Source organism: Erithacus rubecula, assembly GCF_903797595.1.
Source record: "Erithacus rubecula genome assembly, chromosome: 1".
NCBI lineage: Eukaryota > Metazoa > Chordata > Aves > Passeriformes > Muscicapidae > Erithacus > Erithacus rubecula.
The window spans coordinates 67,006,304-67,128,199 of NC_136658.1; the positions used below are offsets into that span (position 1 = coordinate 67,006,304).

A 121,896-nucleotide genomic window follows, 5' to 3' on the forward strand; every position below is an offset into this window, starting at 1 on the left:
ACTGGCTTCAGTGGCTAACTGTCCCCTGGCTTCAGACACTCCAGCTCTTAACTGCAATCAGTCTTCTGCACTCCCAGGTGCCCCAAAGTATTGGAGTAAGAGTCCTCTTGTGCCAAACATTATACAAACAGAAATGAACAAACAGACCTTGTCCTGAAGACATCATAAGACTTTTTTCAGATTTTTTTTATTCTTTAAACAACGTGCCTGAGCAGAAACTAAGAAGGGATGAGATATTTAATCTAGAACTTAGAACTTGTTCAGGATAGTTTAGATTCTTAGGCTTTCATGCTGGAATATTTTCTTCACCCTTGATCCTCTTGATTTCTTTGAGGGTCCTGGTGAAATAAAGGTGTAATAGGTCAAAATCATGTTGTTGAAAGGCAAGCACCAGAGTCCCTGGTGATATTTCTGGCACTGTTGAGCATATAAGCAATAGCTGGATATTCAGGCGGATCTCGCTGGGTACACAACTCTCTAAAAGTGTGTTATTGTTACAGCCATGGTATAGTACAAAGTTTAAGTAGTGTCTATTCTGCCTCCCACTGTGTGGAACAACAAAAGTAGGGTGAGAAACTCAGGCTGCTTCCAGCCCACAGTTGCCAGGGCTGCTTTCTTTCCTCTGAAACTCTTTCAGGCTCAAGGCTGGATGAGGGTCTGGGCAACCTGGACTAATTGAGGATGCCCCTGCTCATTGCAGAGGAGGTCCCTTCCAACCTACACAATTCTATGTCTCTATGGCTATGTGGACTACAGGTTTAGTCTGACACCTGATGCTGTTTCTTGCTCTGCAGCAAAGATATGAAGGAGAAACCACAAATTCCCTGGTTATGGCTTCCTTAACCCAGCCATACAGTTCATCTGTGTTTGGGGTCTACTTTGAGTGTCTGCCCGTAAGACACATCTGACATGTGTCACAAGGACTTGGGAGGACAATTCTGAGCCACCACTGAGCAAGCTTGATCAGAGTGACCAGTCCAGCACTGTGTCAGCACATGTCCTGGCTCAGTCCCAGCAGAGCTGTGGCTGCATTAGGCTGGTGCTGTGCCCAGAGTAATTAGATCTGCCTCTGAAGAAGAATAAGGAGCTTGGGCCAACTGACAGGGAAATGTAATTATATTAGTTCTTCTGGAGCTAATTCAGGGACCACAGCCTTAGGTTGAATTGTGTAGCCTAGATATTTCAGAAGTTACTCATTTTGAATTATCTTTGATAAGAGCTCACAAGGGGAAGATTTAGTGCTGTGTTGTATGTTCCATCCATCTCTCCCTCCTGCTTCTGTGGTGTGTTTCCTTCCAGCCCCAAAACGTACAGTGCAGCCACATGAGCTTTACAACCCCTGCAAGCTCCAGTCTCCATCAGAAGGCATGACTTTTTCAGAGGGCATCTGATACATCCTCCCATTCAACCTCGGAAAAGAGCTTGCTCCAGCAATTTTCAGGATTGCAGAATGGGGAGGTGCACTATTAAAGAAATGAAAATGAATGGTATCAAGCACAATGGAATCAGGTTAGGTTAATGATATTGGAAGGTCATTATTAATTTTTGCTGCCTTTTCAGAGTTCCTTTTTTATTTCCAAAGCAGCTTAGATATGTTACTGTGATAAGCACAGCATAAATGTTCAGTCAGACGTTCAGACACTGTACCTTCACCTTATTACATGTGACTGAGACTGCTAACAGCTCAGATCAATCTCAGAGATATTAAATTAGAGCTGAATCTCACTCCATCTCCCATACAAAATGAGCTGAGCTAAATCTGAGATAATGCTCATATCAAGAGATATTACAAACCATATTCTATTGGGTGAGGATTTATTTTTAGTTTTTCCACAGAATATTTCTGGTTATATGAACAATAGGAAAGAAGAGAAATTCTCAGCATTAGAAATGCATTGAATCTGTGCATGTATTATGTAGCAGCTAGGGGTTCTGTCTTTAAGACAGGACCAAATAATGATTCTTGCATAATGTAACTATAAGACAACTAAAAAGAAGCCCCGGGTTGAAATGAGAATATTACAGAATCACAGCAACAAGGTCATTTGAAAATGAGGGCAAGTAAGTAAGCAACTAAAGAAAATTAGATATAATGAAAAGAAAGGAAACATTCATTATGAGCTGGGTGCAGAGCAAGGAATATGTTAGATTCATAAACTAAATTGGCACATACAGGCTATTTTCTCCCTCTGCAGGTTTGAAAAGATTTCTCCCATTCCCCAAGCTGTTACTGCAGTTCTTAGGGGCACAAAAAGACCTTACATCACAAGCACTGAGGTGAGCATCATTGCCATCATCATGACAATGAAATTGGTTTAGGTCATCTCAAATGGTTTTGAGATCATGGTCTGACTACCCCTGTAATGACAAACAGAGCAGAGGCAGGTTATAGGTTAACATGCTAACATGCTGTCCTAGGACAACCCAAACTCTCTATTGCTAACACCTCCTTGGAACACTTTTGTCTTTGTGTTCCAATATTTTCCCAGACATTTTCTGGACACAGATGGGGTGCGGGACAGCTTGAGTGTGTGCAAGCCTTTCTGAGGAGTGAGGGGAAAGGTTTGCTGTGTGAGATGAATTGTGCTGTGCCACTTGGCCTCAGGACCAGAATGTGTTCCTCAGTCTGTTTTATTTGATAGTGCAAAATGAAGCCTTTGAGAATCACAGAGGTCAAATAAGGTACCAGAAGACAGGGAAAAAAAAGACAATTCACAGTTATTCTTCCTAAACAGGGAAAAGATCAGTCAACATTAGCTCCTGGAAGAAATCCAGAACAAATAAATGTCTGCATATGTCTAAGAATCTGAAGGATAGCAAGAAGATGAATAATAATCCACTGGGATTCATCACAACCAGATTGCATTATACCAATTTAACTTTTGTCTATGCCAAGATCTTAGAGTTTAACATATTTTTATCTGAACACTGTCTCATATAACTTTCTTATTACAAAATCTATGAACTGCCCATCCTACACTTGACTGTCCATTAGCAGAAAATGCTCAATAACTGCATTGTTGAGAGCCATCTTCTGGTTTGGTTTCATCCCAAAGGAAAGCAGGTCATGCACCTCAAGACTGCTCTGTAATACAAATAAAATGTTATGTGGTGATAAAGTCAACCACTTCAAAAGTATTCTTGTAACAACTGAAATACTAATGTATAGGTATACTGTTGGGCATCATAAGCTGAAACACAGTTTCCACTAAAAAATGGGAGACATCAGATCAGGTTTTACATGCAGAGAAACAGCTTCCTAGGCATACTGTTTTGTTCCACTTTTTGTAAGAACTCAGCTGAAGCTCTCTGTTTAGTTCTGGGTATCAGAAAGAGAAACCAGAGACAGGCTAGAAGAAAGTGATATTGAAAGTATGACCTTTTGGGAAAGATTAAAGGACTTGAGATTGTTTAACTTAAAAACTGACTGGGGACTTGACAACAGACCACAAACATTTTTAGAGAGAAAAGAATAATCTGTTCCTTCTTCCCATAATGGTAGTACAAACAAGAAAAACAGGAAAAGTCTCCTAAATCTATGCATAGGTAACACTTGCACAGGTTGCCTATGAAGATATGGCACTCTCCATCAAGGAGGATCAGTAGCAATTAGGCAAGCAGGAGGCATAAATGACACTTCCTTAGGCTACATGGACAGACTTAGGCAGTTTTTGAATGTCCTTCCCAACCCAGCTTTTCTATGACCCTCTGTTCACTCCTCCAGTCTTAGTGGAATGTTACTTTTCCCAAATGTCCTTGTTGCAAGCAGTGGAGAGCAGAATGGTTTTTGTCACTGAACAACTTAGGATGCTTTCCCAGGTTACAGTCTGAAGTTAAGGTGAAATATTCCCTAGGAATCCATTCTGCACATCTAACTCCTCTTGTCACTGCTATGGGATGGAAGAGATGTTTCTCCCTCTTCAGATCATGATTTCAAATAAACATGGTTGTGCTCAGCTAGGAGACAAAATCACTTGCAGATCACATGCAAAAATAGAATTTTAGGTGCCTTGGAATGTGTGTTGCATGCTTATTTGAGACTTTTAAGGAAGTGTTGAGAAGATTGTGGAAAAGACTGGAACCTGCATATACTGTAGTCAAGCTGCTGTGCCTCTGTCAAGTGCCTCAATAGAAGAACATAAGGACAGCAGAGAGTAAAAAAATGTAGAGGCAACTGTAATCACCAGTTACCAGTGGTATATTCTCAGGGCAAATAAAATAAGCACCTGACCCCTGGCTGAGTCCCTGTCTATAACAGGATACTATCTGGATTAATCTGGTACTAAATAGCTGTTAAATGCATTATCTTTACATACAAACCTAGTGTATATGCAAACTCCAAGGGGGAAATGTGGGTTACTGTGGATCTGCATGGTTCCACCTTCCTCTGTAATATGGTACAAGTGGCAATAAAAAGATGCCTTTTCTGAAGCCTGCTGCAGGAGAACATGGGCTTGAGCAAATCTTAGAAGCTCAGAGCACTTTGCCCCTTGCAGAATGAATGCCAGATGTCTCACACATCAGAGGGTGGCTGCTCTTCAGGAAAAACGTGACATTTAGCAAATAGTCAAGAGCAGCACAATGGCCTGAGCAGCGCTGTGTTACTGTGTTGATGGCTAGATGTGCAGTGACATTTAAAAAATGAGCACTGGCTTTTTAGTGCTCTAAAAACTTCCAACCTGATTCTTTAAAGCCTCCATGCATGGAATTCACATTCACTTGTGTATACAGAGGACTAGCCAGGTCAAGCCCTGAATATTAAATAATCACTTGTCATTCCTGATGTTGCTGCTTAGAGCTGGAATAATATTGTTTTGTTTAGGCAGACACCATTCAAAACTTTTTCATACTCTGTGAACTGAGAAGACTATAAAGCAATTGTTCCAGAAGGGAAACTCTCAGTATTTTTTACCCCTCAAGAAACACCCCAAACCTGAAAGAAACATGGCACTGGCAAAATATACTAACCAAGTAATATATGAAATAAATAGTCAGTGTTAAAAAGAATATGAGGCCATTCTAAAACAATTTCTTTCTAGGCAGTCTAGACAGTGTGGCAGCAATAACATGGAGAATTTAGCTTTCCCAAGCTTAAAATTATTTTTTAGCAGTCAAAAACCTCTATAGGCAAGGAGAACATACAGCCAAGCTTTATTTTGTCAGTGCTGTTAATTTTTTATACGCAGTGAAATAAATTGTGAAGCTGTAGGTGTTAGTGGAGCCTGAATACGATGAACTGGAGAGGTGGAAAAACTTTGTGTCTCCTGGCCTCAAGGACTTTGCAGTTTAACTGTGTGATCTATACATTGAAGCCTGACTGAAATCAACTTCTGCTGAAGGCAAGATTTGACTTGTCCCTAGAGGAGAAACTCCAGAAACTGTAGTGGTCTGAACAGTTTGTTTGCTCCCCAGGGGAAATATATTGAGAACCTGTAGCTGTGGCATGACTCATCTACTCATAATGTATGAGGGGCTGGAAATTCTTCCGTTCCATGAAAATAGAGTATGTTCCCTAAGTATCCGGGAAACAGACACCATGGTTTTCCATCAGGCAAAGTTTTGCTTCTGTAAACCAGAATGAATAAAAATGGAAATGCAAGGATAAGAATGAATGCTGATTTCTAGAAAACTAGGGGATTGCAAATATGATTGGCTGAAAGATAACACACAGAAGCAGTATATATTTATGTAAGGGTTGATATACCCATTAAATTGATTTCTTTTTTTAAACTAGAGGTTAACACATGTAAACAGTACATAGGGCAAATTCTTATTAGTTGGAAACATGATCACTAAAAGATGAATAGTCAATCAGTAGAGACACTATAGGACCAGACATCATTACATGAATGGCAGATGGCCTGAGTAATCTTGCAAACTTTGTGAAAGTTGTTTTCCATTTGAATGAAAATGAAGAGAAAATGTAATGAAATGAGGCTGTTGTTTCACAGTCTATGAGATATTTCCAGCTCTTGCTGAAGTTGATGGTGGTTTTGTTCCATGCATAGTGGCCACCTGCTGTAAATGGTTAGCTGAATTTCAATTTTAGCTATAAGTTAGGGAAGAATCAGGGAAGAATGTGGCTCAAGAGCAAGACATTCAGTCTAACTTCCCCACCTACAAAAAAGACAGCTAATACATATTTATGGAGTTTTAATTTCTTCAGGGTGGTAATACATCTGCTTCTGCATGCTGGTTCAGCACATTGTTACCCTGGCTTGGCTGGTGTCCCTGGGCAGTGCCCTCTGACAGATGGCATTAGTAATATTAATGATGAGAAAGAAAGATCACTATTGGCATTAGCTTCCTGTTCCATGGAGAGCCTGAAGGTGTGCAAAGGGCTGGGAGGGGATAGAGGGTACTGATACTCTCTTTCCTCTGGATCAGGATTAAGGCTACTGAGGAGGATGAAATCTGCCATGTGCTGTGCATGGAGCATAAGTCCAGAGAGTTTCAGGTTGTGTCCATTACAAGCACCACATTTATTTGTGGTGTAACAAGACTAGCAGTAGTAGCTGTAATAGAAGCAGCCACAGTTGTAGTAGTAGTTATAATAACAAATTGTTATAACAAATTAACTGACTGCCCTTTTTCAAGGAGGTTGTTACCATTTGGGCATAGAAAAAGGAGGTCTGTGGGGAGTATGGGGTCTTCTAGCTCCACCACACTAATTACCCTTATTACTGTTCTTATTAATCTGTTTGGTTATTTCATTAATCTGCTTGGCTACAGCTAGAGTTAATGTTTAAGGTAGATTTTCTGTTGCCTAGCTCCCTTGACTGCAACTCCTCCAATTTCTGGAGCATTCTCTCAAAGTAGCTTTTGCAGCAGCTTTGAGAATATCTCCACTGAGATATGCATAATACATTATTTACTGAGAAATTCCTAAAGAAAAACCTGCCCTTTAAAAAAAGGCTTTACTAGACCTAGGCAAATAGATGCAGAAACATTAGAGACAGAGCATTTTCATCTACATGAAAAGATTCCTTTTTTTTTTTTTAACAACCAACAGCTGTACTTCATGGATAAGCTCCAGCAGAAGAAAGCATGTGCATAGCTGTTACAGCTACTTTAAAAGATTGTTGCCAATACCTAGCTTTGCACTTTCTTCTAAGTGTTTTGGAACTTCAAAACAAAATTACTTTATTTCTAAATATCCTCTGGACTGCAAAACATACCCTTCAGGTTTTCCTGCCTAATTTTCTGTATGGAGGCAAGGTGAGCAAGCACTCTAAACCAGAAACTTTTTCATTTGTATGAAAGTGGAGTGTCCTCTTATTTGAAACTCAAAGACTCTGGTGGTCTGAATTCTTTTGCTAAACACACTTGTTTTCCTGGAAGGCAGTTTGGAATTTCTCGCAGATTTTGCTGAGGCAGCAGAATGATTGCACTGTAGATATTTAAGCTATGTATATACTTTGGAAGATGGTAGCCATCACATTTAAACATTAATTTTCACTTAATTCTCTGATGTCAAGAAGATTCTGACTGGGAGGCCAACAAGAGCAGGCCATAATTTTATTCTCAAGCAAGCTGAACACAATACAAATACTGGCACCTTCATCAGCATTGATTACACTGTCTGGTAGCACTGGGGTGAGACAAATCCATACCACAGCTGACCAGGGACACCATTCACCTTGGGAAAAGTCATTTTAAGTCCTCTTCTGCAGGGCTGTTTGCAGCTTTGTTGCTTTTCAGTAGCATACCATGCCATGGGAATGGTACTACAAACTGTTCACTGGAGTTTATGAGGTCCATGCACCCCTACTTTGCTCCAAACCCTGTTGAATGCTGCCACTCAGGCCTTGCCTTTGCTCCTCAGAAGAGAGGCACTTTTCCCATCCTGTTTCATGGTGAGCTGTACACAACTGGCTCTTTGATCAAAGTTCTCATTTAAAAACCCTCTGTGAGCATAACTTGAAGCTGTCACAGCATGGTGGATGCAAGAAATGTCCAAGGGACATGAAGCCATAAGAGGTGGTTGTGCTTCAGCAAGATGCTATGCTGGAAGTGGCACTGACTGAACTATTGGTGGTACATTGTGCTTATTATGGTTGGCTGCCTCATCAATTTTCATTTGGGAACTGAAATGGAATTTGGGGGTGGATATGGTATTAATTAGGAAGGAAACTGGCTGCAGTATGCTTGGAGATAAAAAATCTTTTCTGGTGGGAATCTGGTTTTGTATCCTGTCCAAGTTGTTAAAGATGCATTTCACTGCAGATGATATTTTTTATGCAGGACTGTTAGCTCTCACTGGAGAACAAGTGAATTAAACATGAAGATGATTGGATTAGTGTGGGGAAAAAATGGAAAAGGACTGTCTGGCTACAATAGATTCTTAAGAATTAAGCTTTTGTTGGTAATGTCTGCTAATTACCCCATGGATAGCTCCCACATCTATGCAAGTAGTCAAGCAGTTCTCATCATCATGGCACTTTACCTATTTGTTTGACCACTCTGAAAGGAGCATGAGATCATTATAAAACATTCACAAAGCCATGGATAGCTGCAACATCTGTCCTATAGCTCATAAGGGCTATTGAAGCACATCTTACACACCAGCAGCATATAATGGTGTGCAGTTTTTAAAAGTTAGGAAAGAGGTCGATGGTAAATTCTCATTAAGGCTTTGTGACATTGATCAACCTCAGACACCAAAACAGAGTTTTTTCAAGCTTCTCAGGGGTTTCTTTTCCTTCCTAATTGCAGAGCACAGCTTCCTGCAATTGAACTGGCCCTGCATGGGGTTTCTTGCTCTACTGGGCTCTAAGTGTGAATCAGGGCAACACGACTATAGCAGCAAGGCCAGAAAGGAGAAGTAACAAATTTGAAGGATGCCTGCTGATTACAGTCAGAAATAAATCAATGAAAAACATCACATGAAAGGAATCTGGGGAACGGTGTGGAATGCTGTTTGGGAGAGGAAAAGACAGGTTAAAAGGTGTGCTAGGAGACTGAAATTCATTAGAGGGCATGTAAAATACAGGAAAGACTGGATTATAGGGAAGAAAAGCAGGAAGTGATGGAAGGATAGGAAAAGGCTGAGTAGAAACTGTAGTGAGCAACTCTAGCAATCAACAGCTGAAAGTAGAAAGCTGCCAGCAATCAGGGAATTTTAATTCAAGGGGTGAAAGACTAGAGCCAGGCTAGCTGTCAACTTGAAAACTGAAGTCTGGTCTCCCAAATAAGGGAAATGAAGGAGGGGAATGGGAATTTGGGAATAAGAAATCAAACCCACCAGAAGATAGCAAAGGGACAAGTAATTTCCAAAGACAAGGAAGTTAAAAAGGGAATAGAGGTGGACTTGAGAGGAGAAGGCAGTAAGAGAGGGAGTCTGGCATCTCTGCAGCATCTTTGGGAAACAGAAAACAGGTGCCTTGAGCCAGGGCTCAGCAAGACCCAGAAACACAAGAGGCAAGGAAGGAGGGGTCAAAACAGTCTTCGTGGGAAAGTTGACAAAAATCAGGGAGATGGATTAGTGGTAGTCCTAACACCTGTGTGGTACCAGACAGCTGTGAGAAAGAGACTACAGCCCAGCAGAGGAGTGATCTGGGACATACCCTCATGATGTGAGTCCTGTTGCTACAGGGAGTGTTGTGGGAAGAAGAGTTTTGTATCTACTTTACCAAACTATATGCTCCTAAGATGGTCCACAGCCTGCAAAACTGTGACTGTGACTTGTGCCTGCTGATTTGAGGAGAGAGAGGTGTCTTAAGTAAGAGTTTACACCTTTTATATCAAAACTATATTTTTTACATGACAAAAAATTTGAGAGGGAGAGAGCGAGTTACCAAAAAGGACAACAATTTCTCTGTACTGGAGGAAGATGTTTTTCTGTAAGCTCAGAATCAGAATTCTCCCAAAAGAGCCTCACAAAGAGGAGCTATCTCTTACCCTGGTGTGCTCAGCTGGAGAGCTTGCTTTTAGCCACAGCATTAAAATTAGATGTCAGAAAACTCAAGGTCAAGCTTTTGTTTTTATCAAAGCTTTAAATTATTAAAAACATTAAGGACACACTTTAGGAAGGATCCATGGTTGGAAAGCTAGTGGAAATTATTTAGGACTTCTACAAAGAAGCTCTACTTATTTATGTGGAAGACCTCTTCTGCACCAGAGCAATTTCAGTCCACAAAATGCTCAAAGATGCAGTGCCACCTTTTGGACAAACTGATGTCATGTTAGGTCAGACATGGAATTGAAAGGAGAGAGAAATAGCAGGTGACATTCAAACCTTGGCCAGACTTGGCTCTCTGAGAAATGATCAGAAGCAAATGGAGAAGATAATTGGAAACAGTACTCAGAAATGGCTGTCTGCTTTCTCTTTAAGAAATGTATGCCTTTATTTCCTAATTTATTTGAAAATTATTTTAAGGTCAACGAAGCCCACAACTGTTTAAAAAAAAAAAAAAAAAAAAAAAAAAAGGAAAATAAAAGACAAGCAAAAAATAAGAGGAGCAAAAGCAAGAAAGAAAGCATACCATGGTTATACAGAACTGGAGTATGGGTGTCAGCTCTGGGCCTCCCCATTTGTAATGTCAGAGAAGCAGTGCCAAATTCTCCAGGGACTGCAAATCTACAGTGCATGATCTTCACAATTTAGAGAAAAACATTCAAACAAATATGTGTGCCATCATCTAGATCCAAGGGGACTGCTACTGTGGTCTTGGAGATTTAAGGGCTGACAGCACAGAATCTGTATTTAGTTCTTGCCTAGCAAAGGAATACTTTAAATTATATATCACTCATCTTCAGTGAACTCTAAAGTCTATGTATTACCTGCACTGGCCAAAGCATCCACAAATAAGAAGGAAGCTAACCATACAGAAAAGGGAACTGATTAGTCTGGAAATCACATACCCACCCAGTGGTACTGTCCTGCTGTGCTGGTAATCTCTGTAGGTTAACTATTTCCTTGAAAACACTAAAAGCATATTGTGCAAATAACATGGAAGTATAATGAAAATGCCTCCAAACCTCAGCCTCTGCATCTTTCTGCAGTGTAAATCTTTTAGATCCTTGTACCCAGGCCAAATCTGACAATGAGGTCTTAAATAATTTCCTTTACCATAACTTCAGCAGTGGACACTGCAGCCCTTGCTCGGTAGCCTGTCACGAAATTATATCCATGTGTAGAACAGTCATTAGAGTATCCTAGTATTTTCCTGGAAATGCTCTAATAAAGAATTGCAATCTGAAGGAGGTCAATATTCTGCTACAGACTTCTGTTACCGTCATGTCTAATACCTGCCAAGGGGATGGCAGGCTAAAATTACCACAGCATCTTTAAGATTTCTCTGTTTTGTCACTGTTACCACCTTCCTCAGCCTCCACCTTATCTCCTAGGGACCAGACACAGAGTTCAGGGAACTGTGGTACCTTCTCATTTTGTGTGAAATTACTGGCAGGTATCATGGCTGTCCAGGAACCCGTCACATATTTAATGTGGTTCTCTCCTGTGTGCCAGTGCAGAGATTGTTGTTAGACTCCTCTGTCTGACTCCTTCTCTTCTCACCAACTTGTCTGATTGCAGCAGCAGATAGTTTTCTTCAGAAGGGTGAGTTACAGAGTGTGTATGCACTGCTTTCTAGTAGGTAAGTGTTTTTAAGAGTGACACAAAGTCCTTCTTCCCAGTGACATATCTGTGCTAAGGCAGCTTTCCTCTCTCCAGTATTTCACTTGTCTTTGACAATATGTATTATAAAGCATCCTGTCTCTATATGCCAGCCTATTCCAGTAATATTGTGGATTGAGTATGGTTTAATCTACAACTAAAACAAAAATATAATGAATAAAATGCATTTCAACTGACAGACATTCTTTTAGTTCCATCGCAAATGAGATATTTTGGTTTAGTTCTGTGTATTTCCATCACGCTTTAAAAAATAAAATATAGCTAAAGTTAGTCTTGAAATACAGTTAAAAGAATACTACTTATATATAGCATATAACATGCATCCAAATGCTGAAATATTTTGATTGTGCCAGTATTAAAAAATAACATATTAAAATTTCATTACACATGCACACACAAAATCTATTTGTTTTAATCTGTAAATATTTGTCCATTTTGCAAAAAAAAATTCAGGTATCATCAGTACAAAACATGTTTTTACTTAGTGAATAAATGATGCAAATGACAAAATACATCTCCTTCTAATCACATCTTCTATTTCAGGTATGCATTATAAATAAAACTGCATTTGCTTTCAATTTACAATGGATCTAATATTAAAAAAAAAAAAAATTAAAGAAATAGGGGCAGACCTCTCACAGAAAATTGTACTAAAAGCTTATATTATACTAAAATTTAGTTCAAATGATTCTACTTCACCTTTTGTGTGATGGGGGTATGTACCAGCCAATGGCAAATGGTTGTTTATGTTTTTTATGCTCTGTACTCACCTGTTCTTGTGCCATTACTGCACTGTGCTGTTTCACACTTTTGTCGGCTTTTTGAAAATCTGTCTTGTGTTGAGTGTCTGACAATGTGACAAGACAGTTAAAATAAAAGAAAAGTGGAAGTGTGTAATCCTGCACACATGCAGCAGCTGCTGTGTCTGTGATTCTGCAGGCTGAAAAGAGGTGACTGGGGAATGCAAAGCTAAGGGCCTGACTACAGCTCTTCTCTTACACCAGCAGGCACCATAAAATTCAGATGCAGTAGAAAGGAATGCCAAGTCATTGTCTGTCTTGTCACGGGAAACTTAAACCTGTTAACGGGAGCAAAGCTTCCTTAACACTTTCCCCAGATAATCAAGTTTGGTAGAATCTAAAATGCTTTAAAAAGAGGGCATGAGTTTTTAAAGAGGTGGATGAGCAATCTACTCAGCTTTGGGGAAAAAAATGCCCAAATCTCATTCATAAAGCAGTCTACAATAAATAAGATGCAGGAAATTAGGAGCTATCCCTATTGAAAATACAGAGTAAAGTAGCTGCCATGCATAAGAATAAGGTGATGGGTTAAAACCGAGGTCATGTTGCAATTATTTTTCCTGAGCATCTCTAAATCATCATCCAATATTCATGCCAGTATGCTGCAATTAGAGACATGACTAAGTAGCAATACACAGACAGTGTTGAGGGAGGAAAAACTGCAGACACTTCTGCAGAAAACTTCTCTTCACAAGTGCAACAAGAAGGTCTTCTCCTGAGTGCATCAGTTTCAATTAGGATAAGAAGTTAAATTTTCAAGTACACAGGCAGATGCTGTTTTCTCTTGAGAGGACTGATACTGCTAAAGCAAAACAAACCTTCTCCAGGATGGGCATAGCTGAAATGGGCAGCTTTGGAGGTAATAGATTGTCCTATGTATTAGAAGCTGAACCAGTACAATTGCTTTTAAAATATCACTCTGTAGTTACTCTATTACCTATGTTCTCTATAGCCACAAATGGAAATGTGTTTGTGTCTTTCTCTGATGTTTGAAATACTGTGCTTTTCCATGGCTATTGGTGAGCCACAAATCAACCTATTACAAATCTGTTATCTCACATGAATGCCATTAGAAATCAAATGATGCACCCACAGCTGGCTTGACATGAAGTGACAGTGCATGATAAGTCTGTGGAGTGCAGGTGACCCACCCCCACTTCCCATGGAGATTTTCAGGATTTCAGTGCAAGTGGCCTTGTAGAAAAGAGTAGGTTGTTCTAAGAAGCACTTAATCTTGGTGTCAAAGGGTGAAAATTCACACACTTTGAGAGATTCGCACCCAATTTGCACCCAGCTGAACCAGTTGTTTTCTGAATTCGAGCCTGGTAAGAACTTTTATTTGTTTACTGGTCTGGTTTTGGGAGAGAGAGAGTTTATTGATACAGCAACACAACAGATTTTGCAGATTCTGTCTGCTGTGTCCTGAAGGTAATAACACTCTGAAACATTACTGGAAGGTTGTGGTAAAACTCCAGGGACCAAAATCCTCAAATCTTGCTGCCGTGCCCGTAGCAGATTATTTTGTTGTTTGGGTCTGCTGGGAAGCATCACTTGAGCAGAAACCACAGGTCAGTGGACATCAGGAAGTGGTACCTAGGACCAGAGTGCTCCTACTTTTATTTACACTTGTTCCTGTTTTATTTGCATTTGTTCCTACAGTATTGTTGGGTGTATGGAAATACTCTGTGTGCGGAAGGTCTGAGGCTTGTTTACATGAGGAGCAGTCAGCAGAGAGCAACTGGTGCAGCTGGGCCAGTTATAGCAGGCTTTGGAGAGAGGCAGAAGGCAGATGTTCTGCTGATGGGGTGCTTAGTGCAACCGGTGTGTGTCCTTCCCTATTCCTAATTGTCAGCACTGGAGCATCCATATTAATAGTCTGCTGCCAACTGTTCCTAAGAAAGTCCATGAGAGTTGCCTTACATATTCATACCTGCTCTGTATGAGCAACTGTGGCACTGAAGTAGCAAAAGAGAGTGAACTAAATGTATTGTGGGCCTGCTGTGCAAATGTGCTTTCTGGAAGTACAGATTAGCTTATATCTTATTCATCAGCAGAAAGTTAAACACAAGATGGAGGAAGGATCTCCTCATCCAGATCTCCTCTGCACAATACTGCAGTCTTATAGAGATTTGTTCAGGTGAAAAGATGCTCAAAAATAAACATTCATGTGGTATCAGGCAGCATTTATGATGCAAAAGAGACTGTATTTTGACAATACCAATATTTTCCATAATTGGTAAGACCGCAAAAGTACGTACTTGACTGAACTCTTGAGTGGCAAGTATTTTACTTGTAGTAAACAAGATCATCAGAGAGGCATTCACAGGATGAGACCAAATCAGTGAGCAAGCAGCAGATGGGGCTTGAGATTCAAAAATGAAGAGCACGGGTGACTTCATCTCCTAAATCTATTATTGATTAAACCATGAACAGTCAAGACTCTCATTTCACTCACGTTTAGTGCAGTAGCTCTTGGCTGCCAGGCTTAGGGAGCAAGCAGCCTGGCAGGAATTAGAAAAGAGCCGGATAACAAAGCATATGCAGACAAAGTCCAACCATACCGTTGATAATAAATTAACTCATGCACTGCTGAGGCCATTTGCACAGATACTAAAATCTGAGAATAAAAAAAATCTATGGCAGCACTAGTGGCAGCACATGTACACAAGTGTCACAAACTCCTTGTAAGTGAGTAATTGATCTCTTGAGAACAGCTATCTGCAACATCTCCTTTTACTCCTTCCTACTGAAACTCTCTTTCTCATCCCTGTAGTGGCTGATGCACATCTGCAGAGGTACAGGCAGCTCTGCCTTATCAGAAATTGATGCTTTGATTTATTTTTTTTTCCCTCAGCACCTAGTCCAAAGCAACAGACTTTCTCTCCTATCATGTTGGCTTTTTTTTTTTTTTTCTTTTTTTCTTTTTTGTACAGCTGTTTTTTTGGAGTACTCTAAGTTTTGTCTCCAAAATCTTCTGGTTTGTTTTCGTTATTCATTACAGGATCCTTCCTTTTTTCCAGCTTCTTTTTAAAAAAAAAAATCTAGACACTTTTCTTGGGACTGGGGACAGTGTAATGACTGCTTGGCTCTATAAAGCAAACTGCCTAAGCTGTTAATAGAGTTATCACCCAGTCTTTCCTATTTCTTATTCTACCATGTGAACAGGGAATTGTGACCCAACAAAGACACTGAATATCCAAAGGCAGTGCATAGGATTGAATTCTTAGTTTTCTGTGTTCCTTCTTTCTGAATGATAAGGTTTCTGCTGATTTTGAGGGATTTCCCTAAGGGAAGTCAGTAGCACCAGCAGGCTCTTGAATTGCAAAATGTTACATCCTGGTCATCCGATAATTTGCTGTCTTTTTCACTGGCAGATTGTGGACTGAATCTGAGCTCTTCAGGGACAGAACTTCTGCTCTCTCCTTCACCTAATAGAGCAAGCCTTGGGAAAAGTGTTGCACTGTTACAGCCTCTGTCCCGTTGCTCAAAAGCCCCCCCAAAACAGGGCTCCATCTTCTTTACTCTCCCCATCAAGCATTTATCCACTTGGATAAAGTTCCTCTCAGTCTTCTCTTCTCCAGAGCAGACCCTGCTCCCTCAGCCTCTCCTTGTCTCAAAATGCTCCACCAGCTTAACCGTCTTTATAGCCTCTTCATGGAGTGTCTCCAGCATGTCCATGTCTCTCCTGCTGAGGAGCCCAGCCCAGGACAAGTGCTCCAGCTGTGGCCTCACCAGGGCTGTGCAGTGGGGCAGAGGGCACCTCCCTTCACCTTCTGACAACACTTCTGTTCGTGCAAGGAGGTTGTTTGCTTTATTTCCCAAGAGGGCACATTACAGCTCATAGTGGTCTTACCATCCACCAAGACCCCAAAGTCCTTCTCTGCAGAGCTGCTTTTCAGTCATCTGTCACCAGTGTGTCCTGGTGCCTGATATTATTTCTTATTGTTCAATTGCCTGGACATTTTCCCTTGTTGAACTCCATGAGGTTCCTGTCAGCCCATTTCTCCAGCCTGTCAAGGTCCCTCTGGATAGAACCATGAACCTCTGGTGTGTCAGCCACTTTTCCCAGTTTTGTGAATCAGTGAACTTGCTGAGGGTGCACTCTCTCCCATCATCTGGTCCTTACTGAAGATGCTGAGCAGCACTTGGCTCTCTGTCAATCCCTTGGACACACCATGAGTGTCTGGCCTCCAGCAGGACTGCATGCTTCTGGTCACAGCCCTCTGGGTCTGTCCACACTGTCCATTTGTCCACATGAGCTTTGTCAGCTTTGTCTATTTTGAGCCCAAGTGGTAAATGCTGCAGTTTCCAGCTGGAAGGTCCTGTCTGGAGCTGGAGAGCCACTGGCTGTGAGTATCACATGGGGAAGTTGATGCAATCAACCACTGGAGTGCTTTTGATTCTCTGATAAATAAGGCAGCAAAGGCCCTTTTCAGCTTGCAACAGCACTTAATCCAAACAGAGCATAACCTGATCTACCTGCAAACCGTTGTCATCATATTCTGCACTCTGTTTTGCCTCAAGGGATGGTTACATCTAGCTCCCTGCTAGACACACTTGGCCATGTTGATTATGCTCCACTTCTTAAGAGGTCAAGTCTTTAGGCAAGCACTAATAATTGCCAGTGGTGTCCAGAGATTATAGGTTTGCTTTATATCCTATAGGTTTCAATCCTTTGCACTTGTTCAGAAACCCCTGGGATGGATAGATGAGCTGGTTTGTTTTTTGCATTAGGCTTTTTTTCTCTCCCATCTAAATTTATTAACATGATTTTCAATTACTTTTAGAACCCTGATAGTAATTTATTTTTAATTATCTATCCTATGTAGCTGTAACTTGCTAAATAATCAGGTCAGTTTAAGGTCTCTCTCTGAAAACGAGTATTACAGTCTTGGAAAGGCTCTCAATCTAGTTCTATTACTGCTATTAATTCTAATTAAAATAATACTTAGTACTTATCTAGCAGTTTTATGTCTGGAGTATTTTTGTAAACATTTACTGATTCATTTTCATATAATTATTGCAAGACAGGCAGGAAATAACAGTAAAAAATCTGTAGCACAGAACAAAAAGAGAAAAATCACTTATCTACAATAAAAGGAGTTCAGGAGTGTGTATTACCCATAGTCTCATTTTCCTGGAAGTCTGTGGAGTTCCCTGCACATTCATGAGGACCCACTATGCAGCAGCAGAAACCACACATCCTTGGCAGCACATGAGCAAATGCACACACTCAGCAGGTAATAGAGAACAGAGAAGTTCAGATCATCAGGTTCAGTTTGAAAAGAAGAAATTTAACCAACCCAACCAACCAATCTCTCTAGGATTTAGAGAGACAATAGGTCTCCCCATCTTGATTCAGAGCCATAAAAAAAAATTGGATTCCTGAGCATATGGTTAAACACCAAGGGAAAAGGACTAAACAGACAACATTGGATTGAAAGGAATAGAATAGATCTGAAATTCAAATTAGGGAAGCAATGCAAAGTCCTTGGCCCTGTTACCAGATTTGACATTGACAGAGATTAGTCTTGGCACCATCAGTAATGAGAGAGTTGGGGTGCTTTTTAAGCTAAATTTGCTGCCAATATCTAAAAGATTTGCCATCCATGGATGAGCACATTGTGTCAGAAGGCCAAGAGCTATTAATACAGTCACCACATAATGAGTGGGGAAGACCAAAGGAGCAGCTTGTGTAAGATTAAGGCAGTTCCAAGTCAACACCATTTTTGCAGTGTTACAGTTCTGTGGACCAGCTACAGCTGAAGTCTGGAACTCCACTACAAAACATCCGTCATGCAAAACCACTGATCAGCACATTTGCCAAAAGACACCCAGGAGGCACATGCAAATTATTTCCACAGGAAAAAAAAAATAAAAAAGAGATTGATGGCTTTGCTCCTTGGGAAAGAATGCCAGTATGACAGTTTCAGACATGAGATGGATACACAATCTGATCACCAGCCACCAGAAAAGATGACAAAGAAACCATTGCCAAGTGCTTCTAAGAGCCGTGTCATTGGTGGGCCATGGGCTGAAAACCTTCATTCCCAGAATTTTTGCCATAAATGGAAAAAAGTTCCTCAAAGTGTATGTTGCTTGCAAATGGGCTGCAGAGGTCCACACATTCAAAGGAAGCATGAAACAGCACAAAGGGAGAGAAACTGTTCTTGTTCCAGGACTGCTTTCAAAGGTGTAATGACAGCCATTGCCATGTAAAGGATAGGCTGGGTATGTGCAAGAAAGGATGTTATTTAGTGCAGTTATTCCTGCTGTCATGAGATAGAATGATACTGAAACAAGATCGAAGTGTATGGTGTGAATTACTGGTTGTGAGTGGGCAGGAAAGGTATACAGACAACAGACAGGAATGTCAGAAGCACAGTGCAGTCCCAACATATTGTCTCCACTCACACACCTTTACTTTTACAGACTATTGGGATCATATTTAGACAGGACCTATGATAAGAGAAAGGAGCACTTTCAGTTGGAAAACTTTAAAAGCAACCTGATGGCTAAAGCCCTGAAGAGTCTAGTTCATTGCCTTCTATTCTGGTGGGCACTTGCAGCAAGACCCTGGCTTGAGCACAGTGTAGATTCCTGTACCCTGTGTCACCAGAAAACCTAGAAACCTCAGAAAATATCAGCTCACCACATTATTTTTCCATTTTCCTTTCTTAAGGATCTGTAAAAAATTGTGAAATTCCTATCCTTAATTGAAGATGCCCCAACACACTAAATGTTAAATGCCAGGTGGGATGGGGCATTGAGCAGCCTGGTCTATTGAAAGATGTCCCTGCACATGACAGGTTTGGATCTAGATGACCTTTAAGGTCTCTTCCAACCTGAGCCATTCCATGATTCTATGATGCCTGGTTTACCCTGAATGAGTAGTTCAGGAGTTTGGCATTTGCAGGAAAGAAACTCAATTAGTTTCACAAGCAGAATATTATTATGGCAGAGGAGCAAAATCACTGGAACCTTTAACACGAATCTGTGGCAGTCACAAGGCAAACACTATAGGAGCTTAGCCTACATGGATTTCTGGATTAGTGCCCCTGGAAACAAAACTCTGCTGGAGCATAATGTATACAATTCAAAGCACTGGGTCATCTTTCACTCAGGACATCTCCACGTGGTGTGCAGTGTGGATGAAAACGTTGTCTCCATCCTGTCCCCAGTGCTCTGCTCTGTCAGATTTCCTTCCTTCAGTTTTGCAGTTAGGTCAGGAGCTGTACTGGTTTGCAATAGGCCCTGCTAAGGTCTGTCCTAAGTCTTCACAGCTAGTAAGTAGTACACTCTGACCCAGGGGCAATATTTCCTATATTTATTCTACACAGACATAGCCAACACCCTTCCCACTTCTCATGGTACACCACTGCTTACACAGACTCCTGCTCTCCTTCCAGTTCAGTAAGTTCACTGCCAGCCTTGTAAAGGACATTGTGTGATGGTTTACCGAGTAATTGAAGATTTAAGATAAATATTTTGATCCATAGGAAAACTTGAGCCACTGCTTCACTTCATGTGCTTCACACAAACCAGTCTGTGCAAAGGTGCCTTCACAGCCAAGTACAGGTCAGGGTTCCTCAGCCTCCTGTGTGACACATGGCCTGGGCTGGGGACACTGGAGCAATGGCTGTTGTTCAGTTTGATTGTTCAGGTTAACTTGCAACACTCAGAAAATGATCTTCAAATATCTGTTTTTAAGAGGAGATGGGTAGAGTTTTTCAGGGTTGTACCTTACAGACAGGGTGCATGCTGCAGGCTCTCCTATCAAGGGAACTGGGCTGGAGAGGGTCACAGGCCACTGTGTGCTGGCTGAAATCAGCAGGACACTACCCCCAGGACACGTGAAAGCCATGATGGAGAGACCACAGCATTACAAATCTCCACCATTATCCACTCACTGAAAAACCCAGCGCCCTTGACCAGAAAAAATTAAGAAAGAAACAGGCAGCAGCCATCTTTTGGGATTAGGGATTGGAGTTGATGATCATGGAGGTAATCTCCAGCCTTAATGATTCTGTGAGAGGACAATTGATGCCCAAAAGGGCAGTGAAATCCATGAAGATTGTGGCAATGGATGATCAATGCTGATGCAGGGACACCTCTGAGGGACTGCAGCCGTGAACTACCTATGCTGGGACAAGAACATCTGGAGGGACTGTGGCTGTAGGTGATAGTGTGGTGGGTAGGAGGGGAAACAGATGTTTCTGTGCTGTTTAAAAATCTGGTTTATCTAGAAGTTTTATTTTCTTTTCATTAATACCCCGAGAAGTTAGTAGATTTTTTTGTTGATTGGCAAGAAGTTACCTAAAGAATGAGTCCCCAAAGTAAAGCTTATCAGCTCATGGTAAATCCCGTTACTGCATCTCACTCCAGGGTTGTCAGTGGTATCCAAAGTAAAGCAGAGATGGTAATAGTAAGGATAATGACAACACTGAAACAGATTGTGGATACAGAAAAATCAAGACAGAGTGAAGGACACACAGTAGGACAAACTCTATACACTTTCAATATCCAATTTCAATGAACATTATATATATATCTTTGTCTCATACAATTTCAGACATATATAAATGCATTTATGTATGTGTACTTGAACACGACTATCTTTGAAAATATTTTTATATATATAATAATTTATATTAAACATTAGCGTATTTAATTATATACTAGCATTTTTTGCATAAATTTACATACAAATTTGAAACAGTGCACATAAAAATAATCTAATCCACAGATACATCCATACTAGATACAATATAACATATCATAAACAATCAAAAGATTAAGCCATATACTTTATGGGTTAATATACTGCTGCTCAGCCACCCAGTCTATATCTCTGGCAGACAATAGCTTTCTTCATCAAAATTCAGATTATTTTGAACTTTAAGTCTATATCAGCAAAAACTTGAAAGACTCCTGAAATTTTATGAAGGATTATTTTTTGTTTCTTTTTTTTTTTTTAATATTTTTAATTAATTTTGTTTTTCTATATGCGGATATATGTTTTCCTGGGATTAAAAAAAAAAGAAAAGGTGCTTTGATGCTTTCAAACTTTTTTTGAAATTAGGGAGGAAAAAAAGTTGTTCCCTGTTTCTATCACCAGGTTTTGCTCTTCAGCAGTCACCATTTCTGCTGATTTCTTGGTTTGGGAACCATGAGAGAGTTCTTGTCCAGAAACTGTTGATGAGAAGCAGTGCAGTCCTGAGGACTAGAGGAGCCCTTGGGCTGGCCCCATGCAGGAGACCAGCAATGGACCAGCAGTACAGTGAACCCATTACATCAGAAAAATTTATCTTAAGAAAAACTGAACTAAGCATCTGCTTACAATACATATGAGGAGTTCTACCTTGCTTTGTAGTGCAATGCCATTTTTTCCTGATAATATTTCTGTTCACTTTTCACGACCTAACGTAACATAATTCCCTAATCATGACAGTTTGACACCATATCCAAATTTATGGCTAAGTGTACCTTTCATTGAAGTCAACCCCCTGCTGCCATGCCAGCGGCCATGAAAAGAAAATGTTCTCTTTCACTGCAGAAAAAAGCAAAGGTGTCTGCAAAAGAATAAATGATCTACTTATCAAACTGAATTTTAAATCCATACTTTTAATGTGATGGGGTATTTTAAGTGTCTTATTTTCCTTTTTTTCTCTCTCACTAACTGGTTTTTCAGGTACCAAAAAAGAGAAAAAAAGGAAAATTAAGTAAAGGCAAGGAGAAGTACTGATCGGAGAATAGATTTGATTTCTCACAGCACGGTCATGCTGTGGTTAGTTATCCACCTGCCCAAAGGCGTGCAAAGACTATTCAAACACACACTGGCTGAGGGGAGCCTTTCAGACCTGTTTACAAGCAATACATCCTGGCAAGCACTGCTGCCCATTTGGTGCTGGGTGAAATGTTATGATGGCCAGGCAGACTTAAAAGGGATGGCTGGAGAGATAGAGAGCTGTCATCTGTGCAGTTAAAACAGAGTCACATTCAAGCTGTTTACAGCAATATTGGTTGAAGGTTTGGTTTTCCTTTTAATGCGTTTTTTTACTGAAATGTTACAGTGAAAAAAGGTGTGAAGAGCTAGGGCAGCTCTATGTGACATCTCATTTTACTTCTGGATACCAAGAGAGATGAATGTATGTGGGCCCCCAGCATTCTCATTTCTATTGCTATTCCTCTAAAATTGAAATATCATGTACAACAACTTATTCTTTATGGCTTAATTTCCTTCTGCTCAAGCAGCCAATCAGAAACATAAATGGACAAAACCAATTCCACAATAAAACTCTATGTGTATTATATCACAGCCATATTATTCTGAATTTTTGCTGTTTTTGCCTAAGGATCAATGGATAACTGAAACACAACAGGAAATATTTTGTTTGCTTCTTAAGGAAAAACAGAACCACCCAAGTGATAACAAAAGTCAGTGTGTGTTGTTCTGTGAATGCATTCTAGCGTGGCAATTAAGTATTGAGTAAATAATAAACATCTCAAACCAAACCTTTTACAGCCCAAATAACAGAATGAGTTACAAAATGCTGTTTTATAATAGGAAAAAGTGCTCCATTATCACTGGAAGCAACATGAAATAACCAATGTTACAATTCAACTCCTTGTGCTTTCTCAGCAGTCCAGTGGAATACTGGGTATTGCTTGGAAGGAAGGAATTTCTTCGTTTGAGAATGTGGAAGAGTTTTCAAGACTCCTCAAATTCTGATGCTGCAAAAACCCAAGAAAACAGAAGATTTTCTCTGCTTCCATCAAAGGTGATGGTGTTTGCCCTCTTTTTAATCAAAGAGCCTTGGGAGCTGTTTTACTTCATAAAGGTATCCAGCAAACAAATACTTTCTGTAATAAGAGTACAAAAGACGTTGAATGTCCAGCTGGCAGAGTAGCTGCCCTTTAATTAGTCCAAGCTGGAAGGTGGATGGTGCTCTGTGACACTGCTGCCGTGGGAACCATTGCTGGGGCTGAACTCGATGCTACTAATGACACCTGCTGAGCCAAGTTTATCTCTCATGGACAGCTTGTATTTTGCAAAACTGCACCAACCTTTCAGGCTGCCTTGGGACAAGATCTCTCTTTCAGTGAACCTTGAGCCTCACAAGCCAGAGATCCCAGCTCGTGGGGATATAACCTTTTGGGTTTCCAGAGCTTGTACCTCCCTATGAATGCTTTCCTCGGGAAGATGCCTGCAGCACTTAGGTTTGCAGTTTGGCTATAGCATGATACGAGTGGACAGGGTCACAGACTACACAGGTAGTCTCCTGGAGACTTTGTTTTCTGTTTTTATTGAGTACTTTGCTCGAGTAGGCAATTTTCACAGCATATTTTCCAGCATGTCAGTCGCGAGTTTTGTTTGACCAGGAATGGCTTCCCTGGGTTGTGCTGTGTATCACTAATCAATAAGACAGACACAGACATAATGTGGAAATGAATTGATGCCTGTGAGGAGAGAAGAATGTGACTAATTATTGCTAAGCCACCTGCTGCCACAGCCAGATTGGAACATCCCCACTGTTAGCTGCTAAGTTTAGCAGCCGATTGCTAGGTGTGAAGGCTTTCTGCCAGCAATGCAAATGCCCAGAACAAAAGGATGCCTTCTCCATAGCATATCCCATGACTTGAGCTTTTGTAGATAAATTGGCCTCAAACTATTAGCCCAGGTGCTGCTAGCAGGATAGGAGGTGTACAGCTCACCCCATTTGCCTGGCTTTTAGGAAGGAGTTTTGAAGGCTGTTTGAACTAGAAATGACAGTGGAGCACTGACCTTGTTATATAGACATAGCTGCAGTGTGCTCTGTTGCAGGAAACTATTTTTAAATATTATTTACCTCTATAGGTAGTGAAGTGCTTGACAAAGACTGACACAATTATAGCTTTTTCCAGATGGGAAGACTGAGGCATGGGCAGAGTAGCAGCTACTTTTCTTCATCAAGAAAGCAGTAGTAGAGGCTAAAACAGACCCAGGTCATTTGCAAAATCCCTTCTCCATGCACTTTCCTCTAGTATCTGTGCATGCATTCTTCTTCAATTCTTCTGGAAAGTCTTTTGATCTAAGAGAAATGTCAGTTCTCACCTGAATAATTTTCAAAGCTAGTTGTTTGCACCATCTCTAGACCTACGAAGCTCAGTGGAAGTGTGGCTACCCCGGGTACACTGCGCTTCAGCTTTTGGCTGGTTTGTCCTAGGATGTAAGTGGCTCTCCTGCCTGTAGCAACTGCACTTGTAATGCTTTGATATATCACATTTTCTAGGGTCCTCATGGTCTCTGGACAAATTACCCCTTCCTTCTCTTCTTGCTGAAAAATAAAGCTTTTAGCTCCTCTCCCAGGATCAACATGTGTCTGGGATTCCCTGAACACATGGAATAAATCACACTGATTTCTCTAGTGCTTTTGAGCACCTGTCTTTTTAATATGATTGCAATTCTGATGCATGGAAAAATCTGCCAGCTCCGCATTAGTCTCACGGTTGTTTGTTTTCTTCCTTTTAAATCAGTCTGGCTACATGTCAATCTGCTGTTTGCCTGCCACTCTGAAATACTTAATTTGCTATCCTTCTCCTGCTTCCTCAATTTCCAAATGGACACACAGACAAATAGGCAGGAAGACTTTCACTTGCTAAACTGGAAATACGTAGACTGCATAGGAAAAGAGTGTAATATTTCATATTTTGAATACCTTATATTTTTGATTTTCTGCTTAAAATCCCTTTGAAGTTCATTTTAATTGGATTAGACGTGGAAATTAATTATCAGCAGTTAGAGACAGCTTTACCTCCTCCGAGCCTTGCTCAGATGTTAATGAATTAAGGACAGTTTGTATCTAATTTGGATTAGGTGACTAAACAACTCCAGAAAAGGCATTTCTATATATAGTGTCTCATTTTGTCAGTGCTGGGGGAAGTTCCTGCTGGGGGATGGCTGAGGTTTAAGGACTTGTACAAGTGAGAATGCTCACTTTTGCAGCATGAAGTCGTTAGGGTTTGCTCTGAGTGGGTTTTCTTGCCCTGGTGCTGGAAACAGTTGAGCTCTGTCTCTCCCTCAACACACAGGCAACTGCACCAAGTCAGTCAGAGGAACAGCCAAAAAGCACAGACTGCATGTACCAGGGTAGATGGGCATATTAATGTGGTAAATACATTCAGCCATAATCAATGGTTCACTGCTGGTGGGTTAAACAGCCCACCTCCTTGCTGAAGGATTTTATTTGACAGCAAGGTTATAGTGAAACACAGAAATCCAATATCCCTTCTATAAAATACAGATGGAGAAAAAAATTATGTGGACTAAAATTATGACTTCATATCACATTTGGTCTGTCCTTTGCTCGGATTGGTAGGCTGTGTTTCAAACCTTTATAATTGATATTGCTCATAACACTAGGGGGAAAGAGAAGGAGGGCAGGCTATAAACTAAGAGATTGGAGCTGTAAGACATGCTGTAAAGCAACAATAGGGAACTAGGAGGTTCAGGGATCACTAGATGGCAGTAATCTCTCCAGCAAGGATAATCGAGAAAGGGAGACATGAGCTTGTGGGGACACAAAAGCAGCATGGAGGAAAGCAGCTGTAATGCCACAAAATTCTAGAAATTGTGTCAAATTTGCTTTGCTGTGCACCAGGAATCCCAGGGCAGGCAATGCTCTCTCTCAAAAGTGGTCTCGTTGTGTCAATAGATTTGCTGACATGAGGAGAGTAGGTGGGATTGATCTGTGCACACACAAAGCAAGGAAGAGAAATGAATTCAATTTAAAAGAAAAAAAGCCTAGACAGAAAATTACATTGCCAAGTCTTTTGGTCTTGCATTGGGACGTGAAAATGTGTGAGTTCAAACTGGAGACCTAATTAATTTTAGATACAGATCACACACATTAATGTTACTTAGGTGCACAGTACCAGTGCAGGAATGCCATATCATTTAACAAGACTGAAAAGAGTACAATATCTGACTGTCTTCAGAGCTTATTAATGTTGTTTATTATTCCTATTGCACTGTTTCTGGTGCATATACCTCTGCTAACTTCAGCCAAAAAGGGGAGGTATTCCCAGTCCTTAAGCCAGTACTCAGGAATACATTAAAGTAACCGGAATTTGGGATCACTTCATCATCTCCATTCCATGGTTATGTTACAGGAAGGCAGAGATTTGGAAGCATCATAGATCAAAGAATAGCTATGCTTTAGTCCACTTGCCCTTTTGCAATTCATATGGGGCTCTTTTCCACATTAGCACTCATTCGGAAACTTGGCAAACATGGCTCAGCTCTCCCTACAGATTACTGGAATAATTTTAAGGGAGCCAGGATTGATTATGTGAGTTCCTATATACCAACAAAGACCATAGAATTACACTGAATAGCATGCTTTTGCATTAGTATTGTACATTTGTTGTTGAACTAGGGGCTACATTCTTTTAACGTGTAGTGTCATAATTTCAAGTAGACCGTCGCAATAAGAAAAGGAAATTGTTAACATTAGTCCCGTATTTTTTTTTTTTACTGATAAGTCAAACTTGTCTTCCTTGTGGGAATAGAAATGAATATTTTCCGAAAGTCATCTCGATTTGCTTAATTATTTGGAATTATGGAGAAGTAACTGATTTGTCTGTTCATTTGCTTCTTCATTGTTACTCCAATAGGCATCACTCTGAGACAGTGATTTAGAGGCATGATGCCTAAAACCTTGGAGGAAGAGTACACAGAGAAACCACTTCCCTGAGAACATGTGTCCTCTTGGAGGTCTTATCTTGGAAATAGGGTAAAGCTTCTTGACTTGAAATATTTGGTGCCTCTTTCTCATTTTTCCAGATGGATATCTCTTTCTTGGCCCTGAAGTTAGCCTCCAGTGTGCTTTTATCCCATATACTTAACATTCAGTCCTTGGTTCCTTTCTACACTTAACTAGATAGCTCTTCCATACTTTCTCCATGCAATATAGCTCATTGAATTTGAGTAAGCCTACAAGCTTCTCAACAAACAACAAAGGTGGCACACCTTCAGCCTGCCATGCTGAAATGAATTTTCCAGGCTTCATATTGATTGTGTTTTTCTCTGAACTCTGACTTTTTTTTTTATGTCACTTTTTTTTCAAAACCAGCGACAATGAGATTAGACCAGATAGCCATGACATTTTTTCCCAATGCTAGAGAAAGGGGAAGCTTCCTACACTTATATGTAAGAAATACATCCGTGTTCTCCAAGCAGACAGTCTACATGAGCTGGGAGTAACTGCTAAGAGATAAAGATTAGTTGTTTATCTAATAAGATACCCAAAGTTTTCTCCAAGTCATTGCTTTGCAGGACAATCATCTAGTTTATTTGGTCCACGTTCTTTATTTCTAGAGGGATGACTTTATATTTGGCCTCAATAAACAATTTGAGAACTTTCAAGACACATACAAAAAAATGCTAATTCAATAAACTCAGAGGGACATGATGGTGACACATATTGCACACAATGAAACTTACACCTGAGACTTGTCAGACATCTTGACTGTATTCCCAGGCAAGCTGCCTTAAGAGTACTTATACTCTCATAAGGAGTCCTCTGTCCACTGTAGACAAGCCTTGCTTTTATAGTCTCGTAGATACAGGGAATTCATACATCATTATAAGAAGAAAAAATTGTTCCCAGTGTTTCTGAAATAAAATATATTAGAAAGTAGAAAAGGAAGGAAATGCTTTGCCTCATTTGGTTCATATGAACTCTGCATGAATGTTTCCCTCAAAGTCTTGAGATTTTCAGAGGAATCGAAATTTATTGTGCACCTTCATCAATATTTCAATTCAAATTGACAGCATACATTTGAAGCAAATTTCTTTGATGTTCCAGTCATGGCACTTGGACTCTTATTTCAGAATAGTCTTGGATCATGTTCTTTATCAACAAAGCTAAAGTATTGGAAGGACTCCTGTGGTGTTCCAGTCACTAATGGGCCTTGAATCCACAGTTAGTCCATAGTCAAACCACTGAAAATAAGGATAGTAGGGGTCTGGGTTCATCAGCAACAACAGTTTTGCTCTACAAATCTGATCCTATTGAACAAACCACTTCACAAATAGACATAGCTGGTGTACTCCAGCCAACCTAGCAAAAGCAAAGGTTAAAATGCCCATGATTTCTCAAGCAAGGTCCTTGCTAGCCTTCATTATAGTTACTTACTATATAAACTTTTTTCCATCACTACTGCTACCAGCCCCAGGCAGGATTCTCAGTTTCCACAAAGGCAGGTTCCCTGCAGTCTGATCTGACCTTTACAGATATCAGTTCAGAGTCATCAGCTTGGGCTCTCTAGAACAAAGCAGAGGACCTGATAGAACTTGAAGAATCTGGACTCCTAGATGTTGCACACTGATTTCTGAGGCAGTTTCCTCATGTTCCATTGACCCACAGCCTACAGAGGAATATGAGGGTCTCATTATTTTCAAGGGATCCAAGATCCTGCTTTCATTATCTAGCAGTAGACATCTAAAGCTGAACTACCCCAGGAGGCTCCTTCTGTAGCCAATGAAGAGAGATGGGCCTCCAGAAATAATTCTATTAAATAACATACATTAAAATCTCATCTTAGGATAGGACTTGTCCCTCAACAGAGATACCTTTTTTACTACACAGAAAGGACCTAAAGGTAACTACACTGGATTTATTCATTTTGGTTTTAGATGCAGATGAATGCTATCTGTGAACTGCTTAGAAAGAGATGGAGAATTAAGATTTTTAAGAAGCAAAAAAATTGAAATTTAAATTTTCTACTGAAGCCATTATAAGTCTCAGCATAACACAAAAAAATGACTATAATTATGAACATTTCCTCAAGGGACAGGACAAGAACAAAGTTTGCTGTTACATGGAAGAATTTAACTGAGATAAAAGTATTGTCCACAGTCAGAATAATATGCATACAATAAACAATTATCAGTTAAGATCTCCATTCTCCAGGATTTTGTAGAAAAAATTTATCTAGCTATGCTACTGAGCATCATTGTCTTCAGCTAAGTTTCACCTTGCTGGAGTAATGTAAGATCAGTGAATTCTTTTACTTTTTTTCCTTTCATGGTGAGGATAAGGCATTAGTTTTCAGGTTGATTCAGCTGTTTCACACCTTATAGTTCTTACTTTCGTCTGCACTTCTGCCTTACTTGACAAAGAAAAGTACCTCTATCCCCTTCCTTTTATTATTTCCATTGGAGTAAAGAAATGAGGATAATTCATGTCAGCAGACTTATGACTTGGGGATGTCATCATAATTCATTAATTCATTAAACTTGCTAAGTCCTGTCACTTGCTCTCTATTGTTCTGCAACACAGTTGGTATATGAATTGACACACTACTGAAATTAGATGAAAACATTTAAGTTTTCTCCATAGAGAAGCATCCCTTTACTTTATTGTCCCAGTTGAGTGATATGCCTTCCATCCTCTCCTGAGGTATCAGTCCTTAGCATTCAGTATAAATTCTAGGTCTCTCCCTTCCACATGATTCCTTCTTCCTTGATTCTTTGACTTTTGCCCTCCTGTAAGCCACATAGAAATAAGTAGAGTTTGTAAAGCTGCCTACAGCATTTTAAAACCATATCACTGCACTTAGCAAACAATTGTGCTTTTGCTGGTTGGTGCTATGGATCACGAAAACAAGATGGATAAAAGCCTTGTGAAAGAAAGTATATAGGCTTTTTGACCAACTTCTTTTTAGTGCAATTGTTTTTACAAGACTTCTTCCAAAGATGGGCCTCAGAATGAAGTTTTATCTTCCGGGCATGTGGAAGAAAGGCTTGTAATAGCTCTGAGCTGTGCATCACACCTAAATCCTGCTCATACATCTTGCTATTAAAGGCTTGACTGACACTTAATTTCCATCTCTATCTAGCTGTTCCCCTTGGCTCCTTTCTCTTTCCTTTATTTCTTATGGCTTTCAGTCCTTTGTTTCCTTTCAGGACTTCCTTCCTAAATTCAATATGTTTCTTCCTAATCTACTTCTCATGATATTATCAGGTTAGAAGTGCATTTCTTTCTTATACGCATTTTATTTAGACCACAGAACATACAAATCTTCTTATTTCATTATTTCAGGTGCTTTTACGTTCTGATTACTGTAATTAAGCAAATGAGTTTTTATGTTTGGTTAAGAGTTTTTAAAAACTTATTTTTCATATCCTGTCTGATATTGTTCCAAGCTGGCATTTTATTTTAAAAAATCTATGGCTTTGAGACAGTTTATTTGGCCATGCATCCAGTGATTCCCCTTCACAGTTTTAAGACAGAATTGCTCCTTGTGCCAGCTTAGGAGAAGCATTCTGTATTCTGCATTCTGCTGCATTCTTGCATTTTTTGCAGAGTCCTACAACAAAGACAACTCATCCCTTTTCTTTTGCTGATGATCAAGCTAGGAATTAATACTAAAGGCTAATCCATGCCCAAAGAATGAGTCAACATTCTTTGTTGTTGATGTTGAGGGTGATTTTGGTTGGGTTTTTTTTTAAAGAGCAGGAAGGAATATATGGTGCTCCCTGACTTGCTCAGTTCCCAGACATATGGATGCCTTCCAGCCACCCCAATGGCAGAGTGGGCTGTGAACAGATTTAGTGCCAATGCCATGGGCTCACTCGAATGCAGACTCCCCTTTGCTATGGGGGGAGCCCTGTGGGGTACCCAGGTCAGCACTTCCAACAAAAAGCTGTCTTGAGATGCCCCCCCAAAAATGGCAGAGTGTCCAAAAGATTAAATGTATGGTATATTTGTCACTGTCATCTTTTGTAGATTTTTGTCCCTAAGCTGAAAGGTTTTGGCAAGCTATGTGCTCAGTGTTAAACTCTGACTCTGAGTAACCAATAATGAACTATTTGCTGTCAGCAAAGATTAATTTATAAATGTAATAATAGTTATAAATTAACTATTAAATATTTCTAAATGGAATGTGCACATATGGAACAAAGTCAGTTTTGTGACATGTCTTAACTCTAGTCCAGTTTTATTAACTTTTATTTTCTTCACCTGTTTCCACTGTCATTACTGTCAGCCTTGGGGCAGGCATTTTTGAAACATCCATTTTAATTAGAGCAAAACAAGAATGAAGCCCCTTGTGATATTTACCAGCAGAATTGTCAGGAAATTTTTAATATATTGAAAATAAATCATGCTTATAGCACACTGCTTTCCCAACTGTACAAGACTTTAACTATTCATATATCACGCATTTACCACCTTTTTAACATTTAAACAGAGCCTAGAATTTATACCCTTTGATGACTCACCAGTCCCTGTTGCTCAGATGTAATCCTCATTCAATAAGCAGTGGAAGTCCTGAGTGAACACAACTTATGCTGCAGTGCTTTCAGGGGTGGCAGAGCTCAGCAAAGTGGGTTAATAAATTCCAGCATGATCTATTCCTAGCAACAGACATGGTCACTCTGGAACCAGCTGTATCTGATCAATACATGCACAAGGCCAGATAATAGAGAAAGTGACACTGCTGGATGCTCAGTGCAGAAGCACAATGCAAAAGTTTATGATAGAATTTTACTGGCCCCTTAATGATTAAGAAATGCAACCTTTGTTGAATGAACGATTAACCATTTGCTGGGAGCTCGGGGAAATGGAACAAATTATTTGTAGAACCTGCATGAATAGGTTTTGGCACAGAGGACCACCTCTGACAGGCTAACTGCACCTTATTAAAGCAGGAAAAGACTTCATAGATCCATTAGCAAGGAAGCATTCACAGAAAAGACTAACCCCTCACTACTGGGAGCTATTAGCTCATAATACCACTGGCCTTTTCCTCTGATATGAAGAAGGGTTGAACATAACAGCCAAGTCCTTGGGCTCACAGCTCTGTGGTTGATGTTTTTTTGCAATTAAACAAACAGGCTGATTCTGCCATTGTCTGTGGGCTTCAGCTGTAACAGATCAGGCTGTGGCTTGGCACATCACTGACCCTTGTGGGCATCACTAGCATCTCCTTTACTGCTTTCCCATTGCTTTGGCACCCACTGTGTGTGCACAGTTGATGTGTCTGGGAGGTGTGAGCAGGTGTGGCAGCAATTGGCTGTCCTAAAGGGATTCCCAGCATTAAGTCTGTTGCCAGCCCAATCTGGCATAGGGAGTGTCTGCAAATCCCCCCCAATGTGCCTGGAGGCAGCTGTGTGGCTCCTTGCATGCATGAAACTCAGCTGCTCAGAGTTACTTGCACTGAGATATGTAACTGGTGCAGCTCAAGGGACCCAATTTCAGCAAGGTTATACCGATTTATCCCTCTTTATGATCTGACCATACATATTTATTTTAAATGCTATCAGATTCAAGGTACCTTATATGCCTGTGTGCCTATATTGCCTTTAGGATGAAATGGTGTATCAAGAGACACAAACCTCACTACTGGTATGTGGTATTTATGTGAGGTGTTGTCCCCTTCAAATGGATGCCTGACAAACGCAGCTGAGTGAAACAAGGTGGTTCAGGGATGAGAAAGCTCTTTAGCAACCATGAAATCATAACACATCATCTTCTCAAGGCCTGACCCTGCCTAGGTGTCTTCAAATTGGGATGTGAATGAAAACCTATCAATGGCAGATAGGCCTCTGCAGGTTGTAGAAAGGGAACAAAGGGAAAGATGTCAGTTAGCCAAAGTCAGAATTTCCTCCTCAAAATCCCACTCCAGGGCTACTCAGTGGGGCCAACTCTAGCACAAATGTAGGTTCACATAATTCATTTAATGTGTGTGTAATATATATATATGTACACATGTATATACACATATGAGCAGGTGTCACTGTTCACACACTGTATTCCATTTTCCATACCCCTGCCCACAGCCTTGGCTGTTTAAACGCAGCCTTGTTGGGGCCAGGGCTCTCAGCAAACAGCCATGCACTGTGCTGTGTGCTCACACAACAGATTTCTAATCTCAGACGGCCCTTAAGCTTAAACTGCCACAAATATCAACATATGATTTCAGCTAATAGATATCAATTAGTGCCAAGGCCTCAATTTTTAGCTCTGAACCCTTTACTTGCCTCAAAAACCAATTTGTGACAACAGACAGATTGAAGTGTGGTGTGCTGTAACCTCCTTGAAAACCCTTGTGTTTATTTGTGAAAGCAATTTTTTAGAAAGGCTCCAGGACCACACACATAGTTGCAACTCTGGGAAAATTCTGCAAGTAAGTAACTGTTCTAAGCTGCTCTAGTTGGGATTCACATAATCAAAAAAATTAGAAACATAGTCTGTGTTGATCATTTGCGCTCTCTCCTTAGAAAGCCAAGACAGACAGATATTCTCAGAGGCTGATTGATCTTAGGTGTCAAAGATCCCCTAACAGATGGCTCCACAGATCTGCTCTCCAGACAGTTCAGAAAACTGAATCCTTTCCTCAGTAAAAACACTCCTCAGAAGAGAAAATAAACTTCTATTTCAGGAACAATTTGTGTTCACTTCTCCTCCCTACATGCAAACTACAAACCTATACGAGGTCTGCTTGTATCACCTCCATATCTGTATTGCACATTCCTTTGCACTTTATTCTACCTCACACCATTAGAAGACTGCTGTAAAGATTACTGCTGCTTGTGTTAGAATTGAAGTAAAACCAGTAAGAGAGACATCCTCTATGAATCATGGATTTTGAAAAATGCTAACACAGTAGCATTTGTTTTCAGTACTTGTTTGTTAGCCCACAGACCCACTCTCTAGTCTTAAAAGTTGCCCTTTCTTCAGGTCCATTTTATGATAACCTGGCCATCCAACTTGTGGATGCTGGCCATCCTACTTGAAGTCAAAAAGAGCTCAAACTTGTACGACAGTAATCACATTGAATCTGTATATTAAATTATTTTATCTTTATGGCTGTGCTTTTTTGTTAGCAGTTTAACCTATTTCAGCTAAAATATTTTCTATTGCTTTCTGATGGAGACTATTATCAGTGTGCAAAGAGCAAGCAATGCATTTTCTCAGATTATACATAGAAAGCAGAATGAATCACAGCTTCAGGCTTTTTTTAATGAAGAAGAGTCAAGAGAGACATTGATTTAAAGAGTTAAGTAATTGGCACTTCGAATTTCAATCTCGCATACAGGAAAAAAAGGTTCAAGAGAACAGAAAACTCATCAGGATTGATCCAGAGTGAAAAGGTACAGCAGAACTTCTGAAAAGACATATAAAATAAAGGTCAATGGCAAAAATTGTTAATTTGTCAAACTAAACCTTGCCTCTTGAAGAAAAACAAAACAAAACAAAATAAAGAAAACAAAACAAACCCAAAGAAAGTTTGGTTGGGTTTTTTTAAATTGATTTGGTTTTGCAGTCTGAGGGTTTTTGTGGGTTTTTGCTGGGTTTTTTTTGTTGCGGGGGGAGGGAGTTTCTGATTTTTTTTTCCTGTTTATTTGTTTTCTATTTTATTCAGGTTAAAAAGAAATTCGGCACACTGGAGGAAATTTACCTGAGAAACTTCCTTGTGAATTACAGGTTCTACCTCTGCAAATTTTGCACTTATGTTAACCTCTAGTAAAAAGACCAGATTAGTTTATTGTCATACATGTCTTTGTTTTATTTAAGTGTGGTTGGATCAGGTATGTGAATAATGACAAGCAGGCCAGTTTTTAGGATTGAAGGCTCTGGGCTCTGCTGTGCTAGCAATTGCTGACCTTCAAGATGTGCTAAAACAGCACAACATCTGTTTACCAGGCTCTCCAGGAAGATGCAGGAAGCCTTTCAGCCATGAAGTTCCACAAACCAAAATGCAAATCAAGCATGACAAGTTTTCTGCACCTTAAAAAAAAAAGGGAAGACAGAGAGAGTCAATAGCACTGGAGTCTGTCCATTGCAGAGCAAGAAATAGTACAGGATAGTTTACATTAAGTAGGAAATTGTAGATTCTTAAGGTGAGGAATGCTTTTTTTCCCTAGGTTTTTATTGATCATATTCAATTGAACCAACCAGCTAAGAAATTGGTTGTAAAGATTCAGCCTGGCTGTTCTGCTCTTGGCTGCTGAGCCATTGTATTACTCACATCTTTGAAGTTAGTTGGATAAGACCTTTGTTATCAGAGCTGTGCCAAGACTGCTTTTGTTACTTTCTTTGTTTCATAACTTTATTTTTGCCTTTGTCAGCTAAGACTTAACGTTTTCCTTGGGGAAGTAAATATGAAAGGTGGCTAGTAAAATCTTATCTTCTGTGAGGATGGAATTTTACAATAATAAAATACCCTGCTCCTCCAGTGTGATGCACCAATTATGTACCATAGCTTATGGAAGCACCCCACTCCAGGCAAAGGAACAGAAACTCTGCCACCCTCACAGATTAGCTCCATAGCCATCACTGTGCCAGGGAAGAGGCAAAACCACAAAATCCTCACTTCTGCCAGTAATACACATACATCTTTATTTCTAGGAAACAGACTATTTCAGATGGGAATAGAGAAATATATATATTTTTTTATTTCTTTAGCAAAACAGTGAGTTACTAACTATCAACAAAGCAGAAAACTTGGACCACTGGCTGTAGATGTATCAACTGATGAGCTTGTAAAAATGCTGCTTTCAAAGCAGGATACAGAATAAATCCTCTGAGATACGGTGACTGTCCAAAAGATTGAACAGAGAAGACAGGACATAAATTTTTTAATGTTTCCAAAGGATAATGTGCTGAAAAACTAACTTTAGGTCTGTCAATTTAGTGCTTACCCAGGGCAAAATCTTAGGAAAGCAAAAGAGGATGTGTTCAATAAAGAATTAAGGGTGAACAGCATAATTAATACCAGACAACATGGCTTAATGCAAGATTAAAGTTTATATATGTAGGAGTTGCATTTATGGTGGAATTTCTAGTGTGACAAAATGTTCATTTGTTAAAAGAGCAGAGTTTTGCAAGGCCATATGACTTTTTCATATGAAAATAAAGAACTACTTAAATGTCAAAGTCTAGATAAGAAAATTGAGAATTTGCTAGAGAGACTTCAAAAGAAAATACTAAATGGGAATAATCTTTCAAAAATAACATTTCTGTTAGGGTTTTCTTACCCAAATGTAGTTCAAGGGAGTTCATGGATTGGGAGGGAAGGCAAGAGAAATTGGTGGTAAAGACAGTGCTTGGCACTAGCTGAATGAAAGATAAAGATAGCTCCTAGAGAGAGGTCCAGGCAGCAGGAAAAGTTGGCTTGCCTTCTTTTAATTAAAGAGCTAAGTGCAAAGATCAAACAGCTAGGAACAGGGAATGGGGGCTCAAAGTGAAATACAAAAAATGATTTAATGTTGGCAAGAAATAAACCCACTCTTTTTAATGAGAGCAGATCAGAGAGAGTTCAGATGAAATCCCTAGAACAGTTTGAAATTTGGAAAGTCTTTAATGAGAGACTGGAGAAGCTTAGGTGGATTTTTTCATTTCAAGCTTCCATTTCTACCCAGTAACAGTCACAGTAAAAGCTCCCACCTTTAATAACAGTGTCAGCATCTGCTGAGGGGCTGCCCATGGCTGCTACAGCATCTAGAGTTTTCTGTATTTCAACTTGTGCCCTTGTCCTGCTGTTGGGCACCTGAATACATGCTCTTCACTCCCCCCTTCCCAATATTTACTCACATGTATGAGATTCCTCTGAGCCTTATATTCTCAGCACAACAGTCACAGCTCTCTCAGTCTGTTGTCATATCAAAGATGCTCCTGTCCCTTCACCACCTTCATGCCCCTTGGCTGGACTCAGTCCAGTATGTCCATGTCTTTCTCCTACTGGGGAGCCAAGCACTGGACCCAGCACAAATAGGGGACATAGAGAGGAATCAAGAAAACATATTGGTCAGTCAGGAATGAAAGAGAAACGATTGCAAAAGAATAAATGTTACATTGAAGCAGGAAATAGCAATAGTATTGTTTTCATTTTTAATTCCAGAGGATATAGCAGGAGAACCTGTTGAAGCAGACAGAAGTACTAAGGAAGAACCCCTGGATTACAAGAAAAAGGGAATGACTGAAGGCAATGAGGAAGAATACTTAAGAGAGGGAGTGGAATGGATTTCTGCCTGATAGTTTGTATTGCAGGAACAAAAGCAGAGAAAACAAGTATCTGGAATGAGTCAATGTGAAGGAGCCATTAGAATCATGGAATGGTTTGGGTTGGAAGAGACCCTAAAGATCATCAGTTCCAAACACTTGCCATGGGCAGGGACACCTGCCATTAGACCAGCTTGCCAGAGCCCCAAAGATTGTGATGGGGAGCAGAGTCATGGCATGGGCCATATCCAGCTCATGGAATTGATAAAGACACCTTGTCATATCATTTCACAAGAATTTCTATTCTTTTGCATAAAGCAGAAGAGCCAGCATAGCCTGGGTGTTGAGAACTGCTTGAAAGAGCCTGGTGGTTAAAATGTTCTCCAAGACAGGAGACAGGGATTTGGATTTCTTGATGCAGAGGCATGAATTGAGCATGGATGAGTACCATAAAATGTAAACTATGTATTAACTCCCTTTCTAGTAGCTTATAATAGTCTGCCTTAGTGTCTGAGTAGTGGGGCACATACCACAAAAAAAAAAAAGTACAGTTACACCAAATCTCATTGCATCAAAGGCTTTATGTAAATCTGGAATATTTTCAAAATAAAAGCTGAACAAAACCTGTAAACTGAATGAAGCAGTACAAATTATGCACATTAAGATAAAGAAGAGTCTCAGGAACAGGAATCTCTGTAATTTACCAAGTAAATATTAAGAAAATTAATTAACTGTTTTATGGAACTTGGTAAATTTGTACTAGGAGTCAGGAAGGTTTTTTTAAAAGTAGGGAGAGATAAACCATTGGAATAACTTTTAAGTATATAAGAGAGAATCAGTCTTGTAAGTCCTTAAATAAATACTACATTTCTTCAGAGGAAGGTAGTTTCTAATTTAGGCAGACCATAAAATCTAAACATAGGACTCTTGCTGTCAAGTTCTATTGGAATTCAGATAGCTGATCATAATGGTTTAGTCAGTTTGTTAAAATGAATTTTACTCAGCAATGAAAAAGCAAGGTTTCCTCTTGCAGCTTCCAGACCAACAATACTCCCTGCTGGAAGGTTTTTTTGAAATAACAAGGAGATTACCAGTGCAAATTATATTGTGACAACAAAAAATTAGAAAACAAAACAAAAACCCTAAACCCTCCATTTACTGTTATGAAGTAATAAAATCTGGTTTTTTACAGCAGCACACAGATAGTTTGGTTTGTGTAAATTGTAACTAGAGGAACTATATGAGTTTGAAAACCTTTATCAAAGGTTTACTCTAACAAGTAGATAGAAAAGATGCCCAACTATCAGCTCCTAACTCTCAACAAATCTGAAGCTGTTTTCTCAGTCTACCACCAGTTTATTTCATTATAATGCCTTTAAAGAGATGTCATAACAGCCCTCTGCTCTCAAACTTACAGGGTATGTGTGTTTGGAGATACTGGAAGCTTTCCAAAAGGATAAGAACTGCTTTTTCCAGACATCCTGCTAACATCAATTTGTGGATGGATGTAACTTCTTATCATCTCCATTGCAGGGCCTGGCTGTCAAAGACACTTCCTGGGCCACTGTTCATATAGATTTGTTTGTTCTGTTCAGAAAGATAGCAGAGGGAAAATTCAGATATTCCTCCATTAAAAGGGCTGGAATAGTTAATGTCTGAAATAGTTTGTAGACAGCATTTCAAATAAGAGATTGAAAGACTGGATAAGGGGAAGCACTTTGAAGACTGTGATCAAGTTTCATCTTTGAAGACAGCCAAAAGAAAGCAAAAAAATGTAATGGAAGAGGTTACTCAAGGTGACCTGCCATCACTGTTCCTGAATGTGAAAGCAGCAGGTTAATAAGAAGTTCTTTTTCTTTGGATACAGAAACATAGCAACACTGAATTTCAACTTGTTGGGGACAATAGTAACTTCCCTTCCCACTCAGCCTTTAGATTCACTACTTCAAAAAGACCACCTACAAGTGTGAGCCCCATATATATATATATATGCATGTATACATTGCCCATTCTGCAGATATTTAGCCCCAGCCCTAATATATATACATATATATATAATATATATAAAGGAGGCTGGGTGAGGGATTTCTTGGAGAGAGAGGTATATTTAATTTTTAAAGAAGAGTCCAATGGCACAGCCAAATACCACTTGCAATGCAGTAGCACTATGTAGGTATGGAAAAGCCTTCCCAAGGAATTTTCCCAGAAATTTCTACCAAAAAATAAGACTGAACCAGAAAATATTGCCAAGATCTCCAGCATTTCCTATGAACAGCAGCTAGCTAGCAGTATGAGAGATTTGAGTAATTCTTTGAGCCAAAGACAACTAGGGAGTGTCCCTCAGGGGAAAGGTAACATTGCAACATCCGTGATACAAAAAAACCTTCAGGTGACTCATCATGAAGTGTCCATGCTGCAAAGGTGATGGAAAAATATCATGGTATGCCTGCATGCTGAAGAAAATTCCTCAGGAGACCTTTAACTTGGCCTAAGACATACTGGCAAATGTTTGAGACACTTTTTCTTCTCTGTGTGGCTCATTAATGTGTACTACTGACCCTTCTTTTACATTAGAAGTATCTTGGTCATGTAGCTGACTTTTAGAAAGCACTAAAATGTTGTCATCTGTCTCAGAGAATGGGAGACAAAAATTAAATTCCACTGGACTAGAGGGACAAAGAAAAGCAGGAAACTAATGTTGGAGTAGTGTTTCCCACTCCTGTAACAGAAGTTACCATGGTAAAACAGGCAAAGAGAAAAGACACTACATCGTATCACAAAAGATGTGGAGAGATCAAATACATTTCAGTATTTTTTCAAGCTTTATTTCTTTCTTTCATGTGTTGTATTTTTCTAAGAACTTACTTAAAAGATACTGTCTACAATGCACATTTTTCTTCTTGAGTGTCTGCTGTTGAATACAACAGTAAAATAATTTCACAAAACTTCCACCAAAAAAACCAAAAAAACAAACAAACCAGAAAACAGACAAACAAACAAAACCCCAGCAACATTTCTCCTTCCCTTCCCAAAAGAAAACTCTACCTGCTTTTTTAGATTGTCTGTGAAAGTTTTTTCTAGGTATAGACCAGCAAGTAAACACAGACATCACTGCAGTTTTTGCAGTCACTTATGTCTTCTTTTCCAGGGATCATGAAGACTGGGATAATTACATTCTCCAAGAGGCAAAACAATTTATGAAAAAAAAATTACATATATTCTTATTAAAAATTTAATAGGACTTCCATAATCAGCTGTTTCAAATGTGTATGCATGAATAATGATAGCTAACCAGACTCTGCAGATTGCTCATGAAGAGGTTGTGCAGCTGAAGTCAGGCTAAGAAAAGAACCACAATAAAGAGCAGTTTCTTGGAGCTTTTATGAGGTCATTTGGCCTAGGCCAGATAAAAGTGAAAATACCCTGCAACAAGAGGGAGAAAACAGAATTAAAATTTATCTTTTACAGAAAAACAAAATTCAAAGTCAACTACTCAGGGATTAAGTCCACTGAAAAATAAAGTCTTCCTTTTCTTCCAACAGGTTTTAGCTTTAATTATGCAAAGTCTTCATGAAGGGATTTCTATCTTTTTGTAAATTAAATTCACAAAATGTACTAATTATCTGCAGACATATTAATAACTCTTTGAACAATATATTAACAACTCTTTGAACAATACATTAACATAGCAGGCTGAAATGTGTTTTTAGAACAACAGTAAAACAAGGCTTAAAAATACACCCATCCATATGTCTTGTACAGTTCATATGTAAATACATTATTGGTATTGTAAATATGGTGAAAAACAACTAAGGATCCAATGTATTGAACTCCTTCAGCTGTCCACAGATTATAAAACCTAGTAGAACTGTGGACCGCAAAAAATAGGAATTTCTGCGCCTGCAGGGAATTGCCTTTATCTACACATTGTCATTTCTTCAGTGAATTCGAGTATATTTTTAATAATAATTTTACTTCTCATAAAACTGAAAAGACAATTCATGGGAAGCCAACAATATTATTTAGATACCATTCTTCAGAATAAATCCCTGCTGCAAAAATTTTAACATAACTGTTGGGAGTAGCAAATGATGAAGAAAGTCACATTAAAATATCTAGATGACTTCAATGCCATCATCCATTCTTCTTACTTGCAATACACATTCTGTGATTCTTTATAAAAATCATGTTTCAGATTAGGTATGTGCCATTGCATGGCCCCCAAATACAGAGTTGGAATGCATTTATGTTAAGATCCCTTCTCATATTGTTTTGAAATTAAACTACATAAGTTGTCATAATGAAATGTCAAATTAATACTGTCCTAAAAAGAACATTATTCTTACCTTGATCTTTCTTTATTACAAGTAGGCTGACTCCTGGATTAAAGAAAAAAAAATGCATTAGTACAGTACAATGTGTGATACAATTACTTATTTATGCCAGGAATTATGATTATCTAGTTGTGTGGAGATTTCTTGATTATTTGAAGCCCTTTTGAAGCTCCACTTAAAATAACAAACAAACCCTTCTGCAAGATATCAGTCATAGCAAGAAACATCTTTGATTAGAACTCTAAATAAATAGCAGGATGTATTAACTCAAGAGATAAACATATCATGCTTCTGTTTGGAAAAAAAATAAAATCTAGAAGTATTTCAAATATCTTCAGATACTTCAATCCTTAACCTCACACAATTTGAAAGAGTGAGAAGTTTCTTCTGTTCCTGCCCATATCACCATTATTCTCATTTAGGATGAGATTCTCAAAGCAAAGAATGATAAAGCTCAAGATCAAGGCAGGTAAAACACATCTGCATGTGATGTTTTACCAGAGGTAAATCACTAAATTTAGCTATGGCCTGCCTGAACCTATTCATCAGAGGTCCCTTTATTGATGCTGCTACTTCTGCGAAGTAGTTTCTATATTTTTTTGTCAGGAAGGACAAGCATGTTACTCTCAGTAAAAAGAAAAAACCCAGCAAATAAGAAAACAACCAGTTTTAGGAAAGAAATTAGACTGTACATAGGCTAACCAAGTAAAAGCTAAGTTAGAAAATCACATTATTCATTTAAACAAATGCAACCATTACAAACTGCATTCTGGAACCTTCTTACACAAATATTCTTTTCACAATATTCCCATGTTAAGTAAAAGCTTTTTCTTTGTTTCTGGAAACCAGTATTTTTAGTGCAACTTGATCCTTCTGAAAATATATTAAAGATGGATTGTTTACAGAAACCTGTGGTATGCATGATGGCCTTGTGACTTCAGGGGACTTTGAGCTGTGGCTCTTTTTGCTGTGCAACAGTAAACTTCATGACTTGTTCCCTCTTCAACTGGTCACAAATAGCATAAATCAAGTGCTGGTTCAGACTGAAAAGAAACTTTCCCATGGGTCATGCTGCAAGAACTAAACAAAATGCAAACCCACAAACCATGTTTATTTAAAATAGTTTTATCTGTAAATCATGTTTCCTCAAAACAAATTTATCCAGCATCTTATTGAGTTCCTGTTCTGCACATGGGAAAGGAAAAGAATGGGGTTTCCTGTCCCACTGCACCTGTGTATTCAGGGCATAGTTGCTTTCCATAGCAAATATCTAGAATTATGCATCCACTGAAAGAGCAAGAGTCAGCATTTGAGGGAGCATTTCTCATTCTTATGCATCACTCTGGATATAATGGAAACAGGAGACAGGAAGATGCAATATGTCACTTTGGCTTCTGGATTCTGAGTTTGCTATGGCTCAGAGAGTTTCAACAAGACAACTAGTATTTCATTAAAGAAGGGCAGACCTATAAATTTCATATGTTCACAATGTGACCACTCCCCATTTACAGAATAAACAAAAGGGTACTTGACAGTGCTCCATTTTCATGCAAAAGAATAACAAGATCTCTGTTACAGGTTTGCCATGCGCTAACTTTTGTCTCGGCAAATCCCTACACACTTGGATATGGCAAATCTCACAGGGCAGTGAATAACAAAATGTTCAACTGTTTTAAAGTTATCCTTTTGTAACAACAAAAATGTTTTTACTGGTCACTTGTGCCCTAACAGTGAACAAATGTGTGTCTCAGTTCTACGTCCCAGATGAGTCCTGACTAAATTAGGAAGAAATTCTTTACTGTGAGGGTGGTGTGGATGCCCCATCCCTGGAAGTGCTCAAGGCCAAGTTGGCTGGAGCTTTGAGCAGCCTGGTCTCATGGAAGGTGTCCCTGCCCATGGCAGGGGGATTGGAACTAGAGGATCTTTATGGTCCCTTCCAACCCAAAGCATTCTGTGATTCCATCATATGATTTTATTTATTAAACTTCGGTATTGAAAGGAGAATGGTTATTTTCTTGTCTTCCTGTCCAAGAAGGTTTATCCTTATGTGAAAGGCAGTGCAAAGGGCATTAATGCTTTCTGGATAGCATACAGCAAGACTCAGGGCTTTCTCAAGGGTGCAGTATCTCACAGATAGAACTTCATTATGTTGTTTTCCCATTAAAAAAAGGAAACTACATAGCCACCCAGAGAGTGCCCTGACATTTATAATAAAAAAGGCAGAAAAAATTACATTAGTGAAGATCTTTCTTGATATAAAAGCTTATAAATATTTCTAATAAAACACAAAATGTCTGGAGGGCATTTGAATTAATGAAAACTCATTTCCTATTGCTTAGGGGACAATGCAACTGCTCTACTGCCCTCTGCCCAGACATACACAATATAGTCAGCCTCCTCCCCTTTTCTCCATGTCTTCTGTGATATCCATGTCCCTTTCTGAATCCCCTATCCCCAGGAAATCAGGGCAGAGCTGCAGCTGCTCTGGAGCTGTGCCCATGCTGATCTGCCAGAGGGCTGCAGTCAAACAATGCAAAGAATGCACCACCCCTCAGAGTGGGCACTGTTTTATGATGTCTCCTATGCTAGTCACTGCTTTTCACAAAACACAGAGAAATTTAATTATCTCTGAGACTTATAATCCCTTTCAAATTTGGCTAAGATTGGCCAGCAGCTGGAAAACCTTATTACATGCAGACAGACAGTGTGATCGTACAAACTTCATTTCTTTAGGAAACCAGGCAAATAGAACAAACAGTGAAAAATAAAGTAGGTACAACAGCAATAGAGCACAACATTCAGTTTCTGTAAAGTGTGAAGTCCTTGTTAATGTAAAGAGTTCAAACAGGAAAAAAAAAACAAGGGGGAAAGAGAACAAATATTTCCTCTTTGGTGCCACTGCACAGATGGAATAGGCTTAAAAATTACCTTCAGGTCTTTACTTTGGGAACCTGTTTAACTTCTTCTAATCTTAGTGTATAGTCTGACCTCTTTCAGTTAACTCCCTTGTAATGTAAAATGCCAGGCTGCAGACTTGTAAGCCCTACCTGGAGTTCAGCTCTTTTTGTTTAAAATCCCAAAGGAAAGGAGAAGAATCTTGGTATAATCAAAGACACTAAGATTCCTGCCTCCAGCCTACCTCTTGAGAGATTATTTTTCTTTCTTCTACTTGTTACCAATACTCATTTTTTAATTCCTATCCATTATGACATATTCTTTCATAGTTTAATTTTTTCCTGCTCTATTTAGTTTCAAGTCTCACATTATAACATAAAGGAAAAATAGATCTAGCATTACCCAGCAGAAGGCAGGTTACTTGGGAGTCATTAAGTAAATAACAGAGTAGGAGATTTATCACTTCTATACACAGGGTTTTATTGCATTAGTGTTGATGCATTCTTTGAATATATATATATAAAACCACCCCCCACATGGATTGGCTGCATTCATCACAGAGTGATCTGTTGTTAAAAATGTGCCTGGGCAGAGCACACTCATTTGGTGGTACCAACACCCACCCTATGAAAGAGGGCATGTGCATCTGGCTAAAGGCAAACCCCTGCCGCTTCTTACCTCAACAGAGTTTCAACCTAATTGAAAATTCTGTTATGGGTAACACATATAATTTCACTTTTTTTTTACACTAAGAAATGCAATTCTAAACAACAATCACATTATTGTCTCATTAGGACAGCTGAAAAAATGAATGGATGTTTAACAGATTATGGTCAAGATATCTACATAGAATCCTTAAAAATATTGATTTTAAATCAAATGTAGTTTGATTTAGCCTTCATTGTCATAATTTTATATAGGTAAAATTGAATAGTATATATGGAAATATATATACAGATAGATAGACACAGATACAGATATAGGATTTTCTCCCTCCAACTTCAATATCTTATTAAAATATATTTACAGCATATCCAAGCATCTTTCATTTAAAGACTTTAAAAAATTCCCTAATGATTTCCATATCCTTGTTGTGAAATTATGACAGTACCTTGGATGTAGCTCCTTGCATTGAGCACCTTGCCCACAAGTTCTGCTGGAAGAGCAGCTGCTCCTCCCTCCTCCCATTTGAAAAGCTTATATTTTAGACAGAATTTCTTCTTGAAAGGTGTTGAGGACAGCCAGTCAGGGCTGTAAGTTCTGTCAGGCAGGCTAAACACACACAGGCACACAATAATGTCCGGAGAAAAATTCAGTGTTTAAGCAATCTAATTGATTCTACATTCTGTACCAAAAAACTTACCAAGGTGCCATTATTGAGGTAGTCCAGTATATCCAGGGTGGCAGATGTCATCAGGCTGTGCTTTGTTCTGGAGTCGGTCCAGGAATGCATTATTTACCCTTAAAGTACAACAAAAAATTAATAATGACTGAAGGCAGCTGAGAAGTTCACAAACTATTGAAATTAAACATTCTGTGAGTGGCCTTCCCTTCCCATCTGTTCAGTGCCCATCTTCCTGTATTTTTCAAGCCTGTGCTGCATAACTATGGATGGGCATGAGATCAGGTGGATTTAATTTTCATTTCATCATCCTTATCCTGGGATCAGCCTGTTGTGATTAAAAAGGCACACCTTGGCTGCTGTACATAATGCACCAAAATTCTCCATAGAAGATGACCTGTGTACCACCATCCATCTTTCTAGGGAGGTTACCTATTTTGACAATTCACTTTGGGTAATCTTTCAGCCTTCAATGCACAAGAAAAGTCTCTAGAAGTACTGATTTCCTAATAAAAACGGAAAAAACCCACTTAAGCTTAATACTAATAGAGGCAATTTATGCAGCTGACAACTTCCTCTACCATCCAGCTCTGAAATTCCAGCATTTTCCTGCACTGCTCTATCAATCTGAAAGCATGAACAAATACAGACACAGTTTTCCTCAATCTGTTTTAAATATTTTCACAATGGGAGCATTCAGCATGGGGAAGAGAAGTCTCTGGAGTGACCTCACAGCAACCTTTCAGTACCTAAAAGGGCTACAAGAGAGATGGAGAGGATTTTTATAAGGGCATGTGGTAAGGGGCAAGGGAGAAGGGCTTTAGACTGAAAGGGGGTAGATTTGGATCAGATATTAGGAAAAAAATTATTCACTCTGAGGGTGCTAAGGCACTGGCACAGGTTGCCCAGAGAGGTTATGGATGTCCCATCCCTGGCAGTGTTCCAGGCCAGGTTGGATGGGGCTCTGAGCATCCTGGTCGAGTGGAAGGCATCCCTGCCCATGGCAGGGGCTGGAACTAGATGGTCTTTAAGGTCCCTTCCAACCCAAATCATTCAATGATTCTTTGGAAAAGTGTTTCTTTTTCCTTTGGATTACTGCTTAGGAATGACACACATGCTTAGACATGACTAAGTTGTTTTAGTGTTTTACATTGATGCTGATAAGAATGAGATAAAAAGCAAAATACTGGGTTGTTTCTGTCTAGGGATATGAGATGGACTGAATCAAAAATCCTTCATTAACTTCTATGGGTAATTATTTCAATGTCTTTGCTAGAGGAAAAAAAATGAAAGCAGTCTGAAGAGTGGTTGCCTACAGAAGTTTGTTTTTTTTTTTTTTAATATTTCCATAATGATTTTAAAAAAAGGAAACAAATGGTGTTTTTACTTTTGAACCTGAGCATTGTTTCTTTTTACCAGCAGAAAACAAAGCTGAGAATAAAGCTGTGCTACAGGATAGTGAAAAGCCAGTTAAGTGACAGAAGTGGAAGATGAGAGCTGTTGAGCACAGAGAGGTCACAGCAGTGGGGCACAACCTGGGGGCACAAAGAATGCAGCTGCAGAAGGTGTTGCTGCACTGCAGGTTCCATCTGAACCGATACCAAACCCCAGGTTTAGCTCTGGCTGCAAACCTCAGAGACACTCAACCCCAAGATGGGGCATAGAACATTCTAAAATAAATAAAAAAATACAGCTATAAAAACAAAAATACATAAATACCTAGGCTCACATAAAGATACACAGATAAAGTGTGTAGCTGAAGCTACTGCACTAGTAGTCATCCATGAAACAATTAATAATTTCTGTATCTACTGTATCCTATGCTGATAGAATAAATAAAGAGAGAAAGGCTCTCTGGGTCATACTGCATAGAGTGAGCAGTTGTAATGATGGATATCAGTGGCCCATTTAAAAGCAATGCAAAACCAGAGATGAGGTCAGGGATCCTCATTGCAACAGTCCTCTAAAGCATGAGTGCCTGCAATTTTGAGACCCTTTCCAGGCGGGAATTCAATTTGAGTGTATTCTGCATTTTTTGCATCATACCTCCTCTGTTCATTTCTAAGTTCTCTTGTCCTGGTTTCCTCTTCCTGCTTTTGTTTTAATGCCATTAATTCAGCCTGGCAATGATAAAAGTGAAAAACAAACAAACAAACAAACAAACAAACAAACTTTTAATTAACATGCTGCAAATCCTATTAATTCCACATGATGGTAACCTCAGTTAGTCAGAACTTCTCTCAGCAGCATTTTACTTATGTGACAGCATTATGTTAAAAACTGAATGGGTTTTTCTGTTCAGCATGTGGATGATTTTTTGTTTGTGCCTTAAAAAGTGGGAAGTTATAGGATTCAGAAATTAACAGTCCCATATTTAAGGGGGTATGCTGGACATCAGTCTGCTTTCCCTTGTCTCAAAACACAGATTTTAATTTCCCAGTGCTCCCAAGGGGGACAACAGCCAAAGTCAGGAGCAGATACAGCTGCCACACCCACAGGGCAAGAAGGAGACAAGTCCTTCACCTCCTGCCTCTACAGAGGGCAAGCAGAAGGTGAGATCTGGGGTATGTGATGTGGTGTGTCCCTCCAGCTCACTGGGGCTCCCTCAGGCTGAGAAGGGAAAACCAGCCTTATGTAGTACTAAGGTATATAAACAGCATCAAAGGGAATTCTTTTCTGACGAGAGTTTGCTTATGCAATTTTAGCCAGAACTGTGAAAAAAACATGGTTGATATAACTCTAGTCTGTATGTGTGCTTGTTTGCCCAGCTCCTTCTGTCTGCAACACACCCAAGAAGTTGCAGATTTTCTGCAAAGGAGATTTGGCTTGCAGGGCAAGGGGGAAGGCATAGGAACTGACCCATCTTTCATATTTTCCATAGCAACTGCACAGCAGTAGGAATAGAAACTAAAATAAAATGATGTGGTTAGATAAAAGCTTCAATAACTGTATGGAACCACAAGATTATTTTTTTTTAAATCAATTTAAGTGGAACATTAAGTAAAAAGTATGCAATAAATGTATGGAGAAAATCAATAACTGAGAATGTGTTGTGTATCAATATTTGTCTAGCCCTAAAAGAAGAAACAGGATTAAGAAATAAAAAAGCCAACCTCAATTTTCACTATTTTAAATAACTATTCAACCTGAAAATTAAAACTCAGTATCTGACTTTCCAATATGCCGACTCCTCTCTTGGAGTAATGTTCTGAAATATATTGTGTGTATATGATGTGGTGTTCAAAGTGTACTGAAAATTTCTAAATCAAGCAATACATACTAAAACCTGCTCTGAAGAAAAAAGGGAACTGACAATACCTACACGTTTTATAGTTACACTGTGCTAGGAGGTACACACCAGACAGAATTCACAATTACTTTAATAAATATTGGTCTGAAGTAGAAGCGAGCCAACATATAGCCAAGGGACAATTACTGGAGCCCCTAAAATACATATTATTTACAGTAGGTTTGTAGGTAGTGCATTACTCTGCACAATAGGCAGCAGCAACTGTGAGGGCAAAGAGACCTTGGAACCACAGAGCAAAGAGAAGTCTGAGAACAGCCAACACCTCCTTAGCAACCCATGGAAACTGCTGAATAGTCTACAAGCCCCTTAAACCAAATCCACGAATTAGGGGCATGCTAATTTACATCTGTAGTTATTTCCTCTTTGGAAGAGAAAACTCCTTGTACTTTCACAGTCACACCTGGAGCCTGGTGGTAACTTTGCTCAGTGACATCACCTTTGGTAGATGAACTTCATGTGGATATGGTACCCAAATCAGTACCTGAGGAACTGAATGTTTCAGGCAATGCATGATGTCTACACAGAATATGGAGTTCAAAGTCGCAGTTACGGAATGCCTGCTTTTTAGACAATTCAAAACTCTTTAGTTAGGTAATCAGCAAGGGCACAGAGAGGTATATTATAATTTAGAGCAAATCTGAGCATTTCCACATCCCCATTTGAAAAAGCAGGGCCCGTGGCCCTTAATTCTCTAGAAAGAGACAATTCAGAGAGATCATCCTTAATTTCTCAGTAAGACGACTTTTGCCTGCAAGGGAGTAAAGTGGTTTCCTAAGCCTATGAAATTGGTTGCCATGGTCAAAAAACACTCTGCACAATTATTCAAATGGAGAGGTGAAAAGGAGCTCATTTTCCAGATGCAAATAGCCTTGAACTCAGAAGATAATTGTCCTGTCCCTGTTCAAATTTTACAGCTTGACTCATCTCTCTCACAATATTTGAAAACAGTGACTGAATCACTTTTGCTAAGAGAAGCTCTGTGCATAGGCTACAAGTAATCAATGTATTTAATTGGTTTCACAGCATGCAAAAATGATACAATATGCAAACTGTTAATGTATAATTACCTTCCTCCGTTGTTCTTGCTTCATTTCCTCTAATCGTCTGTTTTCATCCTCACGAAGAGCTTGCTTATAAGCATGGCTTCTTTTCTATTGTTCAGCAGAAAATAAAAATATATTGCTGTGGTGAGAGCAGGGCCAAACTCCCAAACCTTATACTCAAATTGTTATATGGGTAATTAACAAACACAAATGGTCGAATGATTCCAGTTACTTAAGAAACAGATAAGTCTCAAGACTAGAATTTAAACAAGAAGTGGCCTAAAGCCTCTCAGTCATTCAGTTTAGTGGAATGTCCACCTGTGCATCACACCCAGGTGGGCACAGCAAGTGCTATTCTGAGTCCTAGTGACAACCATAAAGATATCCTGAGCAGACAGAAAACACAGTCAGGATATGTGACAGTGAGATGGGGTATTCTGGGAAGAAAAAAAGTAGTGAAAATATTAACAAGATAAAAAAACAGAATGCAGGCCTTGAAACAGAGGGGAACACAGGATTTTTTGTGGAGGTAGGGCAACAGGAGAGATCAAACCTGCTATTATTTGTGAGGCATCAAGAAAATTGAGAATCTGGACTTCACATAATGAAAAATGTAATAACTTTGCAATAGGTTTTCATTACAATAATGAGCCCTGGTCTTTCACAAGTTGTAATTCTTTGCAAAAAGACAACCTACAATTAGGGTCTTAGAGGATCCTTAGGATATTATACACTGGAACTTCTACAGTAAAGTCTTTGAGCAAGGACATAGTGTAGCACATTAAAAAATGAGCCAGTATAATTTAATACAAGAATTGTGCAGATTTGACTTTAGTGAGGAATTTGTTACAGGTCTACAGAATATTCCCAAAACTTGACATATACGTGCAGAATGACACCATTGAAACAACAGGCACATAATTTGCTAAAAAGACTGAATACAGAGGGCAATTATTAACAGCTCAATTTTGAGTGGAAGAAGTTGCTACATGTGTCCAGGGAGACTCATTCTGGGTCCAATATTATTCATTACCCTACATAATGGCTTGGAGAACTGTGTGGAGAGTATGTTAATCAAGCTGAAGACAATAAAAATCTACACAGGATTGGTCACACTTTGAAAGACAGGATTAAAATTAATTATGAGCTTGATTAAACTAGCAGGCCCAAAAAGTCATCAATCAGAGAGTCACTCAAAAGAAGTCAAATTTGTTCATGGATCTGAAGTAACATTTGGCAAGGATAGTTGAGCTAAGTGTGCTAAATTAATATCACTATCCAAGAAATTATGTGAGGGAAAAAACTTTGATATGGATCACATTGTCCCAGACTGTATTCACACAAGATTTTCAAATTTTAAAAAATCACACACATGTATGTGTATTCCCCCTTTTAGCATGCATGTTAGGCACATCCTAAGCTTATCATACTTCACTATTTCAAATACATTGAAAGTGAATCTCTTAATTACTCCAGATGAAGGACACATTCAAGGTAACGTCCAAAACAACATCCTAGTTTTCCTACTGGTTTAGCATTTTGGTCATATGCCAAGTTTATCTAGGTAAGAATTCACAAGTTGCATTCTTTGGGTTGCTGGCTCAGAGGCTGTGTCTATGCCTATGGACCCAACCTCATCCAAGCTGGTGTTGGGAAGGCTTTGCTAACTGCATTGCTGTGTCACAAACAAGTGATTATTTAATTCACAAAGCTACAGAAATGCAGCCACACAAAAAACAAGTGTAATGTCAGCTAGTACTAAAGAACAGAGCAGATAAATGAAGTATTTTGTCTGCTTGGACACCAGCAGAGTGAAAGATGAACTATGGGATGTAACAACTTTCTGAGAAACCTGTCAAAACATGGAATCACAAAGGCAGGTGAAGCAGAAGACCAAGGCTAAAAGTAGGACCTGTACAACTTAAAAAGTTCAGTGCTCCTTTAGCCATCCACCCAATTCTGCATGGATATGAAGACAGCACACCAAAATGCTGAAATCCAAGTCAGTTGTGGGGACAAGCTCGCTTGTCTTCACAGTTCAATGCTCACACCATACAAAGGCTGCAGAGCTAGGCCTTTCCTACCAAAGAGAAAACTCCCCACTGTTTGGAGTGTTAAATGCTTCATGAGGGAGGTAGAAGTGATTTCAAGACATCTTTTCCCCCTTTCCATATCCCTTCATCTTGGTTGTTAATCCAGAACAACAAAATACACTCTAAAAGCCACTCTCCTGCAATTGACCTTCTGTCCAGCAGTGCTGGGCAGAAATTGGCACTTTCTAGCTATATATCTGTCCACATTTGCTGAAATGTCTTTAGACTTTTCAGATACAAGATATCTTGAAGAATTAAAGGGTAATGGAACTATTTTCAGTATCACCTTCCCTTTTCACACAATGAAAACCAGGAAGAGATACGAGAGCAAGACAGATGTGTCATGTATCCTGTTGGCAGCAATTTCTATGAAGGGAGGATTTTTTCCTATTTCTAAGGCATCTGAGGAAATATGGAGGCAAATCTTCCCTTCCCTTCCCTTCCCTTCCCTTCCCTTCCCTTCCCTTCCCTTCCCTTCCCTTCCCTTCCCTTCCCTTCCCTTCCCTTCCCTTCCCTTCCCTTCCCTTCCCTTCCCTTCCCTTCCCTTCCCTTCCCTTCCCTTCCCTTCCCTTCCCTTCCCTTCCCTTCCCTTCCCTTCCCTTCCCTTCCCTTCCCTTCCCTTCCCTTCCCTTCCCTTCCCCAACAGCTGGTGCTCAAGGCTGTATGCAAGAGAGGGCTGCCCAGTGCTGAGCTGCTTCCAGTGCTAATTTCTGTTTGCTTGGCTCCCTGTTCTCTGTCCTTCCTCAAATACAAACCTCCCTACAGGAGAAATACTTCTCTCTCAGGGTTAATATGCTTCAATGAAACTTTTTACATTAGTAGGAAAGCTTGGTTTAGACATGAAGAGACTAATTGTATGTGAAAAAGCCTCTTAGAGTCAATTAGAATAATGAAATTGAAGCAATACTTTATCTATTTCCTAATTACACTGATACTTACCAGACTAGTTCAAACTGGGACAAAGACCCCAAGCAGTGTACAGAATCACTTTTAGGATGCCTTGAGAAACAAGCTTCTCTTTTGACTGGATTTTTAATGCTGTAAAGCATCTGCTGACATGAACTAATTGATATTTCATAAAAGCTTGCCACCAGTGGATGGGTACAGGGCATACTTAAGATTCTAATCTAACCTTAGAATATAAATCTAGAGCTCATTTATCAGAAAGAGATCTGTGAGCAGTCCTCTACTATGTAGAATTCCCTTCCAGTGTGGAAGAGACAAGGTAGGCAGTCTCATTCACCCAGACAGGCTCCTTGGTGCTCACTGAGTTATGTCCCAGCAATTAAGCTCAATTAGGATATTCTAACACTACACTATTGACAGCACCTGGAAAGCTGATAGCAAATACAGCACACACTATGGTTTTGCTTACCCATGCTGTAGATTCTGGGCCAGGATTAGCAATCTGACAGGAATCACTCTTTGGCAAACCCACGTCCAATCTGTTCAGTAATTCATTGGTTTTGCTATGAAGAAATTCAATCCAAATAGAATTGTTAGTGCCTCCATAAAAATAAACACAGCTTTTTATTCCACCCTTGGAATCCAGCCTAGACATTTTAGCATGTGTCTGCTGAAAAACATCACAGGTAGAAAAAAAAAAGGTTATGGAAACAGACAAATGACACAGAGGATACAGAACCCATACTGTGGATAAGACATTTGCTGGGATGATTTTTTAACCAAACAATTATGGTCATTTGCATATTTGGGGTGTACAGTGGCTATGATTTCCTCACTGTAAAGCTCCTATAAAGCAGACTCACATACCACTGGACTTCATGAGGATGCAACTGCTTCTCTGAATTGTTGTAAATCCTTCTATGAGATCTATAAATCTCAGCAAAGTACTTTAAAAGATTATTTTCAGGAATTTTCCTTCACAGTTAATACAATGCAGCCTTCCAATAGATTATTTTGTCAAGCAGAAAGGTTTTCAAGCATTTTGTACCGTTGAAAAAAAATGCTTGTCTTCAGTTAATGCACATTTTCATTTCTTACTCTGGAAAGGGCAATTTTCTTTTTCCAGCTGCATGCCTAACAAACCCAGAATTTTAAACTAGCATCACTTTGCTCACAGTTTCGACCAAGTAGAACTAAACCAGGTCACAAAAACAAAGAATGGGAATTTGTGTGCTCTGGTGAGGAATCAGTTTCTTAACCTGCACTCCCAGGCACGTATATTGAAGACTTCTCTCACTCAAAGGAACACAGCTAGAGGAAAGAGGCAATTTCATTTCTGTGTACAGCTTTGGGAAACATGAAAGCACTGAAGTGAGAGAAAAAAGGAGTGCTTCAAGAGATACTGAACGCAAAGATTTACTCTTCTCACAGGGCAAACAGCTAACGCTATATGGGAGAAGATGCCAAAACCAAAGACTGAAACTTAGAGAAAAAGCCTTGGCTGCTGAGGAGTGATTCTGATTAACAGCTGAAACAGACCAAGAGTGTTTTTGTATTTCACTCCATGATCTAAAACTGAGAGTAAATACTTTATTGGTAAAATGTCCTTCTGGCCAGTAAGGAGTGATATACTGGGAAGTTGGGAAAAAGAACAAGAAACCACAAGTTCTTCTCTGCTACTCTACACAATACAGAACCGTGTTACCACTTCAGGCACAAAGTACTTGCTTAAGTTCTAGCAAGTCAGGCTTTTAGTCTCACCATTCCCAGTTCACTCCCTTCCCTCTATTATCTAGGTACTTAATAGACCTCAGACAATGCACAAGAAAGAATGAACCAGATGAAACACTGTTTTCCCTGATCTACAAAGTACCTGTATATAAAGGTTGAACAAATTAATAGTCTTCTTATACAAATGTTAAGCACTCAAATTTTTTCCATGAAAGACAAGTGATTAAGTGGTAAGATTGCACAGAATAATTTTGGGAACAGGAAGATTTAAATTGCAGATTTTTTGTTTCTCTACCCATGCTAAAACTGATCAAATAACTATTTCTACACAAGGAAGACTAAGAAATCCTACAAAAAATCTGGAGTATATCTGAGAAAGTTGAAGCTCTGTGAAAAAATATATGGCAACTTTGTGCTATACCTAGATGTCCTAATTCATTATTGATGGCAAGAGAATGACATGGAGTATGTGGAATTTCTCGTTATTTGCATAAAGTGTGGTGGAGGCCATTGAATTTCCCAGATCAGGACATTGACAGGTGAAAAGCTTACTCAGTTTTAGTATTAGAAAAGACAATTACGTGAGTGGAAGCAAATAAAGTTCCTCAGCAAGACTGTGCAATGCCTTTAAACAGAGAAACACCTGACTTCACTAAATGAATACATTAATAAAGTGTTCATATTACAAGAAAGGAACTCAGACTTCTGATTTTTCTCATGAAAGACCAGTCAGATCTTATATATGTTAATCTGTTGTGTGTCATCTCTATGGAAACCCAGGAATGCACCTAGGGTTGCCAGACAATGTCTGAATGGTATTTTTTATAATGCTAAACCTGCAGTCATAACAATGCAGAGAATAGCTCAAACCAGGATGCACAGAAAGCGAGAATTCAGGGAGATGACTATTCAATTAATGTTCTGGAAAGCAGTATCTCCAGAAGGAAATCAGAATATCAGTACATAGTCAGACAGCTGGAGCAACATCTCATTCACTTGCTAAAACTTCAAGGGCTAATAAAAAATGCTAAAATGTGCTCCTTTAACCTTAGCAACATTAAGGAAAGAAGAGCATGAGATGAATAAATTGATTTGAATACAGCAGAAATCTGCTACCCTTCAAACACAGCTAGGCAAAAGGTGATCAAAATTTAGACCAACCAAGAAAGCACTCTCCTAAATAGGCTGCTAACCTGAGTTCTGACTATTCTGAAGCATCAGTCTGAAGAGGAGAGAACCACTGATACTCTGGCTAAGGTGGAGTGATCTTATGAGGGTATTTGGTCTTGGTAGCCCAGTCTCCCATTACACCATTGGGAAAAAACCTTTTGCTCTGCTAATTAAAACAGCTTCCTCCCATACTAGTGTGTTTAATAGCACCAAGCACTTCTCTTAGCATGGGAACTCAACATCAATAGCACAGTAACTGGAATAGTTTTGACCAGTCTCAAACAGCACTTTCACAAGTAACTCCTGGCTTCTGTCCAGGAATATCAACCACACCCCTCAACAGGCATTTTGGATGCTACCACACCATTTTGGGAGGTAAAAAAGTTTTCTAGCAATGGAAAGGGGCATTCTCAGACCTGTTGGCCTCACAAGAGACAGTGATTGACAGTGTTTAATTTGTCAGTACAGATGCAGAGGTGGGGGAGTGAAGCACAAAACTGGATTTGAGGTCTGAATAACTCTTAAGAGTTGCCACGGCAAAATACTAACTCTGCTGCCAGGATCATTGAGAAATGTGCTAGAAATGGTGCATGACAGTGGAAATCATTCCATGCTGCAGATGGTCTCTGTGGGGCCTTGGATATATGGCTTCACATTCTAAAGCTACTCTTCAGACAGAGTCCTTTTTTAAAAGCTGCTATGAAAAAACATTTATTTGAAGATCAACAAGTACATGCAAAGTGCAGAACCACAAATTTGCTAGGTGTTCCACTCATAATGGTGTAATTCAGGCAGCCTCTACTCACAAGATACTTGTGAGCCCACATGCATTTCTTACTGCTTGGGACTAAATGCTGCCCACATTCCCAGTAGGATGAGATGAGGTGATGGTTACAAAAGCCAGAGCGAGCCAAGGCTCCTCTGGCCCGTGCAGGAGTTCACATGCTCCAACAGGATCACCAGCTCTGACAGCTGAGAAGCAGAAAGCTCCACAGCTGACTCCAGAATGCAACTGCAAAAGATCTGAAGACCCACAATGATCTCATTGCAAGATCCAAGGTCTATAATACTTTGCAGAGTAAGGTCTTCAATTTAGTGTGTGATTTGCTATTAACTACTGTCACATCTACAAGGATAACAAAAATCTTGAAAAGGATTCATCCTTAGGGACATGAATGAGGATATGGACTCAGGACTCAGTATTTTTCTTCCATCCAGGAAGCACAGCACCCCTTGCTAAGCTTTTAATTTGACACTGTATTCCTCTCAGAAGAGAGAGAAAATATTTTTTCTGCCTACAAATAAATTTCCCAGCTTTAAGTCTGTTTTACAGACTAACATTAAAAATGCATTAATTAAAAAACGTCTTCTTGCAGTCTTTTTTATTCTTCCCAATGGAACCAGTGGCATTTAATTATTTTGCTTTAATTGATGAATATTGAAATGCCAGTATACCAAAAAATACACTGACTTTTACACCAGCAATTTTTTTTTTATTTGGATTAAAAAAAAAAATAAGGCAGCATAATACTTGTGCATTTATCATAAATCTATTTATTTCCCTTGACAATTTGTAAAATATAATGGCCAATTCTTACTACTACTGAAAACAAGACAGCTCATGAACTTCTTTCTCAAGTTTTCTCAAGCTGCAGGATCTCCACCGTTACAATCCTGCTCTAATGAACATCCACAGGTATGCTAAAAGTTATCCAAAAATAGTAATAAAAAATGAAAATAAAGAGCCCCAAAGTAGGTGAATCATCATAGTCATTGCAAAGACAAGACAACTTGAGTAGTCACTAAGACCACAGAAGAAGAAGTTAGTGCTGAATGACATGGAGTCACCAGCTTCCAAATTAATTGCTGGTAAACAATGCTAAAGTGACATTTCACTATTTTCTTTCAATTCAGCTGGAAAACTAAGAACCATGCATAATACATATATAATGTTACTTTTACACATCTACCCAGAAGTTTCATGATAATTTTTAAAAACAGCAGGACTCACCCTCTCAGAAAAGAAAACAATCCAACAACAAAAAAACTCAACCCTAAATTTCATTTAAGACATTTTTTTTTGCAGCACCAGCAAGTATACCTACAACTTGTCCCCACTCCAACATACTTAATTGGCTAAGCATAACAACTTCCTCAACTTTTGCAGAAGTTAAGTTCAGAGGCCTAACCTTACAAAGACCTACCCAGAAGAAATGCTGCCCTTCATTCCAGTAAGGTCGATGATGGTTGTGTTTTCACTAATGCCCTTGTTCCTTCCTCATTGAGAGCTCTGCCTTGTAGAATTACCATCTGCATCTTGGTCAGGCATTTGCTGTGACCACAAGGTAGGCTGCCTGGTACTGGGGCCACTGGCCTAACAAAATCAAATGTTAAAATTTTAAATAAATAAATTTTAACATTTAAATAAATGTTAAAATGTTAAAATAAAGAAGCTCTCCAAAACTTTCTTGGTTGGAAGATGGAGAAACAGACTCCAAATGTGTACAGTAGCAACATGGTAAGCTTAATACAGTATTCACAGACTTCACTGACAGCAATGCAAGATCATAGTACAGATGATTTGGACAAACCTAATGATCGTTACCAAACATCACTATCTTTGGCAAGAAGGATTTCTTGTCTGCAAGTTCTTGAGCATCTGTTCCTGAGTTTGAGGATAAGGAAAAAAAAAGTGGCACTAGTTCATCTTAGGTATAAGGCTTCTAGAAATTGTTATAATAAGTTGTTTAAAGAAAAGTAAAAAAGCAACTTTCTCAGCAGAATTATTTTCGTCATTTCCTACCAACACTCAAAACTAATTTATCCTCTCAACTCACTTACTTTTTTGTTTCCGTGACTGGATGAAATAACACAGCTTAGCTTTTCATTCCTCCCACCAAGTCATCCAGTATTCCTGGATGTTATTTTAGATGTAAGCTTCATTTATTATCTGAAGTAATAAGCATAAATCCAGTTTTAAGGAAAATGCAGTTTTGTATAAGTCTATTGCATTCCATTCTGTGTGCTCCATCTGCATGTGCAATCTGCTTCTATATTTTCAGCCAGCTTGCATGGGCAGATTAATGCGCACAATTAGAAAGCAACCTCACAGGCGCTCAATAAACTGCTTTCATTATTACACTCAAGAGAGTCCCTTTGGATGTCTATAAAAGCCTAGTTTTCTGCCTGTTAGCTAAATAATTGACAACGCTTAAAATAATCAGGAGCAAATGAACAAAACGAAGACAATTGTGGTGAAAAGAAGCAAACAAAGGATTCTCAAGGCTGCAAATGCTTTTTGTACTGCCCCTCTTTCATTCTCTTTAGCAATCTGTATTGAAAGTCTGGTCAGGTTTACACTTGCACTTCTGTGGGGAAAATTTGTTGCCAGCCTGCTGTTTGAACCACACATCATAGGGGACTGAAAACTGGCAAGGACACTAGCATTTATCCTGTAAAAATTGATAAATAAATAAAAATTCTGTTTTGATTCAGGTTTTATTCTCCTGCATTTTATGACTTTAGAGAAAACTGCTTTGGCAGGCAAGTGTATATCAGCTTGGTTTGGTGAACCTCCTGCATTGCGTTTGGAATATGCACTCAGAGACACTCTGGCAAATTCTGTTTCCAGCTCCAAATTCTGAGCAGAATATATTGTGTATGCACATGTACCCAAGCGCAGCAGTGCCAAGAATTTTTACAGGAGTACAACCTCCATGAAAACAGAGTAGCAAATGAATATGTAGCAAAGGGAAAGATGAAGTCACACAACAGTCATCACATACTATTAGAAAGTAACCCTATTTTTCAGACTGCTTTAAATAGGTAGATGGCTATTGGAAAAACACTGGACCCCATCCAACCCTACAATTTCTGGAAAGTCGAACACAAATATAATAAAAGCATTTAACTGGAGATCTGGGCTAAAACCACACAGTAAGACACCCTACAGTTCAGACACAGATTCGCACAGCCTGCACAGCAAGCCTCTGAAAACAGCCAGTCATGACATATCCATCCTCATTACTGTTTAAATGATAACTATGGTGTACTAACTACAGAGGGATGTCCTGTAAAGTCCTGTTTCCTTCCGGAAAGATGGGCACTCAGTTCTTCCCTTGCATGGATTAGCAATTGCAAAATAAGGACCGCATGAGCCTCTGTCACCTTCTAATGCATTCTGACAGAAACACAACTGGGCCAATAACGCAAAATGCATCCAGGATATCACAACTCAGAAGGAAGGACTCCCTGTCACGTGTAAGTTGTTCCTGGTAAAAAGTCAACACATACTCTCCATTTTCTAAATCTGGCATCTGCAGGGACAGAACCACAGCAACACTGTCACCAACAAATCCCTTATGTGCTTCTTCTCTGTTAGCACCAACTACAGTAATTCTGCTGTTCAGCAGCTTCTCCACCCCAAAGTCTGTTCCTGTGTGCTCTTAAGGCTTTTAATACACAACTACTTCAGGAGACACCTTGTGAGTTTTTCTGTTTTAGACACTGAACAAAGCCTGAGTCCACCCAGGTCAGAGGAGGGGCTGATCCTAAAATTGTGAGGTTTGCAGACTTTTTCATGGCAGTCTAGACTGCATTCTCACAAGACACAAACACATATTTAAGCAGCTGTGGTAACAGATACAGCTGACTCTCAAGGACCTGTTGTACACAAAGAAGCTAACAAGGATTTAAAGAGAAAGAAAATAACTATACTCTGTAGACAGCACACAAGGTTACAGACAATGTTTCTTTAGCACTCACTTCGTGTTAGACCCTTTGAAAGGGGATTTCAGTGAGAAGTTGTTGTTTTTAATAGTGGCAGGAATTTAATCAGAAAAATTAAATTCTGGTGCAACAGCATACTTTATTGTCAGAACATGTTAATGGCATGAAAATCTTAAGTGCCTTTCCTTATCAAATAGAAGTGGCACTTGATGTAGGAGAGGTACTGATTGGGCTGTACCCCTTGGAGACTGATACATCTGGAGGTGGTGATCAATTTTAAAAGGTTTCCCAGTTAATGAGACTGCTGGTAGGCATTGATCTCCTCAGGAAAATTGTGATGTTGCAGCTACAGATCTTACAGAGAATAGACTAGCAAGGGAGCTTATCTTTTGAAATGGCTCTATAGGCCATGACTTTACAGAGGTCACTGCTTTATATGCAGCACATGACCTTCCTTCCCCCCATTCCCAGCAAGCAGAGGAGATCAAAATACTCCAGCAGAGACAGTGAGGAAAGGGGCACAACCTCATATTTGTTCTCTTTGCCTCTAGACGAAGGGTCTTAGAGAAGGGAAGTAATGAGTCACTCAATTTTGCATGGTAGGCAAAAGCACATTTCTAAATACCAAGCACTTCTATGTGAACATGTAGCTAATAACCAGCAGTACTTCAGTGGAGTTTCTTCACAAAATCTGAAATGTCACACAGAAGCCTTTCATTACTCTTGGATGCTGCGCTCCTTAATGCCAACACCTCTCAGCAGTGCATCCTCAACAAGCTCCAGTGCTACACCCTCTCCTCCCTGTGCCCGCCCACTAGAGAATTCCCTAGACAGGGAAGGCACTAGTGTCCCTGTGTCTGCTGAGGAATATACTCTGTGCAGGTAGCTCAGTGTCCAGCTGCTCTGGGGGGCTGGAGCCTGAGCCCCAGGAAAAGGATCATGAACTGCCAACCTTTTGCATCACATGTACATGTTTTTAAATAGCACCAGGGACGGTGACTCAACCACTTCCCTGGGCAGACTGTTCTGATACTTGGCTACCCTTTTGGTGAGGGAATTTTTCACTTGTGCCATTTAACTGTTCTCCTGTGTTTCACAGGGTTTGGGCCTGCTTTTGCAAAACCAAATTTAGTTTTAATGAAAAAAGCACTCAAGAGAAAAATTCATTTCACCCTGAGCAAAAAAAGGTATAGACAGGGAAGGTGAAGGAAAGGAAGAGATATGTGTCATTCATAACTGAATATACGTTAAGATAAAAAATCAGATTAAATGGGAAGACAGGAACCCTGACAACCCTCTGAGGAAAAGCAAGGCCCATAACTGAGGACTTTGCACTGCAAAGATCTGATGTGTCTGTTGTTGATTTAGGCTCAAAGAGATATCTAGTCTGTCAGAAACTGGCAGAGATCTAAAGTTGTGCAGTCTTCAGAATTCCTGAGGAATCAAGGGAGGTGGGTGTGTGTGTAGGCATTCACACCAGGAAAAACAGCAAGCCAAACACCAATATCTAGAGACAAATACTGGCAACATATTAAGGGAAAGAGCTATGCCTAAAGCCAAATGGGAAGAAACAAAAGGAAAAATGCAAGAAAAGCTGGAATCAGTGACAAAGCACTAAAATATCTGTACCTTAAAGAACAGTCTGGGCAAATGATGAAGGAACTGGAGCCACTAGCATGGACAGAAATCCTTCCTTAAAGGTCACAGAGGAGGTAAAAGCAATCAATCAGGCTAAGAATACAGGTGAGTAATTTCAGAAGCCAAAGATAAAAAAGGTAGAGGTGACTAAACAGCATTGTGTGTTAATTATCTGATAGAATCAGTTTGGATCAGTTAAAAACAAATAAATGGGGTAGAGTGAATGGGCAAGGCAGGAACTTCACTGCCAATGGAATTAATTATATCAGGACTTAGGCTGCATCTAAATCTGACATTAAGCAGGTATTCTTGGGAAATAGGTCTTTACAACAGATCTCCACATTTAAGTAGGACTATGCTAAATAGAAGAAGTCCTCATTATTTACATGTGTGTTAGACTTCTTTACTAATCAACAAAATAAATGGGTGGAGATGTAATTTAGATTCTGTTTTGACAATTAGTCTTGGATTGAATGATTAGATATCGATTCAATTAGAGAACAAAAGCATGAAGTCATTTTATAATTCACAACTTTCATTTCAAAGTATTATGTTTTAAGAAGCTAAGAGAGGTCTACAAAACAAAATTTCTCACGGAACAAGGTGTGGAGGAGGCTTGAACATTTCACAGAATCATAAAATCATTGAGGTTGGAAGGGACCTTAGGATGTCATCTTGTCCTACCCTCTGCTCAACTGGGGCTGCCTTGAGACAGCTGCCCAGAACTTTTGAATATGTTAAAGGATGAAGAATCCACAACCTGCCTGGGTAACCTGTGCTCATGTTCAGCCACTCTCAGAGTACATAAGTGTTCAATAGGAACCTCCTGTGGTACAGTTTGTGCTCACTGTCTTGAAGTCAAAAGTTTCAAGTCAAAACTTGAAAAAAGTAGCAACAGAAGCCAAATCCTTCCAGAGCCCCAAACCAGGAAAAAAATGCAAACAAGAAAATATTGAATAAAAACCCAAACAAACAAAACAGAAGGACAAGTAGATCAGGAATTTTAGTAATAGGTTTCAAATTTTACTTACTACTTTTGATCTTCAAGAAGCATCTCTCTTTTTTGCATTTCTTCTTGTCTTTTTTTAACTTCAAGTCTCTCTGCCTAGAGCATTAAAACCAGGAAAAAATACTTGAGGTTTCCAAAAAACCAAAAATAAGCATCAATTATTTAAATTCCAATATTTCAATATTTTGATTTTTAAAAGATCTATAGCAGTTGGGTATACAAGTGACCCAATCTCAAATTTAAAGTATTCACTAGAAAAGGACATGGTGCTCCTAGTACCCCTCTACCCAAAACCCCTTGTGAGCCTTCACAGCCCTCACAGCCCTGCTGGGGGACCGCTCAGGGCGCAACTGATGCAACCTTGGTCCTTGCAGGAAGCACAAGGCCTAAACCACTGGACCAAAGCAGATGAGAGTCCTGTGGCACTGATTGCAGCAATGTGAGTAGATGCAGTAGATGCAGTAGATGAGCAGGAGCACTGGGTGCTGGCCAGTTGAATACATGCTATGACAGATGAAAGTGGGAGACATTTGTACTTAACCAGCATTCTTCTGCCTCAGATACCACATCTGATGCAAGAGCCAACCAAATCCTTGACACATAAAACTCCTCTGTAAATCTGGATACTGCACAAATTTTTAAGTCCTTTAATAGAAAATTGCATATAATTTCCAATGGAAGTATCATCTAAGCTGTCCAAATCCCAAATTCAAGTAGAGTAAAATATTAAAATAAAGAAAAAACTAGAGAACTTGCTACAACAGCAGCAGCATGCAGTTCAAGCTAAATTCCAATGGAGAGGAGGCCAGACAAATTTTTGTTTTGCTTCACAGGATGCAGTTAGGTCCAGTAGGAAGAACAGTTAAAAGAGAGTTCAGTGTATGACAAGCACAAATTAGAAGTGCCAACCTGAGATTTCAGCCTGCTATACTTTGAACTCCCACACTGCAGTTGGTGGGGGGATGCTCCAGCAAGAGCTCCCAGGAAATGACCACAACAACTCACATGTGGAGCAAAATACAGCCTCAGACTGTCACTCTGCTTATTGCCCACCCTCAAAATGAAAAAAGGCAATTGCTTGGTAACCCAGCAACCAGGCATTGCTCTGAACAAAGTGACCTGGAAATTTCAGACAATACCTTGCAGAGATGAGAAGAGAGGTGTAGGTGAAAATGGCCCCTGTGGCCAGAGCCCCAAATCAGGGTGAGAACACTGCCTGAGCAGAGATACTGTGCAAGGAGAGGGAAATGTGTAAGGGGGTAAGGGATATTAAGAAGAGGGTTGAAGCCCCCAGTTCCATAATCTTGCCTGTCCTGCAATGAAAAGCATTTCAGAAAAATTACAATTCTACTGGCAGTTACTCAATTACTTTGCCTTTAGCCATTTTAGGATGTGTATTTTTTAATTGGATAAAGAACGACTGTCTGAAAGAGATTTGCAAAATAAGTGCAAATTTCTCCTTTGCCTGCATTGGATTAAGAAAGAAAATCCTTTCAGATGTTTGCAGATAGGAAAAGAGCCACTATGTTGTGTGATGATATAAACTGCTGGAAGGCAAAAGACTTAGAAAAGCTCTTATTTGGAAAAAGGCAGAGAGAAATAAACAAAAGGGGGAAGGCAAACCTCTGAATAAGATGCCCTGTTTACTCATTTGACATGCAGAGACAGTGATAAAATGCATAGAAGTATGACATACTTCTGATGCAATTCAAAAATTTAACCAAACTGTAGTAAGGAGCTTCACTACACAGTATGAGTGATTTTAGAGTGTTCAGGGGATATATTGTCTGCTCCTAACCTAGACACAGATGGTGTTTTAGACAAAAAAACTCCCACTCATTTGTGCAGCTTCACAGTTTACAAGAAAAGAAAGGAAAGAGGTGGAAAATAAATCTTATAACTTGTGTTATTGTCAAAGGTGATCCTGACACCCTTGAGACACCAATCACAGCTCCCAGGCTTTTCCTCAACACTGCCCAATACAGCAAGCTGATGCCATCACCTCTGAAAAAGCACTGGATATGGGATCCAACATCATATTGCAAGGCTCCTGAAAGTTCAAAAAAACAAATGCAAGAAGTTCCAAAATCCAAATCTCACAGGACTTGCTGTGGTCTAGCTCCTAGCTAGTGACATCAAGAGAAAAGTGATATTAACTTTGATAAATACAAACCTGCAGCATCAACCCTGTCTCCCACTAAATGAAAAAGGAATATCCTACAGCTATTCTACCAGCAGAATGGCACCTGAAGAAATCTCCAGCATCTCAAACATACTCACTTGTGACTGGTGAGACTATTTTTCACTCTGGAAGTTTACCCTAGGACACCTGCTTAAGGATGCATACAAGTGACAGGCGACAGGACGGGGACATTCTCTAACTGATGACAATCTATCAGTAGACATTGCCAAAGCACTCCACATTTGGCACCATGTTCAAAAAGCCAAGAGTGGAACAGCTGTGATATTGAAGGTAAACACGTTCAAAAATGTAAATGTTAGCAGAAGGTCTGTAAAGTGCCTGGTTTTAACAAATTCCTGAAAAAAGGCTGCTCACGCTGATTAACATAGTCAAATTAAAGAGCACATGATTTGATACAGAATAAAACAAAATTACAGCTTATCCTAAATAAGACAGTTTCTGAAGTTGGCAGGACTGTTTACTACATAATGTAAGAGAAAAAAAACGTTGCATTCAGTAGAATTACACTGAGCTTTTTCACTTCAAATTGTTTGCATTTTCTAATATTCAGTCAAGACCTAAACTATACAAGGAAAGGCTAAAGGCAGGGTAACAGCAATAGAAATTTAGTGACAGGAAACAGAAATATCCATTGCACTGAAGTAATCAAATTTTACATAGAACACAAATGAGAAAAGTTTAAAAAACAAGAAGCCAAGTATCAGTTGCTTGTTTATTTTTTTGGGAACTTTGACAGTCCTTTCACCCAATAAACACAAAGGAAATTATGATTCAGTCTGGTCAAACACTGTGATGTGAAGGACTGCACAAAAGATACCAATTCCAGACATCTATTACTGATGAGCAAATAATAAAAAACTACCTCTCATGTACTTCAACACTTTCTGCAGATGAGACACACATCTCAGCATCAGGGAAAAATACAGAAAAAGGGAATTCCCTGCTCATCTTACAGAGTCTTTTCCGAATTATTTCACTGAGCACACAGATCAGTAGCTTTGAATACCCAAACTCAGGCAGCCCACAGATGAACAAATCCCAACAGGCCCAGGGCAAGCTGCCTGTCATGGAGTGCACGGGAGACCCGAGTATTTGCTCACACAAGGTGGCTCTGTAGAGTGCAGAATGAAGAATCTTTCCTCCCTCTGCAAGCTGGAGAGAGACAAGGTAGATGCCAAGATGGTCTTCCAGCAGCTAATAATCCCAAGGTCAGTTAAAAAATGACAGAGACAGGCAGGTGGACTCGTACAGACAGTGAGGCAAACCTTCCATATTTGGGTACTGCTTTGGCAGACACACTGTTTTCACTTGTTCACAAAGATAATAGGAAAGGGGTTGCTGCTTTTCTCTGAAAAAAACATCATTAAAACGAACATAAACAGATCCTAAGTTCACAAGCAGCCCTGGCTTCCAGTACATCATCCTTGCAATCAAGGAAGAACTGAGCTGAGTATCAGCACCCGTTCTAGTCATCGCACGTTAGTCTGCAGGGCTTTGCCATTCATGTCTGTTGGCAGAGAAGCTTTCCAGCTGTGAAACTTCCAGGGCTCCTGCTGATAAAGCTGGCTAGCTATTATCTCCTCTCAGACTGTCACACAATTTGGGTTTTATTGAATGAATAATAACCTTGAGCAAAAGAAGGGCTGGCCAGCAAGAAAAGACGGCTTGTGAACTTGCAGAAAGACATGCTCCCAGCCAATGCCCCACAGATGCAGCTGAATACAAATCTATCACTTCAAATAAAAAGCTCCTTTCCTTTGGTAAACAGAGCCCAACACTGGTTGTACAGCACCAGTAGGATCTGTGTCATTCTCAGGTCTTGGGTGTCTTTTATATGTAGACAGGGTGAGATAGCCAAATTGCCACCTTCCAGGGGCTTTTCAGCATGCTCTCCTTAAACACAAGGTTGAATTTTCAATATCTAATCATCCAAGAAGAAATCTTCATCAGCTCACTCACTATTGTGGAAGACAATCTGAATAAACAAATTCAAACTAAGAGTTCGCTTTCATGCACCTCTGTTTTGTTTGATTGCTTTGTGGATATATGTTTATTTAGTGAAATTAGACAATCTGTTTGGCAAAGATGTTTCCTGCAATGCTGCATCCTCCTTCAGAAAAAATGGATACATACAGTTTTACTATCTGCAACATCTATAAAGATTTCATAATCTGTGAGAGCGAAGGTAAGGAAATTAAAGAGCATGAAAACAAACCTGATATATCAATATATTTTCCAGGTGTAACTAGAAATTATAGCAGTCTTGTAACATTTTTCTTGTCCGATGCCCATGGGCAAACAACATATATTAAATAATTAATCCACTCTCTTCCACTGCTATCATCACTGCGTCTGGAGCTATACATGAGATGGTAACAGCTCATGACATTTTCAGGTGATAGTATTTATTGTCCTGTAAGCTATTGTGTATGATCTTATGCCCAAAGTATAATACTAAGCACTGAGAGACCAGGAACAGACTAACCCTTATTCAGAGGCAATTACAGTTACTTTTGTTTATGTGTGCCCTTGTACGCCAACCAGTATTGACAATTTTTTAATTAACTCTCAACGTTCAGCTTCTTCACAGAAAATAATTTTTACTGTTGTGGAGACAAAACTTGCAAACCTGAAATCTCCCTTTCTCTCCTTGTTAATGAGCACATCAGTATCATGCTCCCTCTCCTTTCATTTTTCATTTAAATTCCACCCCGCATTCTCAAGCAAGTACTACTTGGTTGCCACCAAGGAGACACAAATGAACTTTTAGAAAGGCTTGTGCAGCACAAAGGACAAGAAGATGCTTTGTGAGAATAATAAGAGAAAGCAAACAAATTTAAAGTAATAAAAGAAAATTTGAAAATTATCTATCATTGGGGCCAATGTGTGGAGAATATTAGAAGGAAGAGTGATCAGACCTATTAGCAAAACACTTGTGTGCACAGGCCATAGAAGGGCTGGAGGGCAGTTGAATTTCAGGGTGTTCTCAGCACAATGCAGGTATATTACTCTGACCTTTCCATGATTTGGATATCTTTTCCATCCTGACAGGCTGGATTTTCTGGTATTCTTCCCATGTGCACAGGCAATTATGGATTTCTATAAGTTGTGCCAACTGCTACAATCCAATCTTAGAGAGGGAGCTCATGTCAAAGGGAACCAGATAACCTGCACACAGTTTCCTCCTGAGCTTTGTGTTCTCCCTTTCTGCTAACTCTGCCAGATAGATGCAACTGAAAGGCTGGAGTTTCTGACGAGCCAAAAGAACACTTGAGCCCCCAAAACCCTGGGCAGGGATCTTTCAGTCAGCTACAAAGAGTAAGAGGACTACAGTTCCTAGTTCCTCAATACTATCCAGGGCTACCACTTAATTTAATTAGCCAGCTCCATGTAGTTCAGCAAAATCAAGCATCAAAACATGAACTGTTATATGGCTTCAAGTCTGCAGTAACAAGATTTACCTTCTCTCTTTGAATCGCTTTCTTCTTCAGGATTTCAGCTTCTTCAGCTGCCTTTCTTGCTTTTACATATTCCTCTCTCTTGTGCTGCATGACATAAACATAGGAAGTAATTTTACATATTTATGTACACAATGAACACACAAGATAACTTGACTCCTACAGTGCCCATCTTTCAAATCCAGAGTGTGTTAGGGGAAAGTTTCTGGATTTTTTTCCCTTAAAATAAGACACTGAGTAATGCAGGCTGTGCAACAGCTGCTCCAATATTGGCTTTAAGAAGGCTGAGAAATCTAGGACTGATAAATGGGCATCCATGCAAGGACTCGCACAGCTGATTGATAACTTACAAACATTTATACCTCTCATAACAGGAACAACATTTCCACATGAGCACGGGACAGGGTGGTACATTGATCAATTAGTCCAGGCATAAGCAGCACGCTGGAAGACACAGCACAGAATTTGAGTGGCTTTACAGCTGTTCTGGCTGTTATTTGAGATATCATCTGTGATACAGACTGCTACGTATTTATGGAAAGATTTCTCATTTTCTTTGGTGCAGAACATTAGTTTCTGATTTTCTGCTGCTTCCTTCAGGTTTCATGACTTTCTCCTGTCAAGCAGTTGTGAGTTCATTTTATAGTCATAGGAAACATTACAGGAAAAGCTTTATTTTTGAGTTCTAAAAATAAACAAACACATTTATTCTTACAGACCTTTTTCTGGTATTTAGATTGCATGAGAAACATTTGCTGGTTTTGTCGTACTTGAGCCTCTGATTCGTTTCCACCTTAAAAAAACCCAAAAATATAAACAGCACTTTGTATGAGCATTTTAACTGCAAATGCCAGACAATTCACAATACAGCAATATAGCACATTGGATGTATAGATATACAGGAAATTTTTCATTATTACAGTAGCTGTCTGACATTAAAGAGAACAGATGGGAGACCTTTTTGATCATTTCTTTCATCCATCAAAAGCACTTGCCCATTATTTGCAGAGCACCCATTGTACCATCCACTCTACCAACAAATATGTCCCTACAATATATGATCAGTTTACTGAGGAACTATTCAGTTTTCAGAAAATCAGTCATGCTTTGCAGGTGAGTTTTCATTTTCACATCCAGCTATCTTCACCTTTGCTCAGTTGATCACACACATACAGTCAGAAATTCTATTGCTAAGAAGTTTAGGAATTTAGGATCTTGGACTCTGCCAGCTCTAATGGGATGCAATAATTTTAATATTTTCCAAGTAATGTCTTGGGGCTCAAGGAAGAATTCCCCTTCTGAAATGGAAGTAAAAGCCTTTTCCCACAGATCTCACATTCATATCCAGGTAGTAGAAGGTGTCATTTTCCAATGGACTATGGACTCTCTTTTGTGAACACCTAAAGCTCTGGCCATAATGTTCAACCTTCCATAAAAAGAAACAAATCCTCCACAAACAAAAAAAAACAACCACACAAAGAAAATTATACTAGGACTTTAGAGATGGAGTGACTTTGATTCCATTACTCTGCTCTACTTTCCGAAATATTTTCTTGCTGTAGGAAAGGAAATAATTTATTACCTTCAGTTGTTGCAAAAATAACAGCAGGCCTCACTCCATTCTGAGGATGGGTGCTGTATTTTCCTAATTTGTTGCTTTCATGAGAAATTATTTTTTATGTGACTCCTAATTCTATAGGAGCAGCTGAGCCAATCTGTGCTACCTTAGGTGCCTGATATCCCGGGCTGTATCAAAAGCAGCATGGGCAGGCAGTCGAGGGAATGTGATTCTGCCCCTGTGTTCTGCTCTGCTGAGAGCCCACCTGCACTGCTTCATCCACCTCTGGAGTCTCCAATATAAGCACATGGATCTGCTGGATTGAGTCCATGAGCCAAAGATGATCAGGGGGCTAGAACACCTCTACTGTGAAGACAGGTTGAAAGAGCCAGGATTGCTCCTCCAGGAGAAGAGAAAGCTCCAGGGAGATCTAGCATCCTTTCAGTATCTGAAGAGGCCTACAGGAGAGCTGGAGAGGGAATTTTTGCAAGACCATACAGTATAGAACAAGGAACAATGGCTTTAGATTGAAAGAGGAGAGATTTGAATTGAATATGCTAAAGAAATGTTTCACTATGAGGTGCTGAGGCCCTGGCACAGATTGGCCAGAAAAGCTGTGGATGTCCCATCTCTGGAAGTGTTCAAGGCCAGGCTGGACTGGGCTTTGAGCAACCTGGTCTAGGGAAGGTATCCCTGCCTCTGGCAGGGTGGTTAAAACTAAAGGATATTTCAGTTTCCTTCAGACCCAAACTATTTTATGGAATGTAAGACAACTGTACTGGACCTTTCAGGAGAGATCACTCTTGTCTAAAGGCAGCTCTCTCCATTTACTAATGGAAGGTAACTAATCTTTAGGAGCTTTTGTGACATTCAGTGAACGGGAGATCAATTCCCTAGGTGTGGCACCATTTCTATGGACACAAATAAATCCCTAAGATAAGTTCTCAAGAGAGAGTGGCCATACAGTATACAATCAATAAGTTTAGAGTAGCAATAAGCATACAGCTGGCTTTGTCGAGTGTCTCTTCCCCAGGTCTGGAAAACAAAACTGCTGCTAAACAGGTTTCGAAACCTCTTGGATGCCTAATCTTTCTCTTTTTTTAGCCTTTTATTAGAAAAATTTATTTTGTGTAGGGAAATTTTTTGCTAGGCACTGATGGACATCATCTCAGAACAAACATTTTTCTGGTTGTTATTAGAAATCGCCTATAGCCTTTCAGCCTGGTTTAATTAATTTAAGTTGGCTTCCTGTAACATGTCAAATGCTTCACTGAGGTCAGAGGGTGTTGTGCTCACATATAATAGTACCAGAAAAGAGACTATTGCATTTATCAGGCATGATTTGTTGCTCCACTCATGGCTTATGGAAGAGAGTAGAACTTGTATCCTTCATTGTTCTCATCTCTCCATGATGCCTGAAAGTTTGCCAGTCAAATATTACAGAGTTGAAATCCAGAAAACTTATTTCCCTATGGAAAGCAGAAGTGTTGAAAAACTTCAACTTTAAGAAACTTCAACTTTATTTAGATTTTATTTAGTGATCTGGATTAGATATGTAGTCCCTTAAAATGACTCTGGGAAAATAACATGATACTTTTTTCCCTTAATGAGTAGCTACAGTGATGAAATTAGAGATGTAACTTGTTCCTATGGGAATATGTTCTAATAATCTTTGCACCTCAGTTCTTTTCAGAGGCACTGAACATACTGCCTGTGTCTCAGTCTCCAGGAGCTTAAGTGGCAGCTAGAGAGTGACTAATGACATCATACTTTCTTACTTTATTTTCTGCCTCTTAAGTTGCTCCCTTGCCAAGAAAGATTTTAAATGCAGTGGAGCCAGACGTTGAGACTCCTGACACTCAGTCATTGCAGCTTTAAGGGACACCCTCAGTCACACAGCCAGCCTGCACACACCAAATACACCTAATTTCTTTTTCCAGATTTCACTTTTTTCAGCAAAAAGTTCTATGGTCTTCTTGTGACAGAAGTATGTCTTCTGGGAACTACTCACAAGATCCTAGAAGCAGCTGTTACACATGGACTCAAAAAGACCGTGTCTGGCCACACAACAGCACAGGATGGTGGGAATACAGGGTATTGCCACCACTGCAAACAACTGTGACCCAGCTGCAGGGCGGAACATGTGGGACCAAGATCACCTTGAGCCAAAAATTTACTCTGGTTTGGAGCCAGATCAAATTCCTCTGTCTCCCACCTGCTGTCTATTTTTATACACTGTACATCACCACAAACCTATCCTGTGTAGCCTGGCAGAGAAAGAACTTAATTTGCAGGTCAAAGTAAACCACATCCTGCACTGTGCACCCCAAATTCTCCTACAATATCCAAGACAAGGAAGGACAGCTCTTATTTTATAAAATGTTTTTAAACTAAGTCTGAAATATCACTGAATTCAATACTTTACAGTGGTTGCAATTCAAGGTATCTCCTATACTTTACCTCACTCATCTAGGAAACATCTTTGTTATCTTAGCAAACACATCAATTATGTTCTTGGGTGTCTTAAGTTCTTGCAGCTTTCTACCTTGTTTTTCATGTATTTGTCTGTTGTTAAAAACTGGTAATACAGAGCTTCACATACATGTAGCCTGCAAATGCTGAAGCTGCAGGGATCACTTTTGCCTCTTCAAGAGCCAACAGCCAGGAAAGCACACATAGTGACACAGGGTAACTGGAGGGTCTCCAACATGCTGTCCATCTGCACACTAATGACAAGTGTGTGCCCCCTCAGAGACATCAACCACAGACAGTGTAAACAGCAGGAGAGTTAATCCACCTGTTTTCCCCAAATGTTACTACAGATTTTCTACTCTGATCTTGACAGATTTCTTGAGTGACAATCTGTGCTGTTTTGTTTCAGAAACATCTTCCTTGCCATGATCATCAAGAAGCCCAGAGCACATACAATAGGCTCTTGTCAGCCCTTATTGACAGTGAATCTCTTTAGTAAGTAGTGAGAAAAAGTGAAAAATGTCTCATGTCTTGGAAAATTAAATTTTGCAATTTTCAATTGCTGATTTACATGTCTTACCCAGTCTCTGTGGCACCAATGTAATTGGCCCTGGCCTGTGTTCTTTCTTCCATTGCTCCAGGTCATCGAGCTCTTTCTTAGCAACTGAGCAGGTATAAAAAGAAATAAATATATGGAAGTTAGAGGAATACTAAAAAGCAGCCATTACTGCTAATTGCATGTAATTATGAAGACCATCCAGAAGCAAACTTGTTCTCAAGGGATGCAGACACCCCCACAAGAGGTTATGCAGTCACTGCAATGATCAGCTAATAAAGTAAACATTTTCCCTATCTTGAGATTGCAATGGAGAGCAACCCTAGGACTCAACATCAAAAGTAAAGCCAAAACGAGCTAGGAGACTGCTAATAGACTGCTTTTTTAACCCCTGGGAACCTATAGGTAAGTGCCACAGTATTTACTCCCACAGGCAAAGCAGAAGTTGTTACGATGAAGATGTTACTGCTGCATAGAGGGAAATCCTTGTGGTGTAATGCACCCCAGCAGGGAAATGAAAAGTCATTTTCCCTCCCAACCACATTCTCCCTAAATAAAAATAAGAGAAATGCATGAAACATCTTCAAATTAAGACACTTCACCATTGGCACCCACATGTGAGATGGGCAGCAAGCTCCCAGTGTAGTCAGTGGCAGTCAATTCAGCTGGGGTGCAGCCATATGCTCTAGGATGGCTGATTTAACTTCTCTCTTTCTTGATTGACAGAGGAAAAAACACAATTCCTTTCAATAGCAAGGCCAACAAAGCCTATGGAAAGTGGAGCTGTGTTTTGCACTAGCACTTCAGTTGCTCTAGGAGCTTATCTCACTCTTACAATCCTAAGGGCAGGCAATGGCTATCAGAGACTAACACCAGCCTGCCTCTAAGAGGATAAAGCCAATATTTGGGTAAGCTTCTAAAGAGACTCAAAAGACAAACAACAGCTTTTTATTTCACCTTTAAAACAAGAATTTAAGTAGGGACTGCTTTCAGTGAGGTCCTATTTCTGCCAGTGTCCAAGCCAGAAATACCTGACATACTTCAGACCTTTCACACTGGCACCACAAAGTGAAAACAGCCCTTTATTAGAGCAGCAGCACCTTTGCTGTTAACATCATAGTCAGGTGTAAGATGATCTGATGCTATTCTTCCTTTAAAAAGATTATCATCTGGCTCATGATAAGTCCATTTTCCTTCCTGCAACCAAAGGAAACCCAACCCATAGCAGCCTCCTGGTAAAGCATTTCAGCCAAACTCAAAATGATTGAGAAGAAAGGATTTAATTGCACAGTTTCCTCAAGGACTCAAGACATGAAAAGTTCTGACTCACACTCATTCAGCTTTCATGTCTTGCATAAATCAGTGTCCAGGTGCGTAGGACCGCTATGCTCAGTCAGTCACCTCTGTATACAGAATTTATTGCACAGCTGACTCTTGCTGTAACTTTGACAATAAAAGACTTCAACATATGCCTGATCTTTCTGGTAGAGGTTCAGGGTGTTCCTGCTTAGCTACTTTCACCAGCAACACTCAAAGCCAAGCAAAAATGAACATCTATTCACAAATTCTTTCCATCTAAAATGACTTCTACCAGCAAAAGAACCACCTACAATCCTTAAATGCTTCAAGAATCAACAGCATCTGCAGCTGCTTTTGTTTCCACATAGGGGTATTTTAGAAATATTTTTATTTATATTTTTTTCTTCCTCTTCCTAACCCTGAGACTATTCAAAGTTCCCTAATATGAGTTCAATCCTGTAAAAGTTAGATACAGCTAATTCCAGCATAGTCTTGTATAAACTATCTTGAACAGCTCCTGCACTGAAATAACCAAACCCCTTCTAAATAAGATTTATTCTGCATGAAGTGAAGCCAGATGATGAATCCATCTTAAGCTACATGATCATGGAGAATGCTCATAGCATTGGCATTACTGTCATAGCTGTATATATAAAAGCATTGTAAAAATTAGGATAAAACTTGCAAAAGCAATAAACCCTAAAGCTAAAACCCTAAAGTTATTCAAATAGAAATAATGTATTATGATATTAGACAACTGAACTTACTTTGCTGCAACTGTTTTCTTCTGGTTGCATTTGGAGTTACCAAGACATATGGGCCAACACTAAAATGAAAGAATACACTCTTATTTTTCCTGTTTACATAAAATCAGGACTAGAAAGAGTACCTTCATCAGCAAAGTCAGTTTTCTGCTGTTGTAGTAAACAACTTCATAGAAAAACTAGTATTTATTCTGATTCAGCTCTCTAGGAATTTTTGATAAGTACTCTAGAAATACTTATTATATTTGGAATAGGCAGCAGACACCAAGGATAATATTTTCAAGAACTTTTAGCACAGCCTTTGCTGTTCTTATTCAAGTCTTACTCTAAACTGCTGACCTCAAATCTCATGCATTTCAAATCAAATCACTTGCTTGAATCAAAATGTTCCATGTGGAAGATCACTGTCTACTGGGAAGAGCACTGGTGCTGACAGTCCCACCCCTTACCTTGTGGGCACCGAACACCTTGTGGACTTAAGCAGTCTGCCCAAAAGTTGTCCAAGGAGTGTGCAAAGTCACACTGTTTGTGATGGACCCAGATGACTTACTCTCTGCCTGAGCCTCAGTTTCCTTGTCAGCCTTTCATTTTCACCAGGCACCAGGAATTCCTTGGGCATATTCATCTTGCTGTCACGCCTAAGGTGTGACTCACTGAATCAGGACAAGGGCCCTGTTGTGCCAGACTTAATTCAAAATGCAGTTGCTGTCTCAAGGAGCTATCAATCTAAAGTGACAGCAAAGAGGCAATATAGAGTTCAGAGTGTATTAAGAGACTCGAGGTGATCAAAAGAGTGATGAAAACGTGCCAGTTCCACTTGGAGAAGACAAAGGGTTTTATCTCCATGGTGTATCGTGTGAGTAGGAGTTTACATAGCTCCCACTCAGTAGAAGCTGTGCCATGGGGGTGCAGGTTTACCAGAAATGCACTAAGCAGCAGCTGACCCCACACATCAGAGTCTTGGCAGGGTTTTATATGCACATGTGGGCACAAATATTTAATCTGGCTTCACTGCAGGGAAAGCACAAGGAGAAGAACAGCTAGCAAAGAATAATTAGGGATGAAGGTTGAGCCTCTTCAGGAAGGGACACAGGGAGAGGCTTGAGGACAAACTACTAAGCAAAGAGAGAAGATGGCAGTGGAAAAGTAATGAAACAACAAGGACCAAGACTGAAGCTTAAAAGGGAAATGAAAATCATGCAAAGAGATCAAAGTGCCCAAAGCTGCCTGCTGCCGTATCACTGTAATTCAGGGCTAGGTAAGAGAGTATTTATATCCAATTACCTCTTTCTCTTTGAAGACTTATTCTAGGAGGATGTGGATTAATTTATGAGATTAAACTAGTAAAGATAGAGCCTTGAGCTTTAATGGTGCCATTTAATATGATCTTTTCCCTTCCTGCCAGCCTACTCTGGTGCCCTGAGACAGTGAGACTGCTCTGCACATCTCCAGACCCTCAAAGGCAGGAGTAAAGAGAGCAGCAAGCCCCACTGGCATTCACCACACAACTATAAACATTACTTAAAATAAGCTTTGACAACACATCTCGCTTATGGCATAACATTCCTCATCAGTGATGGTGTTTCAGATTTTTCTCTATTTGATTGAGTACTAGCATTTCCAATTTATCCCAAAGTGCCTTTAACGAGCTGCTGTACAATTTATCTGTTTCGAGACTTTTTTATAGCTTTTGTTTTTGTTCCAGATATTAAGATCATATTTCTCTCAAGTTCATACACAAAAATTATTAAGTACCTTTTAAACTCCCCTCCCTTCCCTTTGGCAGTGATAAAAGTGGCTGAAATTGTGGGTTGCAATGCTACATATCTTCCCCTCCCAAAAATCGATCAGTGCATTTAAGACATCACGCTGCTTTGCAGCACTAGAGGGCACAAGAGGTTTTATACCATGTACTTTGATGACTTCAAACAGCATTTGTCTGGTTTATTTGTTTTACGTTATAATCAATTTTTTAAAAAAAGATCTCAGCTTGTCTGAACATGTATGAGAAATCACGGTACCAAATCTGGCCCTTTGGCCGTGAATAATTTCCTGTATCTGCTTCTGGTTTTTGGCTGGAAGGCTCGGACCTCAGGAGGCCAGGTGGGGCCACTCTTTTGGTACCTGACCATGGCCTCATCATCAGCACCTCAGAAGGACTGCACATGAAATATAGCAAATAGTTTACAAAACAGGTAGAGGTTAGAGGTTACAGTACATTTACCATCTGCTTCCAGAGAGCATATTAAGAGTTGTTGTGCTTAAAATAGTGCTTATTTAAAAGCATAATTTTTTTTTCCATTTCATTGAAATAAAGGCAAAGAAAGTGAGGATACCAAGTCTCCAATGGGGAAGGGGAGAACAGGACACCAACTTTTCTTTGTCTTTTATCTAATGCTTTGTTTTAGTTATTATAATAAATTATAAGGGGGGGGGGGAGAAAAGGTGGGGGGAGCATTACTGAGTTTATAGTATTCACCTTGGTCTCTGGAGAGATATGTCAGAGAGTGGTTTTGGGGATTGGCATCAGGAATGGCCTTAAACTGAAAGAAGGCAGGTTTATGTTAGATACTAGAAAGAAGTTCTTTACTGTGAGGATGGTGAGGGCACTGGCATAAGTTGCCCAGAGGTGTTGTGGGTTCCCCATCCCTGGAGTGTTTAAGATCAGGCTGGATGGGGCTCTGAATAGCCTGGTCTAGTGGAAGGATTCCTGCTCATGGCAGGGGAATTTGAACTAGATGACCTTTAAGGTCTCTTAAAGAATTATCGGGGGAAGGAAGAGTAAGTACATGGTAAACTTCTTGTGGGAGGGGTGGAAGCCAGGGTCCAAACTGATTCCTTGCCTTTTAAACCTACAGCAGAGGAGCCACATGAGCTGTTGCCTGAGAAACTCCATCTGCCCTACCAGTTTTAAGTCTTCACCTAATATCCTTTATTTTCTTGAGATTCTCTTTTTGAAGGAAAGGAAGTTAATGCAAAAACCCACCACCAGCTTTCACCTCATGTTTTTATCCAGTTTGCAGGATATTGTATGTCATTTCTTTGTTCAGGCAAAACCTCTGATCCAGTTAAGCCCGTAAAACCTGCTACAGCCTGACAATTTAATATTCCAATCAGTTTCTGGGTTGCCACAGTAGCCATAAGTCTGAAGCAAATTATCCTACTTACCTGGGGAGCAATTAAGGAAATGTGAAGATTTGAAGCTATCAGTGGTGTGCAGAATTTTGTGCTTTATACCAATATATGAAGTGCTTCAAAATCCACAGACAGAAAAGATTATAAAGAATTTAACTTTATGGTTTCCCTAATAATGATTCCAATTGTTACAAGACTTAATCCTATCTTTGAGGTAGGGTTGTTTTATAAATACAAATGCAGAAGTCACCAGAAAGGGGCAAAAGAACATCTTACCCCAGTTATAGCTCTTCAAAAAAGAAAAATCATCTTCTGCCTTTATGGATCATATTAATCTTGATGAGTGTTTTTTTGTTTTATTTTCTCTGCAGAAAATGGGAATGTATTGACTCATTACACAGACTGAACAGATATTAATGAGAGTAAGAAAGTTATAACCCAAAAAAAAAAGAGAAGGTGTCTATATTGAAATAAAAAAAAGGAACTTCCTATGATTTTACAAGCAGATACACACAATCTACCACAGTTGTGGGATCATAAATACCTTATGTAACAATATATCATTGTGGTTTAACCCCAGCCACTAACTAGGCACCACAGGATGCTCATTCACTCTGCCCCTCGTGGGAGGGGAGGGAGAATGAGCAGGTTTAAAGTGAGAAAACTCAAGGTCTGAGATAAAGACAGTTTAACAGTTGCACACACAAGCAAAGCAGGACATGGAATGGATTCACCACTTCCCATGGGCTGCCAGGTGCTCAGCCAAGCCCAGGAAGGCAGGGCTCCGCCACACATAATGGTGACTTGGGAAGATGAACACCATCACTCTGAGCCTCTCCCCCCTCCTTCTCCTTCCCCAGCTCTGTATGCTGAGCATGCCACATGTTATGGATACACCTCTGCCAGCTGGGACCAGCTGTCCAGGCTGTGTCCCCTCCCAGCTCCTTGTGCACCCCCAGCCCTCTCTCTGGTGGGGTGAGAGGCAGAAAGGGCCCTGACTCAGTGTCAGCCCTGCTCAGCTGGAACAAACACATCCCTCTGTTACCAACACTTTCAGTCACTAATCCAAACCATAGCCCCATAGCAGCCACTATGAAGAAAATAAGCTCTACTCAAGCAAAAACCAGCACATACAGAGAGAGATAAGACATTTCAGTCAGGAGAAGCAGGTAATACAGTCATAGATAATCTGCAATGACAGTTTACACTTTGAGTGATCAGTTACATAAAGATAACCACATCTGAAAACTTAAATTCTGAATCATACCTGCAAGTCTAGTCTTCTAACTAGCTCAAGGACACCTTTTCAGTGCTTTAAAGGCATTGAAAACAGCGACTTTTGTTCTACCTTCTTTCACATTTGTATAAAATAATTTCTTTCTAAAATTGAAAAAACACATGAGGACTGCTGTTCACTGCTAATAGTTTTTGCAGTGCTCTTCAGTTTTTCCTCAAGTCCACTCCAGCCATCTACCACAGGAGAGATTTTCAAATGAAGTGTGAAATAGTTTAAGGAGTTACAAAATGAATGGGTGTTACAAACTATTTCCAGTTCCACCGTGCTTTATACCATGGGTGCATTGGTACATGAATGTCACAGAGCTGAAAGCCAAATATCTTGCTCTGCTGGGCAGAGTGCTCTGCATAACAGACAGAAAGTATGGAGAATGCAGCTGGAGAGCAACACAAATGACTAACTCTTGGTAAGCAGACATGGGCAGATTTAGTCTGAGGAGGGACGTAGGGAAAGATATGGGTGAGATACTGCATTAGATAGTATGTTAGGACTGAATTTAAAAGAGAAAAGTGATCAAACTGCCAAAGCCAACTCTTGAATTTCCTTCAAAAATATACTAAGCTAAACTTTGCATTTATTTATCAGGAATTGTTTTAAGAGCTGTCAAGTCCACACCACCACAAAGTATTGTTTTCACCAAAGGTCCCATGCCTGATGGAGCAGCCATATGCTGCTGAGCAATGCAGGAGCTGCCAAATTAAAGGGCTACAAGATGCCAAATCCCAGCAAGCAGAGAACTGTCCTGTAGGTATCCCTATTTTGCAATGCACACACAGCCAGATGCTAATGATAATTGACAGCCACAGTTCTAGACCTCAGCTGAGCAATATGCTCTGTGTCCCAGCAGTGCCATAAGCAGAGCTCTAGGAGAGTGTACAAACCCAGGCATGCAGGCCTGGGGCTCTGGCTTTCCATCTTTATCAGTGGCATCATCTTACCAGTTTGCAGCTCAGAGACAAAAGTGATTTACTGGGGCTCAGCATTACACACAGTCTGATTCATCCTCACTGCACGTGTGCTCTTAACACGAGAGGCAGAAAATGAACTACATCTGCAGGAAATGTTTATCACCAAAAATCTACTTCCATGGACTTTGTCCTGTGTTTGTCACACACCAGGAATGCACTTAATTACCAAAGATCAAATGATGTCTGGAAGATTATTAAACCAGGGTAACTCACTTCTATATCTGGTCCCTTTCACTGAACACAGACAACATTTTTACCATTGTGAAGCTTTTTGTTAAAGCAAAGAATTAAATCCTGAAGAAGTGCACGGAAGAGTGAGAAGGGAAAGAGTTGCAGAGAACAGCCCAGGAGAAAGTAAGAGTCAGGAATCTGCAGGAAAGAAACAGATCTGAGGTTCTGCTGTTACCCACAGGCTTGTAGAGAAATTCCTGAAGTTAAAATTTGGTCCAAAGTCTTAAACTGAAACTTGGAACTGAATTTCCAACAGTTTAGATGAGCTCAGACTCAGCAGCTTGTTGTGGTCTTAGCAGATTAGAAAGAAGGGCAGGTACTTCAGCCAGTACTCTGTTTTGGACAATCTCAACCAATTTCTAAAGATCCAAGGAAACTGCCACCCTGAAGGAACAAATCAGAGAGCCAAGGGGTAACTCTCAGCCAGACTTGGCTCACAGCACAGCTTTTTCCCTCTGAAAACACTAATGGGCACTGGTCAGCCTCTGCTTGTGGTCAGATTACACCAAAGGAGCAGAATTCACTGTGGCAGTGTCATAGATCAGCATCAGAGCCAGCAAAGTCCTGAAAAGTCAGGCACGGCCATGCTCATACTGTCCCCACGTCCCAGAGCAGCTCAGTTCCCTCAGTGCAGCAGTGCCAGGGATGTAGGGAGCATTCCAGAGCCAGCTGGAGCACTGGCAATCACTAGCCTGGAGGAGCACAGAGCATCCTACGTGGGCAGGGCAGGCACTGGGCTTGGCACCGAGCACTGAGCAGAGCCATCCCCTGCAGAGGTGTGCATGTGCTGTATGCCAGCCTTGCCAGCATGCCTGGAGAGCTCAGCTGCTCATGCCTACCACATGAACACTGAGATCTGAGCTAGTAGCATGTTCATCTCTGCTCCCTCCCTTCATTTCTTTTCAACAGTGTACTCCCTCCTCCGCTGTCTCGGCATCAGAGAATTTGTCCTTTCATTGTCCCTGTCCAAACTCAGCATCCTCCCATACATCCCTTATTCATCACCTCACTGCAGCTCCTCATCAAGCTATGCATCAAGAGAACATGTCAGGGCTTGTGCAAAACAAGCTCTTCCAGAAAAGCCTTCTAATACAGAATTTGGAAAGACTTCCTTCCCTCTCCCAAGCATTATTGGAACAGCAATCCCCCCAGCCCAGACTAACAGTATAGTTCCTGTTTTACATAGACACTGCACCAATCCTGTAGCTGGAGAAAAGGCTGGCTACTGACCTCAGTGAAGCCAGGCATCTCTGAAGCACTCCACTGGGCTGTAAACATTAGTACATCAGCCTGAAAGACAGAGGCTTGGGAGACTTCTCCTGTGCAGCAAGTGGACAGCTAAACTCTAAAACGATTTTCTGTAATTACTGAGCAGTGGGAAAAACAAGCATTTTGCTAAAAATCCACCTACAGTTTTGTAGACTAACTTTTTTCTTTTTTAAAGAAACTACAGTTCATGAAAGAAGAAAAAAAAATCAGAACTGCTAAGCATAGTCTGTCAGCAATAGGATGAGGGGTCTTAAAACACCATAGATATTTTGGCTTTTTTTTTTTTTTTAATTCAGGATTAAGATTGGAGAAGGAAGGAAAGAAAGCTCTGATAGATCTGGCTCGAGCAGTCAAAGAATACAATTTCTTAAGTCAAGCATTCTAGCAAGTTCACTCTCCTTTCAAATGAAATGATGAGGGACTATTACTAGCTGTGCAGCAATATATCTTCAGGCTTTATTATTTTGAATTTCAGTTTTTAATGAATTTTACCAGAACCAATATTATTCTTGGCAGCTTTAAAGGCGCTAAAGGCAGACTGCTGAATGGGGGCAGCAGTTTCTTTCTCAGGCACTAGCTACAGTTCACCCTCTAATTTCCCCACTTTCCTCCACCTTTCTTCTGTACAGACTTTTGTTTCTGAATAGGTATAAACGGGGACAATTTGGGAATTTGCTTTCTACAAGTTAATTTCATGGTACTTAGCAGACAAAGTGAAGCCACTTAAATGCAAGCTTATTATTATAAGCAGTTTCAAGCTCTTGTCATCCTGGTGACTTTTTTCTCCTTGGCCTGAAACCACATTCTATGTATGACTGGGCAGAAATGTGCAAATTGTTACTTTAATTTTTCATTTGAACCAGTATTTTTCTTAATCAGGACCATTTTATTGTCACTTCTCACCCTTGACATATCATATAAGGGCTTTTCCACAACAAAAGTACCTCTAACACCAGCTGCCCACCTCATATTTTCAATAGTCAAGTTTGAATATGGAGTACTGAACAGGACTGCAACATGCTACAGACCACACACAATTCATGTGTCCAATCTAAATAAAAGGTCTCCTGATCCAACCCTAAAACACTCCTGAGCTGTTTTCCCACTCCCAATTTCTCTCACAGTCTGAGACAGACAATTTGCATGGAAACAATTCACATAGAGCCTTCAAAAGAGATTGCAACTCCTGATTTTCTGGCAGCAAAACCCTGTCTATTTCCAAAAAATAGCAAGCAGAAGCTGGAATAGAGGCACTACTTGGCACAGAGGTCTCCTGCTTGGGCCCCTCACGTTCCCTCTGCTATGCATATTCCAGAAATCCTTCAGTAATGTTAATCTGTGCTTTTTTTCATCTACTGTCACTTGTGACTTCAGATCTCCTACTGCTCCTTTTATCCCAGAACCTGAAAATATGGACCATTTTGAGGGTGCCCCAGTATTTTAGTTTTAAAGGTCATATTAGAAAGCGTTGGTGACTAAAAGGCTGAGTCAGCTTTATCACTGCTAAAATTATATTTTAATCAGAAATCTTTCTTGAAATGTAACTTGAGAAAATGAAGAGAGTAATAATGAATAAAACATTTTCTAGGAAGCTATTCGCTGTTCTGTTTCAGTATTTCAGATGCTGTCTTCTCCCTTAATTTGTGCTAGTTGAGGAAATTGCAGTTTAAGTGGCTTCATCCCATTCAAACTGCCCAGTAGCATCCCCTTTCTCAAGGGAAGGATGCAAACCTCACTCTTAGGGTATTAGTTTCCCACTTATATTACATGGTTTCTATTTCAATCTGCCTTTCCCTCATCCCTCTTCTCATTAACTGAATACTAATGCAGACTTTAATTTGTACATCCATGATTTAGGAACCAATTCTTTGTTAGAACTTCATGAAGACACACAGAGAATATTTTCACATAGCAGAAAATACTGCTCGGTCTTTGCAGTGGAGGCACAACAGCTTTATGTCTGCAAGAATCATGTAAGATGAAAGAGGGAACAGGGATTTGTGTGATTAGACGTGCCCTGGCCTTAAATTCAGCAGGGAACTCTGGCAAACCAATTGATTAATTATTCACCTAACCTTTACTAGGGAGTTTGTATGCTATACAAAAACTGGGTAAACACAACCATGACAATGGGAAAATTCCCACTGGCCTTACTCCCAAAAGAAAGCCAAACAGAAACAAAATGCACACAGCACAGCTACATAAATAAACTGGGGCTGTCCTTGCACTACTGTGGATGCCTGGTACTGTGAGAGCAGGCAAAACAGTGAATTTTTCCTATTTGGAAGTGGCAGAAAATAAACAGACTGTAACTAAGGAATTGTTGTTTGCTCTCCTGAAAGTCAAGTCACTGAATCTCTGGTGGATTTTAATGGGACTCAGCTCTCAGTCCTTGTATCATTACTACCTAATAGGAAAGCATTCATGGGTTTCAGCTGATCTCTGCTCGCCATCAGCTGCCTGCCACCTCCTCCACAGGTGGATCCATCCTCTTTATCCAGGGAAAGGAAATTGAAACAGTTTGCAGTTTTGCCAGCTGCCCTTTGAAAGAGAGAAGAAGCAAGCTAAGCAAAATCAACACATAACAATAATAAAAACCTTAGCATTACATGCACTGTTAAAAGGAACTCAGCAGAAGCACATTTGGGGAAAAAGAATAAACACTCAGCTATGGTTATCTAAGTATATTTACATTAAACACATGCACATAAAATACACACACAGAGCTTTCAGTTTCTATTATGTATTATATCTGCAAGACACTGCTTATACAAGCTGTTTCAGGACTGTCACTGGAAAGCCAGAGATGGACTAAGCATAGATTACAATAAAGCACAAAATGCTGAAGCTTTGGTTTTAGTTTTGTGAGCATGAACTTCCTGGAAGCTGTTCTGTATCCCTGACTGCATTCAGAGCAGTGCTGGAATGCAGCACTTAAGCCAAAGTAAGTATTTTTAGACTTTCCAGGATGAAATATTAGGAGACACAGAAAACAGGAAGGCAGACCCAGATCTGAAATTTCACTTTGAAAAAAGATGCCAAGAAACAGCCACCACGCAAGCCAGTATCCAAGGCACAGAACTGGCCATGGCTATGGCACAGGGTGTAAGCCATGCTGTCAAGAATCATGCCAGAACAACTTGGGTCCCATGTAAGCTTCAAGAAGATTACAGCATGCTGCTTGTGTGCTCAGCCACATTCAGGCTCACTGTGAAATATTTACACCTTTAAAGGTGTACAACTCGAGCAAACTGGAGAACAGGCACCCCACAGGATAAATCATTTTACTCAGGCTCCTTGTTACTTACTACTGCTCTTGCTGCTGCTGGTGGGCTGATGCTTGGCCTCTTTGCTTCTCTTCAGATGCTGTCAGCTTCTGGGTGTTTTCACCCTTCTCCCTTTCGTTGTTGCCATTCCAGGGGTTACCCTGAGAGGAAGATGGAGTGTTGGAGGCAGTAGCTGTCCTGTACCTGCTGTCTTCCCTCCATTCTCCAAAACCAGACATGGTTTTGCCAAGTACCTTGCCTTGACAGAAACCAGTATTGCTGCTACAGCTAGGGAAACGCTCAAAACTTTGGAGTCAACACAAATCAGTTTCAGTTCCTGGTAAGCTCCACCCCTTCCTGAACTTTCCACTGGCAGGCATGCCAAAAAATGTGCTTATTTCTGGGGCATCCTCCAGCTGAAGCTCAAGTTTCATCATCTCAATCACAGCACCCAGGCAGACAGGAGTCACAGGGTGACAGCAAAGCTGATCTTCACTAATAAACCAGGTGACAAAAGTTTGTGCAGAAGCATGGGGAGGTCTGACATTTTTTTTATATACTTCTGACATATCTTTCTGATATATATCTCTGACATATCTTTCTGATATATTTCTGATATATTTCTGACACTCTTTTTAACCCAGCACTTCCCTATGCCAGAGGAAATAACTCTTGGGGGTGTTATGACCCACCCCTGAAGTTGAAGGTAACCCAGGTTCTTGTTAATAGGATCAGATTAGAGTGAAAAAGCATGGAATGGTCAGTGCTTGCAAATAGTTAGATAGATAGATAGATAGACAGACAGACAGACAGACAGACAGACAGACAGACAGATAGATAGATAGATAGATAGATAGATAGATAGATAGATAGATAGATAGATAGATAGATAGATAAAAAATATGGTTGCAATGGAAAGCAGCTATATAGCCATTTTAGTTATCATCAATAGTAACATGGCAATATTAAATCATAAAGATATCACTTAAAATGTGCAAAGGGAAAAAAGAAGAAAGAGAAAGAAAGGATGGGAGTAGGAAGATCTATAATAACCAACCCTGGATTTACAATGAGACTTGAGTGTTGCTGCTGGTTGAAGGTCTTGATCCAACTGCAGGGGGTGTGTGTAAGAGAGGGCAATTTGGCATGGTGAAAAGAACCATCCTGCCTCCACGAGATCTGCCTCTTATCAGACTCAAAGCTCAGTTTGAAGACTCTGGAAGTTATAAATTCACTCTCTCTGTCTTATGCAGACCAGAGGTTTGTCATTACACACCCAGAAATTCATCTCTTTCTCCGGGGGTTGCAAACCTGGTCTCAGCAAAGTACCCTGGTGCTTTCATAAATGGGTGATTGTTCTGTCATAGTCCAGTCTCTCACAAAGGGTTTTTCTGGTTTCTATTTTGCATGAGTGTACAAAGAAAGATGAAAGAGAAACTAAATGCTAACCTTCAGATAAATCTTAAGGCAATGGTCCAATTGGAAAAAATTCCTATTCAGCCTTTCAATTCTGCTCAATCAGAAAACTTCTTTACTTTGACTTTCCTAATTCTATCTGAATAGAGGACGAATACATGATATACTTATTGAAAATGGAGATCCTTTGAGTGATCACATCTAAGCAGTGGTAGTGCATCTGGGATCTGCAGGGCTGGGGATAACCACTGCCTTAATATCATCAGTAAATAAAAGATGTTTAGCAGCTTCTAACTCCCCAAAAAACTAGCAATGCTACTCCAGGATAATGCTGCAGAACTAAGGAGGTCCAGCTCCACACATGCAGATCTCATCACTTTGCTCTCAGCTGATCAAGCTACACTAAAAACACATTGCTGGCCAGGATTCCTGAGTGCTCAGACCACCTAGGTCTTACAGCACTGCCCACACATGCAGGGGAAGGAGCAAAGTAAAATGCCATATGGAAGGCCACAGGCTGCCTGGTGGTTGTAATGCTCCTTGGGACCCTGCCACCAGCAGCTCACCTCCCAGAGCTTCCATATCCACAAGGATCCATCTCCTAAGCTGGCCCCAAGAAAGCAGCACCAATGGCCTCTCCCTCCCTCCCTCCACCACTGCTAACATGCTCTGCAGTACAGATGATCTTCATTTGTACCCAAATTGTTCTGCAGACTTTGGAGTGCAAGGGCAGTGTGCTGTGAAGGGGTGAACAGTTTCATATTCCCTTGTTCCACCTCTTTTCACAAATATACATATGTATTTAATGTACAAGGTGCTGGCAAATGAAAGCAAGCATGAAGTTACTCCCTTCCACAGAACTGCAGGGTCAATACAGGAAATGCAGAAGCACTAGAAGTAGTACAAAAATTATAGCAAAGTCATGTCTGAGGACTGCAAAAATTTGTGGGATAACAGCTGTGCCTACAGACACCCTATCTGGTAAAAATCCAGCTTTGACATCTGGAGTGTTCTAATCCACACAGATTGATGTCTTAATAACCCATATTTAATTATGAAAATTGATTATAATTAATGTGGCCACTGCTGCTGGGTCTTCAATCCTGTAATGTTATGTAAAATTCAGATCTAGTGTCATTTTCCTGTTGAAATTTAGAAACTTCTGGCTGAAAACAGTAAATGTAGAATCTAAATATTTATATCTCTATTGCTCAAAAAAAGAGGGATATGAAATGAACTCAAGCACTAGAAGCTTGATCATTTTTGTTGCTTCCATGCTTATTTATTTCATAGCTCTGTTGTGGACAATCCAAACTAATCTACACAGGACAACATCCCTGTCTGGCTCTAAGGACAGTTCATGCCGGACATGACCCCCAGAAAGTCAGTATTAACTATTGGAATTCAAAATGCAAGGAATTCTCAGAACATTGTGCTTGGAAGTCAAAGCTTAGAATTAAAGACCTTGAAAAAGGCTTTCAAGCTTAGGTGCTAGAAACGAGAATGTAGATTTACAGCTTAAAGCAGAGACATGTTAAGTAGAGAAAAGTTCACCTTTAGAGCTTGATATATAAAAAATAAAGGTAGCTACAAAGGAAGTTTTAGAATGCAGCAATATCAGCTTATGTGTTGTGATATAATTGGCTAAGAAAGTTCACACTGCATATGTGTCAATAAGACAAAATATCTTAGTATTGGATTAGAAACATAAATACCTCTATTGGCAGTGTTTTATTGGACAGTAAATCCTTAAAAGACCCTGTAACCATAAGTCTTGTGACTTCTGAGCCATGCTGTGAACATCTGTAAGAAGGACTTACCCTTTCTGCCTGTGTAGAAGATAAGAAAATAAACCACACTTTCTAAAGCAACTCAGAAGTCCTGTCTCTCTGCTTCATTTTGAAAAAGAAAAAATCCCCACAAGAAAATGTATCGTGGGATCAATAAGCCCACACTTAGAAGTCGTGAAACAGGAGCAGTAAACCCACAATTAAGGAGTGTACCAGATTTACTTTGTCCACCCTAAACAGCTCTTCATCATTATCCCAGCAATCTCACCCACAGCCTCTGTGTGATACTCAGGTGTATCATTCATCAGCCCTTCAGTTTCATGCTACTAGAACACAACACTTCACAGGCTGCAACCCAGCTCTTACATTGCCTCAGATGCACTGAGCTGAAATATCCCCAAAATAATAATCGAGGTAGCACCGTGGCAGTACCACCTAAGGCTCCCAGGATGCTTGGACTTTGGTAAGGACATGCATTTTGCCTCCACAGGATCAACCCAGCCACTTAGCTACTCTAATCTAGTGAAGGCAGTCTTGGGTAGCATATATATGAGTCTGTACTAGCTGTATTTAGGAAAAAAAGGGTCAGCCTCCAGCCCTGTTTTATTTAGTGTTACAGATGTTAAATAGATGCTAAAATATCAAAATGCCAATGTATCTAGTCTCCTGAAACATGCAAACACCACCAAATCTCAACCTTTCCCATATCCTCCATAAGGATTTTAATTCTGTACTTGTATTTTTCTAGACTCACCAAATACTGGCTGCCAATTCTATCAAGGGGCTATATTTATAGTTGTTGCACATCCCTAACTGGATCTGAGGCTTGCTATCAAGTGAGCACTCACACAGCTGGTGGCTCCCTCTCTCCCTGCCAGTAGGACAGGGGAGAAAACAGTAAAAGGAGGGAAAAAATACATTCCTCAAAATGAAGCTTTTTTTTTTTTTTTGTCTGTTGCCTCAGGCTATTAACTACCTTTCTTTTTTCTTTTATTTTGTAGGAGACAGAAAGATAGAAAATAATCTATCTTTTGCTCTGAGAAACTTCCTCAGTGAACATGTGAAATATTAAGGATCATCATATTCCCTCCCTCACCTGTGTTTCTCGTGAAATTGCAATAAACCAAAATAACTTCTGTAGAGGAACCTTTTGTACTGAGCCTTCATTTCCAACTTTGCAGCACTGTGAACTATACCAAAAATGAGAGGTGTTAGAGACCTTTTCTCACTATAAAGGATCTGGGTCAGCCATGTCATCCTTTCTTTGGGAAAGTTAGATAGCATAAAACTCCCTTCTATTAAAGAAATAGTATTAAAACCCCCATAAAATTAAACCAATGTAATGTTCCCTATCTTTCCTTCCCAGAAGACAACCATTCATTCTTCATTATTTCACTGTTGATTTATGAAATTTTAAGATTTTGCATGTTTAAGGGGTTTTTTTCTCAACCACAAACATGTTTCATTAAAAGCTAAGATTTTTATTTAATCCAAGGATACTAGAAGCCTAAATCTTGAAGAAAAGCATCAAACTGAAGGAGGCCTTTGAAAGGACAACCAGGACAGGCAAGCTTTTGTACAGCCCACTCTATTTTTCTCAGAAGCCAGGGAATTGTATCAGAAGACCTTGATTGCTGGAGAAATGCTTTTTCCTTTGTCATCAGCACTAAAACACTTGGTCCAACAGCTGGATATGATGCTCAAGGATTCACATACAAAGCTTTTTTGCCTGGATATTTTGATCAAGTAGGTAAGACACATAGCTGAATATACTACAGAGCATATTGAGTAATTGATCATTGGGAACATACCTCTATATTTTAGAGCAATAGCAAATGATGGCAAATATCCCTAGAGGAATATCTATAATAAGCAATGCTTATAGAGTTGTTATACCATGATGGCAAAATAAGAACTGAATTTTTCAAGGTGTATTTTACTTTACCAATGTTTTTCTATCTCAGTTCTCTACCTTGCTGTACAATTGGGTTGATCACTTTCTGCAGGGTTGATAGCACTAATTGTTACAGCTGAGGATGCTGAAGAAGAGAATATCTCTGCTCCCTGGAGAGGAGTCCCAGGAGGAGAGTAAAATGTCAACATTTGGTTAAGATTTATTCTTGTTTAGATTGAGGACTGGAATTTGTCAGGTTCAGCAGAAAGAATGCCATTAGCTTTGACAAGTGTGTGTGTGTGTACATGTGTTGGGTAATCCATTTAGGAGATGTGAAATGCTGCACACACTTCCCATTTTATTGCAAAAAGCTGAAATTGACATACCTGTCAAAAACTATCATCTTCCACCCTCTAAAAGAAAATTGACCCTTGCTTTCTCTGCAGTATCCTTCAGCAGTACAGCAGGTCCACCTCTCCTTTAGATAATAATGCTTCATTAAACAGAAGTGGGGATTGAAAATATAATTAACCCCAGATGTCCAGAATTTGCTGTATTGAGGTCCAGTGCCTGAAGATTATTGCTACAATTTAGGAGCAACTCTTTAGCTTGGAGAGTGCTATGCATATCTATATTGCTGTATAAATAACACCAAATAATGAAGCAGAGCTATTTTAAAGGTCGGACATTATAAAAACAATCAGGACTACAAATGAATGTTTTATACCATTAAAAATGCCTTCAAAAATCTATTGAAAAACACAAAATTAACTGGTAACTGCACAAATAGTATCAGAAGCAAAGATCTCTAAGAGGTCTGTGTCTAGAGGGAAAAAGTCCTTGAGAATTCTGGTAGTATTAAAATAGTGTTTGCAATATTCCTGAATAAATTTTTTTCTTAACAGTTTTTAAAGCATAGATTTACTTATTCACAAAAGATACATGATCTTTTAGGCATATATGCCATCTTCTTCAAGGAATAATTATACTCTTTAAGTTCCTAAAGGCCATGATTAGTTCCAGCTTAGGATTTTATATAATATACTACATTGTGGTACCTAGTCAACCAAAGGTGTCATACGGACAATTATAGTGTCTAGAAAGAACATTACATTCTTTCTTGTGTTATTTTTCCAAATACATCACCTAAAGAAATTAGTGGAAGTCCACAGCTCATGCCTCTTTTTCATAGTGTATTGTGGTAATTAAATATACAAATGCTTGTAGGAGAATTAACTCTTACAACTTCTAATCCTGGCTGGGAAGATTTATTCTTCATTCATTTGTATGCATATGACAATTCAGCAAGGCTCAAGTACCGACTTTTCCAGTTTTATATGATATGCCTCATGATTTCCTTGATAACTTTCAATTATACTCTCTTCTCTGCCTGACCTCAGAAACTTTAATCTTTAGGATTAAACTTTAGTCCCTGACATTCCAGTTTACTAATCAGGTACTACATTTACAGGTTCTTTGGAAATTCTCAGTGGTAAAAATCCCAAACACAACTGTGTTCCTTGCTAACAATTTCACAAGATTTAACCTGGTATCCATTTCTAAATTCTCCTTTATTCCTGACAGAGACTTTTGCCAGAATGGATCCTGACTACAACACAGAATACTGTAGCACAGACTGTTTAGGAAAATAATTTATAGGAAAAGCATGCAGGCAATTAACTTCAATGGCATAACAAATCTGGACAACATTGCTACACATTAATAGTGACAATATGCTGGAACATACCAGTGTTTAGGATTGAATTAAATAGTAATGGACAGATTGTCTCCACCAGCACCATCCTGTGCATAACACAGCACACAGCTGTGCCTCGCTGAGAGGCGTTTCGGGGGAGAACCATCACCAAAGACCCAGCTGCTTTCATTCCTGCCCTCCTTGCTTCCGAGGAAAACAAACTACACTGTTTCACTTCTGGCAGAACATACATTTTCCTCGTGTTGATTGTCTGGTTTGCTCTGCCTAATCGATATTCTTCCTGTGGTTGTCTGTCCAGAAAGCAGCAGCAGTAGCAGGGCTGGTGATATGAAAAAGATGTTTTGAGCACAGCTCTCCATCCCAGAGCATGCCTGGATATATCTATATGGACCATATTATGACTCAGTGTCTTTAAGAGTCCAATTTTGCTATCCTTGCAATGGCATAAAATATTTCCTGAGTTCATAGAGTATAATTTTCTTCCAAATGTGATCAAGCACCTGACAAGAGCAGATGCTTTTCTGGATTTGATACTTGTAAAGGAGGAAGAATTTGGCTGCTGTGACCAGGAGACAGTAGTATCTGGGCAAAGTAGCAGAAGCACAGCTTTGGATTAATGAGAACAGAATCTGATCTGTTAAGGGGTCTCAGAGATCAGCTTGTAAAACTAAGGAAAAGACCCCAAATTCCAAAACTTACAATTTCTTGGTTTTTAAGCTGGGTTTGCTAATCAAGAAAGTAGTAAGTGACATACTATTCTGCATCAGTTCTATGCAAATAAATGAATACAAAAAAGATCAGTTCGGCACAGTTTTATTGATTTGATGATAAGTTTTAAGTTTCTAAGAAATCCAATTCCACTGAAGGTTTAAAAAATTAATCATACATGATTGTATGTTCTATGTCCAATGAAGAAGTAAAAATGAATGCATTTCTTGACAAATGGATCATCAAGCAACTTCCAATGACTTTTGTTCAGTAGAAAGTTAAATTTATATCTCTTTCTAAGGTTAATGAAATGCTGTATGTGGTCAGCTCACCTCCATGGTGCTTTAAAAAGATACTTAAGAGATGCTCAGAAGAGCAATCGTCGTTTGAAATAGGAGGTAAGAAGAGTAATTTTTTTTGTCCAGTCACACCGCTTAGCAGCCCGATGATCCAATTCCACCGCCAGCACTACCAGCAGGAGGGAAGGAAAGGCAGCACAAGGGAGAGCTGCTTCACTGCTGCAGGGACACGGGGCTGAGCATTTCCCTGGTTGTGGTACGGGACGGAGGGCGATGGACAACTTCTGCACAAGGAGGCATCAGATGAGGAGCGCTTCCAGAAGGGTGAACTGCGATCCTAAGTGGCAGCGTTTGCAGCGAATCAGAGTATCAAACAGTGAAATATATACAGACACCAACTAAGGTGCAAGCGGGTAAATTTTAAAATGCATTTTCAGTGTGGTTTTTATTCCCCCAGATTAATTGCGCTTTATCCTTTACATGTGTCCCTCACCCTAAATTTCTAAACATCCTGTGTCCTGAAGATGGGCACGAATAATTTCCGTGTGACCTGAATGTTTTCCCCACTCCAAATCCTGTTTGTTAATGATTATCCCTAAAGTCTGCGTTGATTATCCCGTATCGCCCCGTTTCCCGCCTCTCCCGGGATGCGGCGCGCCTGCCTTGGCCCCGCGGGAGGAGGCGCTTCGCGCTCCGTCCTGCCGCGCTGTTTGTCCCTCCGGCCGACCCGTAGTGTTCGCTCCTCCTCGCTCCATCATGGAGGGCGCCGCGGCCTCTGCCGAGGGTCTGCGCTATGCCGAGTACGCCCGGGCCTCTACGGGCACCGGCAAGGCCCAAGCCGAGCTGGACCGGGGGCTGGTGAGCGCATGGCGGGACCCCCACCCCGGCCTTCACACGTGTGAAGGGTGATGCGTGTGAGCGGGGCGGGGGCCGGGGTGCGGGGACAGGCGTGCTCCGCTCCCCTCGGCTGGGCAGGGCGGGCAGAGGGTCCTCGGGCCGGTGCCGCGGGTGTGGCGTCCCACCCGTGAGGGCTCGTGGTCCCAGAGAGCCACCTAAGGCAGAGGATCCACAATCAGAAAGTTTTATTAAGTTCGTTACACGTTGGCGTGGAAATGTTGGGTCTGACCAACTATGTTGACCCGCACACGGCAGCGGGTTTTGGATAAAGGGGTAGGGTGAAACGGAAAAGAAGATGTGAATTAAAGGGGAACAGAAAGAGAAGGAGGAAAAATGAGAGAAAAAGAGAGAGAGTACATGAGATCACCAGCCCTAGTTCCAGCCGCAGTCCAGCTGATGAAATATCCTGGGGGTGCCTGGGGGTACTTTTTTATGGATAGGTTTTCCCTGCCAAGAAGGCAGGTTTCTCGCTTTCTGCGCAGTTCTGGAAACGGACTAGAGGGCTTGGGGAGTCTTTGGTGGGCTTGATCATCCCCTACAGTCCGTGCCCGTGGTATAAATTACTCACCAAAATCGGGTAGGTCAGTCAACAAGGCAATTTATTAGTTCGTTGATAAGGAACAGGCAAGCAGCGCTGGGGACGTGAGGGGTCTGTGCTCTGCCAACACGTCCGTCCCACCTTTGGTCACTGCCCCTTTTATAGGCAGTTTCATGGTGGGCTGTGACATGCCCACTGTGCTGGGTACTAGTCTGAGCCAGCCCGAACATGTTGGCTAGCAGCAGTGGCCACAAGCCCCCACCAGGTCTGAACAAGGCTGGAATATGTCAAGTTATGCTCCTAGCAAGTAGGCAGCAGCAGGGACAAGCCTGCTCATGTTCAAACAAGCCTACGTTTTCCTTATACCTAAAAGTGGATACAATTCATGATTAGTGTGACAAAATAATAAAAATACATAAAAACAAAACAAAAAAATCAACAATTTACAACAAAGTGATTTAAGCAAATATAATGAAATAATTAGGTTTTCCAGTGTCTCATTTCCCTGCTTTACTTTGGATCCAGTATTCTTGTTTATACTGGTCTCATGGTTTATTTTTATAATCACTATATAACATCTTACACCCACTTCTTGGCCTCATCATTGCACTGTACTGTGCTCTGTTTACCTCCAGGAGCTAGAACAAGGAAAAGCACTGCCCTACCACTGCAGAGCTCCCTTCTCCAGCCACATCTGGTTCTTTCCCATGGTGTGTTAATTCCAGCAATCCTTGGGTATTACCAGCAATTCTTGTCTGTCACTACCAAGAGTCCTTGGCTGGCTCCACAGCTAGTGGGTGTTTGGAACATACACATTAGCCCCTTCTGGGTTTCCACAGCAGGGTACATGGGAACACTTCAGCCCCAGCATTCACAAACCAGGCTGAGAATTGTGTTCCCTGCCATGGAAAGGTGATACCTGACACATTTTCACCCACTGTGCAAATGTTATTACCACAGGCAGGTTTGAGTGTTGAAGGCTTTGCAGAGCTCTCTTTCAGAAAAGTAATTCTCATCAGGTACTTTGTGAGTGGAGGCAGAGTGTCTCCAAAGTTTCCTATTCTGTATTGTGCTCTAGAGGAAAGTAAGCTGGGACTTTATCTCACTTCTTACCTGTGACTTTAACTAGTTCAGAGAGCAATGAGTTCCCATTGGAAAAGGGAATTGGAAAGAACACACAGTTTAAAGCCCCAGATGGTAAAGTTTTCAGGTTTTTTAAAATGGCTTAAAAGTCTTACTTGCCTAACCTAATTGTGTGTGTGAAGTTGTCTCTACAATATTTCTACTTTTTTAAAGCACGGTTTTAAAATGCACTGTTCTCTAACTTATTTATTCATTGTTACTACAGTCTAGGATTTATTTTTTTTATTCATTGTTACTACAGTCTAGGATTTATTTTTTTTTTATTCCCACAGAAGAGTCTTCCTGTGTATTTAACAGCAAGTGTGTATGTAATCTTAAGAAGCTGGGTCTGAAATTCATTATTGTCATGGCCATTTTTCCTGCAGAATGCTAACAGGGAATTCCTAGAATTTTGTTTTGTCTTTGGGTCTTCTTACTCATCTGGGATACCAGTTGCATTTGGAGTTAGCATGGCTGGCTTTGTTGTTGTGAGTACTGCCACATTCTTACTGAGGTGTGGAGACTAAGGTAGGGCTTTCCAGGACTGGATGTCTACAGGTTTTCCAGGATATTAGATGAAAGTCACTTGATCATGGTCACATTTACTATTGTAGTTGTTTCACAAAAGCATTTGGAGCAATGGAAGAGCAGCAGTGGAAGCATGAGGTGTCTGCTCTCAAAGGTCACTCACAGGAGCCTTTGTTAATTAATGCATACTCAGGAAGATTGATTTGAATACCTTATGGTAATTGTTCTATTAGTGAATCTTGCTCTGGTTCAATTTCCTAAGAAATACCGTCCAGAACTGTAGTTGTAGCTTTATATACAAACCAAAAATGGTGCTGTAAAATTAAAGAACACAAAATGACGTGAGAATTGTGTCAGTATGGAGAACAGCATCTAGCTGAAATTACCTCTAATTCACTGTTGTAAAACAAATAAAGTTTCATAGGAAGATTAAGACTAGAGGGAAAACACTAGATTATTAAATCAAATCAGTTGCATAGAGTTTATAATATAATCCCACTTCAAAATGGTTCTGCCTCCACATAGTGTTAGTGAGGTTTGCTTATACCAATATTCCAAGAACAGTATTCCAATAAACTGTAACTACTCTTCTGAGGAATAGAAGCCTTATTCTATCTCCCAAACCAAACAATCATTTGTATTTCAAGTAAAGAATTTTTATTTAAGGGAATATGTATTTTCTGAAATATTTTTGTACACTTAGTTAATATACTTGTGTATCCTACTTTTTAGCAGTGTACAGAACTAAAAAACCCCACAACAAACAAACCAAACCTTAAAAACTTTTAGTTAATTTATACTTGTGTATTTATTTGATTATAGGTACATATTTCCTGTTTTGCTTGTCCATGATTAAGCATGGATTAATTGCAAAATGCCATTCAACCCATGAAAGCAAATTACTGTTTTCTCTGTGCTTTTAATTCTCTTCTGCTCACTGTAGATTTCTGAGGCAAAAGACTGTAGGGCTCCTGCTCTGTGTGTGAAACACAGTAGTGAGGAGAGCAAAATGTTTTTCATTTTACTGAGAGGGATGTTCCACTAGTTGTGGTAGAAGAACCAGTATAAAATCCAAATCCTACACAGCTAGATAGGTTTTAACATTTGGAAAGCATTAGCATTTGCAGCCCTTGTCAGATATAAGAGTGTTGTGCTGAAGTTTTAAAATGATGTATTTGAAATTATTTTGTTTATAAATTTAACTTCTTTCTACTTCATAGTACGGGAAGTTCTAATGCATACGTCTTTTTTTTTTTTTTAATACATTTAAGTTAGAAGGGCACCATGGGTTGGGGATTTGCAAAAGTAATCTCTCATCCTCCCCTGTTTTTTCTGCTAAAACATTAAGGCTACTGGAGAATTAAATATTAAAGGAATAGGCAGAAAATCTGTGTTTTCTAACATACTGTGTGTTAATCAATATGGTTTATGCTCTTTTGTTTGCCAAATGCTTAGGTAAATCAGGTCTTGCAGTTGCCTTTCTATTACTTGTGTCTTATACTCACTTCTGAAAAGGATTAAGAAAATTCAGGTTTTACAGATTTAGCATAACTTTTTCATTGGCTTCCTTCAACTGGATTTGTTACTGAAGACTGAATTACATAGTAAAATTAAAATACTGAGATCAGCAGAATAGCATAGGGTTGATGACTGACCTTTGGGAGCTGATTCATTGAATAAAGAAAGGGACAGATGTTAGTTTTTAATATTTTATTTCTTTATTTTTCCCTCTTGGATCTTAACATAATGATTTCATTTAAAATCCACATCTTGGAAGTTTCTTAACAGCATTATTGGAGGGGGAAGAAGGTCAATTCTGTCATAATTGAAAGTCAGTGTATGTATTTATTTATTTATCCCTTATGGAATGCAATTTCAAGCAGTAGGAGACAAAAATGATCGTGGTGGTAGTTGTATTAGCATGCTGTAAATGAACTGCTGCCTTCCACAGAGAGAACGAGTTGCTTTCATTTAATATTGACCAGAAAGAAGTGCATTTAATTAAAGCTTTGGACTTTGCATTTCAAAGCACCAGGCTAACCTTGACTGATTCTTTTAAATACTCAACTGAATTGAGCGAGCATAGGAAAGGAAACTGAGTCAAGTTGGACTTAAAGAACTTACTGGTTACTACTTGAAGTTGCCACAGCTTTTATGAGATTAAAAGTGTCAAGAAAAAGCCAAACCTGCAGTCATACACTGACTCAAATTCTGGTTTTATCACATGTGTGTAGTTGGGATACATTCACACCATAACAAACATTCAAGATGCTTTGATGTGACAAGTTATCACTTCTTTGCTAATATGTGTCAAGTGATTCTTCCCTAAGTGCTCATAATGCAAATAAGGTCAGTTACCATTAACCAGTATTTCTCAGATTTTCCAGTGCCTGTATTTAAATGTGTGAACAGTCGTTTGTTCTTCTCTGGCTTGAGCTCTGTACCACTTTTACCAAGTATTCTGTCTTGTCTTCATTTTCCCCTTGATCCTGCATCCTGCTCCAAGGGCTGCTGCCTCGGTTTGTTTTTGCCTGCTGTATTCCCAGCAACAGTAGCTTTCCACTAGCTGCTGGTGTTTTCCACTGAGATTGGACTAATGCAGTTCCAGCAGACATGGCCGACTCTGTCAAAGGCCCTCAGGGGTCTCTGGGCTCTGTGCTCTCAGATTACTGTGCAAAAGCACTTAAGGCACTTCTGCACTGAACTGACAGAATCCTGGTATTATTTATTAGTCTGCTCTCTGAGCTTGGTCTTGTCTGTGATGAGGTGTCCGCTGCTAATGCCTTGTTGGAACCTGCATGTCTTGTAAACTGATGACTTAAATCACCTTTTTAGTGGCAAAGCAAGTATAACTTAGTTTGGACAATTATATGCTAAAAATTTTCTTTTTCTTTTTTTTTTTTTTTTTTTTTTTTTTGCCATCCTGATCTATTTCACACATTGTTGAGCTCTTAAATGACTGTAACCACTTAGTAGAAGATCCTTGCTGTCAGTCTGAATAAGTCAAGGAAACTCTTGAATATTAATCCATGGTCACAAACCACATGACAGAATAATATAGAATTCCTATAGGGTTATGATATTTCCCGAAAGGTGGCTGTTTGTGGTTCGCATCTAAGTGGAGGAATTTTTTGAATGTTTGAATATAGAGAGCCTGGGAAAACTAATTTGTGAGAAGATATGAAAAGAGTTTTTGTTTACTAAGGAGATGAAATGTATGCTTCACAATTCTACATAATCTACCATTTAAGATAACATGCTTAACCTTTTTCATGGGGAAAAGATGAGAGGATATTTTGTGGAACTGAAAGGAACAATAGACATAAAACTACTACATTATTTTTACATTCAGAAATGAATGCTAATATTGAGACTGAAGACTGCAATGAAATGGAAGAGTTAGATTAGATTACTGACATGTAATATAGAGGCAAATTTCTAAGATAAGAATTCCCCCTCAGGTAGGTGAGAGGTAGGTACTTAAAATCTGCAGCATCCAGATGTTAGATCCAGTGGAATGCAGCTGCTTCTCAGTAACCTCAGAGGAGGTTGCAGTTTCTTCTGTCCTGAGCTCAGTGCTACAGGCAGCAGTCACAGCCACTCACCTTCAAATCCAAACCTGTAGGAGCCACTGGGCATGAGGGCAGCACCTGCATCATGCAGAGCTGCCTGTTTGCTGGGCAAGTTGTCAATCCATGATCCCGGCCCTACTAAGGCATCTCTAGGTAGGCTTTGAAAAGAAGTATTTCTGAACTCTTCCCCTGCTCCCACAGTCTAGAAATGAGATTCAATCAAAACCAGAGTGTTTTAGCCCCAGAAATCTTAGTGGGAAAGGCATCTTGGCTCCAGATCCAATTATTAGGGCATTCACATTGAAGTTGGAGCTTTAAGTCTTTCTGTCAGAATTGCTTGTATAAAACGTATAAACCAGTTATGGGATAATTGTGGAAGTAAGTCATATATAGAAGAGACAGTCTGGTGATAAAAGCATTTTCACTGTCATTATGTTTTGAATTCAAGATAAACCTAATCTGATTTCTCAGGTTTCCCAGGGGGATATTCAAGGCATTATTGAATTGTTGTATGATAAGACAGGTGATGCTGCAGATGACTATTTCCTTTGTTTCAAAGATTACATGGAGGCTTTTCGGAAGTGGAGAGCTTGTTACCCTTCCTGAATTCTGCAAACATGTAAGAAGTCAGTCCTTTCTTCAAGGTCTGCTTCATGTCTTTCATCAGCTTCTTGATCAACATGGCAATACTTCTCATCCTTCTTGAAGTCCCTGACTTTTTCAAGCACTGTGTAGGAAAATACATACACCTGATATGGGAGTTTTGAGTTAGTTCTTCATATTACTTTGATAAAATGATACTTTGTTATGTACTACTGTTAGTCTGCACAAGTAATTTCAAGTAGTCCTGTAAAGTTGTGTGCCTTGTGTTTTTATCAGTGCATACTGTGAGCTGATTTCAGTGTGTGTTCACTGATTTACTAGTGGGTAGTTCAAGTAAAACCTGATGTGTTGGAATGAGTTAATGGAATTGAATTCTAAAATCTAATGAAGCCTGTGTAGTACAGAATTTACTTTCATCACTTTTGTAAGTTACAAATGAAATGCCACATCAGACATCAGAAATACTCATTGTTAAAGTAAAAGGAGCATGTATATATCAAATTAGAATTCACATGTTACTCTGATTCCCATTTCTCTCCTTTAGGCCAGAACTATGATAGCACTTGGACTTGGAGTTGCAACTGTTGCATTTGCAGGTAAGGTAAATTACCAGTGAAATTCTCATTTGTAAGCTGTGGTTTCCAGAAGGGTTAATGAAATTTTTTTGAATATTAGTAGTGGAAAGTGGAAAGGTTGCTTGAGAGTATTATGGAAAATTTCTCCACCTATAGTTTCTGTCTCTTCAGTCATAAATTGCAAAGCTCTTTTTAAAAAAGCTGGAGAAGGCTGGAGAATGTAATTTTATGGACCACAGCTAAAATGCTCCATCTGCTTTTTGTCTGCAAAATGAAAGGTGAAAAGTTTATTTACTTAACAATATACTGTGATGTGGAGGCCCTTTAGTACAGAAGAGTGCAACAAGATGCTATGATATGGAGGTGATGCTCAACAAATTGAAATAGAGGAAAATAAAAGGTTTTAGTGAGTACAGTGATTTATCTTACTGTTTCCATACTACATTGTTTATTACCTGAACACTTTGCATGTGGACTGTTTGTTACTCTGAAAAACAGGTTCTAGTTTGAGCACAGGGCATGAGTTTAACATGAAATAATGGTTAACAGAAAGCATTAAGAAGAGAGTGAGGTAATGGTACATCACAACATTTCAACAGAGATAACTGTAATGTGGTTTTAGCTTCTGTGTTGACATATGCACACGCTTAGGTTGCTAAAACTTACAGACACGATATGTGTTTTAAGAATGAATGCAAGATGTCATTTGAATGAAACAGAGCCACATTTTATAAATAGTTTTTCTGTTGTGTGTTATAGTAAGTTACATTGCTAAAGAATAGTTAAAACAGTAACTATTGTTATGGTTTTTGGAGAGAGGATTTACATGGAAAATCCTCCAGTAACATGGCATAAATCTTGATGCTGGTGTTGATAGACCTGCTTTGTACTTCTGGGAACACAGCATTATAGGCTTCCCTCTAGTCTTTCCTAGCTGTAGACATTCAGTGCTGGTGGGGAGTTGAATGGCTCTGAATCCCAGAAGATCGTCTTTTTGTAACAAAATTAAAAATGTAGTATTTACAAGGTGTGTAATTAAGCATACAGCATCACAGCAAGAAATGTGTAGTACATGGATTTCTTTTTTTGAAGACACAACCTTTGAACAGTATTTAATAAATAATGTATAGGCAAAACGAATGTTTCAAACTGCCTTTTTTCTTCAAGTTCACAAGGCATATATCTTCATTTATCATATTGAAATGTATTTAAATCTATTTATTTAGTCAGTTAAACAGTGAGTAAACACAATGGGTCTTTGTAGTCCATAACTAGGTTTTTAGATGCAGCATACTAAAGTTCTTTTCCCTCTCCCAATAGTTTCCAGGTTTTTTAAACCAAAATTCATTCCACTGTGAGGTGATAAACATTAGTTGGAGCTTGTTTGTGGGGTTTTTTTTGCATTTTAGTGAATATTTCATTTAACCTCCATCTTTTTCAGGTCGTTATGCTTTCCGTGTTTGGAAGCCATTGGAACAGTCAATTACAGAGGCAGCAAAGAGAATTTCAACTTCTGTAAGTTTAGATACTACTTTATGCTAAATTTGTGATTTTGTATTTCAAGTATTCAGAAAGGAGATGTTTTATGTTAAATACAGTTAAGTGCCAGGTAGATAATTTAGGATAGGACTGCTCCCTAAGTAAGTTCTGGCATGTTGTGTACTATATTTTAAATACCTGTGGGTGAAACTGTATCAAAAGATGTTTATGAGCATGACAGACAGTTGCAGTTTTTTCTGCTGATGTTCCTTGTTTTGGTACCCTTTACTAGTAAGTGTTAAGATAAATTGTTCATGTGCACTGTAAGAAAGTCACTAATTCCTAAATATTGCAAAGTGATAACATGTAGTTGCATTTCCAGCAGCTAAAAGTGAAAAAAATCAGTCTTTTAGATACAGTGTTAAAAATCAAGAAGACAAATTGATGAACCTCTAGAATGGGTTGCCATGGAGATGGGAGAGCTTCTGTGCTGGTTAACATATGAGTTGTCTTTTTCTTCTTCCCAGCTTATTTGAACTTTTAACCAGGTTTTTGTTCTTTGGTTTTGCCCTACTTATTGGGAAATACAATAATGAAATAAAAAATCAAGAAGTAGAGTGTTGTGTGGGATGCATATGCAGGGAATATTTGAGAGCATTTACTTACTGCTTCAGTGGCAATGTTTTCCTCTGGTAAATAAATACATGTGTTCCATTCCTGTTTGATTGAAGTCATTCTCAATGAGATAGATGTCTGCTTGTGGCAGTGTGTTCCTTCAGAGTTCATAGTCTATGTGCACTTATCCACAGCAAAAGAATGCTATTCCCTTCATCATGCTGATGGGTGAGCATGTTCAGGGAGTAGTTGTTGCAGATTATTATTTCCTGAAAAATATGCTAAAGGTAGGTTTTTAAAAAACAAAATACTAGCATTCTACCTGCTAATGTTAGGCCACTTGCAGCACAGAGCCTGTCTAGGCAGACACAAATTCATTTGCCATCTGTGCTTGGTGCTCTGTGCTAAAGGTGCAAGGTTGATCAATGCAAGCTTCCTTGGGAGGAGATTCAACTGTCCCCTTAGGGCTGATCAACTTTTGTTTTTGCTTACCCTGTGTTTCAGCCAGAAACTGTGCTCTTGGAAAACTTTTTGCTCTCGGTCCCTCTTATTGCACTGCTGTTGTGAGACCAATGTCAAATTTTTTTTTTCCTATTTCAAAAAAATTTTTGAGATATTCCCATATTGGCTGCCAAAACAACAGAGGGGATTTTAGGTACTGTGAATTAAATTGCTTTCACATGATACAGATACAGGCTAACTTGCAGGCTTGCTAGATGTAGCTAGCAGTACATGTGGCTTCAGAGGATGGAGTGCTTCAGTCTTCACCCTCCCTCCCTCTCTCCCTAGCAGTTTTACTCCAGCAATTCTTTTTCTATCCATTTGTAGATACAGGCTAGAGAATCTAAATTCAGATACATTCACATAAGAAAGCAGGCAGTGACTCTTAACACATTGAAATGTGACATGCTACTGCACAGAGAGGTGTCTGTTCCTAGCAAGCTGCACCCCTCAATACTGACTCAGCCAAGCTCATTACAGACCTATCTCATTTTTACCACAGTGACTTTGAGTCCTGCAGAATTCATGAACAACCATAAAGTGCAAACCAGGAGCTTCTGCATTCTAAGTGTTTCTTAGTCCCTGGAGCAGTATCCTCTGTCTGCCTTAACATCCTGCCTTTCTGCCCAGAACTGTGTGTTGATTTCCAATAGGGTGTCTCTTCTGCTATTCTATTTCTGAACTTGAAAATACAAGTTTTCAGTATAAGATGAGATTTCCTGAAGACAGTGAAAACTCTCTTCCTGTTTGTCATTTACTGTATCTGCTGGCTTTATATTTGTGAGAGGGTAATGATAATATTTTTCTTCTACAACCATGGTTCAAATTGAAGATGCTTGTATAATTCTTAGCCAAGATTATTTGACTTTTATCACTCTACAGGTACTACTTTCTTGGTTTGTATTTTTAATATTTTTTATTCTCCCCTTAACAATTTGTTATTTTCTTTGAAACAGTAAAGATTAATTGCAGAGGTCCTATCTAAGTTCTTATCCTCCAAACTGCTTATTTTAGTAGTTTTAGATGACTTTGTAGAATTTGAAGCTGCTGAGTATAATTTGTGAATTAAAATTTTCATCATTTTCTTGATAGCTTATTGCTCTTTACACTGTACCGACAAAGGTTATCAAGCAGTTGGTACTTTTACCTGCACTTACTAGAAGAAGCATCTCATCACCTTTAGTGTCTGAGCTCAGTGTTACTTTGCTGGGTTTCTGTGGTGTTTGAAGGCACCTTACTTGGTCACTATAGTTTTTATAGTGCTTATTCTAGCTTTCAAGAATGAAATCTTGTTGCTTGTGGCCTTCTTTTTCTTCAGAGTCTGTGAGCAACTGCCTATTTCAAAGCTAGCTGCCTCCCTCTGTAAGCCCCCACTCTTCCTCCTCTATTTACAATGCATCCCCTGCTCTGTTTGCAGTAGAAATCACAGTTGATGTTGGTCCCTCCCAGTCACAAAAAATAATACAGATGCTGTTTATTCTTACTGTCTGCTCACTAATAAATGACTTTGGAAAGATCCAGCTGAGCAATTATGAAGTGATCATTTAAAATGTTTCTTGCTGTATCTTGAGGATTTTACACTTCCTATTTACTTACATAAATTAGTAACGTGTAGTCAACAACTGCACTCATCTTTTTGTCAGAAATAATAAGAAGAAGCAAGTAAAAGCTTTATTCTGAATTTCTACCTCTCATTTAAGACAGTTACTTCATATTTAAGAATATATATTTGTAAATGTAATTTAGTCTTGAAGTTTTCTACCATCTTTCTTTCAGTGGAGAAAGAGACTAGAGGAATCATTGTCATTTCCACTCTATGTGAAGTCCTAATGCTTGCTCCCACAGAAATGTTCTTTTTTCATTTGAGCATAGTTTTGTAACTGATGTCACAAATGCCAGTGACACTGTTTTGTTTCTGTGTAGTGAGAAAGAGTGTTGCCACTAGAAGGTGCATAGCTCTAAGTAGTCATTCAGCTTTTCTTCCTCAGAATTAATGCTATTATTTATACTATTAATATTTCCTTAAAGTGTGAAATAAAGAAGCCAGCGTTTCAGTAGCATTCATTACCTTTCATAGATAGATAGATAGATAGAAGATATTGAAGACAGAAACAGCAATTCTAGGCCAAATGAACTGTCAAAATACTCAAATCCCACAATCATGAATCTCTGTGTTCCATAACCAAATTATTCTGTAGCACATCATTAGGTTTTCCCACTCTAGTTCCCTTACTGGATCTGATTCTGCTCGGACTCATAGAGTTCTGAATTGAGAGGTAAGGGTAGCAAACATTTCTCTTGTCCTTAATTGAAAATAAAGCTTCCAGAGAGCAATGCAGCCAATTTTATAAGATTTCTTTTCAAACCAAAGTGAAGGAAGTGAAATTTGATATTAGCATAACTGTGTATTGTATCTCAGCTTCTAAATAGTTTGTGGTTGTAGTTTGTTTTTTGGTTTTGGTTTTTTTTATCTCTGGTCTTTGTTACCTTTTTGATGGAGGACTATATTGGTTTCCAGAAAACTTCACTACTCCATGTAATATAATACATGGTCTCAGTTTTGGTGTTTTCAGTCTCTTAACTGGCATGGAAACAATGATTATGCTTTCCCTTTGCTATGACAGAAGAAATATCTTGAACATGTCATGGTCCCTATGCATTGGATTTTCTCTTCTGGTTGCTTTTGCGAAGATTTGTATGACTGCATAGACATTTGCAAAGCAAGGGCAGCCATTCTCTGTCCCTCCCTATACCCCAAACCTGTTAATAGCATTTGTTCAGACAGGAGGACTTAAATAAATTGCTAAACAGGAACAATGTGCAAGGAAATTAAGTAAATAAGATGATGCCTCCTCCACTTCCTCCACATAGTACAAAGGAATGAAGAGCTTTTTCCAGTACAAAATTTTCTTTGCAATTGCTGGAGCTAATAAATAATCAAGTGTCTAGAACTACCTGCTCATCAAGGAGTTCTCATAACAGAAAAATATCTTTCCAGCCATTACTTAGTATTTACAACTAGGAAAAAATGTTTTAGGTTGGGTAGCATGCAAAAGTGCTTTCATTAGGGAACTAGAAATTTGCCAGGGTGTTGCCTAAATTGAAGTTTCAGTGTTTCTTCCTCTTTTTTCTAACCAACGGGAAAAATGCTTTTATGTGTAATTTCCTTCTGCTTTAAATTCTGCTTAGGATGGAGATCTTAATTTAAGAATTGATTATTGTTGTTACATTCTTCACTTATGACAAGAAAATATTTTTTCTTGGAGACCAATTCAACAAACCATTTTTGTTTGTGTGTGAAAGGACACAGGTAACAGAATTTCTTCTTTTGTTCCTCTTGGAGGTGAACTGAGGCTTCCTAAGGTTAGAACAACGTCAAGGAAGTAGGCTTTAAAAACATGAAAAGTATTTCTGTATGTAAGTCTGCAGCTATCCCTCCCTAGTCTCTCATTTTAAATAGTGGTTTAGATTACATCTACCAAGAACAGAGACAAACTGTGTTAAAGAAAATTCAGATGTTGCTCTTCTCTACGTTAATAGCAGACTAGTGGTCTCCTGCAATAGAGTTGTATGTCAGAGTTGAAGGGTAGAGAAGAATTCAGGAAACTGTCTGCACCTAGACTGCTTTGGGAGCAAATGTTTCTGGAAAAACTTTCAGAGAACATTAAAGTATGCTTTTCTCTTTTGCTTGTAGTAATTGTTGGGCATTGTTGAAAATTTCTATGCAGTTCTGCTCTTCAAGGGTGTTACCTTTTGGCCATTAAATTATTAGCATAATTTCCCTTCTGAGACCCAGAGAAGCACTGTGGGTTCCCTGAGTGTTGCAGCACCCTGTAACCCTTCATGTCCATGTGCACTATTACAGGTCTGGTTTGTGTTACCCTGTAGTTACAAATGTGGCTCCTCCACAGATTCTCATTGTTGGCAGGGCACATCCACAGGTCCTTCAGCTTTGATACCTGTAATGTTACAGTAGTGGTTACTTTATTCGTGGTTTGGGGTGGGAAGAACAAAGATAAAATTAACACACTAAAAAATTCTCTTCTGTGGTTGCATGTGACTTTATGGTAGCAATAGGTGAAGTATTTCTGAACCATGCTTTTGGGTGAGTATCTCTCCTAAGCTTAAAGGCTTTGCTTAGCCTTTCATGGACAGAACCTTTAAATACTATATAATGGTTTAGAAATTATATAAGAGAGTTTGTGTAGACATAATGCAAAATTTTCACTGAATATGAATGTCTGTATTTAGTGAGAAGAGTTTTTTCAAGGGCCAGGCACATTTTACTTGGGGGTAAAGGGAATACTTAAAATAGTCTCAGTTCTCAGGCCAGATTTCCCTTTGATAGCAACAAAAGAAGCTTATTTTCCCCTAGTTGATAGGTTTTGCATTAAAGAAAAAACTTCAGTCTTTTGAGTGATTATTGTGTGTTAGTTCCCCAAGGCCTGGAGCTACATCTGATACTTCTGGGACTTACAGAAACATTCACATTGTGATCACTTCTAACCATCGATAGTGGTTCTTTTTTCATAATTTAAAATAGATTTATGGTTGACAAATATACTTCCAATCCATTCTCTATGACTGTCTCCATTCTTATCTCCTTTTTAATATTCTTTTCCCACTGTTTTTTCTTCCTTTCTTAAAACAGTAGATAAGGTTTCATATGACAATAAGTTTTAAAAAAATTAACCCCAGATCCTATATCTAATAGTTGTCAGTCACTGATTTGTTTACCAATTTATTTACTTCCTTTGTAGAAATACCTGGAGTGATTGTCCATAACATCCATGGATGCCAAAGTATTGTCACTTTTGGCATTTTCCATTGTGATGGTACCAGTGCTATTCTCAACAGTTATCCTACTTTCTCTCCCATGCCCTCCCCAACACAGGCACTGTACCATCCTCTACTAGTATGCACTTTGATTCTGGCCTTTTTTGCCTGGAGGCAGGATTTTAATGGTTGTAGCTATTAATATCTCTTAGTAACAGTAGAAGATTGTGAAAACATGGGTAGTTACTTTTAAGTTGGTTTTTGTATCTGTTATCACTCAGGAGAAGTCCTTTAGTATTATCTGGTTTCCAGTCATGCCATGCCTTCGAAATAAATTATAGATGAATGTAATGCTCTGAATGAGGTCATATAACTACAGTTTAGTTCCTGGCACCTTGTACATGAACTAATTACTGCTTTTTCCCCCCTTTCTTCTTTTCAGAGTCTTTCATCATACTATAAAGGAGGATTTGAACAGAAAATGAGTAGGCGAGAAGCAAGTCTTATTTTAGGTGTAAGGTAGGTGTGTTGCATCAATATGTTTTTACTTTAGAAGTATTGAATGAAGCAGATGCATGTTTCTAGAATGTGAAATACTCTTGCCAAAACCATAGCTTTTTTGGTAAAAAACTACTAATGACTTATTAATTATTCTAATACTCTGGTTAAACTAAAAAGCAAACAATAAAATGCTCATAAAACATGTGACTTTTGTTTGGATTGAAGGCATGGTAACATACTGCAGTGGAGAATTTTTCTTGCTGTGCCCTGGGTCCCTTTCAGCAGAGCCACTCCCCAGCCAGGCATTTCCCAGCCTCTAGCATTGCAAGGGGAAACTTCATCCCAAGTACCAGCCTCTGCACTCATCCTTGTGGAATTCTGTGAAGGGTTCCTGTCAGCTCCTTCCTGAAGCCTCTTGAGGTGCCTCTGAATGTTAGCCCTGCCCTCCAGCATATCAGCTGTTCCCACCACAGTGATGGACTTCTTGGCCAGTTGGTGATGATAGAAGGTAGCATGTTGGTGTGACTCAGATTGCAAGTCAAGGAAAAAGTGATTTTGACATTATATATTTTTTTCACTAGTGATAAAGAATCTTTAGAGCCCATTGTGGGATAAGCAATAGCTCATAAACTAAGCAAATTTGAAGTAAACACCTCTTTTTCACAGTTGCTGCTTTGAGCAGATCTGCATGATCTTCTGTAATAATGCAATTTCCACTTTTCCCCAGTTATGGTTTGGCCATCTGAGGTTCTAAATGTGGTATAACATCTTTCCTTTTTAGTATTAAAAAGAGCTTTGCAAATCAAAATATAGATGATTGTTATTTATAGTTGTGTGATAAATAACTTTGGTTTTGTATTTATATAATCCAAGACCTTTCACCCTCTGTTTGTTTCTTACTTTCTAGGTTACTTTCTTTTCAATTGAAGTATTCTTTTCTTATGCAGTTCTGTGAACTATTTTTGCAACATACCCTAATTTCACTGTGACAGAATAATAATTAGAGAGGTTGTTTACCTCGGGAATTTAGTTGGGCTGATACCTTGCATTCAAGCTGTATCTACAGAAATATTAATTAATTGAATCATCACTGATTAAGAAGTCACCTGAAGTGGAAAACACTGATTCATTTCTGCATACTAACATATTATAAAAAACTGAACCATTCAAACTGTCCTTTTACATACAAGAGCCTCACTGTGTTGGCATACTGCATCCATAAGTTGTTTTTTTGTCTGGTAAGGTACCTATTTTGTATTTAATTTAGGCCAAGTACATATTTTATGTATGTTATTGAAGTAAACAACATTATGTAGGTAGCGCCTGTAAATCAGCATGTCCCTGAATGTAACACATTGAACAGCTTTGCAAAAATAACACATACAGGCATTGTTTTCAGGCCTCAGCAGAAAGAAAAAAAATTTATAGCTGCTATAAAAATATTTACAGTAGAAAAAAATTGCGATAATATTAAATATTTGTTGTTTTGTCACTGATCATAAAAATATTTATTTTCTTGGAGGAAAAATTGTGTTTTCCACATATAATGCTAGAATAACCAACCAGATATGCCCTAGAACTGTTGGGACTATCCTATTTTTTCCCTCTCAAATTATTTATTTTAAATGAGTGAATGTATTTCATTTTACAAAAACCTGTAAGATATTTGTATATGTCAAATACACAGACTTTTGAAAAATGTCATTCTCTTTGCCTTACATGCCTTTGTTGTTGTTGCTTCCTCAGAGATGCAGTTTTATGTTTTGTCCACAAGATGGTGAAAATCTCAAGTTTTAATTATTTTTGAAGCCAGTATAAACTGTTAATTTTTAGCCTGAGTGCTCTGGCATTTCTTGTAAGCACTTCAATTTGTTTTTGCAGTCCATCTGCTGGCAAGGACAAAATCAGAACAGCTCATAGGAAAATCATGATTTTGAATCACCCTGATAAAGGTAAATAATTATTACTTTTCTTGAATGGGGCTAAAAAAGAAGAGGCTTAAATGAGATCCTTTAAGATTTCTGACTGTGTAAATAACCACATCAAGTGCAAATGTTTGTTGTTTATTTATTGAGCTTCTGTGTGTCTTCTCTCAGATAAACTGAGCTTTATGAGCCGGTTTGACTCATTTTTCTTTAAAGTTGTTTTCTGTACTTGTGCTGCTTCAGTTAAAACTATGAGCTTGGGGACCAGTTTTCCACACTTCGCAAAAACTTCTTGAAAAATAAGGAAAAATAAGCTGTCAAAATTTTACATTAAACTAAAATTCCTGTTTCAAACTGATGGACCAATTGCATGCATGAAAGTAACTTTCTGTGGGGAAATGTTTTGCAGTTACTAAGAACATCATTGATGAATTTCAGACTTTATGGAATTCACTTGGAAAAAATGTAAAGCTGGGCACTGTTGCTTTACCGGCCGGGTTTTTAATGTAAATTTATCTTAGAGAAAGGCTATTATTATAACTTTAACTACACTGCAGCTGGTTGAGAAAGAAAGCCCATATGTTCATTGCTGTTTCTACTTTAAAATAACAGATGGTGAAGAGTTGCACTGTATTTCAGAAGTCAAAAGGGGAAATCAGAGGGTTTTTATATCTTTTTGACAGAATTACAAGCTCCTTACAAGCACCCCATTTTAAGATAATGAAAAAGTAACTGTGTCCACTCGCCATGGGAAGTGTTTAGCTGATGCTTTTCTTTTTTCACCCCTCAGTTTAATTTCAAAGCTGTCCTGCTTGTCTGATTTCAAACTTTTTTTTTCTCTTTTTATAATGTGTAAGTTGCACAGACCTAGAAAGGAAATTCTCATCTTCATTTCTAGTATATTACAGTGGTCAAAAGTCTCTTCACCTCCAGAGTCCCTATTAGGTCAAGTTTTATTAATAATGAACTTCTGAGTTTGTTGTAGCAGTATGTAGACACCTGAGCCAGAGAGAATTGTGAGTCTCCATGTGGATTTTGAGTAGATCTGAAGAGATGATTCCTGTTAGAAAGATCCTAATAACCCTAACAAAGATTCTAATGCTGCACTCTTAGAGTTTTAATAACCCTGCAGCTGGGCAGTAGGTTTGGATGGATGTAGTGAGCCCTCCTGCATAATAGTGAGACACGGAGCATTTTCTCAGTGGGAGAACCAGTAGAAGGGATTTGTGCCTCTCAATGCCCCTGAAGCTCTTCTGGCATGGCTGTAGAAAAAACCTTGTGTAATATCTTTAGCTGCAGAGTGAGGGCCTGGAGTAATCTTGAACATGTGGCATCACAGAGAGGCTTGTTTGCTTCTGTATAGATCACTTCTGGCTGTGGGTAGCACAGATGTTCATTAAAAAATAATATTCAATGGTATAATGTAATTTTAAAATAATATTTTACCACCTGGAGTTGGTAGAAGAAAGAGCAGTAATTTCAGATTGTAAGTTGCATATGTTCTGAGATCTGAACTGTTGGAGAGAGAAATATTAGAAATAAATAGGAAATATATAGAAATCTGCATAATAATATCCCCAGAGACTACTACTGTAATGGTTGCTTATTAATCTTTACAGTTCAGTTTTAAAGTGTTTTTATCCTGATACATTCTATGTTAAGTTATCAGTTACAAATTTTATGAAAGAACATTTCCTCATAGGAGAAAAAGGAAGCGAGAAACCTTTTGGACTTGCTTTAATTATAAACAAACACTTAGGCAATCATGAGATTGAATTTCCTCTCATTGGAGGGCTACAAAATTAATATGGCACTTAAGGATGTAAATGTAGTGAAAACACTTCCAACAGATTTGAATTTACTTTAAGGTCCTGTATTCTAGACATGTAGAAAATCAAGGTACATTTAAAAATTACTTGGAATACATTGTTTATTGCAGGTTTTAATCTTTAGTGTTTGTTTGATCCTCTTATCTACTCTGTGAAAGAAGCAGTACTCAATAGTAATCCTATTCATTGCTACAAAGCTACTTGATTTTTAAAAAGAAAAAATAAATTATTTCTTCGGTAGCCAATTCATTACTCATTACTTGCCCTGCCTCACTTTCCTCCAGTGTGGCTTACCTGCTAGGACTTCAACATGCAAACATGGCCAAACCATGGAAAAGAATTTTTTTTCTGGTTGTTTTACAACATCACAAAATGACATTATACTGATTTGGATTCCTGAAGCAATGTCCTAAATAAGTCTTTTAGCAAGCCTCACTTTTTTATTTGCATGTGTCTACAACTAGCTCTGCATGTTTATTCTATCGTTGTCTTTTCTAATTAATAGAATGAATTAAATGGTGGATGAAAAAAATAAGATTGAGCAAATGCCTTGGAAAAGGCTGTGCAGTGTACAATACTGCTGGAATACATTTTCCATAAAAATATAGGTGTATTATTGTAAGTGGTGAGTTACTGATACAGAGCTTGCAGTGTTGTTTTTGGTGACTGTGGGCAGATGGTTGGCACTCAAGGGGAGAGTGAAAAAAACCCAAACACAAAAAGACTGCTGAACTGTAATCAGATTGTTAGATGGAGTGTAGAGCAATGACACTGTTCAGCAGTAGGAGTTAGAAGGCATACCATGTTTAAATAGCTTTAATGTGATGGTCTCTGGCTGGTAGCTCTGGGCATCTCACACAGGAGATGCTTGCACAATAATTCTTTGTCAAAGTTATTTTAAAATTTTACTTCTCAGTTTTTTAGGATGAGTGGAAGTAATAGCTGTTAGGTTTGAGTGGATATTCAGGACAACTGACCTTGCATATATTTGCAGTAGCATCCCACTGTAGATCTAAAGGTCCCATCCCCACAGGATGTAAAGTGATTTCAGATTTCAGTCTTGTCTCTAAGACAAGTTGTTCTGTATTATTCTGCAGTGATTTTGTGTTTCTTATGTTTCCTTATCAATCAGTTTACTTCTTAACAATGTCATTTGTATCAAAAGGGTCTGTGTAGGAAAGAGCTAATAAAAGTGAGTAATAAAGAGATGCTGCAAGGGAGGTAGTTTGGTACTTAATACTAATGTGTAAACAGTATTCCTTTCCCTTTTCTCTTCTCAGGTGGATCACCTTACTTAGCAACAAAAATAAATGAAGCAAAAGACTTGTTGGAATCCAATGCCAAAAACTGAAACCTGAAGCCTTGGGCCATAGGAGATTCAGCAGATACATTGTGCAGTAATTTTCATGTCTGCTTGCTCTGCATAGTTTATTAACACTGATTGCTCATATTTATTGTCATAATTAAAGTGTTAAGATTATTTAAAAGCAAAGTGAAATATTTTACAATAATGTAAAGTTATGTACAGTTATGCCCGTACAAGGAGCAGAGAGTTGGAATGATGATCCTTGTGGGTTCCTTCCAACTCAAGATGTTCTATGATCTGTTCCATTTCAATGTATTCTCACTGAATTATAATCCCTTACAAGCTTTGAAAAAGTTCTTTTGATTGTGTTTTATTTCAGAAGTATTTGTTGATTTCTTTTGTTAAATTTTGGATCTTTTAAAATAAAAACTTTAAAACAGTAATATAGGGTTGCTTCTTCATTAGTAAAGAAACAGCCCTATCTTTAGGGTCACCATAAAATCTGTGACAGTGCATTGAGTTACAGGAAATATGACAGACCTCATTTGGCAAGTTTTCAGCACCACCTTACTCTTGAATCTGTTAATTTGTGAAGTAGTAGTGTTTGTTCATGGGTGCAGTTTGAGGGCTGCAACTCAGGACAAAGTAACTGATGGGACTACAGACTGCAGCTTCCACTAGGTGTATTTATGGGCCTTGGAGCTATGAAGGAGGATTCTTGGATTTGGTTACTTGTTTTACATATTAAAGGTTCTCTGAAATTGTCAAGTAATTATTTAGGCATGCTTTTACTTTAAGTCACAGAGTATGTTTAATCTCCAGCAGTTGGAGTAAACATGGGATTTTCTGCAAGGGTTCTCATGGCAGTGGGTTTGAAGAAGTTAGGTCCATGTGGCATGGTTTGGATGGATTTTCCAGGCTGCTGCTTGTCTAAGTTGTCTAAGTTGTGTGAGCCTGGTGTAGAACTGATGCAGCAGGGAAGAAACAGGAGAGTACGTGGTTTGCACATGGCTCCAGGAGCACTTACTGGGTTAGTTCTCCAGTAATGCTCACATTTCTGCATTATGCCTCATATCCCAGCACACACATACCTCTCTCTTCATTTGTAGTGTCCTGGCAATCTAGTGCTGGCTTTGGTGAATCCTGAAGTCATGGATCTCAGACTTTAGAGAGAACCAGTTTTAATTGACAGCTCAGGGTAGGTGTTATTTGGGGCACTTGGCTACTGCAGATTACTACCAATAAGTCCTCTGCAGTTGAATTAAATCTCCTAAGCATAGACAGTCCAGTGTATTTAGTGCAAGACTGAAAAACTAGTGTCCATTCAAACACTGTCATTAGAAGCACAACAAATAGCTTACTAAAGTGCTACAAATACAAAATTTAGATACTCCATTTTCTAGGTTATTTGGCCAGAGGTAAGTGGCTAAGAGCAGTTAATATGAGGTTGGATGCTTTAATTATTTATTCACCAGAACATGTTCATCCATGGTGGGTGTTCAGATTATGTGGATTTTTCCTTGAAAGGAAGAAAAAGTACGAATTACTTTTTATTGAGTTCTTCCCACTTTGTCGCAATTCCCTGGCTTTCATCAAGGAGAGATGAAAAATTTTAAGTTGATCCTAAAAGAAAGTACTAATTCTAAGTACTTTAGAGATTTTGTTGCAATTAGAGTGCAAGACATTGGACCCAATTTCACTGGGTAAAGCAAAAAAGACTGCTGGGAGAAACCTGCCTGGGAATAGCATACCCTATAGAAGTACTACAGTTGCATCATGTCACTACTGCTCTAATACGAAAAACTTGAATGAAAATAGTTTATTCCTATGCAGTTAGCTTCAACTGGTTCTTGTTAAAGAAGTAGCTGCCATCAATGCACATTTAGAGCTGGTCATTCTGTTCACTGGTATATCAGTGTGTATTGGCAAAAAATAGAACTGTGTTTTCATTTTGGGAGGAAACAATTGAAATAGTGGTGTTCCTAATTTTCTGAAGTGGAATCTGTAAGTGATATGAATCATTGTGCAAAATCAAAATTGATGTAAATGCTAGGTGGTAAAAGCATTCTGCTGAATGATTTTGAACTGACTAGCTGTTGTTTTCATATAGCTACTTTTTTTTCCTGAGTAAAATGAGTTGTAGAGAGCTGTTCTAAAGTGTCAGTTAAAACAAATGCATTAAAGATAGCATCTTGCTCTGTTCTTAAAAATTAACTTGTCATGTTTTTGTAAAAAGTAGAGGGTTTGTCTTTTTCTGTGAGATTCTATTGTTGATAATTTCCTTCCTGATATAATTATTTATATCTGATTATTTTGGATGAAACACTTTTTTCTGCCTTTCAGTTATGAGAGAGGTTGTCCTTAAAAAGAAGAAATAAAATTGAGTTTTAATTCTGGTTTCTCCGGTTTTTTTTAAGAGCAGACTATTGACTAGTTAACAAATTTGATAAATTAACTAATTAAAAAATTCAGCAGATTAACTGGCTCATCCTATCTCTGGAAAAATGCGTAAAATGAATGAAGCTAATGAGGAGCAGTTGTGAAAGCATCACACATATAATAGCATATTTTGTCTTGTCTGTTTACTTGCACAGCTTGCTTTACTTACTAAGTGATGTTTAGGAGGATGAATATAGGATAGGGAAAGGCTAATCATGGAAGTGCTGCTCGATTTGTTGTTGCTGCTAGTCAACATGGCAGGCTGAGGAATGTCTTTGGAGACTGCCTTGCAAAACAGCACCTGGATTGATGCTCAAGTGGGCTTGGAAGAACAGGATGCTACTGTTTTTAAAAACATAGCCCAGTAATTTAATCTTAAAAATATTCAGCCTCTTGAGACTATTTTCTTTACTTGTCAGATGGGTAAGTGTTTTTTGTGTAAGAAAAGTGCATAGAGGTTGATTTATTCTGGTGCAATTTCTGTCCATCTGTAGTACAAGCAGACTCATTTTTCATGTGTTGCTTTAATGTTCAAAAAATGTTCATCTGTAACTTCTTAGCTTGGGAATTCCCAGGTGCTATTCTACTTGGATCATAACCAGTTCCAGATACTCTCTACAGCTTCAGAAGTCAAGCAAGACAGTGCATTTATATGGCATTGCTGTGGGTGATTCCCAGTTTATTTAACGAAGCAGGGCTTGCTCATTGCCTGGTTTTTGCTTTTAGTACATGGAAGTTTTACCTAATATTTAATTCTTTACTCTTCATCCAGCAGAGTTAGGGATAGGTCTACAAAAACACCCAGTGAAATACGGTTATCTGCCTATGCAGGAGTGCCACTTGCAAAACTTTTCCTGGCTTAGGATGGGACTAGGATAAAATTGAGACACAGTTCACAAAACTTTTGCTTGATCTTCTAGGTAGTTTTAAAGGTACAAATTTACTGTCCTGTGTGCTTGGATTTTAGCTTCTGTATAGGTGTAAAATTATCTTCTTGCAAGGTCTTTGCTCAGTTCAACACTTTTCTCATCCTTAAACCAACAAATTGGGTGTTTGGTGTCTTCAGTTCCCTAAAAAGCCTGATCTGCTGTCCGTGGTTGTAGGGTGCCTCATCAGCCTGGGTGTGAAAATCACAATATCTGACCTGCTACTCAGGTGAGACTGGTGATGAAGCTGGGCTGAGGAGGTGACAGCACTTGTTCTGCTTCATGCTGCAGCTGTGCCTTGCTGCTAAATGTAAGAGTCATAAAGCCTGAGAGATTCCTGAGTACTGAACTCAGGTCAGCTTCCAACTGTGAAACGACACCTAAACAACTTAAGGAAATTCACCAGCTGAGATATTACTGACTTCTTAGGAGACTCATTTTCCACACACTGGTCTTTAGGGTTTGTCCTTTAATTCTGGCTCCTCTGTGAGCTTCTGTTTGCTACTCTGACTTTGGCAAGTACGACTGGTACTAAATGGCCAGCTGAATTTTCCAGAATTTTTAGTTCAATTATGACAAAATTAATGTTTTCCTTAGGTCATAAACAGCAGGCTTTTTTTTTTTTTTTTTTTGTGTAGATTGCAAAGCCTTATTAAAGAACTTGGATCATCACCAGCACAACCTTGGGACTTTTGAACTTGTCATTTCAGGAATTGCTCTCAAGCAACAGGTTGTGTGTACATGTATGTGTAAGCACACGTGTGTTTATACACATACACAGAGCTTTTATGGATCCTGTGTGAGATTTTGCATCTGTAGTAGGGCACACTTTAAAAAAGAAAATTTTTCTTGATTTTTTTTCTTTGTTTACTAAATTTTCCAAATCAGATCAAGACAGCAAAAATAATGCCAAAGTAAATTTGAGGCCTTAATTTAATTATGTGCATAAATAGGAAACAAATTTAAAAAAAAATAAATCAACACACACCACCCAAATGTCTCCAATATTTGTGTTTTATTGAGTTATTCCCAGTGTTGCTCTGGTATGGATACATACAGTGTAGTTATGAGTCTTTAAGGAAATAGTGTTCTGTCATCATACTGTATTTGCACAAGATCCTGTACCAAACTTTTCAAAAATCAGGCAAAAATAAAAAATGACTGCTTTTTGGGATTTTGTCCAAATAAAACTTTCTGTTTGCAAATTATTAAAATTTAAGATATTAAAATTATTAAAATTATTAAACATTTAAGATATGCTTTTGTATTTTACTCTGGGGGCATTGAGTAGGAGGGAAGGAATTCTAAATTGTCATTTGATGTCTTACTGATTGTTAATGGTCAATGAACCATGGATACTTGTGAATACTTGAATTGTCAGCCTAGTTAGCAGTACACCTACTTTCCTTTATTATTAGGAAATTGCAAAACTGTACTTAGAACAAGAAATATCATTTTGACAATGGTAACATCATCAGATTAACATTCTTAAGATTTTTCAAGTGGTAGTTATGGAACACAGAGTAATTGCTCTACAGCTTCATGTGACATTAAAACACTTCTACTGTGCTATTGCAATTTCCTTATTTATATACTAGTTTATACAAGGAGAGGTTAATTATCTGGATTTTTTTTTAGTATAGGAAATACTGCATCTAATAAACACTAGTTGTAAATAGTGGCAAAGTTCTCCAAAATTACTCTATGATGTAAATATTACATAAAGCATGGTTCTGAGTACAGTGATTTCTCCTGACTGTTGGATTAATTCTAGGCAGCTTGGGTGTTCCTTACACCTGGCAGGTGAGTGAATGGTTTATGGTGCAAAGAATAGTAGAGGTTCTAAACATTCCAGTGAATAGTTTGACAAATACAGTGTTGGGAAGAAATTCTTCACTATGGGGTTTATGAGGCACTGGTACAGGTTGCTGAGAGTAGTTGTGGATGCCCTGTCCCTGGAAGTGTTCCAGGCCAGGCTGGATTGGGACCTGAGCAGCCTGGTCCAGTGGAAGGTGTCCCTGCCCATGGCAGGGGGGTTGGGCTAGAGGCTCTTTAATGTCCCTTTCCACTCAAACCATTCTGTAATTCTGTAATATAACAAAAAACGCCTGAACAAAATTCTGGTGAAGAGCTCAAAAATAAGAAGTTGTTGGCTTGACTGGGAGCAGATGGAAGTGGTTAAGGGGCTTAGTGTGTGGAAAGGCTGGTTTGTCCTTGATCTTTTCCCATTTAACAAACTTCTCTGTGACCTGGAGAGGGAGTCTGAGCTCTTTCTCATCAAGTTTACCAATGATGTCAGATGATGTGAAACACTCTTTACACTGGAGGGAACAGCTGACATTCGGGAGGACCAGGAGAGGCTGCAGGGACAGGGTATTGGGAACCCTTCTTGAAATTCCACGAGGATAGGTGCAGAGCCAGGTGGGGAGGAAGTGCCCCTTGGAGTTCTAGGGACTGGGGAATGCCAAGGTGGGGAGGGATTCTGCTGAAACAGGCCTGGGGCACAGCAGGAACAAGAGCTGGTGGCATGTCCTGGCAGCAGAGAGGGACAGCAGCCTCCCAGCTGTGTGAGTGGGAGCTTGGGCACCAGATCAGCACACACAGCTCTTCTCACCAGCCACACTGTGCTGTGGCATCCTGTCTGGAGACCTCTGAACAGGATAGACACCGGCCAACCACAGCAGGTCCAGCAAAGGCCACCCCAGCATTTGGGGGCTGGAGCACTTGCCCTGTGAGGAGCAGCTGAGGGACAAAGCCTTGTTCACCCTGAAGGGAAGAAGTGCTGCTGGGGGGCCTCATAGCAGCCCTTCAGCATCATAAGGGCATAAAGAGCATGGGCTCTCCACAGCCATGCATGGTGGGAGTTGACAACAAAGGGACATGAGTTTAAAAGGGAAGTACTGGTTGGACATAAATAATACTGTTTCACCCCACAATCCAGTGCCACAGGTTGCCCAGAGAGGTCGTGCATTCTCCCTAGTTGGGAGTTTTTCAAAATCCACTGTTCTGACCCTGCACATGGCCTTACTTTAAGCAGCAGGTAAGACCAAAGACCTCCTGAAGTCCCTCCCAACCTGAATTGTCCTATGCAATGAGATCCAGTGGGGAGGACAGATGGCAGAGCTATAGTAACAAAGGAGTCATGTTCAGAGAAATATCCTGCAATAATTCTATGCATGGCTTTTGTTTGCTTGCTTTTTCTAAAGTCTGAAGTACAGCTGAACTTAGAATTGTATTTAAAATACTATTGAGAGCTGCATAATAAAAAATATAAGTATTTTAATACTACTCTCTGTTGGTGTCCTGGAGCCAATGCTTCAGGGGCCTCCGGGTCCAGTCTTGGTGCTGCTGGTCCAGTCAGTCCTTTGTTCTTAACACTTCGAGAAGGGAAGTCTTCTGGTCTCCACTGGGGCAAGAACAAAGATGTTCTGCCTTGTAAAACAGCCAGTGGCACAAACAGACAGAAACACCTCCTGAAATCATCAGCACCTAGTTACTGTGTTCAACAGTGGGCCAGCCCATAATTGTTTAGTGCTTTCTGCACTGGCGTCAGTGGGAATTTCTGTGGAAGAAACCGCTGCAGGGGACAAATTGATCACCTCAGGGAAGCTTAAAGATCAGAGTGCTGAGTTACTGACAGATCAGATTTCTAGAATTAAGTAGAGGACTGCCAGATTCCCAGTTAGGTTTATTTTACTCACAGCTGGGAAAGAAGCAGAGTGATTCCCATTTGAGATTAAAAAAAGGTCCTTTGCAAGCTCAGATTTGTTGTGTTTCTTGTGATCCTGATGTATTATTTAACCACCACTCACTCTGTATCACTCTCAACAGCACA

The 121,896-nt window shown here is 39.4% G+C and overlaps 2 protein-coding genes across 3 annotated transcripts; one reads left to right on the plus strand and one right to left on the minus strand.

Annotated features, from left to right (window-relative positions):
- Positions 1-40,211: 40,211 nt before the first annotated feature.
- On the minus strand, positions 40,212-86,445 carry EPSTI1 (epithelial stromal interaction 1). Of its 2 annotated transcripts, XM_079301915.1 has the most exons (12): positions 86,148-86,445; positions 75,943-76,001; positions 73,901-73,984; positions 70,010-70,083; positions 69,294-69,377; positions 63,652-63,725; positions 53,823-53,916; positions 50,379-50,462; positions 48,048-48,121; positions 46,023-46,120; positions 41,777-41,809; positions 40,212-40,853 (listed from the first exon to the last, which is right to left on the minus strand). In XM_079301915.1, the coding sequence occupies exons 1-10, from the start codon at positions 86,342-86,344 to the stop codon at positions 46,033-46,035; spliced, it is 912 nt and encodes a 303-aa protein (XP_079158041.1). In that variant the 5' UTR covers positions 86,345-86,445; the 3' UTR covers positions 40,212-40,853; positions 41,777-41,809; positions 46,023-46,032. The 2 variants fall into 2 exon arrangements, with proteins under 2 accessions (XP_079158041.1, XP_079158042.1); XM_079301916.1 differs by lacking the exon at positions 41,777-41,809.
- An 8,184-nt stretch (positions 86,446-94,629) lies between these two features.
- DNAJC15 (DnaJ heat shock protein family (Hsp40) member C15) lies at positions 94,630-115,139 on the plus strand. The gene is made up of 6 exons (XM_079313768.1): positions 94,630-94,787; positions 101,734-101,785; positions 103,206-103,279; positions 109,578-109,654; positions 111,518-111,588; positions 114,671-115,139. The coding sequence occupies exons 1-6, from the start codon at positions 94,686-94,688 to the stop codon at positions 114,739-114,741; spliced, it is 447 nt and encodes a 148-aa protein (XP_079169894.1). The 5' UTR covers positions 94,630-94,685; the 3' UTR covers positions 114,742-115,139.
- The last annotated feature ends 6,757 nt before the right edge of the window (positions 115,140-121,896 follow it).

Bases quoted from the DNA above. Each gene is read 5' to 3' on its own strand.
- EPSTI1 (XM_079301916.1), bottom strand. From the start codon at position 86,344: ATGTCTGGTTTTGGAGAATGGAGGGAAGACAGCAGGTACAGGACAGCT. The intron at 53,917-63,651 runs GTAAGTAAAATT...ATTTCTTCATAG, and splicing joins CTTCTTGAAGATCAAAAGTA to CAAAACCAATGAATTACTGA. The intron at 48,122-50,378 runs GTAATTATACAT...TATCATTGCCAG, and splicing joins AGCAAGAACAACGGAGGAAG to GCTGAATTAATGGCATTAAA.
- DNAJC15 (XM_079313768.1), top strand. From the start codon at position 94,686: ATGGAGGGCGCCGCGGCCTCTGCCGAGGGTCTGCGCTATGCCGAGTAC. The intron at 103,280-109,577 runs GTAAGTTTAGAT...TCTTCTTTTCAG, and splicing joins CAAAGAGAATTTCAACTTCT to AGTCTTTCATCATACTATAA. The intron at 111,589-114,670 runs GTAAATAATTAT...TTCTCTTCTCAG, and splicing joins TTTGAATCACCCTGATAAAG to GTGGATCACCTTACTTAGCA.